Source organism: Anolis sagrei, chromosome 8 (assembly GCF_037176765.1).
Source record: "Anolis sagrei isolate rAnoSag1 chromosome 8, rAnoSag1.mat, whole genome shotgun sequence".
Classification (NCBI taxonomy): Eukaryota; Metazoa; Chordata; class Lepidosauria; order Squamata; family Dactyloidae; genus Anolis; species Anolis sagrei.
Genome location: NC_090028.1, coordinates 14,174,514 through 14,318,692, shown reverse-complemented (window position 1 = coordinate 14,318,692; position 144,179 = coordinate 14,174,514). Strand labels below are relative to the sequence as shown.

At 43.9% G+C, this 144,179-nt stretch overlaps 1 protein-coding gene across 1 annotated transcript; it reads left to right on the top strand.

Moving 5' to 3' along the window:
* Positions 1-39,653: 39,653 nt before the first annotated feature.
* Positions 39,654-138,731, top strand: VAT1L (vesicle amine transport 1 like). Its single transcript, XM_060788411.2, has 9 exons — positions 39,654-40,122; positions 61,167-61,296; positions 64,663-64,878; positions 78,718-78,860; positions 91,709-91,812; positions 99,532-99,587; positions 102,489-102,683; positions 132,670-132,753; positions 137,858-138,731. Exons 1-9 carry the CDS (start codon positions 39,863-39,865, stop codon positions 137,957-137,959), a joined length of 1,290 nt encoding a protein of 429 aa, XP_060644394.2. The 5' UTR covers positions 39,654-39,862; the 3' UTR covers positions 137,960-138,731.
* Positions 138,732-144,179: the final 5,448 nt, after the last annotated feature.

Here is a 144,179-nt window from a genome sequence, read left to right as displayed (position 1 = left end):
CTTCTACCTGGAATTCCATTCTCCTGATTAATAGCTGTGTGAAATATTCAGCAACCTTTTGAGAGAATATCCTACTGAATATAAATCGTGTGTAACTGCATTCGTATTACTCAATGAATGTTCTTTTGAAGACATTTTCATTTGGTCTTCTGAGCAAAGCAAATGAGAAAAGCAGAAGACTGAATGTTCAGAAGGACATTATAAGACAGAGAGAAAAGAGGTTTCAATAGGATTGTTGGGAACAGAGAGATGTTTATGAATGAGAGGAAAAGGTATGTTTATGTTAAGCACTAGACATGGTTAGGTTCAGTCGGAAATTTTGTAATTCGGAATAAATTCGGAAAGATTTCCTTTTTGAAGAGATTTCAAAGTTTTTAAGGAAACCAGAAGTCCCTTTGCCCTTCCGAAGCTTTTTTCCGCCATTTCTCTTACGAATCAGTAAGTGAGTTGGAAATGATTCAGCTTTTCAAACCGATGTGGATGGATTCCCTTCATTTCCTTTCCCTCCCGCATCAGTCTTGGGTGAGAGAAGCAGTTTAACCCAGTTTGGATGGATTCCCTTCGGTTTCCTTTCTCTCCCGTGTCAGTCCTGGCTGGGCGAGAGCAGCAGTTTAACCCAGTTTGAATGTATTCCCTTTGGTTTCCTTTCTTCTTGAAACCATTAACGAAGGGTTCAGGAGTCTCAGAAGTTTTGAAAAGTTTTGAACTTTTTTTCTGTGAAAATTGGACTTGACTTTAGATCAAAACCACCAGTGCCCCCTATATCCAAAACGAGTTTGAACCATTTTTTAATCAAACAAGCCTGTTGTTGTTGTTGTTCATTCATTCAGTCGTCTCCGACTCTTCGTGACCTCATGGACCAGTCCACGCCAGAGCTCCCTGTCGGCCGTCACCACCCCCAGCTCCTTCAAGGTCAGTCCAGTCACTTCAAGGATGCCATCCATCCATCTTGCCCTTGGTCGGCCCCTCTTCCTTTTGCCTTCCACTTTCCCCAGCATAATTGTCTTCTCTAGGCTTTGCTGTCTCCCCATGATGTGGCCAAAGTACTTCAACTTTGTCTCTAGTATCCTTCCCTCCAGTGAGCAGCCGGGCTTTATTTCCTGGAGGATGGACTGGTTGGATCTTCTCGCAGTCCAAGGCACTCTCAGCACTTTCCTCCAACACCACAGCTCAAAAGCATCGATCTTCCTTCGCTCAGCCTTCCCTAAGGTCCAGCTCTCACATCCGTAGGTGACTACAGGGAATACCATGGCTTTGACTAGGCGGATCTTTGTTGCCAGTCTGATGTCTCTACTCTTTACTATTTTATCGAGACTGGACATTGCTCTCCTCCCAAGAAGTAAGCGTCTTCTGATTTCCTGGCCACAGTCTGCATCTGCAGTAATCTTTGCACCTAGAAATACAAAGTCTGAGAAATACAAAGTCTGCGACATATCTCTGGTTGTACTGGTCCATTTAGTTTTCTTGGCAAGGATACTGGGGTGGTTTGCCATTGCCTTCCCCAGGGATCACGCTTGGTCTGACCTCTCTGCCACGACCGTCCCGTCTTGGGTGACCCTTCACGGTTTCGCTCATGACATCATTGAGGTGCTCAAGCTCCAGCGCCACAACAAGGCGGTGATCCTTTGCTGGAGCAAACAAGCCTATTGAGCACTAACCACTTGTCCTGTGATGTTTTCCCCCCAGTCTGCAGAGGAGACAAGTGGTGACGGGCGAAGTGAGGCAGGGAGCAGGGAAAGTGGATGGTGTTCTTCTCCAACAGGCAAGACTCAGAGGAAACAGCCCGTGGCAATTCTCTGCAGGCCTCATAAGGAGTGCCACATGGGCCGAAAAGCAAACAAGGAAACGGTACCCGCTCACAGCTCATGGGGACGAAAATAAGCTCATGCTTCTGCCCAAAACGAAAAGACAAAAGAACGGATGAAACGGGAGAAACGGGTACCGTGCACACCTCTAATAATCAAACCCAAAAACATGAAAGCCAAGCTTATACCTTAAATCAATGAAATAGAAAAGAGGCCATTTTGTCATTTGCCTCAGGCAACAAAATGTTGAGGGATTGCCTCTGCCATCATGCCATGTGCGTGAATGCTGGCTCATTGCATTCTGTGTGAATAAAGAGCTATTCATTCCAGTCGCATTTTAAAAAGTTCTCCTTTTGAAAAAATATGTTGAGTTACTTGTAGAAAGAGTTGTGAAGGTAGTGTTGGTATGGCCTTCCCCCACTTTCTATGGGTTTTTGCATTTAGAGCTGCCCACCCAGCCTCATCCCACAGTTGAACTTTCTGCATTCGTTTCAAATCTTGTTTGCATTCTTGACATATTTGTGCCCTCCCACCCTGCATCACTCTTTGTAGCTCAGCTTTTTATGTTTAACCAAGGAAACAGTTTGTTAGAATGATTTATTTTGCTAAGGTATCAGTCTCTTTCACAGAAGACAACAGACAGGAAGTTTCCAACATCAATTAAATTCAGAAATAATAGCAATTTTTAAAATACTATGGAAAAATGCTGATTGTGATCTATTATCTGTGTAGCAGGAAGAAAACCACAATAACATGGTTATTTAGAAAGCCACATGAATGTTAAATTTATCAGCATACTCCTGGACGTCTTCTTTGAAGCATTGACTCTATTAAAAGAACATCACTAGCAAACCCTTGAATATCCGGACCTTACAATCTTCAAAAGCCCTTGCCCCAGTTTCTCCAGGCTCTCAACATTGACATTGTTTGCATCCCAGTCGAGGAATGCCCTTTCCAGAGCAGTCTAACTGGGAATTCTCTCCAGGCATGAAGTGACCCTCAGCAAACTAAGAACATTAAGGCATTACAATTGAAGATTGACAAAATAGATGCTGAGTGCCAGCTTGAGTGAAAGCTTGGTTCATTTTATTTATCATGTCAGGAGCGAAACAAAACAGTTGTATTACATTAAAAACAAACAAACAAAACGCAAAGTTTGCAGGCTTTGTATTCTATTAAATGTCCTTTGACAAGTATCTGGCCACTTGGAGTGCCTCTGGTGTTGCTGCAAGAAGGTCCTCCATTGTGCACGTGGCAGGGCTCAGGGTTAGTCCAAAAGCCTGCCACTTTTGGACTCTCGCTTGCTGAGGAGTTCCAGTGAGTGTTTCTGTAGTTCTTAGAAAACTATTTCTTGATTTAAGTCATTGGCGTGCTGGCTGATACCCAAACAGGGGGTGGGTGTGCTGTCACGCGCTGGGCCTGTGAAAGAGGACGTGTTTTCTGAATGCTCAACGGGACACCGGGGTGCCTCGGCTGAGAGGCCTTTCGGATTTCCCCACACAAAGTTCTTTTAAAGACTTAGAAAGTTCAACAAAGTTTTTATTGTTGCTTAAATCTTTAATAAATCAAACAAATACTTCAAGGCTTTGAATCAACTGGTGGCTTGCTTAAATATTGTCCACAAGGGGCAGGCAACTTTCTTCATAAACTGTTTCTTCCTTCTACAAGGGAAATCCTTGACCCCTCCTTGGGCAATCCGTATTTAGGCTTTGCTGGTGTGGGCCCCCTACACCCGGTTCCAATTTGCGTTATGGCTACCGCAAGAGGTCCTTACCAGGCCAAAGTCTCTGTGTAGATTTCCAAGAGGAAAGAAGGCTTTCAATTCCCAGCAAAGGCTGGCTGTAGAGTTGTGGAACTAAATTCCCCAACAAAGGCTATGCTGTAGTTCTCTCTAGAGCTGTGGGACTGGATCCCCCCAGCAAAGCTGTAAAAGACGAAGCTTTCTACAGGTGGAACTGATTCACGTCTTGTACAAAAGGTTTCTCTGTGTGAACTGAACTAGAGGTCCCCCTTTCCCCTCCTTAACCCAGAAAAAGTGGTGGAACTAAAGAACATAATGATAATTGATGGGTCATTGGCCCTATGATTGCAAACCAAGGGAAGCCACCTTATTGCAAAATGCATGGAACTTTGGAATACATGCAAACACTCAATAGAAAGGAAAAGAAGTTGGAGCTCCTGGTACAGCCATACCAGCACACTGGGCTTGGTTCATAATTCAAAGAGATTCGAGGAGGCTCTATCCTAATCTTAGAGGTGGTGGAAGCTCAAAAGGCCCTTTAGTCCAACCCCTTTCTGCCATGCAGGAACACACAATCAAAACACCCCATCCAGTATGTGCTTTAAAATGTCAAGAGGTTCACTTGACCACTGCAGAGGTGGAAGGGAATTCTGACAATCCACCCATGATCCATCCTTCTCATTTCCTCCCATTCTCCTCATTGAGACAGCCAGCAGGTGCAATATGGGTCCCGCTGGTCACTCATATCTTGGCATTATATTGACCAGGGCAACAGTGTTGAGGGAAGGGGGCAAGGAGGACTTCAATAAAGAGCTCTTATTGACTCTAGTAAAATGAGATCACACATATATTTTTTCTGGTGCCTCTTTCTATGGGACAGTAATTGAGGTTGCAAGCATATTTCTCCTCCTCTACTGTTGTTACTCAGCCCACACTAGCTACAGAGAATTGCCTGGAATAGTTTTTTTTTCTCCCCATCCCTTCTTTCTGAAGAAACGAGAATTTAATGTTACTGTAAGCAGTGACCTAAGACCTCAAAGTATAGGTGCATTCTGACAGAGGAGTCTGTTGAGAGATGAACAAGACATCTGCCCTGGTGAAAGAAGAATGTCTCTTTGATTACAGTGCAGTAGCCAAGTAGCACATTGGGAAACCTCCGGTGGCGCAGTGGGTTAAGCTGCTGAGCTGCTAAACTTGTTGACCGAAAGGTTGCAGGTTTGAATCCGGGGAGCAGCGTGAGCTTCCGCTGTCAGACCCAGGTTCTGCCAGCCTAGCAGTTCGAAAATGTGCAAATGTGAGTAGATCAATAGGCACCGCTCCAGCGGGCAGGCAACGGTGCTCCCTGTGGTCATGTCGGCCACATGACCTTGGAGGTGTCTACGGACAACACGGGCTCATCGGCTTAGAAATTGAGAAGAGCACCAATACCCAGAATTGGACACGACTGGACTTCATGTCAGGGGAAAACCTTTACTTACCTAGTAAAGTATGACTGTCTTCTGTATCTGCTCAATTAAAATGAAAAGAAGTTGAAAAAATTAAATAAAGAGAATGGGGTGGTGGTGAGTACCATCCTGTTTCCCAGTTTCGGGTCAGATCCTAGGAAACATGGGATGGCCCTGGAAACAGTTGCAGTCAGTTCTATCTCAGAACCAGCCCAACTGTTCACATGGGCCCAAAGTCATGGTTTGTTCCAGATTCTGAGAGAGAATTTGGAGCAACCCGCAACTTGGTTAACATGGTTTAAGGCCACCTCAAATAGCTCTGGCCAACATTAACCCAGGTTAATGGAGGGAAAGATATTAGAGGCAAAGATGAAGTACTTTAGCCACATTATGGGAAGATAGAAAAGCTTAGAGAAGAGAATAATGCTGGGGAAAATGGAAGGAAAAAGGAAGAGGGGTCGTCCAAGGGCAAGATGGATGGATGGCATCCTTGAAGTGATTGGCTTGATATTGAAGGAACTGGAGGTGGTGACAGCCAACAGAGAACTCTGACATGGGCTGGTCCATGAGGTCAGGAAAAGACGGAAGAGACTCAATGAAAAAACAATAACAACTCTGGTGATGGCCAACAGAGAGCTCTGACATGGACTAGTCTATAAGTTCAGGAAGAGTTGGAAGCAAGTCAACGAATAAACAACAACAACCCAGGTCAGCTCCGTACACCGTGACATGAAATTGATTTCATAGCTCTTCACAATGTACAATCAGTGTGATGTGCCCTATGTGATATGGTTGCTAATTCAGGATTATCCCTAACAGGCATGTAGCCAGGGGGGAGCTTGAGGGGCTTCACCCCCCCCCCCCCGAAATTCTCATTGTGGTCTGCAAGAAGGCCTTACTGGTACATTATTTAAACTGTTATGTTTATTCATATCATGATCTGATCACCATGCTCAATATATGCCATATACATGGGGGTATTGGGGTAACAATACAAAGGTTTGCTAGGGTAGACCCTCTTTCACTCAGATTCACCCCCCCCCCCCCCGAATCAAACTCAGCTCCCCCCGAATCAAAATCCTGGCTACGGGCCTGGTCCCTAATGATATTGATAAGTGTCACACATTAAGGACCTCATCAGATGGACAGGGGAAAGCAGAGGGAACCATCCTCCTTTGTTTCCCTACCATTATTCCCCATCGTTTGGGATGGCCTCACATCCCATGTCGTTTGCCATAATTTCCTCACTTCCTGTAGCTATTATCCAATTTGGAATTGGGTGACAAAGATTTTTCTCTCTAAATTCTTGTGGGTTTTTTTTTTTTTAGAATTTTAGAAAAAAAAATAGAATTTAGAAAGGAGGAAACCATGAAAATGAACAAGATCTGGCTACCAGTATTAAAAAATTCTAAAATTGCAACAGCAAAAACAGCAGAGAGGAAACAGGCAGGGACATCTAATCACCTTTCAAGAAGAGTTTGCTCCAGGCACAGTCAGCCCATTGTATGCTAATCAAGGTGGTCAGTTGAAACATTCACACCTAGCCCAACTTACAAAAGCCCTTTGTCTCACCCTGGTCATTCCACAGATATATAAACCCCTTTTTCCCAGCTCCAGCAGACCTCACCTCTGAGGATGCTTGCCATAGATGCACGCGAAACGTCAGGAGAAATGCCTCTAGAATATGGCCATATAGCCCGAAAAAACCCACAAGAACTTAGTGATTCCAGCCATGAAAGCCTTTGACAATACATTTTTCTCTCTGTTTTCAGCCACTGGCAAGACAGATTCCCATAGACAGCCACCAGAAGACTGTGTCTGATAAGGTCCTAAGTAGCAACTATCATTGTTCACAACATGTTACTCAAACTCACACACATAGAGACACCACATGTTCTTGTTTGTAAAAATTAATCAAATTGGAATGAAAGGATTTTATTCCTCATCAATTATTTAGGGAGATGAAATACGGAACATTTAATCTAGTCTACTTGCTTCCAGCAAGAAGAAAAGAGCAGAGGGTGACCCTTTGGCAACACAGAGATAAAGCAGGAAGGAGGAAGTAATATGTGGACCTCCCTGGAGAGTCTTTGCATGTCATAGCAAGAAATAAAACAAAGCTTGCACACTGTAGCAAGATGAAATTTATATGCAACACTTTCCTCTTGCCAAGAGCCAATCTCAGCTTAGCTGGAGAAATTAGATTTTAGAACCTCTTCTCCCACCAGAAGATGACCCATGAAACATGGATTTAGATTTAGGCTAACATAGTTTTTTTATGGGAAGGATACTAGAGACAAAGTTGAAGTACTTTGGCCACATCATGAGGAGACAGCAAAGCCTAGAGAAGACAATTATGCTGGGGAAAGTGGAAGGAAAAAGGAAGAGGGGCCGACCAAGGGCAAGATGGATGGATGGCATCCTTGAAGTGACTGGACTGACCTTGAAGGAGCTGGGGGTGGTGACGGCCGACAGGGAGCTCTGGCGTGGGCTGGTCCATGAGGTCACGAAGAGTCGGAGACGACTGAACGAATGAACAACAACAGTTTTTTAATTCATTGCACCTTGTAATATTTATTTATTTATTTATTTATTTACTGTATTTGTATACCGCCTTTCTCAGCCAATCGCCAACTCAAGGCGGTTTCCAACAAATCAGTACATATAAAAACATAATACAGATTAAAACATTAAACAATATAAAACACCACAAAGGCAATAAAAACAACATCATTAGCGTCTCATTATTATCAAGCATTGTCCAGCTCCATTGTCAAATCGTTCCATTTCCTATATTAGCTACTCTGTATTTGTAAACGCTTGCTCGAACAGCCATGTTTAACTTGCCTACGAAACATTAAGAAGCAGGGAGCAGATCTAATCTCCCTAGGGAGGATGATCCATAGCCGAGGGGCCACCACTGAGAAGGCTCTGTCTCTCGTCCCTGCCAAACGTACTTGAGACGAAGGTGGGACCGAGAGCAGGGCTTCCCCAGACGATCTTAGAGTCCTTGATGGTTCGTAAGGGGAGACACGTTCGAACAGGTAAGTTGGGCCAGAACCGTTTAGGGCTTTATAGGCCAAAGCCAGCACTTTGAATTGGGCCTGGTAGCAAACCGGCAGCCAGTGGAGCTGGCGCTACAAGGGGGTTGTTCCATAGAACAAAGAATTCAAATTTACTTTATCGGGTTCAATTAGGGAGAATCAATACAAAATGTTTTACAGATGCTATATCACTCCAGCTGTATTGGCTAAAATAGACAAATCACAACAAGGTATTTGCTGGAGGTGCAGGAAACAGAAAGGGACATTTCTCCACATGTGGTGGACCTGTGTGATCATACAGGAATTTTGGGGTAAGGTAATTAAGGAGACAAATAAAATCAGGCCTGTAGCGAGGGGGTGGTTTTAGGGGTTCAAACCCCTCCCGAAATGTTTCAGATTTTTTTTTAAAAAAAAAACCTGGTTTATTCATGAATTTTAACTGGTTAACCAAATCCCCATGCTAAGTCTATGAGATGCAAAAAATTAAGAGTCCCTCCAGAATTGCAAGCACTATTTCAATCAAATAGTGACAATTTATTTACACTGTCATTACTTGCAGCAATAGGCGATGTAGTGAAGCAACCAAGTTGGGTGTGTGTGTGTTGAATGCTCTCATTAAGGAGGCCAGACTTGGTGGAGGTGGTTGACAGGGTCAGAGCTACAGGCTATGGAAGGCTGCATTGCCCCCTGCTGTGCTCTTTGCTTCAGCGTGAGCTAGGAGGCAGGTTTCACCCTCCCCCCCTGAAATTTTCAACCCTCCCCAAAATTTTCAAACTCCTCTCCCCTGAAATTGTCAACCCTCCCCGAAATTTTTTTCTGGCTACGGCCCTGAATAAAATGTTACATAACAAGATTTTAAAAAGCCCAGGACTGTGTCTGCTAGGTCTACAGAGAGAAAATAATAATCAAAAGGACCAAGAAATATATCAATATAGCTTTGCAGCGGCAAGATTGACCATAGCCAAAGATTGGAAAGGAGAAAAAGGTCTAACCAAAAAGGATTGGAGGAAAGAATGCGAGAATATATGCTAATGGCCAGACTAACTTATAACAGGAGGAACAAGAGTAATGAGGACTTTCTAGAAAAATGGAAGTTGGCCATGGCATATCTGAATAAAGAGTCAGTAATATAAAGGGCAATGTCCAGTCTCGATAAAATAGTGAAGAGTAGAGACATCAGACTGGCAACAAAGATCCGCCTAGTCAAAGCCATGGTATTCCCTGTAGTCACCTACGGATGTGAGAGCTGGACCTTAGGGAAGGCTGAGCGAAGGAAGATCGATGCTTTTGAGCTGTGGTGCTGGAGGAAAGTGCTGAGAGTGCCTTGGACTGCGAGAAGATCCAACCAGTCCATCCTCCAGGAAATAAAGCCCGACTGCTCACTGGAGGGAAAGATACTAGAGACAAAGTTGAAGTACTTTGGCCACATCATGAGGAGACAGCAAAGCCTAGAGAAGACAATTATGCTGGGGAAAGTGGAAGGTAAAAGGAAGAGGGGCCGACCAAGGGCAAGATGGATGGATCGCATCCTTGAAGTGACTGGACTGACCTTGAAGGAGCTGGGGGTGGTAACGGCCGACAGGGAGCTCTGGCGTAGGCTGGTCCATGAGGTCACGAAGAGTCGGAGACGACTGAACGAATGAACAACAACAACAATATAAAGGGGCTCCATTAGGAATGGTTTACCATGAATAAGGAGAGATAAATAGGCTTAAAGGCTTCATAGTGTTTCGGTGCGGGAAGTCATGGTGAAGGGTGCACGGGTGTGGGGATGAGGGTTTAGTTGTTCAGGATAGGGGTTTTGGGTTGAGTGGTATGTGTGTAAAATGCCATGTGCTGATTTCCTGAATGTTATGAAAAAAATTAATATTAAGCTCTGACTGAAAGCAGTGGAAAACAGCCAGAAATAGCAAGTTTATGTGTATTAAGATATGTAAATGATAATAATTTGTACATAACATCAAAATTAACTGATTGATTGAATAAGGTAGATAGGCATGTACACGTCAAAAATATTGGTACCTGATTATATTTGATTTGCCATGGTTTGCTTTTCTGTTATGTACCATAATCAAAATAAACAGTTTTAACAAAAAACAAAAACAAAACAAAAAAACAAAACAAAACAAGGAGGTTGTATGCTCCCTGAGCACCGCTCCTGTTAACAACCTGGCTGCTGTTAGTTGGACTACTTGAAGCTTCCAGACCATCTTCAAAGGCAACCCCACATAGAGAGCATTGCAGTAGTCTATATGGGATGTAACCAGAGTGTGGACTACCGTGGCCAAGTCGGACTTCCCAAGGTACGGGCGCATTATTTTGTTTTTTCCGCTACAAAATTTTGAATTTCTGTTGTGTCTGCTATTTGAATAGTTTCTTCTCCCAACACATCCTCTATTTGCTATCTTTAATATTTTTCTGTTGCTATTTGACTGCTGCTATTACAAATGTGTCTGTTGCTATCATTTTAATTTTTGACAAAATAGGATGTGTGATCAACATGACATACAATTTCATGCTTGTAATGAAATTATTTGGATCCGCACTATTGCTCTGAAGCACAAAATACATCATTTCTGTCTATCTGTATTTACATTCAGAAGCAAAGGACTGTGCCAGTAAATTACCAATACAGATGTAAAATTGTATGTTGTGTACGATGTCTGTTACATTAAAAGATAATTTCTATTGTCAATCAGCCACTGATATTATTTCCATTTTGCTGGAAATGATGCTGCAGGTTTTCCCAGCTTTAGCAACTAGTAAATACATGAGGGGATGTTTGAGAGAAAACATTACGTCCACCCCACTTCTCTAAGTACAACGCTTTTCAGAAAACAGTCCTTGCTGTACATGCTAATGTATACATCTAGAAATGTTATTAAAATATTGACTAAAAGAACCTGGATAGACTTACCCATGAGTCAATTTAAATGCTGTAACCCTTATCAAATAAGAAAATATCTCCTTCTCTGAGTAGAGTGGCAGAAGGCAAGAGTTTTAGTTCATCCTGGAAAAAACTAAAAGAAGTACCAACCCTCTATAATCTAGAATTTGCTGACAGGGAAGTTGTGATGCTGAGGTTTACTCAGGACATACTTCGTTCTGAGCTATGTTTTGCATAGTTGATGGGGAAACCCATCCCTGAATGCAGTTTGACAGCATTTTAATGGCAGCTGCTCATTCTGGGATTAGTAGTTTCGTGAGGGACCAGCACTCTTGGGCAGAAAAAGCTACAAGCCGTGTAAATCTGCAACTCCTGGAGTCCCATTGCATTGTTGTTGTTCATTCGTTCAGTCGTCTCCGACTCTTCGTGACCTCATGGACCAGTCCACACCAGAGCTCCCTGTCGGCCGTCACCACCCCCAGCTCCTTCAAGGTCAGTCCAGTCACTTCAAGGATGCCATCCATCCATCTTGCCCTTGGTCGGCCCCTCTTCCTTTTGCCTTCCACTTTCCCCAGCATCATTGTCTTCTCTAGGCTTTCCTGTCTCCTCATGATGTGGCCAAAGTACTTCAACTTTGTCTCTAGTATCCTTCCCTCCAGTGAGCAGCCGGGCTTTATTTCCTGGAGGATGGACTGGTTGGATCTTCTCGCAGTCCAAGGCACTCTCAGAACTTTCCTCCAACACCACAGTTCAAAAGCATCGATCTTCCTTCGCTCAGCCTTCCCTAAGGTCCAGCTCTCACATCCGTAGGTTACCCATTGCATTGATCCTTGGCAATTAAAGTGGTGTGAAATTCCATTCATTTGAATGCCAGATCAACTACACCCAAGAGTATTGAAGGAACTCATGGAAGCCATCTCGGAACCATTGGCAATCATCTTTGAGAGTTCTTGGAGAACGGGAGAAGTTCCAGCAGATTGGAGGAGGGCCAATGTGTTCCCAATCTTCAAGAAGGGAAAAAAGGATGACCCAAACAACTACCGTCCAGTCAGCCTCACGTCGATACCGGGCAAGATTCTGGAAAAGATTGTTAAGGAAGTGGTCTGCAAACACTTAGAAGCAAATGCAGTCATCGCTAATAGTCAACATGGATTTATGAAAAACAAGTCATGCCAGACTCATCTGATCTCTTTTTTCGATAGAGTTACAAGCTGGGTAGATGCGGGGAATGCTGTGGATGTAGCATACCTGGATTTCAGTAAGGCCTTCGACAAGGTCCCCCACGACCTTCTGGCAAACAAACTAGTCCAACGTGGGCTAGGCAAAACTACGGTGAGGTGGATCTGTAATTGGTTAAATGGACGAACCCAGAGGGTGCTCACCAATGCTTCCTCTTCATCCTGGAAAGAAGTGACGAGCGGAGTGCCATCAGCAGGGTTCCGTCCTGGGCCCGGTCCTGTTCAACATCTTTATTAATGACTTTATGTATTTATTTGTCGTGTCAGAACAACCAGTCAAATTATATTACATTTCTAACAGAACAAAGCAAACAAGCAGATTACAAAATTTGTGAGTATGAGAGTTGATTAAATGTCCTTTGACCAGTATGTGGCCACTTGGAGTGCTTCTGGTGTTGCTGCAAGAAGGTCCTCCATCGTGCATGTGGCAGGGCTCAGGGTGCATTGCAGCAGGTGGTCAGTGGTTTGCTCCTCTCCACACTCGCATGTCGTGGATTCCACTTTGTAGCCCCATTTCTGAAGGTTGGCTCTGCATCTCGTGGTGCCAGAGCGCAGTCTGTTCAGTGCCTTCCAGGTCGCCCAGTCCTCTGTGTGCCCAGGAGGGAGTCTCTCATTTGGTATCAGCCATAGGTTGAGGTTCTGGGTTTGAGCCTGCCACTTTTGGACTCTCGCTTGCTGAGGTGTTCCAGTGAGTGTCTCTGTAGATCTAAGAAAACTATTTCTAGATTTAAGTCGTTGACGTGCTGGCTGATACCCAAACAGGGGATGAGCTGGAGATGTCTCTGCCTTGGTCCTTTCACTATTGGCTGCTACTTCCCGGTGGATGTCAGGTGGTGCAATACCGGCTAGACAGTGTAATTTTTCCAGTGGTGTAGGGCGCAGACACCCCGTGATAATGCGGCATGTCTCATTAAGAGCCACATGACTTAGATGAAGGGTTAGAAGGCAGGATCATCAAGTTTGCAGATGACACCAAATTGGGAGGGATAGCCAATACTCCAGAAGACAGGAGCAGAATTCAAAACAATCTTGACAGAATAGAGAGATGGTCCAAAACTCACAAAATGAAGTTCAACACGGACAAATGCAAGATACTCCACTTAGACAGAAAAAATGAAATGCAAAGATACAGAATGGGGGACGCATGGCTTGAGAGCAGTACGTGTGAAAAGGACCTTGGAGTCCTCATGGACAACAAGTTAAACATGAGCCAACAATGTTATGTAGCGGCAAAAAAGGCCAATGGGATTTTGGCCTGCATCAATAGGAGCATAGTGTCTAAATCTAAGGAAGTAATGCTACCCCTCTATTCTGCCTTGGTGAGACCACACCTGGAATACTGTGTCCAATTCTGGGCACCACAATTGAAGAGAGATATTGACAAGCTGAGAGATGTGCTGCAGCCAATCAGAAGTATTGGTAGGACCTGCTCCTGGTATATATTCATTCTGTTCATTAATTGGAAATATCAGGAGTGAAAATAATGACATTGGGCATGAAAGCAAAACCACAATAGAAGATAATCTGTTGGACCCAGATTTGTTGCATCTGCAAACCTCACAACTGCAAACCCAATATTCTTTTGTCAGATATTGTTAAAACCATTTCCAGTGGTCCTGTTTATCTCAAATATGAAAGATACAATTATTTATTTATTTATTTCAAACATTTCTATCTCGTCCTTCTCAACCCTCGAGGGGGGGACTCAGGGCGGCTTACAAATGAGATGCCATTAGATGCCGACAATAACATCAATCGCATTACAAAACAAATTGACAATTAGGAGAACAACAGGATTACAAATATACATTAAAATATTAAAAGTAAAATGTTAAAAAATTGAAATATTTAAACAGCGCCAAGCCAAAATCACAAATCCAAATCAAAGTCCAGAGTTCCAGTCCGATGTCTATTCATGGTGAATTCTCATCGGTGTATTGCTGTTACTGCTCGGTCAGCTGCCCAAATGCTTGGTCCCAGAGCCATGTTTTGACCTTTTCTCTAAAGGAGAGGAGTAAGGGAGTTGCCGTAATTTCACTGAAGAGTATGTTTCATAGGCGGGAGGCAGGCATGTAGCCGGGGGGGGGGGGGGGGGGGGCTTGAGGGGCTTCAGCCCCCCCCCCCCCCGAAATTCTCATGGTGGTTCGCGAAAAGGCCTTACTGGTGCATTATTTAAACTGTTATGTTTATTCATATCATGATCTGATCACCATGCTCAATATATCCCATATGCATGGGGGTATTATTGGGGTAATGATACAAAAGGTTTGCTAGGCTACACCCTCTTTCTCTCAGACTCAGCCCCCCCCCCCCCGAAACTCAGCCCCCCCCGAAACCCCCCTGAAAAAAAATCAGCCCCCCCCCCCCCGAAACGAAATCCTAGCTACGGGCCTGGCGGGAGGCCACCAATGAGAAGGTCCTGTCCCTCGTGCCTGCCAACCGTGCTTGCAAGAGTGATTGGATCGAGAGCAGGGCCTCCCCTGACAATCATAAACTCCGAGGTGGCTCATAAAGGGAGATACTTTCAGACAAGTAAGCTGGGCCAGAACCGTATAGGGCTTTATAGGTCAAAACCAGCACTTTGAATTGTGCTTGGAAGTGGACCAGCAACAAGTGGAGCTGACATAACGGGGGGGGGGGGGGGTGTTTCCCGTATCTTGCTCCAGTGAGAAATCTGGCTGCCAACCGTTGGACTAATTGGAGTTTCCGAACAGTCTTCAAAGGCAACCCCACGTAGAGTGCATTACAATAATCTGTTTGGGATGCAACAAGAGTGTGGACCACTCTGTCCAAATCAGACTTCCCTGCTTGCAAAAAGAAATGCAAGCAGGCAGTATAAAGTCAATATCTCCCTGGGTTTCATGCAACAAAGGAAGTTCAGATTTCACACACTAACAAATAGCTAAAGATGCATATATAAACTCAAGAATTTCTCTAAGGGAACTATATAAAACACCAGGATGCACTTACATAATAGGAAAAAAAATCACACAGAAAGATGCACTTTAAAAGCAATAGATTTGAGGTATAAAATCAAAATGACAGTATCTGGCATGACTGAACATTGAGGTGAGAAAGGGTGGAAGTCCGCAGATGTGGGCTTTATAGAGGTGCACACCCCCAATCATTTTGAAGCATTTCCCTTTCTATTACCTCCTCCTTATTGCTATGTTCTGATGACATGCTTCAGACTGGACAGGTTGTGCCATTTCTTCCGGAAAGGCCAGCTGTTCATCTCACTTCAACAAGCTAGCAAGCTCTGAACAGATTGATAGGTCAGCAACGTGTTTCGCTTGATAGCTGTGTTCATGCAGAAATATAGTGTCCAGTGCACTATTATTTAAGTGCAGAAGTTTGAAACAAAGGAAGGTGCCTTCCAGTCTTATAATTCAATATTTTCTAGCACTCAAGAGAAAACATAGAGGAATGTGTTCCATCCTTCTGTCTGAAAGGACATCTCCACATTTTACACACAATTCCTGTCACCATCACCTTTATCATGTGTCATCCCCTGTTTGGGTATCAGCCAGCATGTCAACGACTTAAATCTAGAAATAGTTTTCTAAGATCTACAGAGACACTCACTGGAACACCTCAGCAAGCAAGAGTCCAAAAGTGGCAGGCTCAAACCCAGAACCTCAACCAATGGCTGATACCAAATGAGAGACTCCCCCCTGGGCACACAGAGGACTGGGCGACTTGGAAGACGCTGAACAGACTGCGCTCTGGCACCACGAGATGCAGAGCCAACCTTCAGAAATGGGGCTACAAAGTTGAATCCTTGACGTGCGAGTGTGGAGAGGAGCAAACCACTGACCACCTGCTGCAATGCAACCTGAGCCCCGCCACATGCACAATGGAGGACCTTCTTGCAGCAACACCAGAAGCACTCCAAGTGGCCAGATACTGGTCAAAGGACATTTAATCAACTACCAAACTCACAAATTTTGTATTTTGTCTGTTTGTTTGCTTTGTTCTGTTGGAAATGTAATATAATTGACTGGCTGCCCTGACACGACAAATAAATCATGTGTCATACTATACTGTTACAGGAAAGACACATGTCTGTGTGGCGGGATGAAAATCACACGTAGTTCACATTTTACTACTCCACACACTGTCTTGTCAGAGAAAGAAAAATATGCCATGCATATGATCAGTAAAAAAAAAAAACAAGAAGTTAACTCGTTGTAATACAGAGCAACATATAATGTGATACGTTTTTTGTCAGCAAGGAACCTAAGCGGTCTTCATCATGGATGTTGTCACAGCCACGGACTTTGCTTTCATTCATAACAGTATCACCGTACACTTCACAAATCTGTCGATTAATTTCTGCAGCAGGCAGGTTCCTTGCTGACAAAAACCGTATCACTGAGCGAACCTCACATGCGGCGGGTGAGTTGATAGTCTTAAACATTTTTAAAGCACAGAACAGAACCATACAGGTTAGCTACAGAGCGGAAACTGAGCACAGTTGTTCCCGAGGCATGCCAGTACACGACGCACGCGCTCGTTGCGGTATGCGCGCGAACTAGTAGTGTCTACAACTAAACAGACCTTCCTTAAAAAATACCCCTCGTATTTCCTGGCTTTCCTTTCCCTTCCCTTTTTTTTTTAATGCCAAAATGTCCAGCCGATGTTCTACAGCAGCCTTCTTGGGAGCTGCAAAATCCCAGGACAAAGCAGAAAGTGAGGACAATAGAGACAGAAGTTCTGGGACCAACAGATCTGTATGTGGACTTCTCAGGTCCTGGGGGTTTTTTTTGTCCATGACTAAAATCAGTAATTTTGTGCTGTCTGGAAGCGCCCTTAGAGAGCTGGGTATGTTTATCTTGGAGAAGAGAAGGTTAAGTGGGAACAGGACAACCATGCTCAAATATTTGAAAGGATGTGATATTGAGGAGAAAATAAGTTTAGGTTCTTGTGGGTTTTTCCGGGCTATAGGGCCATGTTCTAGAGGCATTTCTCCTGACGTTTCGCCTGCATCTATGGCAAGCATCCTCAGAGGTAGTGAGGTCTGTTGGAAGTAGGACAATGGGTTTATATATCTGTGGAATGGCTGGGATGGGGCAAAGAGCTCTTTTCTGCTGGAGCTAGGTGTGAATGTTTCAACTGACCACCTTCATTAGCATTTGAAGGCCTAGCTGAGCCTGGGAAAATCTTTTGTTGAGAGGCGTTAAGATGTGCCTGGTTGTTTCCTCTCTGCTGTTTTGCTGTTGTAGTTTTAGAGTTTTTTAATACTGGTAGCCAGATTTTGTTCATTTTCATGGTCTCTTTCTTTCTGTTGAAATTGTCCACATGCCTGTGGATTTCAATGGCTTCTCTGTGTAGTCTGACATGGTGGTTGTTGGTGTGGTCCAGCATTTCTGTGTTCTCAAATAATATGCTGTGTCCAGGCTGGTTCATCAGGTGCTCTGCTATGGCTGACTTCTCTGGTTGGAGTAGTTTGCAGTGCCTTTCATGTTCCTTGATGCGTGTCTGGGCAATGCTGCGTTTAGTGGTTCCTATGTAGACTTGTCCACAGCTGCATGGTATACAGTAGACTCCTGCAGAGGTGAGAGGATCCCTCTTGTCCTTTGCTGAACGTAGCATTTGTTGGATTTTCTTGGTGGGTTTGTAGATTGTTTGTATGTTGTGTTTCCTCATCAGCTTCCCTATGCGGTCAGTGGTTCCCTTGATGTATGGCAGGAACATTTTTCCTCTGGGTTGATCTTCATCTTTACTCTCATGGCTTGTTCTTGGTCATGCAGCTCTTCTGATGTCTGAGCTGGAGTATCCATTGGCCTGGAGAGCCCAGTTGAGGTGGTTCAGTTCATCTTGGAGGAGGTGGGGTTCGCAGATAAGTTTGTTTTCTGCTGTTCAAGAGATAAGGACACAGAGCAATGACTGAAACTGTGGAATAGATTGATGAATAGATGAATTTCCCAATGGTCAGAACTGTTTAACAATGGAATATACTGCTCTGAGAGTGCGTTGGAGTCTCCTTCTCTGGAGGTTTTTAGTGTCAGACCATGGGAGATGAGAGCCGAACCATGGGAACCCACTGGGTGACCTTGGGCACGTCAGAATCGTTCAGCCTCAGACGATTCACCAAAAGAATCACTTCCAGAGAGCGATCGTCATGAAAAGGCAAATAAGATCAAGTAATTGCTCTGAGGTTGGCAGTGCAACTAATAGGACTGTGCCTGTGATGAGCAAAATTGTGCCAATAAAGACAGAGCACTAAATATAATGGCCAGCCTCTAGAATTCACACAAGCCATCGCAAGTCATTTTGTCACGCTGTAGAGCACATTCTCCTAATGGCCACCATGGATTGCACCCTTTGGATATTACATTCTTCTTCCTCTGCAGAATTAATGGATCTGAACTTTACCACTAAGATATACTCCTCTCTCTTTTTGTAACTGCAAGGCTCTTTCATAAGAAGCAAGCCCAGTGTCACGCTTTTGGAGATGGAATTGATCTGAAATGTCAAGTGGTAGTTTAAGCTTCCTGGATCTTAAATTAATACACAGGGAGACAAACTAAATAATTTAGTCTAAGTGGAACCTCCATTATTTCTGCACAGGTTGTTAAAAATCATGACAAAGGCTTTTATGCCTTGTCATGTTTGAAACACTTCTAAGCAATATGGGGAACTGCACGAGTTTTGGGAATCTGAAGCGTTCAAAATAATGACTACAGATGATTTACATATAGTTACATATAGGTGGGTGGCGCAACGGGTTAAAGCGCTGAGCTGCTGAGCTTATTGACCAAAAGGTCACAGGTTCGAATCTGGGGAACGCCATGAGCTTCCACTGTCAGCCCCAGCTTCTCCCAACCTAACAGTTCGAATACATGAGTCCCCCCTAGGGGGTTGAGAAGGGTGGGGTAGAAATGCTCAAAATAATAAATAAATAAATAAATAAATAAACATGTGAGTAGATTAATAGGTACCGCTCCGGCTGGAAGGTAATGCACTCCGTGCAGTCATGCCGGCCACAAGACGTCACATGCAACTCCTGGAACGATTTCATCAGCGCTGCCTCCGGAAAATCCTGCAAATCTCTTGGGAAGACAGGCGGACAAATGTCAGTGTGCTGGAAGAAGCAAAGACCACCAGCATTGAAGCGATGGTCCTCCGCCATCAACTCCGCTGGACTGGCCACGTTGTCCGGATGCCCAACCACCGTCTCCCAAAGCAGTTGCTCTACTCCGAACTCAAGAACGGAAAACAGAATATTGGTGGACAGGAAAAGAGATTGAAAGATGGGCTCAAAGCCAACCTTAAAAACTCCGGCATAGACACTGAGAACTGGGAAGCCCTGGCCCTTGACCGCTCCAGCTGGAGGTCAGCTGTGACCAGCAGTGCTGCAAAATTTGAAGAGGCACGAATGGAGGGCAAAAGAGAGAAGCGTGCCAAGAGGAAGGCGCGTCAAGCCAACCCCAACCGAGACCGCCTTCCACCTGGAATCCAATGCCCTCACTGCGGAAGAAGATGCAGAGCAAGAATAGGGCTCCACAGCCACATACGGACCCACAAGAACACTGGAAGACAATCATCCTCGGAAAGCGAGGGATCGCCTAAGTAAGTAAGTAAGTAAGTATGACCTTGGAGGTGTCTACGGACAACACCGGCTCTTTGGCTGAGAAATGGAGATGAGCACCACACCCCAGAGTCGGACATGACTGGACTTAATGTCAGGGGAAAACCTTTACCTTTTACTTTAAGTAAACAATGAAGATACTGAAATAGTTCAAGAATTTCCATCTGCTGTCTCAGCCATTAATCAGAATGGAGATTGAAATAAAGAAAACACAAGTCTAGGATTTGGAGGGGTGCCTATGAAAGAATTAGACAAGATCCTGAAACATAAAGCTATATCATGTTAGGATTGTGCTCGGTTTTTATGTATGGTTGTGACAGCGGGACAATGAAGAAAGCCGATTAAAAAAATAAACTAATTTTGAAATGTGGAAATTTGTATACAGGCAGTCCCCAAGTTACAAACAAAATAGATTCTGTAGGTTTGTTTTTAAGTTGAATTTGTATGTAAGATCGTCCGGGGAGGCCCTACTCTTGGCTCCGCCAGTTTCGCAAGTGCGTTTGGCAGGGATGAGAGACAGGGCCTTCTCAGCGGTGGCCCCCCGCCTGTGGAACTCGCTGCCCAGTGAGATCAGGTTTGCTTCTTCCCTCCTGTCTTTCAGGAAGAAACCGAAATCGTGGTACTGGGACCAGGCCTTTGGTCAACAGACGTAGCAGCACTTTGGTAATGGAACTGAATTGGAATGGCATTACGGCGTTGACAAAATGCTTTTAACTGCGTTTAACTTAATGATTTAGCTATTGTTTTAAACTGTTGCTATATTGTTGTTTGCTTGTATGTATGGTGTGAAGAACCCTTACCTTTAGCAGCCAGAATGTGGGCCTAGCGAAGCCTGAAGGCCTAAACAGTTAGAATGTGGGCCTAGCGAAGCCCTGGCGGCCATCTTAGGATAAGGAAACAGGGAGACGCCATGTTAGGTCAGGTTTTCTTAGAGGGGGTGTCTCCTAGTCCAGTAAGCAAAGAGTAGATGGCCAGGATTGGTTAAGAATAGGGGGCGGAGCCTAACATTCAAATGAAGGAAAAAAGTGTACTTTTTGAATTTGAGGCTTGAGTTGGGATTGGTCAGTTGGGAGTTAGGTAGTCGGTTGGTGTTCACAGTTGGATAGTGCTAGGTAGGAGAACTGGGTTAATCTTTTGTAGTGTTCAAGGGCTAGCGAAATTAGCCAGGAATACTGACAGTGGGAACAGGACCTTGCTTATGGTCTGTTTCTTTTATTCCTGACAAAGGCTAGGCCAAGGTTATTTGGCTAGATTCCAGAAAGTGGGAATTTGGTTTGGAATTATCATCAGAGATTAGTTTCCTGAGATAATCTCCTGTTTGTTAACTCTAGATTTGGAAATGAAGGAAAAAAGTGTACTTTTTGAATTTGAACCCAGATTTGAACCTAGATTTGAACCCAGTAACCATCTAAGAATTGTACATCAAACGTAACCAAAAGCTTATATGCCATTAACTTACAGAAACCATTATGCATTTGTACCAGAAGAGTTTGTTTTATTTATTTACTTTACTTATATACCGCTGTTCTCAGCCCGGAGGCGACTCACAGCGGTTCACAACACACAAGAAACAGCAAAATTCAATGCACCAATATAAAAAAAACAGTTAACAACCTAAACTAATACACAATTATTACACAATTACTATAATAACCATTCACTAGCTTCTCGTTACTAAAAAAACATGATCCAGATTCGTCATCCATTGTTCCATTCCTATGTCATTACCATTCATTGCACTAATTATTCAAACGCCTGCACAAATAACCAGGTCTTAACTTTTTTGTGGAATACCATTAGAGATGGTGCTAATCTAATGTGTGCGGGAAGGGCGTTCCACAGCCAGGGAGCCACCACTGAGAAGGCCCTATCTCTCGTCCCCGCCAGCCGTGCTTGTGAAGCTGGCAGGATCGAGAGCAGAGCCTCCCCAGAAGATCTCAAAGTCCTGGTGGGTTCATAGACAGAGATGCGGTCAGATAGGTAGCTTGGGCCAGAACCGTTTAGGGCTTTAAAGGTCAACGCCAGCACTTTGAATTGAGCCCGGTAGCAAATCGGTAGCCAGTGGAGTTGGCGCAACAGGGGGGTTGTATGCTCCCTGCGTTCTGCTCCTGTTAGAATCATGGCTGCCGAGCGTTGGACTAGTTGAAGCTTCCGAGCCGTCTTCAAGGGCAACCCCACGTAGAGAGGGTTGCAGTAATCTAGGCGGGATGTAACCAGAGCGTGGACTACTGTGGCCAAGTCAGACTTCCCAAGGTACGGGCGCAGCTGGCGCACAAGTTTTAACTGTGCAAATGCTCCCCTGGTCACCACCGAAACCTGGGGTTCCAGGCTCAGCGATGAGTCCAGGATCACACCCAAGCTGCGAACCTGCATCTTCAGGGGGAGTGCTACCCCATCCAACACAGGCTGTAACCCTATACCCTGTTCAGCCTTGCGACTGACCACTCTGTCTTGTCTGGATTCAATTTCAATTTGTTCGCCCTCATCCAGACTGTTACAGCGGCCAGACACCGGTTCAGGACCTCGACAGCCTCCTTAGTAGCAGGTGGAAAGGAGTGACAGAGTTGGACATCATCTGCGTACAGATGGCACCGTATCCCGAAACTCCGGATGATCTCTCCCAGCGGCTTCATGTAGATGTTAAACAACATGGGAGACAGAATTGAGCCCTGTGGAACCCCACAAGACAACGGTTTAAACCTGTTAAATAAATGTTTTATTATAGTTAACACTTTACAACAGCCTATGTGTGAACGTCATTGGTATTTAAACCCTCTGAAGAAAATAAACACTATAGTAACACAAAAAGGTGTTACTAAGTATCCTCTCCACACATACAAATCAGCCTGAATACTAAGCAATAAGGTGGCAGTGTACCCAATTGAAGAAGCCTTTTAAAAACCTCTCAGTTCAGACGTCATTCAAATATATCTATACACAGTTATATTTTCCCCTGTTTTTTCAATTTCCCTCCTGTGATACTCCTTGTAATTGGTGGCACAGTGGTGTGGTCTTTAGTGTGAATTTCCTTATAATTGTTGGTAGCTTGTGGGATTCACTATTTCAGAATTCCCTGTTCCTTCTACCTACTAAAAGAAGCTCCTTGGTATGAGACGTCGTTATATATGGCATTGAATTGTTGCCGCGTGTAAGCTGTCCTGAGTTCCCCTTCCAGGGTTGAAAAGGATGGGGTAGAAATACTGAAAATAATAAAATAATAAATAAATAAGTCAAACAGGACCATTTTTAAGGGTAATTCCAGTGAAATATATGTGTGTGTGTGTATTTTGGATAGCATAGGGAAGAGTTAAGACACCTGTGGTATGTTTGAGCCCCTGTTGAGAAGATTTCGCCTCACTGTGAAAATTGGATTTTGAAAAAATTGGCTTCTTGTGGAAACAAGGATTGGTGAGAAAGCTTCAGTGGAGACCCCGTTTCCCCATGATAACTCTTTCAGGAGTGAATTTCCTTTCTGATGGGTATATTTCTCTCACTTTCTGTTGCCCACCGGTGTTCTTAACAAGGGACCCCTTTTCAGGGGGTTTCTATGGCCTCTTTCCCCTCTTTGGGACAGGGCCTGCAGAGTGCCATCAAATGATGCTGGCTTGGCCCCACTCCCATATCTCCCAAACTGGAGGGGAAACATCTCAAGAAACTTCCTCTGCTACAATGGAAAGGAAAGTGTTTTTTTGAGTACCTCCAATGGAACTACTAGCATTTTCCTCTCCTTTTCCCCATGGGCAATGGGTGAACACATATTGCTGCCCTTTCACCCATCTAATGGGAACAGGGACAGGGTGCCAATGTGCCTTGTCCCATCCCTACCATATGATGAGGGAAGCAGGGAGGTGCCCCATGCGCCTGCCGGCGAAACAGCACAACATATGAGGAGGTTCTAGGAATCATTTGTAAGTTGAAAGTTTGTAACTCGGGAATTGTCTGTACTTTTTTTTTTAGTCTTTTCTTTGGTTTAATAAAGGTATCACTATACAATGGACTTTGGCTTTTAAAATGACTTAGTTATCTGAACTCATGTATTTTTCTCTTTTTTTTCATGTCAGACGTGACTTGAGAAACTGCAAGTCACTTCTAGTGTGAGAGAATTGGCTGACTGCAAGGATATTTATGCCGTCGCGTCTGAGGGTTATAGTGAAAGAAACATGGACGTGACATCTCTTCCCCAGGGGATTGCTTCTTGCCTTCCTTTAGAGAACAGGAACTCTCAAGGATCAAGACACTATAGATAACTCAAAATAGGCTTTATTGTTCACAAGGAGTTATCTTTCTGAAGCATTAAACTTGATGTTTCAAAGGGGGCAAAGAAAATATACATTACAGTCTCTGGAGCAGGCATGGGGAACCTTCGGCTCTCCAGGTGTGGTGGACTTCAACTCCCACAATTCCTTGAGGCCAAGGTAAGCCTTTGGGGTGAATGCCGAGCCTCAAGGAATTGTGGGAGTTGAAGTCCACCACACCTGGAGAGCCGAAGGTTCCTGACCCCTGCTCTGGAGCCTTGGGTCCAAGGAGTTTTCCAGCTGAGAAGCTTTCCAAGTTCCCTCTTTCTCAATGGCTATGAAGTCGAAACATTCACAACCCCATTCCAATGACCTATATTGAAGGCACAAAGTCTTCCTCTTGATGCCAAAGGACTGTTTTGAAGACACTTAAAAATCCTCAACGTCGTCCAGATGAACTGGGCATGAAGTATGAATCTTAAGAATATAAACGTAAGAATTGGTGGTAAGAGATGACTTGACTAAGGGCTTAGAGCCAAACCTTTCTCACGTCCATCTGTTGAGCTGTTTGATGGTGGAATGAAAAAGAAAGCACTGCCCTCTTCCCTAGGAAGGGGTGGAGACAAACAATTTTGCTGGGGGAGCAATTCAACTGATGAAAAACAACATTGATAGAAAGCTGTAGATAACCAAACAATTCAACTACATATTTACATACAAGTGGCACCAGACACGCCATCACAATGTTACCCAGAGGATGCCAGGATGTTTTGATGTTTTCTCATCCTTATGGGAGGCTTCTCTCATGTCTCCGCATGGGGAGCCAGAGCTGACAGAGGAAGCTCATCCGCCCTCTTTCCAGATTCGAACCTCCGACCTATCGGTCTTCAGTCCTGCCAGCACAAGGGTTTAACCCATTGTGCCACCGGGGGCTTTGTATTTTTCATTGATAGACAAGAAGACCACAAATCATGCAAGAACTCTGTTCCACTGAGGCTGTCTGTCTTCCAGTTGTCATGCTCTGAACTGCACATCTCAGTCTACATTTGGAATAAGCATCATTAATCATCTCCAAGCACATAATAGGAGGTGGCAAGACACTTCTCATTTGCCTGAGTGAATTTTCTTCCGGATAAATGTTTGAATAATTGAATTATACCCCCTTTATTTCCTCTATTTATTCTGCAGTGATAAATTATGTTACTAATGGTTGGTTCCATTATTTTAAAATGTTAATCGTATTTCTAATTTTTACAGCAGCTTCTCTTTTATGAAAAGCTGTCCTTTTCTCAGACCAAAGTTATGCAAACCACTCAAGTTTGCCCTCTTGATCTTTTATTTTGTTTCATGGGCCGTGCTTTATGATTATCCCAAGGCACCAACTTTGCAAGAGGATTAGACTAAATATCTGAACGGTTTTGGTTGTTCTAATCCAATGGTTCCCAACCTGCGATTTGTGGACCACCAGTGGTCCATAAGAATAAAAATATGATCCGTGGTTTCACTGTTGCTACACTGTCGCCTCAAAACCACTCGGCAACAAGAGGAACTAGTCTCATGAAACCCTCTTATAGTGCCGAGGCAACGGGGATGCTGGGAGGGGAGAGGCTGACTACCTCCCAAAAATTACTACTACAACACCAGCTCTGGATGATTAAATATGGTTTTCTGTGAGTGGGCAGATGGCCACTACTGGATGGCATATGTTCTGTATCAGAAACTAAAGCTGATATGGTCTATCCAATTCAATTTTCTGAATCAGCAGAATCAGGTTTTTAAATCTCTCACCTTTCTTTCTCTTCCCTGGCAAGCTGTCCAAGGGAGAGGTGGGCATGGCCAAGCACAGAGCTCCTCGGAGGCCTCGCCCCCAGCCACCTCCGAGGATCACTGTGCTTGGCCATGCCCAACTCCATCCTCTTTGCATCGGCGGCTTTGCAAGGTGGGCGTGGTTACGCCCAGCTCTTCCACATCGCCGCTTGTCGCCAGGGAGGTAGTCACGCCCACCTCGCAAAGCCACCGATGCAAAGAGAAAGGAGGTGGGTGTGGGTAAGAACAGTTGTTCCTAAAGGCCACTGTGCAGAAGTCATTGATACTATGTATGTGTTTAACTGTTAGAGTATATATTTGTGTTTGTAACAGTAGCTAAAACTAGAGTTATCTGGTTTGAATCCACAGTGAGCGTTGCCAAGGAGACCAGGCAGGCTAGCTCAGGAGAGTGAGAAGTGGGCGGAGCCAAGCAGAAAAAGTTATGTGCGTCTTTGGAAAAGGGGAGTGTGTGGGAGTGTGTGAGTGAGTGTGGAGGCTTGAAAAGCCTGGGAGAGAGGTGTGTGTGAGCAGCTGGAGGTTTTTCAGTCTAGAAGGGCTGAAGAGAAAAACCTGGCCAGTTTCTTTAGTCAAGGAAGACTAAAGGAAGCTTGTTAAGATCCCTAGTCAAGGAAGGACTACAGATCAGAGATTTGATCAAGGAAAGATCAAATTGGAAGGCTATTCATAGTAGGAAATGTTGTTCACTAAAGAGCTTCACCTCAGTAAAAGTTAGCCACGAGCTGTGTTATAGGGAAGAGTGGACTGTATTACAAACCAAGTGATATTCAAAGTTCTATAAGTTATTTAACAGCCTGCAACCATACGCTTTGTACACAATAAACATGTTATCAATTAATCTGCCTCTGTAAAGCCAGATCTCATCGGTGGTAACTCAAATACCTCACGTTGGTGGCAGTTACCTTAATTTACAAGTAATAATTGGCCTCCTCTTTAATATATTCTTATACACAATTGAGGCCTGAGTTTAATTCCCTCCATAATCATCCACACCCGTACAACTGGTTTGTGCATAACTGGACAATTGGTGGCAGCGGTGGGATCTTCAAAGATAAAATCCCTATACCCTGTCCATCATTGTATGCATAACTGTACAGCCACGCCCCCAGCATTTACGATTTACTGGTGGAAGTCATAAGGAAGATGGGGGCGCGACTTCGATATGGCAAAAACACTTCCGGGTTGCCAAAACGCGTCGATATCGCTTCTAAAGGCATTAAAATAACGAATTAATAATGAATTAAGAAATTAATGAACTGGATCAACCAAGTCTATTATACACCCAGTCATCTTGTATGCCGGAATATACGGTATGTACATTTACGAACAGTTAGTGGAGGCTTGGAAGGTTTCTATTTCCAACACAGAATCTCATAACATTGAGCCATGACTATTACAGCAATGTCAAACTCCATTAATTCTATGGTGTGGGTTCTCTCTGAATCAGTTACGCATCATTTTGTTATTCCTAAAGACTGAATACATTGGGTTTCTCTTGAATCCACTTCCCCTGTTTTCAGTTATACCAATGTATGTTAAAATGAGTTTCTTGGAAAAGGAGTGGAGAATATATCTCTCTGGGGCCGCTCAGAGCAGAAAATTGCTGTGTTGCGTTGATGATTCATACCAGCTTTGGAAGATAAAGAAGGAAAGAACCTCCAGTGAAGCCGAGGCAGAGTGGTGAATAAAACAATTATCCCTGATTGTGAATGAACTTTCGGAATTACAAGATCACTCAATGCAGGGACCCGGGTTGGATATTTCCTCTCCTCTCCTCTGTAGAACCAATTTTGATAATGAGAACAAACGATCAAGCAAACCGATCTTATTACTGATAACTATGATGGACATTGGATTGCAATAGCAGATGAAAATCAGTCTGGTGAATATAGATTGTTTCACACACCACGCCATAAATTAAATACATTTTTCATTCCTTACCCAAAATCTTTTTAAGACCAGAGAAAAGAGTTGGCTGTGTAACAATCAAAACAGACTGGAAGCACTGACACAGTTTATATGTTGTCTCTTTCTATGGCTTTATATAGAACCCGAAGAAGGCCATTGAGTGCATATGCAGTCAAAAATGCATAGGGCTTTAAAAAAATCAATAAAAATATCCATCAGTTGAGCAGCTTGATGTGTGTCTGTTTTTTGGGTTTTTTGGGGGGTTTTTTTATTGCACATTCGTCTTTTCATTTTCAATTTATTCTTAAGTTGGGGTGCATCTCCACTGTAAATTTAATGCAGTTTGACACCACTTTAACTGCCAATTCCATTGTTGGTTTATTTATTTATTTATTTATTTACTTTATTTGTATACCACAGTTTCTCAGCCCTTAGGCAACTCAATGTGGTTAAAAACAGCAGGAGCAAAAATTCAATGCTAGCATCATACAAACCATTTCATAGAATCATAGAATCAAAGAGTTGGAAGAGACCTCATGGGCCATCCAGTCCAACCCCATTCTGCCAAGAAGCAGGAATATTGCATTCAAATCACCCCTGACAGATGGCCATCCAGCCTCTGTTTAAAAGCTTCCAAAGAAGGAGCCTCCACCACGCTCCGGGGCAGAGAGTTCCACTGCTGAACGGCTCTCACAGTCAGGAAGTTCTTCCTAATGTTCAGATGGAATCTCCTCTCTTGTAGTTTGAAGCCATTCTTCCGCGTCCTAGTCTCCAGGGAAGCAGAAAACAAGCTTGCTCCCTCCTCTCTGTGGCTTCCTCTCACATATTTATACATGGCTATCATATCCCCTCTCAACCTTCTCTTCTTCAGGCTAAACATGCCCAGCTCCTTTAGCCGCTCCTCATAGGGCTTGTTCTCCAGACCTTTTATCATTTTAGTCGCTCTCCTCTGGACACATTCCAGCTTGTCAATATCTCTCTTGAATTGTGGTGCCCAGAATTGGACACAATATTCCAGGTGTGGTCTAACCAAAGCAGAATAAAAACAATTAACACAAGAATATACTAAGTAATTACACATCAGTAAATAACTCATTAGCATCTCATAACTAGAATCATGATCCAGCTCATCATCCGTAGTTCCGTTTTCCTATATTCATTGCACTGCCTATCCAAACGCCTGTTCAAATAACCAGGTTTTCACTTTTCTCCAAAATACCATTAATGAGGGGGCCGATCTAATGTCTGTAGGAAGGGCGTTCCACAGCCGAGGGGCCACCACTGAGAAGGCCCTGTCCCTCATCCCCACCAAACGTGCCTGTGTTGCAGGCGGGATCGAGAGCAGGGCCTCCCCAGAAGATCTTAAAGTACTAGTGGGTTCGTAGGTGGAGATGCGTTCGGATAGGTAACTTGGGTCAGAACCGTTTAGGGCTTTATAGGCCAACGCCAGCACTTTGAATTGTGCCCGGTAGCAAATTGGTAGCCAGTGTAGCTGGCGCAGCAGAGTAGTTGTATGCTCCCTGAGTGCCGCTCCTCTTAGTATCATGGCTGCCGAACGTTGAACCAACTGAAGCTTCCGAGCAGTCTTCAAAGGCAACCCCACGTAGAGAGCGTTGCAGTAGTCTAAATGGGATGTAACCAGAGCGTGGACTACCGTGGCCAAGTCAGACTTCTCAAGGTACGGGCACAGCTGGCGCACAAGCATTAACTGTGCAAATGCTCCCCTGGTCACCGCCGAAACCTGGGGTTCCAGGCTCAGCGATGAGTCCAAGATCACACCCAAGCTGCAAACCTGCGTCTTTAGGGGGAATGTGACCCCGTCCAACACAGGCTGTAACCCTATACCCTGTTCGGCCTTACGACTGACCAGGAGTACCTCTGTCTTGTCTTGGTTCAATTCATAATGCTCTTTGATGGCAGGTGCAACTGCATCTCCCAAAAGTCTAGGTCTATTTTCCCCAAACCTCTCTAGTATTTTCTATTGGTTATGGGACATCTGTTTCCCAAGTTTGGTTCGATTCCATTTTTGGTTCAATTCAGAATGCTCTTTGATTGCAGGTGTATAAAGAAGCGTATGATATCAATCTCGCCACTGAGAGATTATAGAGAAGTGCAAAGTTATATCTTATTATAAATCACACCGCTTGCCACCAATATAACGAAATGCGTAGTTATCTAACACCAAGTATCCCACAGCTTAACACCACTGTGAAGGATTATATGTGTAATATCACACTACTGGACAATAGTATGGTAGTGATATGATGTTAGAGGTGTGTCATGGTAGAGTGAACACTGCTTCAGTCTTCTTTCGGTTTAATGCTGCCACCAATCCAAGCTGTCTTAGGATTTTTAAAATGAATTTCTGAGGTAAACTTTTCCCTTCTCTGCCAACACAGCTCTCCCCTTAGCTCCCAAAATGACTGCTTAGATAAGAGACCTTTCTGTGGTATTAGAGTGTTAAAGATACTGTAATTATCACAAAGGATTACTGATGGATTGAGGAACGATAGAGACCTTTTTGAAAGTTAAATAGAAAAAGATTTATTTATAAAAACAACAGACAACTAACTTTTTCTGAGAGGCACAAAACGCTTGACTTGTTACAAAAGTACAATAGCTTGATGGTTGCTGGAATAAGTTTCTTCACTTGGTTATATACAGAGCTAATCAAACAGATATAGCTACTGGTTACAAAAATACCTCACTCTACTTCAGAGAAATAGTAATGTGTCACTGACTAACCTAACCTAGGTAGTCCCCTGAGTTATCAGCTAACTCTCCCAGAGTCCTTTCAGCTAACTAACTCAGTCTAGAGAGCTAGTCCTTTGTGCTATCTCCCACAAGCAATCAGGTAGCTGTCTGACCCTTCCTGTCAGTTAATCATCATCGTCGTTGTCGTTGTCGTCGTCGTCGTCGTCATCATCATCATCATCATCATCATCATTTAATAACTTATTAATCCTTCCTCCATCTGAGAATGCTCTAGGCGATTTACAGTTAAATTACAAAAGATAAAATACATACATACAAAAATTAAAAATTAACAGCGATCTAACGCTCTAGTAAAAAGCCAGGTCTTAAGTGCGAGAGTAAAAGGCCCTAAGTCACGCATGGCTCTCATGTAGGGCGGCAAGGAATTCCACAAGGCAGAGGCAGAAATAGAAAAAACCCTGCGTCTGGTCCTTTCCAAGTGCACTTCTCTAGGACCCGGTATATGGAGTAAGTCACGTTGGGCTGGTCATTGCGACCTCCGATGATGGGAGAAGGAGAGGCGGTCCCTAAGGTACGATGGACCCTGGTCGTAAAGAGTTTTAAAGGTCAGAACTAGCATCTTATACAGGCCACGGTACTCAGTTGGAAGCCAATGTAAATGTTGCAGCATGGGTGTTATATGGCATTTCATGGGCGTTCTTGTGAGTGACCTGGCTGCCGCATTCTGAACAATATGAAGCTTTCGGGTCATAGACATCGGAAGGCCCACATACAGGACGTTGCAATAGTCCAGCCTAGATGTGACCGTGGCATGGATGACAGTTGCCAGAGCCTTGTCAGATAGGTAGGGTGCCAGTTGCCTCGCTTGTTGTAGATGGAAAAAGGCCTGTTTGCTGGCAGCAGCAACCTGAGCTTCCATTGTCAGCTGTGAATCCAGGATGACACCTAAGCTCTTAACAGTGGTCGATGGAGATAGGGCGGCACCATCGAAGGTGGGTAATGGAGGAGTCAGACCTGCTGGGCAGCCATGCCAGAGAATCTCAGTCTTCGCCGAGTTCACCTTCAGTCTGCTAGCACATAGCCAGTTTGACAGAGCTTCCAGACATAGGGTGAAATTGTCTGGAATTGACGTTCCTCCAGGCTCCAGGCGCAGAAGGAGTTGGGTATTGTCTGCATATTGGTAGCAGTCCAGGCCGAAACTCCGAGCCAAACTAGCAAGGGGTCTAACAATCAGCCTTCCCTGACATAGACGCTCTCTCTCTGAAAACCCAGTTTCCAAAAACACTTCTTTTTCCACCAGCTCCCAATTCTCTTCTCCACAGAAGCTGAAATCTTTTTCCCTCCTAAGGATTGGTTCCTCCCCTCTGTTCTAGCCAATCCCAGGAGACCTCAAACTCCTCCCATCTTCTAGCTATCCTCACTCAAGATGGCTGCTTCCCTGGCATACACTCTCAAAATGGAGGTTTGTCCTACTGTTATCCAGGCTTCTTTCCTGGCCTATTTGATAAGATTCACTACAAGGTGCAACTACAACTCCCAAAAGTCTGGGTCTATTTTCCCCAAATATTTTCTGTTGGTCATGGGAGTTCTGTATGCCAAGTTTGGTTCAATTCCATTGTTGGTGAGGTTCAGAATGCTCTTTGGTGGCTGGTTGTAACAGATTGGCCTACCTTAGAGGGTTGGTGTAAAAGACAGTAAACAGCTCTGGCTTGCCAAAGCTAAGGAGAGCTGTGGGGTGGAGCAATTAGGCAGCCTCATGGCCAGAGGTACAGTCTGATTGGCTGATGAAATTGGAGGGAAACATTTAGCAACTGGAGATGGGCAGAGACAGAGGGGAAGAGAAGGAGCAAAGACAGTCATTATAGTGCAGTTGGGAGTTTGGGGTTTGAAAAAGGGTTAGGAGTTTGGAAGGAAAGGAAGGAAGAGTTTGGAAACTGTTGGTTATTTAAAGATACTTCTTTGAGGAAAATAGTTAGGCCTCTATAGTAATTAGAGTGCTGGTGTGGAAGGAAGATTCAAAAGGTTCAGAATAACCTGTTTGTATTCCTGTGTTCCTTTGTTTAAGAAACTCAAGTTATAAGACCATTCTCTGACAATAAATAAAGCCTGTTAATCTATTGAAACCACTATGCTTATTTACTGTTCCAGAACAAAATAAACAACATATTCCTGTTTTATTTCAACTGAAGACTTTGTGTGGATTTTAAAACATTCTAGTTTAGGGAGGTGGCCTATGAAATAAATATTTGGTGGCACCAAAGGAAAATGTTAAATACAGTGGTAGCTTCCCACTATCTGGCCTTGTGTGTGAGAGGGTGTGTGTGTGCTCCTGTCCCTCACAGCCTCACCTTGTGCCAAACCTTGTAGTTTCTCCCTCTATCCTCCATCTTTGGTGTTGCACTGGTGAACTATAACTCCAAACAACTGCAACTACCAAATCTCAGGGTCTATTTTCCCCAAACCTGTCCAGTATTTTCTGTTGGTCATGGGAGCTCTGTGTGCCAAGTTTGATCCAGGTCTGTAATTCGTGGATCAATTGAAGGTACTGCAAACCCCATCATCCGTTGTCCATACTACCCCAAACATATTGTTTTTGTAATTAGTCACTTTGCTTTAATTTGCTTCTCCCCCCCCCCCCCCCCACCAAGCTAGCTAAGATGAGAAAGGGGACTGAGAAGGAGACTTTGAGAACACTGTCTCCTGGCTGTTGCTTACTATATCTGCCTGCCACCTCAGGAGGAGAAGGAAGAAATTCTGCAGCTCCCCCCCCCCCCCCCCATCCCAAGCCAGCTAAGAGGAGGAAGGGGACTGAAGAGAAGACTTTGAGAACACCTGTTCCCTGGCTGTTGCTTACTACATCTGCCTGCCACCTCAGGAGGAGAAGGAGGAAATCCTGCTGCTTCTCCCCTCCCCCCCCCCCCCCCCCGGCTCCCAAGCCAGCTAAGAGGAGAAAGGGGACTGAGAAGGAGACTTTGAGAACATCTGTCCCCTGGCTGTTGCTTACTACATCTGCCTGCCACCTCAGGAGGAGATGGAGGAAATCCTGCTGCTTCTCCCCCCCCCCCCACTCCCAAGCCAGCTAAGAGGAGAAAGAGGACTGAGGAGGAGACTTTGAGAACACCTGTCTCCTGGCTGTTGCTTACTACATCTGCCTGCCACCTCAGGAGGAGAAGGTGTAAATCCTGCTGCTTCTCCCCCCACCCCAAGCCAGCTAAGAGGAGAAAGGGGACTGAAGAGGAAACTTTGAGAACACCTGTCTCCTGGCTGTTGCTTACTACATCTGCCTGCCACCTCAGGAGGAGAAGGTGGAAGTCCTGCTGCTTCTCCCCCCCCCCCCCGCCCCCAAGCTTGCTAGGAAGAGAAAGGGTACTGAGGAGGAGACTTTGAGAACACCTGTCTCCTGGCTGTTGCTTACTACATCTGCCTGCCACCTCAGGAGAAGGAGGAAATCCTGCTGCTTCTCCCCCTGGCCCCAAGCCAGCTAAGAAGAGAAAGGGGACTGAGGAGGAGACTTTGAGAACACCTGTCTCCTGGCTGTTGCTTATTGTTTCTGTTGTGATTTTATATTGTATTTAATGTTTTTGTGTTCATTTTGATATTATGTGTATTGACTTCCTGTCTGTAAACAGCCTTGAGTCGCCGAAAGACTGTATAAAAATATAGTAAATAATAAAATACAGTAAATAATATTCAATTTGTAACAATGAAAATAGATCCTGCCTATCAGATATTTACATGACGACTCATAACAGTAGCAAAATTACAGTTCTAAAGTAGCAACAAAAATAATTTTATGGTTGGGGGTCACCGCAACATGAGGAACTCTATTTAGGGGTCACTGCATTAGAAAGGTTGAGGACCACTGAGTTAATGGATTTGAGATTGCATTTTACATTATCAGGAAAGTAGATGGTCCTCCAAATATCGATGGGCCATCAGTCCTAGCAACCCTGGCCAGAAAAAGCAACAACGAGAGATGCTGGAGGATATAGTCCAACAACATCTGAACAACCTGATGTTTTCCATTCTTTTCCTATACAAATAATGAAATGTATAAAACATAGGCTTTTCTAGCAAAGGGTAAATATGGGCTACAAAACACCCCATTTATTTCAGAAGGGTCCTCTAGGTATATACAGACTGCCTTTCCTATCTATCATCTATCTATCTTCTATCTATCTATCTATCTATCTATCTATCTATCTATCTATCTACCTATCTAATAAAAGTCAGTGTTTGTACGCGGAGGGAGGATGGGAGGTGTATGTGGCAGCGTTCTGATTGGCTGCCACTGTGGTACAATTTGCATATGGTCTCTGATTGGCCAGCCACAACATTTTACGATTCTGATTGGCTGCCTCTGTGGTACAATCTGCATATGGTCTCTGATTGGCCAACCTCAACATTCCGAGGTAGCAGAGGGAATAGGAAAGGGGCCTGAAGCTGTCAGGAATGGTTGGAGTTGAAGTCCAAAACACCTTGTGGCCCCCAACAATGACAGAACAAGACCAAACCTGGCACACAGACACCCCCCCCCCCCCCCCAAGACCCACTCTACATTCCGGTGCAGTTTGAGCGGGGATGGACCATGGATGACGGGACTTGCAGTAGTTTAACTCACTGCCTTAGAGCACTGTGGCCCACACCAATGACAGATCAGGACCAAACTTGGCACACAGAGGCCCATGGCCCACTTTAAACCTGGTGGGTTTAGGGCAGGATGGGCCACGAATGATGGGATTTGCAGTACCTTCACGCGATTTACTTCCCACAGAACATTGTAGCCCTACAAATCACAGACCTGGCCCAAAACTTGGCACACAGAGTACTCATGGCCCACTCTACATCCTGATGCAGTCCTAAGGGGTATGTACCATGGATGATGGGACTTGCAGTACCTTGACTCACTTACTGAAACCACTGTGACCCTCATCCAATGACTGATCAAGACTAAACTTGGCATACAGAGCCCTCATCACCCACTCTACATCCTGCTGCAGTTTGGAGGGGGGGACCATGGATGATGGGACTTGCAGTACCTTGACTCACTTATTTATTTATTTATTTATTTGTTTGTTTATTTATTTGGTTTACTTTTACCCCACCCTTCTCACCCCAAAGGGGACTCAGGGCGGCTTACACATCCAAGGCACAATTCGATGCCCATAACATACAACAGCAATAAAACAGAATAACGCAAATTAGCAAACAACAACAATACATCTATACCCGCTAAAACCAATAAAACCAATAAAATTTCATACAAACAGTGGAACTCTCTGCCCCGGAGTGTGGTGGAGGCTCCTTCTTTGGAAGCTTTTAAGCAGAGGCTGGATGGCCATTTGTCAGGGGTGATTTGAATGCAATATTCCTGCTTCTTGGCAGAATGGGGTTGGACTGGATGGCCCATGAGGTCTCTTCCAACTCTTTGATTCTATGATTCTATGATTCTAAACCAATACAAACCAATTACTCCTTATTGTCGGTCAATGTTTGCTATCTCATAGTTCAGAGTTTCCTTCCACATTTATCAGTCCTGCCGGTCCTATTTGTCCTATTTGTCTGGTTGTCCTTCCTAGTTAGCAGATTGCCCGAAGGCCTGGTCCCACAACCACGTCTTTACCTTCCTCCTGAAGGACAGGAGTGATGTCGATGCCCTGATATCCACTGGGAGTGAGTTCCACAGGTGAGGGGCAACCACTGAGAAGGCCCTGCTCCTTGTCCCCACCAGCCTCGCTTGGGAAAGTGGTGGAGTCGAGAGCAGGGCCCCCTCAGGTGATCTTAAATTCCGTGGAGGGACGTAGAGGGAGATACGTTCGGACAGATACGCTGGACTGAAACCACTGCAACCCTCATCCAATGACTGATCAAGACCAAACTTGGCAAACAGAGCCTCCATGACCCACTCTACATCCTGCTGCAGTTTGTAGGATAGACCATGGATGATGGGACTTCAAATATCTTCACTCACTTCCTGAAAATAACCGTCATCCAATGACCAATAAAGACCAAACTTGGCATACAGAACCTCCATTACCCACTTTCTCTAATAACCCAGGCAGTGCCGGGTCCTCAAGCTAGTTTCCAATAAAGACCACAGCCATCTATTTTTGCCATTAAGCTTTCCCCTCCTCCTTTTCCTATTTCGCAATGACTAGCAAGCAAGTATGCCTGCTCCTCTGGAAAGGTTTTAGTACACTCTTGTTCTTGTGCTAGTTAAGCCTCAAATCCTTTATTTCTCCATGCAGAAAAAGGTGCTTATTAGCCAGAAAATGGAAAAGTTATCGGAAGGGTTATACACAATCAAATCCAGCCCAAGTAATTCAACATTCTCAGACAATGGAAGCTGCCAGTGAATTGGAAAAGGAAAGAAAAGATTGGGCAGAACAAATAAGCTAAAATTTCAGGAATGGGTCTCCTCAATCTAAAGCATGATTTTGAGAAACCTAATTTTAGAAAGGCGTTCATAGCCTGCCAGTTGAAAATGCGTTGTCGTAGGCTTCCATGGCCGGAATCATTGGGTTGTTGTGAGTTTTCCAAGTTGTATGGCCATGTTCCAGAAGCATTCTCTCCTGACATGGCAGGCATCCTCAGAGGTGCCTTTCCCAGAGGCACAATGGGTTAAACCCTTGTGCCGGCAGGACTGCTGAACAACCAGGGAGAGAGGGCTGAGCTCCCTCTGTCAGCTCCAGCTCCCCATGCGGGGACATGAGAGAAGCCTACCACAAGGATAGTAAAACATCAAACATCCAGGCATCCCCTGGGCAATGTCCTTGCAGACGGCCAATTCTCACCAACCAGAAGTGACTTGCAGTTTCTCAAGTCACTCCTGACACACCCACCAAAAAAAAAAAATCGCAGAGGCTGTGAGGTCTATTGGAAACTTTCAATGCTAATCAAGGTGGCCAAATGCAACATTGGGTTGTTAGGTGTCTTGTGTCCAAATTTAGTGTCAATTCGTCCAATGGTTTTTGAGTTCTGTTAATCCCACAAACGAACATTGCATTTTTGTTTATATAAGATAAACAGGGGTGTTAAGCCTTCCCTATGCCATATATGTGTACTTACTTACTTAGGCGATCCCTCGCTTTCCGAGGATGATTGTCTTCCAATATTCTTGTGGGTCCGTATGTGACTGTGGAGCCCTATTCTTGCTCTGCATCTTCTTCCGCAGTGAGGGCATTGGTTTCCAGGTGGAAGGCGGTCCCGGTCGGGGTTGGCTTGACGCGCCTTCCTCCTGGCACGCTTCTCCCTTTCGCCCTCCACTCGTGCCTCCTCAAATTCTGCAGCACTGCTGGTCACAGCTGACCTCCAGCTGGAGCGGTCAAGGGCCAGGGCTTCCCAGTTCTCAGTGTCTATGCCAGAGATTTTAAGGTTGGCTTTGAGCCCATCTTTAAATCTCTTTTCCTGTCCACCAACGTTCTGTTTTCCGTTCTTGAGTTCGGAGCAGAGCAACTGCTTTGGGAGATGGTGGTCGGGCATCCGGGCAATGTGGCCAGTCCAGCGGAGTTGGTGGCGGAGGACCATCGCTTCAATGCTGGTGGTCTTTGCTTCTTCCAGCACGCTGACGTTTGTCCGCTTGTCTTCCCAAGAGATTTGCAGGATTTTCTGGAGGCATCGCTGATGGAATCGTTCCAGGAGTTGCATGTGACGTCCGTAGACAGTCCACATCTCACAGGCATATAGCAGAGTTGAGAGGGCAATAGCTCTATAAACAAGCACCTTGGTATCCCTGCGGATGTCCTGGTCCTCAAACACTCTCTGCTTCAGGCCCGTAGCCAGGATTTCATTTCGGGGGGGGGGGGGGCTGAATTTTTTTCAGGGGGGGTTTCGAGGGGGCTGAGTTTCGGGGGGGGGGCTGAGTCTAAGTGAAAGAGGGTCTAGCCTAGCAAACCTTTTGTATCATTACCCCAATACCCCCATGCATATGGGATATATTGAGTATGGTGATCGGATCATGATATGAATAAGCATAACAGTTTAAGTAATGCACCAGTAAGGCCTTTTCGTGAACCACCATGAGAATTTCGGGGGGGGGGGGGGGGCTGAAGCCCCCCGAGCCCCCTCCCCCCCCCCAGCTACATGCCTGCTCTGCTTCATTCGGAAAAATGCTGCGCTCGCAGAGCTCAGGCAGTGTTGTATTTTGGTGTCACTATTGACTTTGGTGGAGAGGTGGCTGTCAAGGTAGCTGAAATGACCAACATTTTCTAATATTACACCATTAAGCTGTATCGCTGGCATTGGAGAGGGGTTGGCTGGTGTCTGCTGGAACAGCACCTTGGTTTTTTCAATGTTCAGTAACAGGCCGAGCTTCTCGTATGCTTCTGCAAAGGTGTTTAGAGTGGCTTGTAGATCTTCTTCTGAATGCGCACAGACGACGTTGTCATCAGCATACTGGAGTTCTATAACAGATGCTGTTGTAACCTTGGTTTCGGCTTTCAGTCTGCTGAGGTTGAATAGCTTGCCATCTGTCCGATAGATAATTTCCACTCTGGTGGGAAGCTTCCCATCAACAAGATGAAGTATCATAGTGATGAAGATGGAGAATAGAGTTGGGGCAATAACGCATCCCTGTTTGACACCAGATTCCACCTTAAATGGGTAACTTTGGGAGCCATTGCTGTCCAAAACTGTTGCCATCATGTCATCATTATATATATATATATATATATATATCCTTCCTTACCTATGTATATGTATATAAATAGGGATATTGAGCCTTCCCTATGCCTTAAACACACACACACACATATGCACCCTTCCCTACCTATATTATATATAACATGAGTATTAAGCCTTCCATATGCCTTCCCTATATAGATATAGATATGTCGGAACATATATATTTTTCAGTCTACCGCCAGCCATATCCATATCTATATCTATATCTATATCTATATCTATATCTATATCTATATCTATATCTATATCTATATCTATATCTATATCTATATCTATATCTAGCTGGAGGTAGACTGAAAAATATACTTGTTCCGACTTAGAAACAAATTCAACTGAAGCCCAAACCGTACAGAACCAATTGTGTTCTTAACTTGGGGACTGCTTGTCTCTCAGATTTATGTAAGTCCATGTGAGTAAATATCAAAGTCAAGCGGGGTGTGAAAATCCAAGAGGAGTGAGTGGGGAGAGAGCCCTTGTGTGCAATGCTTCCGAATATTGTGGGGGTGCCTCTACTCTGTTGGTTATGGTAAGGCTGGCAGGAGGACCCAGACCTCATCCAGTCAGCTGCAGCCATTGCACACATCACATAGCTCAGCATCCTCCTCTCCCACATACACACTCAGAGAGAGAGAGAGAGAGACTCACACACATTCAACAGGAGAGGAAAGGCTGCTGAGCAGGAGAAGGGGAAGAAGAGGACCTTGCTTCCATCCCTGCCTGCATCCATCCCTCCATCCCTGCTCCATGGCCAAGGAAGGAGCCGAGAAAGCGGAGGAGACGGAGCAGATGATCGAGAAGGAAGCGGCCGAAGGCGGTGGAGGCGGCGGCGGAGGGGGAGAGAGCCAAGGCAGCCCCAAGGCCGGAGGAGGAGGAGGAGGAGGAGAAGCCAAGGAGATGCGCGCCGTGGTCCTCTCCGCCTTCGGGGGCCTCAACAAGCTCCGGGTGGCCAAGAAAGTCATGCCCGAACCCCAGGAGGGAGAGCTCAAGATCCGCGTCAAAGCCTGGTCCAGTATTCTCACCATTCCTCTTACTCTCACTAGGATCATTAGGAGTATTGCATCCCGCTTTGTCATGCTCACTGCTAGAGGGACCTGACAACGCTGTGTTTCATCTTCTTCGCTTCCTTCGCCTTCCCTTTTTCCTCCTCATCCTTCGCCTGGTCCAGTATTATGATCTTCTTCTTCTCCGCCTTCTCCTCCCTCTTCCTCTCCTTCTTCTCCTTCTCCTTCTACTTCTACTCCTTCTCCTCCTTCTCCCTGTCCCTCTCCTTCTTCTCCTTCTCCCACTTCTCCTCCTTCTCCTCCTTCTACTTCTACTCCTTCTTCTCCTTCCCCTCCTCCTTCTCCCTGTCCCTCTCCTTCTTCTCCTTCTCCCCCTTCTCCCCCTTCTCCTCCTTCTTCTCCTTCTACTTCTACTCCTTCTTCTCCTTCCCCTCCTTCCCCTCCTCCTTCTCCCTGTCCCCCTCCTTCTACTCCTTCTTCTCCTTCCCCTCCTCCTTCTCCCTGTCCCTCTCCTTCTTCTCCATCTCCTCCTTCTCCTCCTTCTTCTCCTTCTACTCCTTCTCCTTCTCCTCCTTCCCCTCCTCCTTCTCCCTGTCCCCCTCCTTCTTCTCCTTCTTCTCCCCCTCCTTCTACTCCTTCTTCTTCTCCTCCTTCCCCTCCTCCTTCTCCCTGTCCCTCTCCTTCTTCTCCTTCTCCCCCTTCTCCTCCTTCTCCTTCTACTCCTTCTACTTCTACTCCTTCTTCTCCTTCCCCTCCTTCCCCTCCTCCTTCTCCCTGTCCCCCTCCTTCTACTCCTTCTTCTCCTTCCCCTCCTTCTTCTCCCTGTCCCTCTCCTTCTTCTCCTTCTCCCCCTTCTCCTCCTTCTTCTCCTTCTACTCCTTCTACTTCTACTCCTTCTCCTTCTCCTTCTCCTCCTTCCCCTCCTCCTTCTCCCTGTCCCCCTCCTTCTTCTCCTTTTTCTCCTTCTCCCCTTCTTCTCTCTCTCCTCCTCCTCCTTCTCCCTCTTCTCTTTCTCCCCTTCTCCTTCTCCTTCTACTCCTCCTCCTTCTCCCTCATCCTCTCCTTCTTCTTCTTCTCCTCCTCCCTCTTCTTCTCGCTCCCCTTCTTCTCCTCCTCCTTTTCCCTTCCCTTCTCCTCCTTCTCCTTCTACTCCTTGTACTCCTCCTCCTTCTCCTTCTACTCCTTCTACTTCTACTCCTTCTTCTCCTTCTCCTTCTCCTCCTTCCCCACCTCCTTCTCCCTGTCCCTCTCCTTCTTCTCCTTTTTCTCCTTCTCCCCTTCTTCTCTCTCTCTCTCCTCCTCCTCCTCCTCCTTCTCCCTCTTCTCCTTTTCCCTCATCCTCTCCTTCTTCTTCTTGTTCTTCTCCTCCCTCTTCTTCTCGCTCCCCTTCTTCTCCTTCTCCTCCTTTTCCCTCCCCTTCTCCTCCTTCTCCTTCTACTCCTTGTACTCCTTCTCCCTCTTCTCCTTCTCCCTTTCTCCTTCTCCTACTCCTCCTCCTCCTCCTCTCCTCCTCCTCCTCCTCTTCCTTCTCCTCCCTCTTCTTCTCGCTCCCCTTCTTCTCCTTCTCCTTCTCCTCCTCCTCCTCCTTTTCCTCCCCTTCTTCTCCTTCTCATTCTACTCCTTGTACTCCTCCTTCTCCTCCTTCTCCTCCTCCTCCTCCTCCTTCCATTGCATTTTGTCAGTCTCACTTGTAGAGGAATCTTACAATGCTGCATTCTCTTCCTTCTCCTCTTTCTTCTTCTTTTTCCTCATCATTCTCATTCTTCTCCTTACTTTCCTCCTACTTCTCTTTCTCCTGCTTCTCTTTTTTATTCTCCTTCTTCTCCTTTTCTTCCTCCACTTTCCCTTCCCCTTTTCTTCTCCTTTTTCCTCCTCCTCCTTTTCTTCCTCCTCCTCTACATTTTTCTTCTCCTTTTCTCACCCTCCTACTCTTTCTGCTCTTCCCCTCCTTCTCCTCCTTTTTCTTCTCCCTTTCCCCCTTCTTCCCTTCCTCCTTCTCTTTTTTCTTCTCATTTTTCCTCTTCCTCCTTCTCTCCTATGCTTTTGCTTCTCCTTTTCTTACTTCTTCTTCTGCTTCTTTCTTATCTTTTTCATTCTTCTTCTCCTCCTACTTTTCCTCCATTTCCTCCTTCTTCTTTTTCTTCTCATTTTCTTCATCCTCTTTCTAATCCTCCTCCTCCTTTTTGTTCTCCTCCTCCTCATTGGCTTTTTCTTCTTTTCTCTTTTTTACTCCTTCTTCTCTTCCTTCTCTTTTCCCTCCTCATGTTTGTCATTCTTCTCCTTCCTTTCCTCCCACTTTTCCTCCATCTCCTTCTTCTCTTTTGTCTTCTTCTCATTTTCTTCATCTTCCTTCTCCTTTTCTTCTAACTCCTTCCCCTCCTCTTTCCCTTTTTTGTTCTCCTTTTTTTCTCCTCCTTCTCCTCCCCATTTTCTCCTTTTTCTTCTCCTTTTCTTACTCATCCTTCTCATCTTTCTTCTCCTCCTCCTTCTCCTTTTACTTTTCCTTTTCCTCCTCCTCCTCCTCCTTCTTTTCTTTTTCCTCATCTTTCCCATTATTCTTCTCTTTCCTTTCCTCTACCTTTTCCTCCATCTACTCTTCTTTTTTCCTCTCTTTTTCTTTATCCTCCTTTTTCTCTCCTTTTTCCTCCTCCTTTCCCTCTTCCTTGTCTCCTTTTTTCCTCCTCCTCCTCCTCCCCTTTCTTCCCCCACCTCCACTTCCTCTTCCTCTTCCTCTCCTCCTCCTCCTCCTCCTCCTCCTCCTCCTCTCCTTTCTTCCCCCACCTCCTCTTCCTCTTCTCCTCCTCTTCTCCACCTCCTCCTCCTCCTCCTTACAGTAGACACTCAGTTAATCGGAATTCAAACAGCAGACCTATTTCTTGTTGTTTCTTTGTCAGTGTTGATGCGGAGAGTGTCTGGTTTGCCTACTCTAGAACACGCAATATATCATTGTCCTTCTTTAGGGGTCCCTTTCAAATCTATGATACTATATCTCTCTGTGTGTGTGAATCATATATATCTATCTATATCTATGGCTGGGTGGCTCTTTGTCAGGAGGGCTTTGATTAGATTTTCTTGCCCTGGTGAAGAAAGTTGGACTGGATGGCCTTAAGTATTTTCTGTTCGTCATTGGTGTTCTGTGTGGGAAATTTGCCCCAATTCTGTCGTTTGTAGGGATCAGAATGCTCTTTGATTGTAGGTGAACTATAAAGCCCAGTAACTATAACTCCCAAATGTCAAGGTCTATTTCCCCCAAACTCCATCTGTGTTCATATTTGGACATATGGAATATTTGTGCCAAGTTTGGTACAGATCCATCATTGTTTGAGTCTACAGTGCTCTCTGGATGTAGGTGAACGACAACTCCAAAACTCAAGGTCAATGCCCATCAAACCCTTCCAGTATTTTCTGCTGGTCATGGGAATCCTGTGTGCCACGTTTGGTTCAATTCCATAATTGGTTTGGTTCAGAATGCTCTTTGATTGTAGGTGAACTATAAATCCCAGCAACTACAACTCCCAAATGACAAAATCATTTTTTTTAATGATGGTCACTCCTTGGGTTAGTAGGTGTCTTGGTGGCCAAATTTGGTGTCAATTCCCCCAGTGGTTTTTGAGTTCTGTTAATCCCACAAACAAACATTACATTTTTATTTAAATAGAAGATAGATAGTACCCCATTGCTCTTTGCCATTCTTACTTCTAGAGACACCTTAGAATACTGATTTCTCTCTCTCTCCTGTTATCACCATAATTTCATTTCTATGACTCTCTCTCTCTGGCTTGCTTTCCATCTGTCTTTCTTTCTTTTTTGAAAGACTAGGTGCAAAGAAGCCACCACTTTGTAAAGACGTCACCAGAAGCAGTAGGGACGTCACTGATTTATCAGGGACTCCAACTTATTGTAATGGATTTGCAAATTTGATAACACAGCTAATAGTTTGTCATATTTTGTTGGGCTTTCTTTAATGTGTTGTGCGGCTTGACTTGAAAGTATTTGTAACAGAGACTTAGCTTTAAGAGAAACTAGAACAGGTTTATTGAAGTATAGAAGAAGCTTAATGGTTTCAATGTTTCTTAACTCCTAGAGGCATATTTCTTTAGAGGTTACATTTATAACATTTCATAAAACAACTCTTGCGAGGACTGTTCCTTCCACTAAACAGGTTTTAAACTTATTTTTCTTCAAACTGAGTTTTTTTCGTTATGTTATTTCTGTTGCAGTAAAGATGCTTACTGGGGTTCTCTCCCCCTTTTTGCTCATACACTAACTACAAATCTGAATAGGTAAACTTGATCTATCTAAACCACACAGGCTAAAAGCCAAAACCTTCCTGGTTCTCAACACAGTAGAACCAGCTTTTCCCTGTAGTTCTCGAACTACAGACTGCTTCCCTGATTCTCAACACTGTAGAACCAGCCTTTCCTGCAGTTCTCAGACTACAGACTGACCGTTTTAAAATGCCTGCCCTGCCAAGTGGCAGTTGGCTCCATCCCCTTTTCCATAGCAACCCAGCTCAGAGTATGCTGAGCTGGCTACCATCCCCCCAGTTATGCTATTTTAAATACTTACCCTTTTAAACACCTATCTATAATTATACATAACTGTAGGTTGAAATTCACATTTCATCACACTAGGCTTTTCTAAAGTTGCAACTCCAATGCTTGCTTGCCATGCTGATTTCGGGAGAAGGCCTTGACATTTGGCACTTGTAGTTGCTGGGATTTATAGTTCACATACAATCAAGGAGTATTCTAAACTCCACAAATGACAGAATTGAACCAAACTTGGCACACAGAACTCCCATGACCAACAGAAAATATTGGAAGGGTTTGGTGGGCATTGACCTTGAGTTTTGGAGTTATAGTTCACCTACATCTAGAGAGCACTGTGGACTCAAACAATGATAGATCTGGACAAAACTTGGCACTGATACTCAACATACCCAAATGTGTACACTGGTGAAGTTCGAGGAAAATAGACCTTGACATTTGGGAGTTGTGGTTGCTAGGATTTAATAGTTCACCTACAATCAAAGAATATTCTGAACCCCACAAACAAGGGAATTGAACCAAACTTGGCTCACAGAACTCCCATGAACAACAGAAAATATTGGAAGGGTATGGTGGGCAGTGACCTTGAGTTTGGAAGTTGTAGTTCACCTACATCCAGAGAGCACTGGATGGATCTGATGGATCTGGATCAAACTTGGCATGGATACTCAATATGCCCCAATGTGAACATTGGTGGAGTTTGGTGAAAACAGACCTTGACATTTGGGAGTTGTAATTTCTGGGATGTATAGTTCACCTACAATCAACGACCATTCTTAACCCCACCAATGATAGAATTGGACCAAACTTCCCACACAGAACCCCCATGACCAACAGAAAATACTGTGTTTTCTTATGGTCTTTGGCAACCCCTCTGACACCCCCTCGTGACCCACCTCCAGGGGTCCAAACCCCTAGATTGAGAAACACAGCCCTAGTGGGTACCAAGACCCAATTGTACAATAGGCTGGGATTATTGCCTGGCGAGTCCTGTCTTCTCATGATCCCTCCAACATCTCAGTTTGGACTGGTTTGCTCCCAAGTAAACCCATGCACTTGGCATTTAGCCCCACTGTTGCTTGTTGTTTATGTTTTGGTTTTATTTTGCTGTAACATGTTGTCCGGGCTTGCCCCAAGTAAGCCGCTCCGAGTCCCCATTGGGGAGATGGTGGCAGGGTATAAATAAAGTATTATTATTATTATTATTATTATTATTATTATTATTAGCTGTCCCCTGCCACGCGTTGCTGTGGCCCAGTCTGTTGATCTGAAAAATAAAGAAAAATAAGAAAGTGTTGGTTACAAAAATATGTAATTTCTTTATGCTTGTGGGTAAACAGTATTTCTTGCTGTTTCTTTGTCAGTGTTGATGTAGAGATTGTCTGGTTTGCCCACTCTGAAACATGCAACATATTATTGTCCTTCTTTAAGGGTCCCTTTCAAATCTATGATACTGTATCTCTGTCTGTGTGAATCATATCTCTATCTATTTATCTATCTATCTATCTATCTATCTATCTATCTATCTATCTATGGCTGGATGGCTTCTTGTCAGGAGGACTTTGATTATGTTTTCTTGCCCTGATGAAGGGAGTTGGATTGGATGGCCTTGAGTATTTTCTGTTGGTCGTGGGTGTTCTGTGTGGGAAGTTTTCCCCAATTCTGTCGTTCGTGGGGTTCAGAATGCTCTTTGATTGTAGGTGAACTGTGAATCCCAGTGATTACAACTCCCAAATGTCAAGGTCTATTTCCCCCCAAACTCCATCTGTGTTCATATTTGGGCGTATTGAGTGTTTGTGCCAAGTTTGGTCCAGATCCATCATTGTTTGAGTCCACAGTGCTCTCTGGATGTAGGTGAACTACAACTCCCAAATTCAAGGTCAATGCCCACCAAACCCTTCCAGTCAGGCCTGTAGCGAGGGGGTAGTTTTAGGGGTTCAACCCCCCCCCCCCGAAATGTTTCAGATTTTTTAAAAAAACCTGGTTTACTCATGAATTTTAACTGGTTAACCAAATTCCAATGCTTAGTCTATGAGATGCAAAAAATTAAGAGTCCCTCTAGAACTGCAAGCACTATCTCAAGCAAATATTGACAATTTATTCACACTGTCATTACTTGCAGCAATAGCCGATGTAATGAAGCAACCAAGTTGGGTGTGTGTGTTGAATGCTCTCATTTATTAGGAGGCCAGACTTGGTGGAGGTGGTTGACAGGGGCGGAGCTGCAGGCTATTGAAGGCTGCTCTGCCCCCTGCTGTGCTCTTTGCTTCAGCGTGAGCTAGGAGGCAGGTTTCAGACCCCCCCTCCCACAAAATTTTCAAAAAACCCCCAGCAAAATTTTCAAACCCCCCCCCCCCCCGCAAAATTTTCAACCCCTCCCGAAATGTTTTTCTGGCTACGGCCCTGCTTCCAGTATTTTCTGTTGGTCATGGGAATTCTGTGTGCCAAGTTTGGTTCAATTCCATCGTTGATGGAGTTCAGAATGCTCTTTGATTGTAGGTGAACTATAAATCCCAGCAACTACAGCGCCCAAATGACAAAATCATAATTTTTTGAGTGATGGTCACTCCATGTGTTGTGAGACGTTTTGTTGCCAAATTTGGTGTGATTTCGTTCATTGGTTCTTTTGTTTTTAAGGTACTCATTATGCACAGAGCATTTATATATATATATATATATATATATATATATATATATATAGATGATGATGATGATGATGATGATTATTATTATTATTATTTAAATCCCACATTATCTGAAGTGCATCATCCGTCAGTGCAAACTCAGATAACCCAGTTCAAAGCAGATACTATGGGATTTTCTGCCTTGATATTCTGGGTTATATGGCTGTGTGGAAGGGCCCTAAGTGCAATAAAGCTTCCTCTCAAATAAGGTTGCATTGGATCATAACCTTACAGTGTAATTCTATCCACATCGACTCAGTGACAATTCCTCCCTCGCAATTGCTATTTCTCCGAGAGTCGGAGCCTTCGTTGTCCTTTTCCTTCTGCACAAACCACCCTCATCCACACCATCCCCGTTGCCGATCGTTCCACCTGGCTCTCTGAAAGGACTATTTGGCAAACGAGCATCTTAGAAAACAGCCGTGCATGCATGCTTTCTCCCACTGCTGCCTTTGAGAATGATTTCTTCCAATAGTGTCAGCCTTTTGAGTAGCAATGCATTCAAAGGGGAAAGAAAGAAAGCAGTCTTTTTTTTAACACTGGGATTTTCCACCATCTGTCTATATCATTTTCCTCTCAATCTATGACTTTGCAGTTTGAGAGTAGACTGGCCGGTTTCCAAATGGCTGCTTTGGCCTGGCATCCATTCTGGGCTTTCTTGCCTGGTGTTAACTACAGAATGATTGAGTTTGGTAATTCTGCCCAGCTGTACCTGACAAAAGCTTATTTATTTATTTTCATTGCGTTGTCTCAGGATTGTCTGCCTTTCACTTTTCTCTGCCTGGAGAGCATTCGGTGCATCCTGCCTTCTAGCCCTTCATCTAAGTCATTGTCTGCTAAAGATATCAGGATTAATTTAGTTATGTATGTGTTTTCAAATGTGTTTCTATGTAATTTCAAGATGGAGTCTACTGTGTGTTAGAAAATGCTATGCAGAATGTTCATGAGGCTGTGAGTAAGTTACCTTGAGAGAAATGAGATCATGTATGTCCTGGCTGGGAACAAAAGGGAGTCAACCATCTCAGCCAGAGTGCAGAGAGATAAGCAGCTGTGCAGAGACACTTTCGGTTTTCCACTGGTTCCTGTTTGTAGCTCACTGTGTTAAGACGTGTGTTTGATGTACTTAGTAAAACTTAGTTTCTTTTGTAACTGAAAAACTGCAGAGTCCTTATTTCGCATACAATGTCTGCTGATCTAGCAATCCTTCCTCTGGCAAACGTAAATGCTCTGACAATCTGGGTAGATGCGAGGAATGCTGTGGATGTAGCGTACCTGGATTTCAGTAAGGCCTTCGACAAGGTCCCCCATGACCTTCTGGCAAGGAAACTAGTCCAATGTGGGCTAGGCAAAACTACGGTGAGGTGGATCTGTAATTGGTTAAGTGGACGAACACAGAGAGTGCTCACTAATGCTTCCTCTTCATCTTGGAAAGAAGTGACAAGCAATATATGAGAAGCAAGAGGCCAAAATTTGGATTAATGGGCAAGAAACGGAAAAAATAGAAATAAAGAAGGGGACAAGACAAGGATGCCCCCTTTCCCCGTTAATATTTATTCTATCATTAGAGGTCCTGTTGGACAAAATTAGAGAGGATAAGGAATTGGAAGGTGCAAAAATTCAAGGACAAGAATTTAAATTAAGGGCATATGCCGATGACATCATCTGCGTAATAGAAAAACCCGAGAAAAAATTAGGAAAATGGAAAATAAATGAATTCGGTGAGGTGGCGGGCTTCAAATTAAACCTAGAGAAAACAAAAGCACTGACGAAAAATATCACACAAAAAAGAGAGGGACGAATTAGGGATAAAATGGAATATCCAAGTGGTAACCAAGTTGAAATATCTAGGAATAATATTGACTGCCAAAAACCTGCAATTACTGCAGAATAATTATATAGAAGGCTGGAAAAAAATGAAAAAAGAAATGGAAAGTTGGAAAAGTATGAATTTGTCGCTATTAGGAAGAATAGCCAGTATAAAAATGAAAATTTTGCCTAAATTTATCTTCCTCTTTCAGAATTTACCAATAATTAGAAACCAAACTCTATTAAAAGAATGGAATAAAGAAATAATGAAATTTATTTGGCAAGGTAAAAAAAGCAAGAATTAATTTCAAGAATATGACGGAGGATACTAAAAAGGGAGGATTTGCAGTTCCCGACTTAAAGTTATACTTAGAAGCTAGTGCATTAATGTGGGTGAAGGATTGGGCGGAATTAAAGAAGGAGAAATTGCTTACTCTGGAAGGAATTGAACTAAGAACCGGCTGGCACCACTATTTGTGGTATGAAGACTCAAAAAAAGAAAAAAAATTTGAGAATCATTTCATTAGATCCGCTATTATAAAAAGTTGGCAAAAATACAAACCAAAAATATGTGAAAAAACCCCATTATGGCTCTCCCCCCTGGAGGCCAACCAAAGAAGAGAAATGGGATGGTATAAGTGGCCGAGCTATAAAGAATTATTAAAAAAAGAACAAGGAGAGATGGTATTGAAGACACAACAAGAAATGAATGCGATAAATAAAAAGATATCATGGTTTCAATTTAGACAAATAACAGAGTGTTTTAAGAAAGACAGAAGACAAGGTTTCCAGGAACAAGAGACATTTTGGGATAAAATATTGAATACCAAAACAAAAATAATCACAAAGTTATACAAGAAACTTAGGGAATGGAATTCAGAAAAGGATGGAGAGAAAAAATACATGAAGAGATGGAATGAAAATTTGGGCAAAACAATTAAGAAAGAAGATTGGGAAAGGATTTGGAGAACAAAGATTAAATACACCTACGCAATAGATTTGAAAGAAAATTACCTAAAAGTAGCACACAGATGGTATCTGACTCCTAAAAAATTAAATAAATCATATAAAAACCTGAATATTAAATGTTGGAAATGTGGAAAGATGGATGGTACTTACTATCATATGTGGTGGTCGTGCCCAAAAGCACAAATATATTGGAGGAAAATCCATAAAATAACACAGGAAATTTTAAACATAAAAATATTATTCAAACCAGAAATCTTCTTATTAGGAATAACAGAGAGTAAAATTGAAAGAAATACAGATAAACTCCTCTTTCTAATGAATACTGCGGCAAGAATGTGTTATACGAAATTGTGGAAGAAGGAAGAAACCCCTGAAACAAAAGATTGGATTGAGAAGGTATTGGACATCAAAAACATGGACAGGCTAACATTTCTTATAACCAAAAGTAAAGGAACCCCGATAAAAGAAACTGATTGGACAAGAGTGTTAGACTATACGGAACAAATAAGTAATAACACAGAACAATAAATAGAAGAGAGAATGGAAAGAAGAAATACGGATAAAAGAAGGAAAAGGAACATCTACTTGGAAGATACGAAGGAAGTCAACGAGAGAGACATTTCCATCTGTCTCCAACTTATTTTTTTTACTTTATTATCTTTCTTTCACTCTACACCCCCCCCTCTCTCTTGTCTATTTTTCCTTCCCTTCTCTTTACTTTTTTTACCCTACCTCTTCTACACCCCCCACCTCCCTACCTACACCCCCTCAAACTATTTACCTTTCTTATATACTCTATATCCCTTTTTCTTCTTGATATTTCCCCCTTTCTTTTGTAACGCAAAGAGAATCTTCAATAAAGATTATTATAAAAAATAAAAAAAAGAAGTGACAAGTGGAGTGCCGCAGGGTTCTGTCCTGGGCCCGGTCCTGTTCAACATCTTTATTAATGGCTTAGATGAAGGGCTAGAAGGCAGGATCATCAAGTTTGCAGACGACACCAAATTGGGAGGGATAGCCAATAGTCCAGAGGACAGGAGCAGAATTCAAAACAATCTTGACAGATTAGAGAGATGGGCCAAAACTAACAAAATGAAGTTCAACAGTGACAAATGCAAGATACTCCACTTTGGCAGAAAAAATGAAATGCAAAGATACAGAATGGGGGACGCCTGGCTCGAGAGCAGTACGTGTGAAAAAGATCTTGGAGTCCTTGTGGACAACAAGTTAAACATGAGCCAACAATGTGATGTGGCGGCAAAAAGCCAATGGGATTTTGGCCTGCATCAATAGGAGCATAGTGTCTAGATCTAAGGAAGTAATGCTACCCCTCTATTCTGCTTTGGTGTGACCACACCTGGAATATTATGTCCAATTCTGGGCACCACAATTCAAGAGAGATATTGACAAGCTGGAATGTGTCCAGAGGAGGGCGACTAAAATGATCAAGGGTCTGGAGAACAAGCCCTATGAGGAGCGGCTTAGGGAACTGGGCATGTTTAGCCTGAAGAAGAGAAGGCTGAGAGGAGATATGATAGCCATGTATAAATATGTGAGAGGAAGGCACAGGGAGGAGGGAGCAAGCTTGTTTTCTGCTTCCTTGGAGACTAGGACGCGGAACAATGGCTTCAAACTACAAGAGAGGAGATTCCATCTGAACATTAGGAAGAATTTCCTGACTGTGAGAGCCGTTCAGCAGTGGAACTCTCTGCCCCGGAGTGTGGTGGAGGCTCCTTCTTTGGAAGCTTTTAAGCAGAGGCTGGATGGCCATCTGTCAGGGGTGATTTGAATGCAATATTCCTGCTTCTTGGCAGGGGGTTGGACTGGATGGCCCATGAGGTCTCTTCCAACTCTTTGATTCTATGATTCTAATCGGGTTATGGGCCCACCAGCACCAAACCCAGAAGCACCAGCAGAAGCATAGGATTTGCTATTGATCCAGACCTGGAAGCTTGCAGACCAGAACCGGGGAGTTAACCCAGTTGGCTCGGAAGGTTGCTGGTGGTTGCTAAAGAGTGGTGGTGTCTCCCTAAACTACAAAGCACTGTCTAGCATTGAGCCGTGGTAGTTAAAGTTGTATCAAACTACATTCATTCTATTGTGTAGATGTAACCACTTACAGGTCCATATTGGAGAAATCAATCTTTTAGAGCAGTGGTTCTCAACCTTTCTAACACCGTGACCCCTAAATATGCTTCCTTGTGTTGTGGTGACCCCCAACCATAAAATTATTTTTGGCCTTGCATAAAGGGGCCCTCGCCTGCCCTGCGCCCCTGCCAGCCAGAGGGAGAGCGATGGAGGCAAGGGAGGCCTCACGCCCTTGCCGGCCGACAGGAGCGCGAGGAAGGAGGAGCTGTCCTGGAAAGCCTGGCTGTTTCCCTGGCACAGGGGCCGGCAGCCATTTTGAGGAGGCGGAGCAGGCAGGGCCAACAGAGGCAACTTCGCGACCCCCAGAAAATGGCCCAGCGACCCCCCTGGGGGTCGGGACCCCCAGGTTGAGAACCGCTGTTGTAGAGAGTCTGAACCAAAACTATATATAACTTGGGTTGCTGTGAATTTTTTGGACTGTACCACCATGTTCCAGTAGCATTCTCTCCTAATGTTTTGCCAGCATCTGTGGCTGGCATTTTCAGAGGTTCTGTTGGCAATGAAGCAAGTGGAGTGTATATATATTTGTGGAACGTTCAGGGTGGGAGAAAGAACCCTTCTCTGTTTAATGTTGCAGTTAGCAAGCTTGAATTAGCATTTGAGTATCCATGAAGTTTGCAAAGTCAATCAGTGAGGGTATCGGCATAGAGGCATCCTAGGCTTTGTTGCCTCTGTTTGGGAGGTGTTGAATGGCACTTGATTCTTTGCTGTCTGGAGTGCTTCTGTTTCTGAGTGGTGTTCTTTATTTACTGTCTTGATTCTGGTGTTTTTTATAGGGATTTCTAGGTTGTAACTAGAACTTATGTCTGGAACTGTCTGCCCAATAAAGTTGTTTCAACAAGAGAGCTATATGCTCCCTATCAATCTATATTTCATTTTCAGCCATCAAAATGCATGCCCCTACTCTACTTTTGTAGTTTTATCAATATCGTCTCTCTATATCTTACAACAAAATCGCTCACTGAGAACTCTCCGACCAATTAACAAAAAACCCTCTTGTATTATGTTGTTGTTGTTCATTCGTTCAGTCGTCTCCGACTCTTCGTGACCTCATGGACCAGCCCACGCCAGAGCTCCCTGTCAGCTGTCACCACCCCCAGCTCCTTCAAGGTCAGTCCAGTCACTTCAAGGATGCCATCCATCCATCTTGCCCTTGGTCGGCCCCTCTTCCTTTTACCTTCCACTTTCCCCAGCATAATTGTCTTCTCTAGGCTTTGCTGTCTCCTCATGATGTGGCCAAAATATTTCAACTTTGTCTCTAGTATCCTTCCCTCCAATGAGCAATCGGGCTTTATTTCCTGGAGGATGGACTGGTTGGATCTTCTCGCAGTCCAAGGCACTCTCAGAACTTTCCTCCAACACCACAGTTCAAAAGCATCTATCGTCCTTCGCTCAGCCTTCCCTAAGGTCCAGCTCTCACATCCGTAGGTCACTACAGGGAATACCATGGCATTGACTATGCGGATCTTTGTTGCCAGTCTGATGTCTCTACTCTTGACTATTTTATTGAGATTGGACATTGCTCTCCTCCCAAGAAGTAAGCGTCTTCTGATTTCCTGGCCACAGTCTGCATCTGCAGTAATCTTTGCACCTAGAAATACAAAGTCTGTCACGGCCTCCACATATTATTTTCTTTATATAATTTTGATGATGTTGCTTGTTGTTTATGTTTTGGTTTTATTTTGCTGTTTTATTTTGCTTGGCCCCATGGGAGCCGTTCCGAGTCTCCATTGGGGAGATGGTGGCAGGGTATAAATAAAGATGATGATTATGATTACTATTACTATTACTATTGCCCTTCAACTGTCCTGGTTTGGCAGTGACATTTCTTTGTCAATCCTCAACTGTCCAATATTCTCAGTTACTTTCAAAATGTCACTGTTCCCTTTCCTCCTATTTTCCCTCTTCGTCCTCATTGAGATCATATTGCAAAGTAACTAAGGGTCCTTCCAAACAAGCTCTATAACCCAGAACCTGATTCCAGGTGTTCTGCTTTAAACTGGACTATAAACTGCACTGAATGTTCCCAGCTTATCTATTCAAATGCATCTCTTCCTACGAACCCACTAGGAACCTGAGATCGTCGGAGGAGGCCCTGCTCTCGATCCCGCCTGCTTCGCAAGCACGCCTGGTGGGGATGAGATACAGGGTCTTCTCTGTGGTGGCCCCCTGGCTGCGAAACTCCTTGCCTAGGGATATTAGATCAGCCCCCTCCCTCCTGACCTTTCAAAAAAAAGTGAAAACTTGGCTCTTCAAGCAATCATTGGGAACCTCAGGATAAACAGACAAACCTGAATCGGAAAATGACCCAGGAATGGCCAAGACGATGGAACGGATGAGGATTTGAACGAGAGGACATAGTTTTTTAAAATTTTATTCATTATTTTTATGTTTCTAAATGTATTGTAATGATCGAATTGTGCCAACTTTGTATGCCGCCCTGAGTCGCCCTTGGGCTGATATGGGCGGGATAGAAATAGTGTAAATAAATAAATAAATAATCTGGGATAAACAGAAAACCTGGGATCAGATCCTGGGATATAGTTTGTTATAGCACTCCAGCTCTCCGACTGATAATTCAAAATGCATTTTCCAGGATTGCATGAGAAGGAACTATGGCACTTAGTGGAATCGTACTGCTATAATTGTGCAATATGAAGCAAACCATAGCCTCCTATCCTTCTTTGATACTCCGTCTGAAAGGGAGAGCACCATGGCAATAAAGGAGATGGCCAATGAATACCAGGAGCTGTAGATTATATTTCAGAGGAAATAACTTTCAATTCCACCTTTGAGTCTTTCTTGCCTAAGAGGCCCTTTGAAATTCATGGGATCACTATAAGTCAACGGGTGACTTGAAGGCACATGCACACAGCGATAAGCTATTTTTTCTGTAATATATTTTCTCGCCATCTTTTTGCTTCTAAAATTGCAGAAATCTATATGGCTTGAGAACTTTATATATAAATCTTTATTAGTAATTGGTTGGCATTTGGTCCCCTAGGAATAGATCTTTCAAGAAAAGGGTTTTGTTGGTTGTTGTTGTTGTTGTTACCAGCTGCTGTGTTCTGTGTTCCTGCTATGCAAACTCCCAGCATTTTGTGGGAAGAAAATGTCAAGGTGAACAGTATGTGGCTTATTTTAGCAACAGTTGACATGCAAGAGTGATGTTCCCTACGGGTGAGTTAGTTTGTTTTGCCAAATGTCATTAAAAGAGCGGCAACCTAGGGACCTTGCTATCTCCCTTAAATGCCAGCTCAGTTCTGTTGGGTTAGCAAAAGGGACCCCTATCTGATCCAAGATTGCATTGTGGAGGCATGCTTTCATCCTGTTGCCTTCTGCTTTTCTGGCCAATGAGAGAATTTTCCCATGTCTCACTCTTTTATTGTTTAATAGGCTTGTCTAAGCTCAGATCCCAAGTGCAAAGAATTTGACTCAACTCAAGGGTCATCATAGCCAATGCTGAGCCCCCGGTGGCGCAGTGGGTTAAAACCCTGTGCCGGCAGGACTGAAGACCGACAGGTCACAGGTTCGAATCCGGGGAGAGGCGGATGAGCTCCCTCTATCAGCTCCAGCTCCTCATGTGGGGACATGAGAGAAGCCTCCCACAAGGATGATAAAACATCAAAATCATCCAGGCGTCCCCTGGGCAACATCCTTGCAGACGGCCAATACTCTCACAACAGGATACTCCTGACACGACAAAAGAAAAATAGCCAATGCTGGGCAAGTTATTTTGTTACATGAGAGCAAAAAAATCCCATGTCTTTTTTCGCATCCCTTGAAGTAAACTACATTGTATCCATCTACATCAATGGTTCCCATCTTATTTTTTGACCAAGGACCACTTGATCAGAGATCACTTGATCAGGGACCACTTTGACCAGAGACCACTTTGACCAGAGACCACTTTGACCAGGGACCACTTTGACCAGGGATTATTTGACCAGGGGCCACTTTGACCAGGAACCACTTTGACCAGGGACTATTTGACCAGGGGCTATTTGACCAGGGACCACTTGACCAGGGACCACTTTGACCAGGGACCACTTTGACCAGGGACCACTTTGACCAGGGACCACTTTGACCAGGGACCACTTTGATCAGGGACCACTTTGACCAGGGACCACTTGACCAGGGACCACTTTGACCAGAGACCACTTTGACCAGGGATTATTTGATCAGGGACCACTTGACCAGGGACCACTTTGACCAGGAACCACTTTGAGCAATGATCATTTGACCAGGGACCTCTTTGACTACGGACCACTTGACCAGGGACCACTTTGATCAGGGACCACTTTGACCAGGCACCACTTTGACCAGAGACCACTTTGACCAGGGACTATTTGACCAGAGACCACTTTGACCAGAGACCACTTTGACCAGGGACCACTTTGACCAGGGACCACTTGACCAGGGTCCACTTTAACCAGGGAGCACTTGACCAGGGTCCACTTTGACCAGGGACCACTTGACCAGGGACCACTTTGATCAGGGATCACTTTGACCAGGGACCACTTTGACCAGGGACCACTTTGACCAGGGACTATTTGACCAGGGACCACTTTGACCAGGGACTATTTGACCAGGGACCACTTGACCAGGGACCACTTTGACCAGAGACCACTTTGACCAGGGACTATTTGACCAGGGACCATTTTGACCAGGGACCACTTGGACCAGGGATCATTTGACTAGCGACCAATTTGACTAATGACCATGTTGACCAGGGACCACTTGACCAGTGACCGCTTTGACCAGTGACCGCTTTGACTAGGGACTCCTCTCACCAGGGACCACTTTCCAACATTACTAACAAAAGGGATATGAATCAGTTTTTGGTCAACTTTAAATTTGTTTGGTTATTTGGGGTACTGCTTCATAAAATTGAATTGGATACACCACATCAGCTCTAGTTTCTTGTTCAGAACATGTGCTATCCAGTAGTCACCATCCGCTTACCCACAGATAATCATATTTAATAATCTAGAGCTGTTTCTATCCAATGCCATTTTCAGAATTAAGACCCCAAATAACCCCAGGAGCAGCCGTACAAAGACACCAAGGCTTCCAGATACTACATGGAATGGCTTCACTCAGAGGGAGGAAGGAGGAGGAGAAGCAGCATTCAGGAGGCTTGTTGTCATACTTTTCGTGTGTAGTCAGCCTCTTCCCACCCGACATCCCCATTGCCTCAGCCCAATAAGAGATTTTCATGAGACCAGTTGCTCTCGTTGCAACGGTGTAGTAACAGTGAGGCCGCTGACCATATTTTAGTTTTTGGGGACCGCTGGTTGGGAACCACTGATCTACATTAATTAATGCAATAGACTGCCAATTATTATTATTATTATTATTATTATTATTATTATTATTATGGAAAAAAGAAGCTCCCTTCTGTTAGCAGTTGAATCCTGGGTGAACTATACTTCTTCAGGCCAGGAGAAGTTTACTTAAGTATACTTCACTAAGTGACTGATCGAGAATACAGCATAACAATAACAGCAACAAAAATATAGATGCAAAATTTAACGGAATTTTATATGGCTTTATTAGGCTTTAATTATATATTGTATGCTGGCTTGAACAGACACCAAGTATATTCACAGACACTGTTGGAGACCTCATAAAGACAGATTTGGAGGCTGGGCTAGTGATCCAATCAGTGCTCAAGCCACAATAATTAAATTAGATACTCATTTCCATTGATGTTTCCAGTGACCTAGATCTCCCCATGAATGTTGTCTTGTATTCATGCCGTTTTCTCATCCAGTTTTTTCTAGGTCAGGACCTTTCATTCGCAAATGTCCATATTGACCTTCGCTCAGGCATCCCAGGCTTGATGTTCTCATGACACTCGGTGGCATGTCAGTCATTGATGGAATTACTCATTCCACCTGTTGGCTGGATGCACACACATGAAGTAGTACTCTGTTGTCTGGAGGAAATGATATTTATGAAAGCTGACATTGTGTTGGAGTTGGAGTTTTGGAATTAGGCTGCAGAAATGCAGTTTCAAATCCTTACTCTTATTGGGTGATGAATGAGATCTGCAACTGTTTCTTAGGACCTCATCCCATTGTGGGGATGGGAGGGGGGTGGGGAAGCATCATCTTACTGTGGTGTTTTGTCCCATTGCTGTTAAAATCAGCAAAATGCAAGAGGGATCCTCTCACCTCTGCAGGAGTCTACCGCATACCATTCAGCTGTGGACAAGTCTACATAGGGACCACCAAACACAGCATTGCCCAAACACAAATCAAGGAACATGAAAGGCACTGCAGACTACTTCAACCAGAGAAGTCAGCCATAGCAGAGCACCTGGTGAACCAACCTGGACACAGCATATTATCTGAGAACACAGAAATGCTGAACCACTGTAACAACCAGTGGTCCATGCCTTGTTCACCTCCAGATTGGACTACTGCAAAGCGCTCTACATGGGGCTGCCCTTGAAGATGGCTCGGAAGCTCCAACTGGTCCAATGATCAGCAGCCAGGATGCTAACTGGGGCTCCTTACAGAGAGAGGTCAACCCTCCTGTTCAAGTGTGAGTCCTACCACCGATTCCAAGTGTGTCTGGGTATTGAGTAGACCTACCAGCCGAAGCTTGAAGATATTTCAGCTGGAGTTCAGTGGATCTGTAATGTTGTCCTCCCTCCGAGAATTCTTTGAGAACTGTTTCCCCCTGATGCTGTGAGGCTGAGAGGCTGTGAGCTTTCAGCCAGAGCTTTTGGGACCTTTCCGCTGGAATTTCTGTTTCTGTATCCCCGGATGTTCCTTTTCCCTGGATGCTCTCAAGAAAGGAAGCTTTTCTACGGGATGAGCTGGTCTACGTCCTATAGCTTAGCTACCTTTCCCTCCCAGAGCCCTGAACAAGGGGCGGAACCAAAGCTTAATTAAGATGGACAGGAGGCCTGCCCTATGATTGCAAACTTTAACAGAAAGAAAATAAAGTTGGAGCTCCTGGTACAGCCGTACCAGCACAAAGAATAATGTTAACTAATATAAACTTATTAGTATTTCAATGGGAAATGTGAACCTGCTTTTGGCTGATGAGATAAGATTGTTGTTGTTGTTGTTGTGTGCATTCAAGTCATTTCAGACTTAGGGTGACCCTGAGCGAGGGCCAGGTAAATGACCTTGGAGGGCCATATTCGGCCCTCGGGCCTTAGTTTGAGGACCCCTGCCCTATACTCTTGAAGAGACAGGAGGCATTGTTCTTAAGGCAGCCCCACTTCTCTGGGCCCCTCTCCTTCTCTCCCAAATTCATTATTCTTGACTAGCTGTATCTGCCACGCATTGCTGTGGCCAACTTTCCCTCCCTCTTTCTCTCCTTTCTTTCTCTCCTTCCTTCCCTTTTTTCTTTACTTCTTTCCTTTCTTCCTTCTCTTCCCTTCCTTTTCCCTCTTTCCTTTCCCTTCCCCTTTCTCCCTTTTCTTCCTTCTCTGTTTTTGGACTGCAACTCCCAGCAGTCCTCCTGATTAATCTACCTACCTACTTATTTATCTCTATCTAATCTATCTAACTTATCTATCTGGAGGATTGCTGGGAGTTGCAGTCCAGGAATAAGTAATTGGGGATATGCAAGGATTGGGATGCTCTCAAAGAAATCAAAGGAGAAGAAAGCTTGCATCTTGGAAGCAGTGCATTTGGATCATCCTCCTCTCCTAAAGGGCCTGGTCTAGGGGATGCTGGAAGCTGTAGTCCGGAAGAGAGTGTGGATATGCTATTGTGTGTTTTGTTTGCCAGGAGGAGCCATTTTGCGCATACGCTGTAGCAATTTTTTTTTTGCTTTTTTTGGCTTTTTAAGCCCCTTCCATTGTGTTTTTCAGTGTTTTTATGAGTGATGGTCACTTGTTGGCCTGATAGGTGTATTGTGTCCAAATTAGGTGTCAATTCGTCCAGTGGTTTCTGAGTTATGTTAATCCGACAAATGAACATTACATTTTTATTTATATAGATCATGGATGCCCAAAACAAAGTTTGAAAGCTAGTAATTTTGAAAGCCAAGATTACTATGAAGGAGAAATGATAGTAAAAACAAATAATAATAATAACAATAATAATAATAATAATAATGGGATCCGCACATATTATTTGCCGATACATCACATAGTCCTAGACACTTGGGAAGTGTCCAATGTGTGATCCAATACAACAGCTGTGTACTAATCTTGTTGTGTTTCAAATAATAATGTGTTTCAAATAATTTATCAGCAGCCAATGAAGCTGTTTTAATAGGGGTGTTATATGCTCCCTATAGTTTGCTCCAGAAAGGAGCCTGGCTGCCGCTCGTTGTACCATTTCAAACTTCCAGGCCGTCTTCAAGGGCAGCCCCATGTAGAGCGCATTGCAATAGTCCAGTCTAGATGTAACCAAGGCGTGGACCACCCTGGCCAAGTCAGACTTCATGAGGTATGATCGCAGCTGGCACACAAGAGTTGTACAAAGGCCCTCCTGGCCACCACTGACACCTGAGCATCGAACAACAATGTTGAGTCCAGGAGGACCCCCAAGCTACAGACCTGTGCCTTCAGGGGGAGTGCAACCCTGTCAAGCACAGGTTGCCACCCAATACCCTGGTCCGCCCCATGACTGACCAGGAGGACCTCTGTCTTGTCTGGATTAAGCTTCAACCTGTTAGCCCTCATCCAGTGCATCACAGCTGTCAGACACTGGTTCAAGGTCTGGGAGGCTTCCTTGGAATTCGGTGGAAATGAGTATGTTGTGTTAGCAAAACGCAGGCTAGGAAAACCAAGTTATGGGAGTTGGGTGGATCGGTTTCATGACAAAGGAGCATTGTGGGAATGCATTGGTTTTGTTGGTCTCCTGTGCTGAAACGGGCATCCTCATATCATCATTTCTTCTTCTTTTTTTGTTCACAGTGGATTAAATTTCATTGACCTGATGGTTCGGCAGGGGAACATTGACAATCCACCTAAAGCACCACTTGTCCCTGGATTTGAATGCTCTGGAATTGTAGAAGCTGTGGGTGACAATGTGAAAGGCTATGAGGTAATGAAATGTGTCTACGTGATTTGGTGGGGGAAGGGTCTTTTAATGCTTGGGGCTCAGATTCAGAAGTATGATTTTTGGGGACTCATCGACATTTGTCATTTGAGTTGGCCCAGGGGTGTATGGATTCCATGACATCTACACAATGCATACGGTTCATTCATCATATAGCACAGTGTTTCTCAACCTGGGGGTCGGGACCCCTGAGGGGGTCGCCAAGGGGTGCCAGAGGGGTCACCAAAGACCATCAGAAAACACAGTATTTTCTGTTGGCCATGGGGGTTCTGTGTGGAAAGTTTGCCCCAATTCTATCATTGGTGGGGTTCAGAATGCTCTTTGATTGTAGGTGAACTATAAATCCCAGCAAACTACAACTCCCAAATATCAAGGCCTATTTTCCCCAGACTCCACCAGTGTTCACATTTAGCATACTGAGTATTTGTGCCAAGTTTGGTCCAGATATAGTGCTCTCTGTAGGTGAACTACAACTCCCAAACTCAAGGTCAATGCCCACCAAACTCTTCCAGTGTTTTCTGTTAGTCGTGGGCATTCTGTGTGCCAAGTTTGGTTGGTGGAGTTCAGAATACTCTTTGATTGTAGATGAACCATGAATCCAAACAACTACAACTCCCAAATTATGTTTCATAACAGGAGCAAAATTACAGTTATGAAGTAGCAAAAAAAAAAATGTTATGGTTGGGGGTCACCACAACATGAGGAACTGTATTAAGGGGTCACGGCATTAGGAAGTTTGAGGAACACTGATATAGCAGGAGAAGGCTGCTTAATGTTGCCTTATCCGACTAAAGAAAAGTTGTGGCATCCACCAAGCATGAAAATTGTGGCGGCCATTGCTTGGTGCCTGTAGTGACACTAGCCAGAGTGACAAGGTGATCAGAGAAGGGAGGTGGAAAAAGAGGGATCAATTCCTTCTTTCCCTGCTACCCAGTCTTGCATCGCTTTGTCACTCCGGCTGTCATTTCTATAGGCACCAAGCAATGACCCTTGCCATTTTCATGCCCAGTGGTCACTGCAAAGGCCAGATTGATGGGGACAAGATAAAAGTGATCTTATGTTGATTTTTCCATCCAGACAGAACAGAAGGAGGTGTGTTGTTGTTTCAACTCAATGTCCAGATTTTTAGTGCCATGGAAGGTTGGGCTTGAATCCAGCCACCGGGAGTGCTGTCGCTCCAACCTCTATGACAAAGAGCCATCAAGACTTCCTCCTTCCTTTGGTCACTCAACATTTTCTGATCTTCTTTCTTTATGGCATCATAAAACATCTCCCCCGTTTTTAGCAGTACCTAATTTCTCTAATTACAACTAAAGCTGTTTTCGAACTGCTTAGGTAAATAGTAAGCTGGGCTGACAGCTTTCGTCGACCCGAGGCTTCAACCTTGCAACCTTTCGGTTGATAGGTCTTATAATTGCTGGTGACTTACCAGCTGTGCTGAACCCCTGGCCCTCAAGGCTATGGCATTCTTGGATTTGTATTGTGGTGAGGCAGCATAATTTTGTTTAAAATTCTCTTAAGCCGATGAACATATATAAAAGTGAGTTTGTTAGTTATGCATTGTGAAGAATCACAGAATAACAGAGTTTGGAGAGACCACATGGGCCATCTAGTCCAACCCTCTACCATGCAGGAAAAGCACAATCAAAGCACCCCCAACAGATGGCCATCCAGCATCTGTTTAAAAGTCTCCAAAGAAGGAACTTCCACCACACTCCGAGGCAGTGAGTTCCACTGTTGAACAGCTCTTATCATCAGGAAGTTCTTCCTAATGTTCAAGTGGAATCTCCTTTCCTGTAATTTGAACCCATTGCTCCAAGTCCTAGTCTCCTAGGACTCGGAGCAATAGCCAGCAGAAAACAGGCTTGCTCCCTCTTCCTTATGACTAAATGCTCTTACATTTTCAAAAAGAGTAGCTCATTTCTGTTCACTCATACACGGCTAATTATGTTTTAGCAAATTTTCACTTTTTTCTTAGCGTGCATCTACACTAATGCAGTTTCGCTCAACGCTATGGGCCAACAGCAGTTGAAGTGATGCTAAGACAAATCCTGGAAAAAGCAGTCTATTTGTGATGTCATTATTTGTACTTACTGATTGCATTATTTTTACCGTATATACTTGAGTATAAGCTGACCCAAATATAAGCCCAGGCACCTAATTTTACCACAAAAAACTGAGAAAACGGATTGACTCGAGTATAAGCTGAGGGTGGGAAATGCAGCAGCTACTGGTAAATTGCAAAATAAAAATAGATAGCATTTAAATTACATTAATTGATGAATCGGTAGGTTATATATTTTTGAATATTTACAAAAAGGGTAATTCAAGATAAGACTGTCCAACTCTGATTAAATGATTATTTACCTTCTTCAATGTAAATGTGGTTACATATCCTTCCAATAATAATAAAGAGAGCAACATAACAAATGTAATAATAACAATAATAATAAAAAGAGTAAAATAATGAATGTAGCAACAACAACAATTATACAGTAAAATAATAAATGTATAATAATAGAGTAAAATGATAAATGTAATAATAATAAATAGAAAAAATAAATGAAATAATAATAATAATAATAATAATAATAAAGTAAAATAATAAATAACCTTGACTCGAGTATAAGCCGAGGGGGACTTTTTCAGCCTAAAAAAAGGGCTGAAAAACTAGGCTTATACTCGAGTATATACAGTATTTGTCCATGCACTTGGATATGTAAACTACCTTTCCTGGAAATAACAGTGCCTATAGGCAACTCAAAGGCAGTATTATGGCCAGTTTTTGTGTACGACTGATCATATCGTGTTGCAGAAACCCAATGGCAAATACAGGTGGTCCCAACGTTACGAGATAGGTTCTGTGGGTTTGTTGTCAAGCTAAATCTATATGTAAGTTAGAACTGGTACATTTTGTAAATATATCTCCAGATATATATGTGTGTGTGTTTTGGATCACATAGGGAAGAGTTAACACCCTGTGATGTTTTGATGTTTGTGCCCCTGTTTGAATGTCCCTGTGATAATTGGATTTTGAAAAATTTGCCTTGTTGTGGAAACAAGGATTCGTGAGAAAGCTTCAGTGGAGACCCTTCCCTTCCTTGGGGTAGATTTATTTCACTTCCTGTTGTCTCACTCCCATTCTGGTCTCACCAGAAGCAACTTGCAGTTTGTCAAGTTGCTCCTGACACGACAAAAAAAAAAAACATTCTTAACTATCTAAGTTAGATATTTGTTATTTGGCAACTGCCTGTATATAGTTTTGAAACTGGCTTGTATTTTTTGGTTCCTCAGATAGAGCTGTACCCAAAACATTGTTCCCTTGACTGTGTTTCTTTCCATGAACTTTAGATTGGAGACAGAGTCATGGCCTTTGTCAACTACAACGCCTGGGCAGAAGTTGTGTGCACACCACTTGAATTCGTCTACAAAATTCCCAACGACATGAGCTTTTCCGAAGCTGCTGCTTTCCCTATGAACTTTGTAACAGCATACATGATGCTCTTTGAGGTGGCCAATCTGCGAGAAGGCATGTCCGTGTTAGTTCATTCAGCCGGGGGTGGAGTGGTAAGTTGATTTTCATCTCACTTTTGTCCTATAACGAATTCTAAGGCTTATCTTTACCCATGTGTGAATTCGGCACAGTTCTAATATCCCAATGCCATTTTAAATTTTAGCATGTCAAGAAGATTTGAAAGAGTTTGAAACTTTTTCCTATGCCTACTCGCAGGAGGAAATCTGTTGCATAGTGTAGTGAATCTTACCTAGTAGACCGAGAAAGAAGCCTGGATAACACTATGGCAAACCTCCATTTTGAGAGTGTATGCCAGGGAAGCAGCCATCTTGAGTGGGGATAGCTAGAAGATGGGAGGAGTTTGAGGTCTCTTAGGATTGGCTAGAGCAGAGGGGAGGAGCCAAACTTTAGGAGGGAAAAAGATTTCAGCTTCTGAGGAGAAGAGAATTGGGAGCTGGTGGAAGAAGTGTTTTTGGAAACTGGGTTTTTAGAGAAAGAGCATCTGTGTCAGGCAAAGCTGATTAGCTGGCAGGAAGGGTCAGACACCTACCTGATTTATTGTCGAAGGCTTTCATGGCTGGAATCACTAGGTTCTTGTGGGTTTTTTCAGGCTATAGAACCATGTTCTAGAGGCATTTCTCCTGACGTTTCGCCTGCATCTATGGCAAGCATCCTCAGAGGTGTGAGGTCTGTTGGAAGTAGGAAAAATGGGTTTATATATCTGTGGAATGGCTGGGGTGGGGCAAGGAGCTCTTCCCTGCTGCAGTTAGGTGTGAATGTTTAGCTGATCACCTTCATTAGCATTTGAAGGCTTGCCTGAGCCTGGGAAAATCTGTTGCTGGGAGGTGTTAATCTGTGCCTGGTTTTTTCCTCTCTGTTGTTTAGCTGTTACAATTTTAGAGTTTTTTTTAATACTGGTAGCCAAATTTTGTTCATTTTCATGGTCTCTTCCTTTCTGTTGAAATTGTCCACATGCTTGTGGATTTCAATGGCTTCTCTGTGTAGTCTGACATGGTGGTTGTTGGTGTGGTCCAGCATTTCTGTGTTCTCAAATAATATGCTGTGTCCAGGCTGGTTCATCAGGCGCTCTGCTATGGCTGACTTCTCTGGTTGGAGTAGTCTGCAGTGCCTTTCATGTTCCTTGATGCGTGTCTGGGCAATGCTGCGTTTGGTGGTCCCTATGTAGACTTGTCCACAGCTGCATGGTATACGGTAGACTCCTGCAGAGGTGAGAGGATCCCTCTTGTCCTTTGCTGAACGTAGCATTTGTTGGATTTTCTTGGTGGGTTTGTAGATTGTTTGTATGTTGTGTTTCCTCATCAGCTTCCCTATGCGATCAGTGGTACCCTTGATGTATGGCAGGAACACTTTTCCTCTGGGTGGATCTTCATCTTTACTCTCGTGGCTTGTTCTTGGTCTTGCAGCTCTTCTGATGTCTGAGGTGAAGTATCCATTGGCCTAGAGAGCCTACCTGATTTCTTGTGGGATTAGCTCTCTAGCTGAAAGGACTCTGGGAGAGTTAGATAACTCAGGGGACTACCTAGGTTAGGTTAGTCAGAAACTCATTGCTATTTCTCTGAAGTAGAGTGGGGGATTTTTGTAACCAGCAACTATATCTGTTTGATTAGCTCGGTATGTAAGTAAGTGAAGAAACTCTTTTCAAGCAACCATGAAGCTATAGTACACTTTTGTAACAAATCAAGCATTTTGTGCCTCTCAGAAGAAGAAGTTAGTTGTCTGTTGTTTTTATAAATAAATCTTTTTCTATTTTAACTTTCAAAAGATCTCTATCGTTCCTCAATATATCTGTAATCCTTTGTGATAAATCCAGCATCTTTAACACTCTAATACCTTAGAAAGGTCTCTTATCCAAACAGTCATTTTTGGGAGCTAAGGGGAGAGCTGTGTTGGCAGAGAAGGGAAAAGTTTATCTCAAAAACTCATTTTAAAAATCCTAAGACATCTTGGGTTGGTGGCAGCATTAAACCAAAAGAAGACTGAAGCAGTGTTCACTCTACCATGACACACCTCTAACATCATCTCGCTAGCATACTATTGTCCAGTAGTGTGATATTATAGTGGTGTTCAGCTGTGGGGTACTTGGTGTTAGATAACTATGTATTTCGTTATATTAGTGGCAAGCGGCATGATTTATAATAAGATATAACTTCGCACTTTTCTATAATTGGTGCCAGTGGCGAGATTGATATCGTATGCTTCTTTATACATAGTATTTGATTCCATCGTATTTCCATATCCTACATCTGTCCTTATTTTGCAGACAACATTGTGATTAATCTTCATTCGTTCAACTTTACAAGCACCTTTTATTTTATATATTCTTTTTGTTAACTAACACATTTAATAATATTATATCATATCATATTATATTATAATAATGTAATTCAATATAATACTAATAATAATAATAATAAGATATTATAATTATATGTTTATATTAAATGTAATATTACCAATAATATTACAATATAATGGTATAATACAATATAGTAATATTTAATACAGATATTGTACTATGTTAATAATACAATATATTGTATGCATATATATCTTGTAAGCCACTCTGAGTCCCCTTCGGGGTAAGAAGGGCGGCATATAAATGTCATAAATAAATAAATAGATAAATAAAAGGTTTAACACATAAAACAATACACATATACAAAAATATACGTTGCTTTTGTTTGTTCGTTCAGTCGCTTCTGACTCTTCGTGACCTGATGGACCAGCCCAGGCCAGAGCACCCTGTTGTCTGTGGCCGCCCCCAGCTCCTTCAAGGTCAAACCAGTCACTTCAAGGATAACATCCATCCATCTTGCCCTTGGTCAGCCCCTCTTCCTTTCTCCTTCCATTTTCCCCAGCATCATTGTCTTCTCCAAACTTTCTTGTGTTCTCATTAGTTGGCCAAAGGACTTCATCTTCGCCTCTAATATCCTTCCCTCCAGTGAGCAGTACTAGAGTATGGACTGGTTGGATCTTCTTGCAGTCAAAGGCACTCTCAGGGTTTCCCTCCAGCACCACAGTTTAAAAGTGTCTATCTTCCTTCACTCAGCCTTCCTTATGGTCCAGCTCTCACATTCATAGGTTACTACTGGGAATTGTTGTTGTTGTTGATTTGTTCAGTTGTTTCCGATTCTTCGTGACCTCATGGACCAGCCCACCCCAGAGCTCCCTGTCGGCCGTCACCACCCCCAGCTCCTTCAAGGTCAATCCAATCACTTCAAGGATGCTATCCATCCATCATACCCTTGGTCGGCCCCTCTTCCTTTTACCTTCTATTTTCCCCAGCATAATTGTCTTCTCTAAGCTTTCCTGTCTTCTCATGATGTGGCCAAAGTACTTCATCTTTGCTTCTAATATCCTTCCCTCCAGGGAGCAGTTAGGCTTTATTTCCTGAAGTATGGACTGGTTGGATCTTCTCGCGGTCCAAGGCACTCTCAGAACTTTCCTCCAACACCACAGTTCAAAAGGATCTATCTCCCTTCGCTCAGCCTTCCTTATGGTCCAGCTCTCACATCCGTAGGTGACTATGGGGAATACCATTACTTTTTACTATGCGGATCTTCGTTGCCAGTGTGATGCATCTCTACTCTTCACTATTTTGTCGATATTGGACATTGCTCTCCTCCCAAGAAGTAAGCGTCTCCTGATTTCCTGGCTGCAGTCTGCGTCTGCAGTAATCTTTGCACCTAGAAATACAAACCCTGTAACGGCCTCCACTTTTTCTCCCTCTATTTCCCAGTTGTCAATCATTCTTGTTGCCATAATCTTGGGGTTTTTTTATGTTTAGCTGCAACCCAGCTTTTGGACTTTCTTCTTTCACCTTGATGAGAAGGCTCCTCAGCTCCTCCTCGCTTTTGGCCGTCAAAGTGGTGTCATCTGCATATCTAAGGTTGTTAATGTTTCTTCCAGCAATTTTCACCCCAGCCTTGCATTCATCAAGCCCCGTACACCGCATGATGTGTTCTGCATACAAGCTGAATAGGTTGGGTGAGAGTATACAACCCTGCCGTACGCCTTTCCCAATCTTGAACCAGTCTATTGTTCTATGGTCAGTTCTTACTGTTGCTACTTGATCCTTATACAGATTCCTCAGGAGAGACAACTACGGGGGAATACCATTGCTTTAATTATGTGGACCTTTGTTGCCAGTGTGATGTCTCTACTCTTCACTATTTTATTGAGATTGGTCATTCCTCTTCTCAGGAAACGCCTTCTGATTTTGTGGCTGCAGTCTGCATTTGCAGTATAAACACTTGCTATAGTATTCTTTCGAAAGAGGGATGGGTTTGTGGGGGGCATCGCTATTGTCTGCCAGAATTCTAACCCTGCAGGCTGCAACCTGCCTAACAGGAGTAAAATCATCTCAGTAGAAAATCTCTTTAGCTCCGGATAATCATGTTTAAGATGTATGACCCCTCCCAGGCCACTGCAGCAAAGGACTGGAATTTATAATCTTATTACAGTTCGGCACAGTACAGAGGAGGTCTGTTTTATTTGTGTTGAATATTAATTTTTTTTAAAGTGTGGAATGTTCAAATAATATGGAGCTGCGGGAAAATACGGTTGCAAAGAAACTCCAGCACGACTTTTAGACACTACAGGGATATTGGGTGTAGTGATCACACATGATTTTTGTTTTGTTTTGTTCTTGCTTTTACAGAGTATCATAAAAGAGGGGGAGTGTGACTCTGTTGGTTCTCTTGGACATCTCAGCAGCTTTCAATACCATCGATCATGGTATCCTTCTGGGTCGACTCTCTGGGATGGGTCTCGGGGGCACAGTTCTGTCGTGGCTCCGGTCCTTCCTGGAGGGACGAACCCAGATGGTGAAGCTGGGAGATGCCTGCTCGGACCCCTGGCCTTTGACCTGTGGGGTCCCACAAGGCTCTATTCTGTCTCCCATGCTCTTTAACATCTATATGAAACCGCTGGGAGAGGTCATCCGGAGTTTTGGAGTTGGGTGCCATCTCTACGCAGATGACGCACAACTCTACTACTCTTTTCCACCCAATTCCAAGGAGGCCTCTCGGGTGCTGGACGAGTCCCTGGCCGCTGTGTCTATCTGGATGAGGAAGAACAAGCTGAAGATCAATCCCTACAAGACAGAGGTCCTCCTGGTCGATCGCAAACCTGACCGGGGTATAGGGTGGCAACCTGTGTTGGACAGGGTTACACTCCCCCTGAAGCCACAGGTCCGCAGTTTGGGAGTCCTCTTGGATTCATCGCTTACGCTTGAAGCTCAGGCGTCGTGTCCGGGAGGGCTTTTGCACAATTGAGAATCATGCGCCAACTGCAACCGTACCTCGCGAAGGCTGATCTGGCCAGGGTGGTCCATGCCTTGGTCACCTCTAGATTGGACTACTGTAATGCACTCTACGTGGGGCTGCCCTTGAAAACGGCTCGAAAGTTCCAACTGGTCCAACGAGCAGCAGCCAGGATGTTAACTGGGGCTCCTTACAGAGAGAGGTCAACCCACCTGTTCAAGGAGCTCCACTGGCTGCTGTTTATTTTACGAGCCCAATTTAAGGTGCAGGTGCTTACCTACAAAGCCCTAAACGGTTTGGGACCATCCTACCTGTGTGACCGCATCTCCGTCTATGAACCCACGCGCTCACTTCGATCATCCGGAGAGGCCCTGCTCGTGATTCCACTTGCGTCGCAGGCGCACTTGGTGGGGACGTGAGACAGGGCCTTTTCTGTGGTGGCCCCCCAACTCTGGAACACCCACACCAAATATCTTAGACAGGCCCCTACATTGGCAGTCTTTAGAAAGAACTTGAAGACCTGGCTGTTCCGATGTGCCTTTCCAGAATAGGAATCATAGAATCATAGAATCAAAGAGTTGGAAGAGACCTCATGGGCCATCCAGTCCAACCCCCTGCCAAGAAGCAGGAATATTGCATTCAAATCACCCCTGACAGATGGCCATCCAGCCTCTGCTTAAAAGCTTCCAAAGAAGGAGCCTCCATCACACTCCGGGGCAGAGAGTTCCACTGCTGAACGGCTCTCACAGTCAGGAAGTTCTTCCTAATGTTCAGAATCTCCAACAACAAGTCCCAGAAACACTTTACTAGAATTGAGATTGCCGCACACGGCACACTGCACTTGCCCTATAATCCTTACATATCACCTGTCACATCAGCACTTTTAATCTTGTACCCATTACTCTGGCCCGGCCCAGTTTTATAGTGTCTTGTTGTATTGTTTATTGCTTGTTGTGCAATATTGCTTTAACTGTTTTTAATTTGCTTTAGGTGTTGTATTGTTATGTTGTATTTTGAGGCCTTGGCCTTTGTAAGCCGCATCGAGTCTTTCGGGAGATGCTAGTGGGGTACAAATAAAGATAATGATAATAATAATAATAATAATGTATTCTTGCTCCAACGAAATTGCAATTTAAACGAAGGCCCCTTCCACACAGTAGTATGAAATCCACATTGAACTGGATTACATGGCAGTGTGGACGCAGATAATCCAGTTCAAAGCAGATATTGTAGACTACCTGCTTTGATATTCTGGGTTATATGGCTGTGTGGAAGGGCCCTAAGTAAAGACTGCATGCAACCCTTAATGTTGATTTTTGGCACTTTCCACACAGCTGTATAAAATCCATATTGAACTGGATTGTATGGCAGTGTGGACTCAGATAACCTAATTCAAAGCAAATATTATGCATTATCTGCCTTGATATTCTAGGTTATTTATTTATTGTTTCAGGAGTGAACCAAAACAGTTGTATTGCATTAAAAACAAACAAACAAACAAAACACAAAGTTTGCAGACTTGGCATTTTATTAAATGTCCTTTGACCAGTATCTGGCCACTTGGAGTGCTTCTGGTGTTGCTGCAAGAAGGCCCTCCATTGTGCATGTGGCAGGGCTCAGGTTGCATTGCAGTAGGTGGTCTGTGGTTTGCGCTTCTCCACACTCGCATGTTGTGGATTCCGCTTTGTAGCCCTGTTTCTTAAGATTGGCTCTGCATCTCATAGCGCCAGAGCGCAGTCTATTCAGCGCCTTCCAAGTCGCCCAGTTTTCTGTGTGCCCAGGAGAGAGTCTCTCATTTGGTGTCAGCCACTGATTGAGGTTCTGGGTTTGAGCCTGCCACTTTTGGACTCTCGCTTGCTGAGATGTTCCAGCGAGTGTCTCTGTAGATCTTAGAAAACTATTTCTTGATTTAAGTCGTTTGGCGTGCTGGCTGATACCCAAACAAGGGATGGGCTGGAGATGTCACTGCCTTGGTCCTTTCGCTATTGGCTTTCCAAGGACATGCTAAACGGAAAAAAAATCAGTCACAAATAGTTCAGAATGCAGACCTGGTCTCTGGCTTCTAACTGAAGAGTGTGTTGTTGTAGGTTTTTCGGGTTGTATGGTTCTAGAAGCATTCTCTCCTGACGTTTTGCCTGCATCTGTGGCAAGCATCCTCACAACCTCTGAGGATGCTTCCCACAGATGCCGGCAAAACGTCAGGAGAGAAAAAATTAGGAAGAACTTCCTGACTGTGAGAGCCATTCAGCAGTGGAACTCTCTGCCCCGGAGTGTGGTGGAGGCTCCTTCTTTGGAAGCTTTTAAACAGAGGCTGGATGGCCATCTGTCAGGGGTGATTTGAATGCAATATTCCTGCTTCTTGGCAGAATGGGGTTGGACTGGATGGCCCATGAGATCTCTTCCAACTCTTTGATTCTATGATTCTATGAGAATGGTTCTAGAACATGGCAATACAACCCAAAAAACCTACAGCAACCCAGTGATTCCAGCCACGAAAGCCTTCGACAATACATTCTAGCTGAAGAGTTTGCAATGGGCTTATAGATGTTAGATGAATTACAGCTGTTGCAGCCAGGTAGAGTCCTATTACACTGATTTGTAAGCTGTCACATTCAAAAGCCATCAATCCATGCTGTAAATCTTGTGTTGGACTGTCCAACAAGACACAAGAGTGGATGAAATGCCTGGAGGCACCCGGTCTAGTTCTCCACTGAAACATGGCAAGAATGAACCCTGAAACATGAATCAAATCAATTATGAGCCATGAGGTTCCTTATGAATAATGCAGGAGAGCAGACATTCACAAAATGGCTCCTGATAAAAAGTCTCAGACCTTTGCCTTGATAAAACATTCTGAGAGCCATTAATGCCGGAAGGAGGAAAGGAAAAATGAGCCAGTTTGTCCCTAAATGTCAGGAGCATCTCTCTGAACTATTCAGCGAAACAGTGGGGCCTTGTGGCACTAAAATGGTGCATTTGTTTCATTTCCACCAACTTAACATTCCATTTCATTTTTTTAGTTGGAAACTTTGGGTTTTAGATAGTTCAGCTCCACCTAGCATACTTAATGGCAAGGAAGTGGAAGCTGTAGTTCAGAACAAAATTCAGCGTACTGCAGATGTCATCAGCCCTTCTGTTTTAAAGTATTCCAAGGCCCCTTATATTCCGGATTAACAGATTTATTTATTTATTTATTTATTTATTTATTTCGGGTACTTCTACCCCGCCCTTCTCAACCCCCGAGGGGGGGACTCAGGGCGGCTTACAGAAAGGCACAATTCGATGCCTGCACAACATACACATAACGTATAAAACCATAGTTAAAACAATTATCACAGTTAAAAACAATCAGTAAAACTATTGTCATGCTCAGCGTTCGTCTTTCAGAGTTCCATAATTCCATTCCATTAGTCAATTACTTCTTGGGAGGAGAGCAATGTCCAGTCTCGATAAAATAGTGAAGAGTAGAGACATCAGACTGGCAACAAAGATCCGCCTAGTCAAAGCCATGGTATTCCCTGTAGTAACCTACGGATGTGAGAGCTGGACCTTAGGGAAGGCTGAGCAAAGGAAGATCGATGCTTTTGAGCTGTGGTGCTGGAGGAAAGTTCTGAGAGTGCCTTGGACTGCGAGAAGATCCAACCAGTCCATCCTCAGGAAATAAAGCCCGGCTGTTCATTGGAGGGAAGGATACTAGAGACAAAGTTGAAGTACTTTGGCCACATCATGAGGAGACAGCAAAGCCTCGAGAAGACAATTATGCTGGGGAAAGTGGAAGGCAAAAGGAAGAGGGCCCGACCAAGGGCAAGATGGATGGATGGCATCCTTGAAGTGACTGGACTGACCTTGAAGGAGCTGGGGGTGGTGACGGCTGACGGAGCTCTGGCGTGGGCTGGTCCATGAGGTCACGAAGAGTCGGAGATGACTGAATGAATGAATAACAACAAGTCAATTCCTGTCCCTTGTCAAAGTCCTTTCTTTATCTGCCCGATTGTCCGAATGCCTGGTCCCAAATCCATGTTTTCAGTTTTTTCCTGAAGGAAAGGAGTGATGTCGCTGATCTAATTTCCCCGGGGAGTGAATTCCACAGGTGGGGGGCCACCACCAAGAAGGCCCTGCTCCTCATCCCCGCCAATCTCACTTGTGATAGAGGCGGGGTCGAGAGCAGGGCCTCCCCAGAAGATCTTAGATTCCGAGGTGGGACGTAGAGGGAGATCCGTTCGGACAGATACACTGGGCCAGAACCGTATAGAGTTTTATAGGTCAAAACTGTTGCGTTGAATCAATTTGTTGCGCAGTAGCAATGTCCAACATGACCAAAAAAAACCAATGCCAAAGACACAGACCAGTCAGGAGAAATAAAACAGTAGAGCTTTACTCTTGGTTGCAGAGTTGAAAATAAAACAGCTTAGCACACTTACATTGTCTCTGTAAGTAATACAGAACAAATGTTCTGTGTTATAAATTACAGAGCATAACAAAAATACATAGTTACTTCACCATTGCATAAGCTTCTTGCATCTGCTCTCCAGCAAGTCAAACAGCTAACTGCTAACCGTTTGCAAAAGCCTCAAAACTGTTACATTCAAGAGGCGTGGCCCAGCCTAGCTTAGCTGAGCTAGTTTTGCAGCTTGAGTTAATCATCAACACTTTGCAAGGCTTTTCTGCAAGGCTTTCTTTAACACACACACTGGACTTATAACAATATACCATAATAAAAACCTGCACCTTGAATTGATAATCCACAATATCTGCTTTGAACTGGATTATATGGGTCTACACTGCCATATAATCCAGTTCAAATCAGATAATCTGGATTTTACGAGGGTTGAATAAAAAGTAGTGCCTCCACCTTTGTAACTCCTCAAAAGATGGTAGTACTGGTATGCGGCAGGTACTGGCTTGTTCGGTACACTCTCCTCTACAGTTCCATTTTGGCGGGAAGCCTTAGCCTTGAGCGGTTAAGTTGTTAAAGTGTGAAGTATTGAACCCTGTGCAAACGGTCCATCAATGCGACAAGCAACGTGAAGTCGTTGAATTCTTGACAGCAGAAGGTGCCACCCCAAAGGAGAGTCATCAGCTAATGTCAGCTGTTTATGGTGATTGTGTTGATGTGAGTACTGTGCATCGTTGGGCGAGTAATTTTAAAGATGTTGAGGTGGGAACATCTGACTTGCATGACAAACAAAAAGTTGGATGTCCTGTGACAGCAACCACCGAGTTTCACAAGCAAAAGGTTGACAGATTAATGTATTGTCGAAGGCTTTCATGGCTGGAATCACTAGGTTCTTGTGGGGTTTTTCGGGCTATAGGGCCATGTTCTAGAGGCATTTCTCCTGACATTTCACCTGCATCTATGGCAAGCATCCTCAGAGGTAGTGAGGTCCTCACTACCTCTGAGGATGCTTGCCATAGATGCAGGCGAAATGTCAGGAGAAATGCCTTTAGAACATGGCCCTATAGCCCGAAAAAACCCACAAGAACCTGGTTGACAGATTGATTCAGGACGACTGTCGTATCACTCAGAGAGAAATTTCAAGCATAATCGGCATTTCACAAGAACGTGTCGGTCACATTATTGCTTTGCTTGGCTGTCAGAAGATCTGTGCACGATAGGTTGCAGAAACAAAGTGTCGACTTCTTCTGTGATGGCTTCAGAAAACTTGTTCATCGTTGGCAGAAATGTATCCAATTGTCTGGTGATTAGGTCTTCTGTGGCTCTGCCGAGCTGGCGTCCTTTAGGTTTTCCACGAGGGTTGTGGAACCATTCCCTTTGCCCAGCAAAGGTGGCTGTAACTTTCTTCCCAGCAAAGGCTGGCTGTAGCTTTCCCCAGCAAAGCTAGCTGTAGGGCTGTGCTTTTTCCCCAGCAAAGCTGTAGGAAATGAAGCTTTTTACAGGTGAGGAGAGCAAACTCACACGTCCTTCTGTAAGGCTTCCAACTGTAAACTAACCGAAAGTCCCTTTTTCCCTCCGAACCCGGGAAAAGGGGCGGATCTAAAGATCTTAACAATGATTGATGGGTCGTTGGCCCTATGGTTGCAATCTGAGGGAAGCTACCTTATTGCTAAATGCACGGTCCAAATAAATTAAAGCAAACTAGCCATGCAAGAAAAAGAAATTTAAACTCCCGGAACAGCCATGCCAGCACAGGTAGTAAAGCTTCAGTGGAGACAGACTTTTTTCATAATTCTTTCAGGAGCGAATTTCCCTTCCAAAGGGTAGATTTCCCTCACTTCCTGTTATCTAACCCCTGTTCTTACCTATGAGTCATTTGTAAGTCAAATGTTTGTAAGTTGGAGACTTATTATAGTGGAGATGGATTTCCCATGCCCTCATACATTATCCACTTGGCAGGCATATATGAAGATGCACTCCTTCAAAGTCCCAAATCATTCATGCCTTGAATTTGGGCTGGAAATACAGTGGAAGCAAGTGCAACTTCTTTTAATGTGGTGTTGTGAATTTTCTATAAGTTGTTCTAGTTAGTCAGTCATCTAGCTGTGGTGTGTGCACTAATGGCAATCATCTTTCAGAGCAGTCCTATGTAGACTTCATTGTAGTGCATTAATCAGTACACAGACCATTGTATGTGGTCATAGTATCAGTAGGCTGCCATGGATTGCAATTATTAATGGATCCTAGAGAAAATCAAGCCTGAATTCTCACTAGAAGTGAAGATGACTAAAGTGAAGCTGTCAAATACTAGCCATTAGGCTTGGGCGGTTTCGTTCATTAATTTTGTAATTAGTTATTAATTCGTATTTTAATTAGCTTACGATCCAATATTGAGCCATGCTGGAATAGTGTGAGGAGTAATTAAGATTCGAAACAATTTTTTCAATTTATTTCGTAATTATTTCAAAATTATTTTGTAATTACTTCGTAATTATTTGTAATTATTTTTGCATGTCTGGTGCAAGTTTTATAGTTGTTGTTTGTTTTATCACACCAACAGTCAACAACAGAGGGAGAGGGAAACTTCAGAAGTTCCCCCTGTCCCATTTGGAGGTTTTTTTTAGCATATTGCGCAATCTCGTCCGCCATTAACGAATCGATTAGTAATTTTACGAAGTTTCGTAAATTTCGAAATTTTTTAAAGGAAAATTTCGAAATTATTTAAAAAAACGAAACACAAGGGCCCCTTAAAAACAAAACGAGTTTAGAACCAAATTTTTCCGTGGTTACCCAAGCCTACTAGCCATATCATGAAATGATATGACTCATTAGAACAGGGGTTCTCAAACTAAGGCTCGCGGGCCGAATGCAGCCCCCCAAGGTAATTTACTTGGCCCCTGGTCTAAACATTAGACTTAGGGTCAGCCTAAGTCTGAAACAACTTCAAGAGCTTTTTCTATTTCTGCCCCTGCCTTGTGGAATTCCTTGCCGCCCTACATGAGAGTCATGGGTGACTTAGGGCCTTTTACTCTCGCGCTTAAGACCTGGCTTTTTACTAGAGCATTCGATCTCTGTTGATTTTTAATTTTTGTATGTATGTATTTTATCTTTTGTAATTTAGCTGTAAATCGCCTGGAGCATTCTCGGATGGAGGGCGATTAATAAGTTATTAAATGATGATGATGATGATGATGATGATGATGATGATGTAACACAACAACAACAACAACAACAATCTGAATTAATTTGACTATCTGATCAGCCAAAAGCAGGCCCACCATTCCCATTGAAATACTAGTAAATCATTTTAAATACTGTATGGTTCCTTCATGTTTTTTGCAGTACAAATAATATATCTGCAGTGCGCATAGGAATTTGTCCCATGTTTTTCTCAAAATATAGTCCACCCCTCCCCCCCCCCCCCCAACAGTCTGAGGGACAGTGAACCGGCCCTCTGCTTTAAAAGTTTGAGGTCCCCTGCATTAGAAGAAGAAATTATGTTCTCTAAAGTGAGAGGCTATTAGTAAAGGTAAAGGTAGTCCCCTGACATTAAGTCCAGTCATGTCTGACTCTGGGGTGTGGTGCTCATCTCCATTTCTAAGCCGAAGAGCCAGCGTTGTCCGTAGACACCTCCAAGGTCATGTGGCCTGCATGACTGCATGAAGCACCGTTGCCTTCCCGCTGGAGCGGTACCTATTGATCTACTCACATTTGCATGTTTTCGAACTGCTAGGTTGGCAGAAGCTAGGGCTGACACCGGAAGCTCACGCCGCTCCCCGGAATCGAACCTGCGACCTTTTGATCAACAAGCTCAGCAGCTCAGTGCTTTAACCCACTGCGCCACCGGGGGCTCCCTGAGAGGCTATTAGGAACCAGTAAAGGTGGACACAAGGAAGCCATCACTCTCCGTTTACAAGATCTGAGCACAGCTTTTCATAACAGGTTGTTGTGGAGATCTCTCATCCCTATGACCATCATGTTGAAGCCACATTTATGGCAATACATGGTCTATGTATAAGCAACATTCACCAGCACCATTCTGATAGCACAATGAGTGGTATTGTTGAAGACAGATCAGATGGAACAAGGACCTGGTGTTTTCTTTTCCTAACTTTCTCTCTTTGAGTCCTCTCTGGTTAGTTCAAAAAGATGAATGAACTAAAGACCAGATGGTAACCTTGTCTTGTTTGACCTGCTTGATGTCTTTGCAGGGACAAGCTGTCGCTCAGCTCTGCTCAACAATCCCCAACGTTACTGTCTTTGGAACAGCTTCTTCCTTCAAGCATGAAGCAATTAAAGATTCTGTAGCCCATCTCTTTGACCGAAATGCAGATTATGTCCAGGAAGTTAAAAAGTAAGAGACGTATTTGTTTGTTTCTTTTGCTTTATTTCCTTGATGACTCTAAAAACAAACACGGTAATAACTTCAATGTGTGTTCACTGTATTGTCAAAGGCTTTCATGGCTGGAATCACTGGGTTGTTGTAGGTTTTTTGGGCTATATGGCCATGTTTTAGAAGCATTTTCTCCTGACATTTCGCCTGCATCTATGGCAAGCATCCTCAGAGGGTGTGAGGTCCTCAGAGGGTGTGAGGTCTGTTGGAACTGGGAAAATTATAAACCCAATTTTCCTAATTCCAACAGATCTCACAACCTCTGAGAATGCTTGCCATAGATGAGGGCAAAATGTCAGGAGAGAATGCTTCTAAAACATGGCCATATAGCCTGAAAAACCTACAACAACTCAGTGTGTGTTATTTGTAGGGTACAGTTTGTCTTTCCCTTTGATGCCAGTTTATTATATAATTATAGTTGGATTGAGTATGTAATCCTTGATTGACAATGTTTGAGAGGCAGGTCCATGCATGAAGATTTTCAGTTCCTCAACTTGGTAGTGCCATTCTACCATTTCAATCATTCCCAGTACATGTTTGAAGAGGTAAATAGACCTTATGACAGAGACAAAGAACTCTTCTTGCCTTATTTTGAATAATCATATATATACACTGTTCAGGTATAGCCAGAGGCCTCATCCAGACAGACCCAAAATGCGGGACCTGTCTGGGTTTTTACCCGGGGACATGCAAATGGCGCCTCCAGGAAACACGAATTAATTTGGAATAACCTCAGTTATTTCAAATTAATTAAATACCCAATTAGATCTGGGCCTTCTTGAAAGGCCTGGGTCTAATCAAGTATTGGGCTTGTGGAAAACCACTTCCGAGTAGTCCTGGGACTACCCGAGAATGAGTCCTCATTTGCCATCCCAAATCTTTTGGGCTCCTAGTGCCCAAAAGTCTGATGGCACTCAATCACTCCCTCCAGCCCCAAAAGAACCCCTAAAAATAAAGTTAAACTTACCTGGCTGCCATTATATTCCTCCTCGTGCCCTCCTGGCATGAGGAAATGATGTGCCAGAATATTTATTTATTTAGTATTTATTTACCTTACTTATATACCACTGTTCTCAGCCCGAAGGCGACTCACAGCGGTTCACAACAAATACGAACAGCAAAAATTCAGTGCTACAGTATAAAAACAGTTAACAACCTAACACATTACACAATTAATAAACAGTTACTACAATACCCATTCACTGTCATCTTGTCATCAAAAACATGTTCCAGATTCGTCAACCATTGTTCCATCCCAGTGTTCATTAACCAATCATTGCACTAATTATTCGAACGCCTGCTTAAACAGCCAGGTCTTCAATTTCTTGCAGAATATCATTAGAGATGCTGCTAGTCTAATGTCCATGGGAAGGGTGTTCCACAGCCAAGAGACCACCACCGAGAAGGCCCTATCTCTCGTCCCCGCCAGCCATGCTTGAGAAGCAGGCGGGATCGAGAGCAAGGCCTCCCTGGAAGATCTCAAGGTCCTGGTGGGTTCATAGGCAGAGATGCGGTCGGATAGCTAGCTTGGGCCGGAACCATTTGGGGCTTTAAAGGCCAACGCCAGCACTTTGAATTGAGCCCGGTAGCAGATCGGTAGCCAGTGGAGTTGGCGCAACAGGGGGGTTGTATGCTCCCTGCGCTCCACTCCTGTTAAAATCATGGCTGCCGAGTGTTGGACTAGTTGTAGCTTCCGAGCTGTCTTCAAAGGCAACCCCACGTAGAGAGCGTTGCAGTAGTCTAAACGGGATGTAATCAGAGCGTGGACTACCGTGGCCAAGTCAGACTTCCCAAGGTACGGGCGCAGCTGGCGCACAATCTTTAGCTGTGCAAATGCTCCCCTGGTCACCGCCGAAACCTGGGGTTCCAGGCTCAGCAATGAGTCCAGGGTCACACCCAAGCTGCGAACCTGATGTTCCTGATGTGCCAGGAGGTGGGAAGGATTTTCCTCCATCCCCCTTACAGTCTCCTGGCACGTCATTTCTTCACAGCAGGAAAGCGCAAGGAGGAACATAATGGTGGCCAGGTAAGTTTAACTTTATTTTAGGGATTATTTTGGGGGGCTTCAGGGTGGCTGTATGCCATCCCAATTGTTATCAAGATGTCACGTAGCCACTCTCCCTGGAAAATCTGTGCCAAAGCAAGTTTTTAAAATCCACTTTGGTGTGGAATTTTGGGCTACGTGGAAGTGCCCCGATTGTATTGAGGCTCTTAACTTGCATTTTGACAGGAATGGGTTACATTTTTCAGCCCCTCTAATCTTTCTCAGTGGATGCATCATCTATGAAAGATAGAGTCCTATTTTCTCTGTGATCCAAGCAATTGCTCAGGAGTGTACACTGATCATAGCCTCTTTTCATGAGGTTCCCTTGTAAAAGCATGATGACTCACCCTTCCTCTCAGAAATTATTTCAAGCCAAAGAACATATTCTAGTTCAGACAGCATCCTCTAAAGATCTACTTAAGTTTATCAATTTAGCTCTCATGAGTGGACCTGGTGTTCACCTTGATCTACTCTGCCCTATATCCTGGGATCTGATCCCAGATTATCTGCTTTAAATGGAATTATATGAGTGTACGTTTTCAGATAATTTGGGATAAGCAGATGTAATGATGCCAAGGACCCAGGAGAATAATACTTAACTAATATATTCCCTAGCACACACACACACACGTTCCTTCAGCTGTTATATTGCCCACAGCTGGCCACCAATTTGAAGGATCAGAGTAAAGGATTTTATTTACTAAGGCTCCAACTGGACACCAACACAATCCTGTCACAAAGCTCGATGTGTGTTGAGGAAACATGAATGTGCATTGGTAGAATTACTGCCACCACTCAAACGGATTTGAGAAAATTATCTTGATGTTAGGCCTGAGGTAAAGCTTGTTGTTCCCCAGCCCTTCCTTTAATTCCCTTTAAAATGTCTGAGGTAAAAAGATGTTAGAATTTACTGGAACAGATCTAATGGAATGAATCAATGTGGAGGCTCTATTGAAAGTTGAACTAGAACAAAGTTTATTTATATACCGGAACAAACAACTAAATTCTTCTTTGAGTTACACAAGCACATTTGGTTATCACAGCACAATCTTCTCAAACGGTTTCTGGGTCCTAACAAGCTTGCTGGACTCCCCAACTGGGTATCTTTTCTTCAACATGAGCAAATTCCCTCTGACAGACCAATCCTGTCTGTCCCCTCAGAGTATCTAGCTTCCCTAGAATACCCTGTCCCTTAGAGAGTAAAAACAACTAGTGTGTTAACACCCACACCAGTTCACAGGTGCCTATCGACCCGCCAGGCCACTCTCTATAGCCACACCTGCCTTCAAACACTCTCCCTCAGGAAAACTTCACCTCACTCGAAATCCACCCACTACCCTTCAGATCAAAATCCAATCTCTCTCTCTGTCAGAAGCTGCCTGCCTTTTTTCACACTCACAGCTCCCGCTCCTCCCATCTGTCCTAGCCAATCCTGAGATAGCTGAGCTCCTCCCCTCTGCTGATCTGCCTCTCATTGTATTCCCTCACTAACATGGAAGCCGGCTTACTGACTTCTAGGCTTCGGCTTCGGCCTACCAAGGTACGAGTCCATTACAGCAGATAATCTGTAATCAGATCCTGGGATAGAGGGCAATGTCAATCCAGCCTTAGATCCCATCTACACTGTCATACAGTTTCTGCTTTTATTTACTTTGCTTCTATATTTATTTACTTTACTTCTATACCACTGTTCTCAGCCCGAAGGCGACTCACAGCGGTTCACAGCACACAGGAAACAGCAAAATTCAATGCACCAATATAAAAAACAGTTAACAACCTATCTAATACACAGTTAGTACACAATTACTATAATAACCATTCACTAACGTCTGATCACTAAAAACACGATCCAGAATTCGTCATCCATTGTTCCATTCCTATGTCATTACCAATCATCGCACTAATTATTCGAACGCCTGCACAAACAACCAGGTCTTTACTTTTTTACGGAATACCATTAGAGATGGTGCTAATCTAATGTTCGTGGGAAGGGTGTTCCACAGCCGAGGAGCCACCACCGAGAAGGCCCTATCTCTCGTCCCCGCCAGCCATGCTTGTGAGGCTGGCGGGATCGAGAGCAGGGCCTCCCCGGAAGATCTCAAAGTCCTGGTGGGTACATAGGTCGAGATGTGGTCGAATAGGTAGCTTGGGCCGGAACCGTTTAGGGCTTTGAAACTGGATTATATGGCAACATAGACTCTTATAATCCAGTTCAAAGCAGATAAAGTAGATTATATGGCAGTGTAGATCAAGTCTTAGAAACAAAAGGTAGTGATGGCTAGATACGTAGGTAAGGTAGAGGTACACAATTAATTGCAACTCATTGCTTAATTTTTGATAAACATTTTAAAATCATAGCTCAACAAGTAATTCCACATCCTATCTTAGCACTCTTGAACATTTTTATCATACAGAGTCGGGACTTGTTGAACAAAATACTGGCTACCTACGATTAGCAGCTAGGATGTTTATAGCCAGATATTGGAAAGATTATACATTCCCCACAATTTCAAACTTGCTACATAAACTCTGGGGTAAAAAAATGATAGCATATATTACAAAAATCTGGAAATAATCAGATAGCTAATTTCTGGTTTGCTTTTGTCAACTACCAAAATCATATTGATTATTTGGCCTCCTGCAAATTCTGGAAGGATCTTTTTGGGTTTTAATCTAATATGTATGTTTTTTTTTTTGTATTGTAATATCTTGGTTTCTACATTTAATCATTCAAATATGTTCCTGATTTATTCTTCATAAGATTAAAAGAAGTAGTAAAGGGCCAATCAATTATTATTATTATTGGGCATAGGGTTATAGCCTGTGTTTGATGGGGTTACACTCCCCCTGAAGACGCAGGTTCGCAGCTTGAGAGTGATCCTGGACTCATCACTCGAAGTACTCGAAATAAATAAATAATAATAATAATAATTATTATTATTATTATTATTATTATTATATTTTGTACCCTGTCTCCATCTACCCAAAGGGACTCAGGGCAGTTTACACAAAAGACAAAATTTACACAGAACATCAAAGCAGATCAGCCCCTTAAAAACAAAAAAAAAACCCGATTAAAATAAAACATAACAAAGCTTAACAATCAGATAAAAACACAACCAATTAAAGCATAAAGGTATCAAACATAACAAAGCATAACAATCAGATAAAAGCACAACCAAATAAAACATAAAGGTATAAACAGCTGGCTTAAAACTCACTCAAACAATACACAACAAAAAACCAATAACCAGAAATACTAAGTTGGGCATGATCAGGCTATAAAAGGACCAGATATCCAGGTTTTCAGATCCCTACAAAAGGAGGACAGTGTAGGGGCTTGCCTAGTCTCCCTGGGAAGGGTGTTCCAAAGTCAGGGGCCACTACCGAGAAGGCCCTCTCCCTTGCCCCTACCAGCCATGCTTGTGATGATGGTGGGAGCGAGAGGAAGGCCTCCCCGGTAGATCTTACAAGCCGTATTGGTTCATAAGGGAGATGCAGTCATGAAGATTGTTGCACACCAGGGCTGGAGATGCAGCTTTGAACCCAAAACCACACCAGAGTTCTTATAAGCAAAGCAGTTTATTGAAGATTGATATAGCTTTAGCCAAAAGGATAAAATATTTATAAAAAGGTAATAGTAAAATGTCCATAAAAACAGTCAGTTAAACAAGGTAAATAATCCAGTCAGCATCTAAGTCAGAAACCAGGAAAGTCCCCAAAGTCCAGTAAACAAATCCACAGGAACTAGACACTGTGAGTCCAAAATAATCCAAGAAATCAAAGTCCCACAAGGATAAAGGATCAAACTTTGAAGACGGCCCTTGAAGACGGCCCGGAAGCTTCAGCTAGTCCAGCGCGCGGCAGCCATGTTACTAACAGGAGCGGGACGCAGGGAGCATACAACGCCCTTGTTGTACCAGCTCCACTGGCTGCCGATCTGCTACCGGGCCCAATTCAAGGTGCTGGTGTTGGCCTACAAAGCCCTAAACGGTTCCGGCCCAAAATACCTGTCTGACCGCATCTCGGCCTATGAGCCCACGAGGACTTTGAGATCGTCCGGGGAGGCCCTTCTCTCGATCCCGCCTGCCTCACAGACACGCCTGGCGGGGACGAGGGACAGGGCCTTCTTGGTGGTGGCCCCCCGGCTGTGGAACACCCTTCCTGTGGACATCAGACTGTCACCCTCACTTATGACATTCCGCAAGAGACTAAAGACATGGTTGTTTGAGAAGGCGTTTGAGTAAGTGCTGCAACAATTGGCAATGACGATTGGAACGAAACACGGATAACGAGATTTGGATTGTGGTTCAACGATGAGACGTCGCGAATGACTTATTGTAATTGTATTATTGATATTGATGTTGTTTAATGTTGTTTTTTGATATTGCTAGTTGATGTTGGCTTATGTTGTAATTTGTACCTGATTTTACATGTTGTACACCGCCGTGAGTCGCCCCAGGGCTGAGAACGGCGGTCTATAAGAGCAGTAAATAAATAAATAAATAAATAAATAAACTTGAGCAATTAAATCCAAAGGCATGAACATGGATCCAAGGCAGGAAACATACAGGAATCTCAGCATGAACAGGAAGACATGAACACAACGCATGATGCATTATTATTATTATTATTATTATTATTATTATTATTATTTGGGGTGCTTCTACCCCGCCCTTCTCAACCCCCTAGGGGGGACTCAGGGCGGCTTACAAAAGGCACAATTCGATGCCTAACAATTACAACATACAATGCAATATACAATACACAAATTTAACACATAATATCACAGTTATAACTGATTAAAACAATCAGACAATAAATTAGCAGCAACTAAAATACATCTTGTGGTCAGTGTTCACCAAGTCCAAGTCCGTAAACCATTTAGCATTGTCATTGTCCTTTCCTACTCTGGTCATTATTGGTTATCTTTGTCCATCTGCCAGCCTACCAGAAGACCTGGCCCCACATCCAGGTTTTTTGCTTCTTCCTGAAGGAGAGGAGGGATGTTGATGTCCTAATATCCACGGGGAGTGCATTCCACAGGCGAGGGGCCACTACCGAGAAGGCACTGTCCCTCGTTTCCACCAGTCTCGCTTGAGATAAAGGTGGGGCCGAGAGCAGGGCCCCCTCAGCAGATCTTAAACTCCGAGGTGGAATGTAGAAGGAGATACATTCGGACAGGTACGCTGGGCCGGAACCGTAAAGGGTTTTGTAGGTCAAAACCAGCACTTTGAATTGTGCTCGCAACTGGATCGGCAGCCAGTGGAGCTGACATAGCAGGGGGGTGGTATGCTCCCTGTATGACGCTCCGGTGAGTAATCTGGCCACCGCCCGTTGGACTAATTGAAGTTTCCAAACAGTCTTCAAAGGCATAAGACATGGTTGCACTTCAAATCCAAATGTTGGTCTCACTAAAAATTACAGTTTCATACTATTAATTGGAGCCCCCGGTGGCGCAGTGGGTTAAAGCACTGTGCCGGCAGGACTGAAGACCGACAGGTCGCAGGTTCGAATCCGGGGAGAGGCGGATGAGCTCCCTCTATCGGCTCCAGCTCTTCATGCGGGGACATGAGAGAAGCCTCCCACAAGGATGATAAAACATCAGAAATCATCCTGGCGTCCCCTGGGCAACGTCCTTGCAGACGGCCAATTCTCTCACAACAGGAGCGGTCGCTCCTGACACGACAAAAAAAAAAAAATACTATTTATTCACAAAGCCATGTCAAAAAGCATTCCATTTCCCTTGGGAAACCTCTCCCTGAACCCTTTTCTCTCTCCATCTTTCTGATCGCCTCCTCCCTATTTCCAGGTGGCAATGTTGATATAGCTGACTCCTTCTGTCAAAGACTGTCTCCGTCGGTTTGCCAATTACTGCAATCCTTTCACATTCCGACCTTGATTGTTCAAAAGTTCCCTCAACCTCCTTGTCTGCCTGCACAAAAGCATCTTTGGCCTGCTGGCTAACTATCCCGGAATCCTTAGTTTCACTCTGGCTAACAGCACTCTCTTGACCAACATTCCCATTTCCAAACCCCTGAGAGTCAGCAGGAACTTGATTATTTAATTCAGGCATTGAAACATCTGCAGACTCAGACACTAAATCCTCTGCAGAACCTTGATCATTTCCCTCAAAACCTTGATGATGTTCCTTGGGAGCCTGAGGCAAAGAAACAATTACAGGATGAACCCCTACAAAGATAGGTAGTGTTGTGACTCAGCTGGAACCACAGACTGATAGTGTTGCGACTCAGATGGGGTCTCGGGGTGACTCTGACAAGGATGATGGGATTCAGGTTCACAATCAGGTTCAAAATGAGAATGATGGGATTCAGGTTCACAATCAGGTTCAAAATGTTCCTGTTGTAGACAATGGGTGTGCAAGTTCAGTTTCCCACAGCAGGGAATGATGTTTTTGATACTGAAACTAGCGAGGTGCAAATTGACTCAGAAAAGGAGGACAGTTCTCAGCCTGATAGTAAGCTAGAAGGCAACCAGGCTGACACTAACAAGCAGCCTGACCTTGATGGAACAGGAATCTTAGATTGGGATGACCGTTTGGAATTCAGAGTTCGAAGGAATGTGAGAATATGTATTGTCGAAGGCTTTCATGGCTGGAATCACTCAGTTCTTCTGGGTTTTTTCGGGCTATATGGCCATATTCTAGAGGCATTTCTCCTGACGTTTCGCCTGCATCTATGGCAAGCATCCTCAGAGGTGAGGTCTGCTGGAAATGGGGGAAAAAGGGGGGGTTTATATATCTGTGGAATGGCCAGGGTGAGACAAAGGGGCTTTTGTAAGTTGGGCTGGGTGTGAATCTTTCCACTGACTACCTTGATTAGTATACAATGGGCTGACTGTGCCTGGAGCAAACTCTTCTTGAAAGGTGATTAGATGTCCCTGCCTGTTTTTCTCCCTGCTGTTTTGCTGTTGCAATTTTAGAATTTTTTAATACTGGTAGCCAGATTTTGTTCATTTTCATGGTTTCTCGTCGAAGGCTTTCATGGCTGGAATCACTAGGTTCTTGTGGGTTTTTTCGGGCTATATGGCCATGTTCTAGAGGCATTTCTCCTGACATTTCGCCTGCATCTATGGCAAGTTCCAACAGACCTTACTTCCTCTGAGGATGCTTGCCATAGATGCAGGCGAAACGTCAGGAGAAATGCCTCTAGAACATGGCCGTATAGCCCGAAAAAACCCAGAAGAACTGAATGTGAGAATAGCTAACAAGAAGGTCAGAGGCCAAAGAAATGCTTTCATGTATTTCAAAGGGTATTAAGCAGTGTGTTTGAAAACAAACCTTTGTCAGAGCAACTTTTCGCTCAACCAAGTAGCTTGTGCTTGTTTACCTGGATTATCTGGTAGTTCTTGTGTCCATGGTCTTGGGACTTTGTTGTTTTTCTCATGAGATTTTGTTTTGTTGTTGCCTCTTGGAATCCTGCTTTACAGTGCTATGTTTTATTGATCTTTTGAAACATTACTTGCTTTTAAGAACTTTTTATCTTTTACTTTTCAATAAACTACAAAGACTTCAGTCTGTGTGCAGTTTTGATGATTTCAGCAAGGTGAATCTACTCTGAGGTGCGACAGGTGGGGCCCAAACAGTTTAGGGCTTTGTAGGTCTTAACCTGCACCTTGAATTGGGACCGGAAACTTATCAGCAGCCAGCGAAGTTGCTTTAATAGGGTCGTCCCTATAATTAGCTCCAGTTAGAAGCCTTCTTACTGACCTTTGCACTAATGGCAGTTTCCGGGCCATCACATAGATTGTGTTGCAGTAATCCAATCTGGATCTAACCAAGGCATGGACCACCATGGCCAAGTCAGACTTCTTGAGGTACGGTTGCTGATGGTGCACAAGCTTTAATATTCCAAATATTTCTGTTTCACTCCCCCCTGAACCAAGCTAGTTTCTGGAAAAGAAAGGGGAGGTGGAAAGAAAAAGGAGAAAGATACGGTGTTGTGACTCTAATTGCTATTAGCCAATTTCCGACATTTCCATTGTCAAGAGATCAATGCTGCTCATGCAGAGTAGAATTGGTTCGCCAAACTTTATGCCTTTCAGTCTCCCTGGAGTACAATTATCCATAACAAGTTCACAAGTGGGTTTTCATAATTGTTTAATTAACGGACACCATGAAGAAAATGCCCTTTAAGAATTACTATGGTCAGCAGTGTGAGCAGGTTGTATAATTGCAGCGCACAGTTAGATCTGACCTAAGGCTACTATTTAAAAGGTTTTGCTATTATCAGGAGCTGTAATACCACATATCATTATTTAGCTGGAACCTCACTAAACTGCATTTCCCAGGATTCCATAGCATTGAGCCGCTGCACTGACCAGGCCCGTAGCCAGGATTTCGTTTCAGGGGAGGGGGGGCTGAATATTTTTCAGGGGGGGTTTCAGGGGGGGCTGAGTTTCGGGAGGGGGCTGAGTCTGAGTGAAAGAGGGTCTAGCCTAGCAAACCTTTTGTATCATTACCCCAATACCCCATGCATATGGGATATATTGAGTATGGTGATCAGATCATGATATGAATAAGCATAACAGTTTAAATAATGCACCAGTAAGGCATTTTCGCAAACCACCATGAGAATTTCGGGGGGGGGGGGGCTGAAGCCCCTCAAACCCCCCCCCCCCCCTCCCCCGGCTACATACCTGGCACTGACACAAACATGGATTGCAGCATTTGCTTAAAGGGTAAGAGGCAGTCCCAAGTGCATTGTGCACTCACCTATTCTTGTATCCTAACCTCCCCTTTCCAGAAACATACTTTAAACCAGCATCTATCTGCATTTCCCCTTTGTCCACATGTACAGGATTAAGGCTTTCCCTGTGATCTTTCTAAGATAAGGGGCAGCCTGATTAATAACTTCATCAGAGTGGCCATCAGAATTACCACAGATTGTGGTGAATCTGGCAGTGCCAAGCGGGTTGGGGGGGGGGGGGGAATCCATTGTGCCATGCCCCTACTTCCCCCAGTTGATCTCTATGTAACATGGAAAGTCTCCCATGTTGCCGCCACAGCTGCATACACCGAAAATAGTGCTATGTTGTGGGATGGAAACTGGCTGGCTCCGTTGCAAAAGGGAAGGTCAACTGGCATATGCCACCGAAAAGTACCCCGTCTGATGAGGTTATAAGCAACTTTCCCTGAGTTAAACCAGACTTGCCTGTGTGCCTTTGGTAGCCACCCACAGGCTATTTATTTGTCGTGTCAGATCAACCAGTCAATTATATTACATTTCTAACAGAACAAAGCAAACAAACAGACAAAATACAAAATTTGTGAGTTTGGTAGTTGATTAAATGTCCTTTGACCAGTATCTGGCCACTTGGAGTGCTTCTGGTGTTGCTGCAAGAAGGTCCTCCATTGTACATGTGGCAGGGCTCAGGTTGCATTGCACCAGGTGGTCAGTGGTTTGCTCCTCTCCACATTCGCATATCGAGGATTGCACTTTGTAGCCCCATTTCTGAAGGTTGGCTCTGCATCTTGTGGTGCCAGAACGCAGTCTGTTCAGCGCCTTCCAAGTTGCCCAGTCCTCTGTGTGCCCGGGGGGGAGTCTCTCATTTGGTATCAGCCATTGGTTGAGGTGCTGGGTTTGAGCCTGCTACTTTTGGACTCTCGCTTGCTGAGGTGTTCCAACGAGTGTCTCTGTAGATCTTAGAAAACTATTTCTAGATTTAAGTTGTTGACGTGCTGGCTGATACCCAAACAGAGGATGAGCTGGAGATGTCTCTGCCTTGGTCCTTTCACTATTTTCTGCTACTTCCCAGCGGATGTCAGGTGGTGCAATACCGGCTAAGCAGTGTCATTTCTCCAGTGGTGTAGGGCGCAGACACCCCGTGGTAATGCCCACAGGCTGATCTGCACTTACACTGCCCTAAATGGTCAGTGTAGATGGAACCCAAGATGCTGAAATTTTGGTGAACCTGCATTGCTATATAATCCAGCTTCTGAATCCAGATTATCTGCTTTGTACCAGATTATATGTTTCTACACTGCCATTTGATCTAGTTCAAAGCAGATAATCTGGATTCAGAAATTATCTGGCATTGTAGATGGAGCTTTTGAGGCTCAGGCTACCAACCTCATGTAGGGAGCTTAGTAGTAGCCTGGACCAAAGGAATCTAGACTCCCAGTTCTCATGAGTATCCAAGAAGCCAGAACTTCCATCTGTATTGTGTTATGAAGTTATTATATATATTTTATGAAGTTGCTTTTTGTCTTCTGTTCATCTCAGTATTATTATTATTAGTCATGCCCACCTTATTTCTGATGATTACTGGTTGAGTTTGGTTCGATATAGTTTTAATGCTGTTTTTATACTTTGTTGTTTTTAATCGTGCTATAATTGGACTGTTATATGTTGTTATGTTTTTCAACTGCATTTTTACTTTTGTAAAATACAATTTTGTTGTATGCCTTGGGCTTGGTCCCACCTGTAAGCTCTCCCCCCCCCCCCCCCGAGTCCCCCTGAGGAGATGGTGGTGAGGTATAAAAATAAAGTTGATGTTGTTGTTAATATCAATATTATGTCTTACATTAATCTTGGATATACTTGTTTTAGGCTGGTGACCCTCAGTAATTTCAATCAGCCCTCAGAAATAAGATGTGTTGGTGAATGCAGACCCGCAGAATTCCACTTCTAAGCCATATTCTGTTTCTGTTTATTACTTTTGATTCCTGCAAGAATCTTCCAGAGTCCTTAAGGTTAGGTTAATGATGGCAAGTCACTGCAAAACCTGTTTATCTGCTTTTCAGAATCTCCCCAGATGGTGTAGACATTGTCCTGGATTGCCTTTGTGGAGAAAATACAGGCAAAGGTCTCAGTCTTCTCAAACCACTTGGGACTTACATTTTATATGGTAAGTAAAAGCCTAACAGAACCTCTGGTGGTGCAGCGGGTTAAACCGCTGAGCTGCTGAACTTGCTGACTGAAAGGTTGGTGGTTTGAATCCAGGAAGTGGGGTGAGCTCCTGCTGTTAGCTCCAACTTCCACCAACCTAGCAGTTCGAAAACATGCAAATATGACTAGATCAATAGGTACCGCTCATGTGGAAGGATAAGGGTGCTCTATGCAGTCATGTTGGCCACATGACCTATAGACAACACTGGTTCTTTGTCTTAGAAATGGAGATGAGCACCAACCCCAGAGTCGGACATGACTACATTTAATGTCAAGGGGAAGCCTTTACCTTTTAAAAGCCTAAAGGCCTTCTACACTGCCCTATATCCCAGAATCTGATTCCAGATTATCTGCTTATCCAAAATTACCTGGCACTGAAAATTCATATAATCCAGTTCAAAGCAAATAATCTGGGATCAGATCCTGGGATATAGGGCAGTGTAGAAGAGGCCTAAGAGATATGCCTTGACGTGCCCAAGGACCAACTTAGAGTAGTCATTCTCATTTGGTTATTCTTTGGTATTAATGTACTATGACGCACAATGTGGAAAAGTGGTGGTCCCTGTAATTGCATCATTCACTGTAGATCCTTCACTGAGCAGAGGGGTAGACTCTGGACCTTATCAGAAAGACCAGGAGAAGCATCCCACTTCGCCTGGCTTTGCCGAGAAAAGTGAGGAGCAGCGGAATGAATCCTGCTTGGCAATGCTTGCTTTCCCCATAAAGTGGGGAAAGAGTTGCCCTCCCAGCAAGGCCCCATGTTGTGGGAGAAGTGACCAATGATGCTTCCTCCTCAGTTGCAGGTGGGGCCTCCGCCAGAAGTCACACTACATCATGTGATGTCTGACATGGGGCTCCATCTCCAAGAAGGTTGGAAGCATCCTAGGATGCTAAATTTCCCCTGTTTGATGAGGTTGTAAGTAGCCTCCAAGGTGTCTTCCAACTCCAGTAGTATTGCCACATCTCAAAGCCTGCCTTGAGGCTCCAGTGTTCATGGATTATTCCCAGGTGGGAGATGAGAATACAAATTCTCTAGTTTGGGTAGACTGATCTAGATGAAAGAACTGTATGCAAATCTCCAGTTCATTTAGGGGAGCACAAGCTTGCTACAATTTCCAATGTTTATTTTTTCTTGCTGCAACTTGGAAAGACTCACCAAGTGGTCTATGGATTTATACTTAGCAACCTCCTTGCCTCCTAATCATTGTAGCTCTCGGACTCACCTTCTTCTCCATTCTGTATCCACCTTTGGGTAAATTGTTATTGTGTGACATTAAGGACCTCATCACATGGATGAAGTCCAGAGCTGTGTGACGGCGCAAGTGGCACCACCTATATGTAGAACTGGTAGTTGCAAGATTTAAGCTGTTGTATCATGCTTAATCCTGCCTTTTTATCCTGCCTATGTATAGTTGGATTGATTTGTTATTTGTAGCTGTCAATCAATGTTGTTTGCACCAGTTATATTGCTGCCTCAGCTCAATTGTTTGGCTCCACCTCTTCCTGGAGGAAGGGAGTGCTTTCCTTTTCCATTCCACCATCAGACTTTATATCAGATGGATGTGAGAAAGAGACTTGGCTCTAAAAGCCCCTGATTAAGTTACCTCTCAGCACCAATTCTGAGGTTCTTACCCTTGAGACTTATGCTTCATGTTCAGATCAACCTGGACGACGATGAGAAGTATCAGGCGCCTTCAAACCAGTTCTTTGGCACCAGAGGAAGACTTTCTGTCTTCAAACATAGGCCATTTGGACTGAGGTTGTGGATTGCTCTGGCATTCACAGCCATTGAGAAAGAGAGACCTGGAAAAGCTTATCAGCTGCAAAACTCCTTAGACCCAAGACAACCAGAGACTGTAATGTATATTTTCCTTTACCCCTTTGAAACTTCCAGCTTATTGCCTTAAAGGGATAATTCTTTGTGAACAATAAAACCTATTTTTAGTTATCTGCAGTGCTTTGGTCCTTAGGAGTTCCAGTTTTCCTAAAGGAGGGCAAGAAGCAATCCCCTGGGGAAAGATGTCACGTCCATGCCTCTTTCACTAAGAGTTATAGCCCCCAGGCACGACGGCACAGGCTGCGATTTCCCAGCCTCCATGGCGAATCATGGCAGCAGTGGGACAGCAGTGGGGCAATCCTGGAGCCCTGGGTGCCAGCTGATGCTTCCCCATCCCATGTGAGGAAGCATTGCCACTCTGCAAAGCCCCATTGCTCCTTAAGGAACATGGGGCAGCTTCTGTTTGGGTGCTGACAGTATCCCACCATGCTACTGCGGTGGCACAGGGGGTTAAACCTCTGTGCCAGCAGGACTGAAGGTCACAGGTTCGAATCCGGGGACAGCACAGATGAGCTCCCTCTATCAGCTTCAGCTCCTCATGTGGGGATATGAGAGAAGCCTCCAACAAGGATGATAAAACATCAAAAACATCCGGGCGTCCCCTGGGCAATGACCTTGCAGAAGGCGAATTCTCTCACACCAGAAGCGACTTGCAGTTTCTCAAATCGCTCCTGACATGACAAAAAAACTGCCCCATTTCACTCACGGAGCCCCACTGGAAGTTGTCCTATGTTGTTTGATGGGCAGCATGGGTCTCCATGGGCAAACCGGGGCAAAGTGTCTTAGGATGCTTGAGTTGCTCCTTGTGACAAGGCTGTGAGTAATTTCCACCTATTATGGTGTTTTCTTGGCAATATTAGTTCAGACGTCTCTCTCTGAGGCAAAGAGAATGTTGGGCTAGGATTTGATTCCCTGCTTGGCCATGGAAGCACACTGGGAGAATCACACATTCTGAGCCCTAGAAAACCCAGCAATAAGTCTGTCTTCTGGTTGCCAGAAAAGAGAAATAAACTGAATGGAAAGAACAACACTTTTAGAAGCAGCTCCCCGTTTTCTATTTTGTATCCTGGATTGATAGCACTGTTTTATATAGTCAACGTAGACCCATATAATGCAGTTTAGCAACGCTGAACTTAGTTATAAGGATTTGTCCTGACCATATAATGCAGTTCAAAACTGAATTATATTTTATTTTATTTATTTATTTGGTACACTTGTATACCGCTAATATCTCAGCCTGTGCGGCGACTCATTGCGGTTTACAACATATTTAAAAATTATATGATAGTGGAGATCAAACCAAGATACTAAAATGTGATTACCCAAACATTGTTTGCTCCCCACTCTCCTTCCAAACGTTCTTTCCCAAGGATTTCACATCTCCTGCTTCACAAAAGAGCTTTTTGGGCAAGAAAACACCCGTGCACCCTGCCAGGCAGCTAGACAAGCATTTCGGCTTTCAGCCCAGTTCCCCTCACCCTATATATAGAAGATTATCTTGGCAGCAAAACAGCACACACGCACCATCATCACTGAAAAGACCCTTCAGAAGATAATTTGTTTTTTTGTAGACTACAAGCCAAAGAGCTGACGTGTTGTTAAAGAATCCAATCCTTCCTCCCTTGGGGTCACTTTTGACTGGCCTTCCCTCTTTTGCTGATATTTACCATCTTGCCATCCTGCAGCTCCTGGGAACTGGCAAGAAAAAGCCTTCTGAACAGACTGGCTCTCCAAATGCCAGGGTCGCCCCTTCATAGAGCTCTGCAAACACAATTCACATGCAGTGCCAGGCTGATTCTCTTATGAGATTGGGTAGTGATGGACCCTTGAAGTTAGAGGGGACCTCAATGATCCTTTTGTCCAACTGCCAGTTAAGGAAATTAATTGTAAAAGCACCCTGAGAGATGACCACCCAGCTTTGATTTGAAAACCTCTAGTGAAGAATGGCTGAAGGCAAATCTTCTCCATGTCAATAATCAATTATAAGCCTAGTTTTTCAGCACTTTTTGTTGGGTGAAAAAGTCTGCCTAGGCTTATACTCAAGTCAAGGATATTTATTATTATACTTTGTTGTTGTTGTTGTTGTTGTTGTTGTTGTTATTTTACATTTATTATTTTACTCTGGCCAGGGTGGTCCATGCCTTAGTCACCTCTAGACTGGATTACTGTAATGCACTCTACATGGGGCTGCCCTTGAAAACGGCTCGGAAATTTCAGATGGTCCAACGGGTGGCAGCCAGGTTGTTAACCGGGGCTCCTTACTGGGGTTCAAGGTGCTCCACTGGCTGCCATTCATTTTCCGGACCCAATTCAAGGTGCAGGTTCTCACTTACAAAGCCCTGAATGGTTTGGGACCAGCCTACCTCTGTGACGGTATCTCTGTATATGAATCCAAACGATCTCTTCGATCATCTGGAGAGGCCCTGCTTACGCTTCCACCTGCATCGCAAGCGCGATTGGTGGGGACGAGAGAGAGGGCCTTTTTGGTGGTGACCCCTCGACTCTGGAACTCACTTCCTAAGGACATCAGGCATGCCCCAACTCTGGCAATCTTTAGGAGGAGCTTGAAGATGTGGTTGTTCCATTGTGCCTTCCCAGAATAATGATCCCATAGCACCTTGTCCTCCAAAGCACTTTATATTGTTTTAGGTCTGCTTGTATGTTTCCACGAACTGCCCCATCACTTTTTCACCCATGTCCAGCATTATTTTTTAATTTTAATTACATTTGGCCTACCCATAGATTTTAAAGTGTGTTGTCCTATTGATAATGTTTATGTTATTGTTTTATTGTTTTGTTGTTTTAAATTGCTTGTATTGTTGTTATTGCTTTTATTGTTGTATTTTGGGCTCGGCCTCATGTAAGCCGCACCGAGTCCCTTGGGGAGATGGTAGCGGGGTATAAATAAATTATTATTATTATTATTATTATTATTATTACATTTATCATTTTACTCTATTATTATTACATTTATTATTTTTCTGTATTATTACTGTTATTATTAAATTTTACTCTGTTATTATTATTTTTATAACATTTATGATTTTTCTCTCTTTATTATTTTCGGAAGGATACGTAAGCACATTTACATTGAAGAAGTTTAGAATAATGGTTTAATCAGAGTTGGGCAGTCTTATCTTAAATTACAGTGTTCTGTAAATATTTTAAAACATTTAACCTACTGAAGCCTCAATTAATGTCATTTTATTGGTAGCTATTTTTATTTTGAAATTTACCCATAGTTGCTGCATTTCCCACCCTCAGCTTATACTAGAGTCCATCAGTTTTCCTAGTTTTTGGTGGTAAAATTGGGGTTAAAGAAATAGATCCACAGCATTCGTGGAAAAAATCCAAAGGACACCAGCTGGAAAATCTGCAGTGTCTTGGCCAGTAAGGTCTACTCGGGTTACCCATAAAGCAAATTGGAACCGGAAGTAGGACCCCACACCAGCCGAAGAACAGATTGCCCAGGAAGGGGTCAAAGGATTTCCTTTATAGAAGAAAGAAACAGTTCATGAAGCAAGTTGCCTGTCCATTGTGGGCATTTTAAGAAGTATCTAATTGATTTGTTGAAGATTTAAGCATTAATAAAGAACCTTGTTAAACTTTCTAAGCTTCTAAAGACTTCGTATAGGGAAATCCACAGGGCCTCTCAGCTGAGGCATCCCGGGCATCCCGCTGGGCATATAGAGACCACGTCCTGCTAATAGACAATTGCTACAGGCCTAGTGTGTGACAGTACAGTATATATTCAAAAACATTTAGCCTATTGATGCCTCAATTAATGTAATTTTATTGGTATCTATTTTTATTTTGAAATTGACCTGTAGTGACTGCATTTTCCACCCTCAGCTTATACTCGAGTCAAAACGTTTTCCCAATTTTTTGTGGTAAAATTAGGTGCCTCGGCTTATATTCGGGTAGGCTTATACTCAAGTATATACGGTATATCATTGAAGCATTCTTGTAACTATTAAATCTAAATATATCTTCTGGAGATTTCAACATATCATTTCAGTTTTGTTCTCCATAACATGTGAAGGGCATTTTTTCTCCCATCATTTATATCAGTAGTTCCCAACCTGTGGTCTATGGACCACCAGTGGTCTGCACGAACTAAAATATGGTCCACGGCCTCACCGTTGCAATGAGAGTGACTGATCTTGCAAAACCCTCTAATAGTACCAAGGCTTATTGAATATAGTTTTTGTGTTGATGAGCAGATGGTGACTATTAGATAGCATATGTTATGTATCAGAAACTAGAGCTGATATGGTCTATCCAATGCAATTTTCTGAATCTGCACCCCAAATAACCAAACCAAATCTAAAATTGACCAAAAACTGATTCGTAACCTTTTTGGAACTAATGTTGGAAAGTGGTCGCTGGTCAAAGTGGTCCCTGGTCAAAAAAAGGTTGGAAACCACCGATTTATATAGCTTCCCTTTGGAAATGTGAAGGTGGAAACCTGTTGCCTCTAAATTACATCTTCCCGGTGGAGCCCCGGTGGTGCAGTGGGTTAAACCCTTGTGCCGGCAGGACTAAAGACCGACAGGTCGCAGGTTCGAATCCGGGGAGAGTGCGGATGAGCTCCCTCTGTCAGCTCCAGCTCCTCATGTGGGGACATGAGAGAACCACTGAGGACTTTAAGATCATCTGGAGAGGCCCTGCTCTCGGTCCCGCCATCGTCACAAGCACGTTTGGTGGGGACGAGAGACAGGGCCTTCTCAGTGGTGGCCCCTCGGCTATGGAAATCAGATCTGCTCCCTCCCTCTTGACGTTTCGGAGGCAAGTTAAAACGTGGCTATTCGAGCAAACGTTTACAAATACAGAGTAGCTAATATAGGAAATCGAATGACCTGACAATGGAATTGGACAATGCTTGAGAATAATGAGACGCTGATGATGTTGTTTTTATTGCTTTTGTGATGTTTTATATTGTTTAATGTTTTTTATCTATATTATGTTTTATGTATACTGATTTGTTGGAAACCGCCTTGAGTCACCAATTGGCTGAGAAAGGCGGTATACAAATACAGTAAATAAATAAATAAATAAATAAGCCTCCCACGGATGATAACACATCAAAAAACATCCAGGCGTCCCCTGGGCAACATCCTTGCAGATGGCCAATTCTCTCACACCAGAAGCGACTTGCAGTTTCTCACATTTCTCGTAACATGACAACAAAAAAAACATCTTCCTGAGGCTTAAACAATATTTTAAAATAAAATGAATGCTTATTTAATACACTTCTCATTCTGCCTTTCAAAAAACAACAACAACAACAACAAAGCAGAGCAAAAGAAAGCTTGTAAAGTGATAAATCTCTGGGGATGAGGGGGAGAAATCCTGCTTATTATTGATCTGGAAACATTGCAGGGAGTGCAATATGGTATCCGAATATTTTTTGTTGTTGTTGTGTCAGGAGCAACTTGAGAAACTGCAAGTTGCTTCTGGTGTGAGAGAACTGGCCGTCTGCAAGGACGTTGCCCAGGGGACGCCCGGATGATTTGATGTTCTTATCATCCTTGTGGTAGGCTTCTCTCATGTCCCCGCATAGAGGGAGCTCATCCACCTCTCCCCAAATTCGAACCTGTGACCTGTCGGTCTTCAATCCTGCTGGCACAGGGGTTTAGCCCACTGCGCCAATGGGGGCTCCGTCCGAACATGAATAGCAATATCAGATAGGATGAGGGATTCTATCTTAACCCTTCTTTGCTAAGATTTTGGTGGTGTTATTTTAAGATTGTTGTTATGGATATATTCTTGGGCACAGGTGTTCCTAATGAGCAGTTTTGACATTCATGGATTCCTTTTCTTTGTCCCCCTTTCTTCCAGGGTCATCAAACATGGTTACTGGGGAAACCAAAAGTTTCTTCAGCTTTGCAAAATCAGTAAGTGCACAAATTTTTTGGCTCTGCTAGACACAGCTTATCTGTACATGTCTTGCTGTTTGCTAGGCTCCCAGCTCTCTTTATGTCTGCCACATTCTCCATTCTCTCTTTTCCCTTTTATTTTAGTACAATAGATTTTTTCACAAACCATGAAACAATATAGACAGTACACAACAAGGCTTGTAAATGTGACTGCTCCCAGAATCTTCAGGTACTTGTCAAGCTTTCTAGGTGATTCTGTGGACTTTATCACACGACCTTCTTATGCAGAAATAGTCATGTTAGTGTAGATCAGAGTTCTCAAGCTGTGGGTCTCGGAAGATTTGGCCTTCTACTCCCAGTAATACTAACAGCTGGTAAACTGGATGGGATTTCTGGGAGTTGTAGGCCAAAAACATCTAGGGACCCCAGGTTGAGAACCACTGTTCTAGGTGATTCTGTGGACTTTATCACATGACCTTCTTATGCCAAAATAGTCATGTTAGTGTAAATCAGTGGTTCTCAAGCTGTAGGTCCCCAGATGGTTTGGCCTTCTACTTCCAGAAATACTAACAGCTGGTAAACTAGCTGAGATTTCTGGGAGTTGTAAGCCAAAGCACCTGGGGACCTACAGGCTGACAACCATTGCCGTAGATAATGCATAATGAGTAAAGCACTTTTGATATTTTACCTCTCTTCATTAAGCACAATTGTTCCAGTTCGCTAATCCATGGTTCCAGGATCAGACTTTTGCACCCTCGTAACCCACCTTCTTGCACAGCTCCCTACCCAGTATACCTTTCAGCTTATTTATATTGTTATTTTAGTGCAATTGTGCATTTCTAGTATTTAAAATTGGCAAAGATCTATACCATACCCAGAATGGCATGACACCAAAGCAAAAGTACTGGAAAAAATCATCAGACTGGAAAAAATCAGACTGGAAAAAATCATCAGACTGGAAAAAATCAACTCACATCCCCATACCAAAAAAGGGAAATGCGAAAGATTGCTCAAACTTCCGTACAGTGGCCCTTATTTCTCCTGCCAGTAAGGTAATGCTCAAGATCCTGCAAGGAAGACTCCAGCAATACACGGAGAGAGAGTTGCCAGATGTTTAAGCTGGGTTTAGAAAAGGCAGAGGAACGAGAGACCAGGTTGCCAATATCCGTTGGATAATGGAGAAAGGCAGGGAGTTTCAGAAAAACATCTATTTCTGCTTCATTGACTACTCTAAAGCCTTTGACTATGTGGATCATAATAAATTGTGGCAAGTTCTTGGTGGGATGGGCATCCCAAGCCACCTTGTCTCTCTCCTGAGGAATCTGTACAAGGACCAAGTAGCAACAGTCAGAACTGACCACGGAACAACAGACTGGTTCAAGATTGGGAAAGGCGTACGGCAAGGCTGCATACTCTCACCCAACCTTTTTAACGTGTATGCAGAACACATCATGCGATGTGCTGGAAGAAACATTAACAACCTCAGATATGCAGATGACACCACTCTGATGGCCGAAAGCGAGGAGGAGCAGTGGAGCCTTCTAATCAAGGTGAAAGAAGAAAGCGCAAAAGCTGGGTTGCAGCTAAACATAAAAAAAACCAAGATTATGGCAACAAGAATGATTGACAACTGGAAAATAGAGGGAGAAAATGTGACAGACTTTGTATTCTAGGTGCAAAGATGACTGCAGATGCAGACTGTGGCCAGGAAATCAGGAGACGCTTCCTTCTTGGGAGGAGAGCAATGCCCAATCTCGATAAAATAGTAAAGAGTAGAGACATCAGACTGGCAACAAAGATCCGCATAGTCAAAGCTATGGTAGTAACCTACGGATGTGAGAGCTGGACCTTAGGGAAGGCTGAGCGAAGGAAGATCGATGCTTTTGAGCTGTGGTGTTGGAGGAAAGTTCTGAGAGTGCCTTGGACTGCGAGAAGATCCAACCAGTCCATCCTCCAGGAAATAAAGCCCGACTGCTCACTGGAGGGAAGGATACTAGAGACAAAGTTGAAGTACTTTGGCCACATCATGAGGAGACAGGAAAGCCTAGAGAAGACAATTATGCTGGGGAAAGTGGAAGGTAAAAGGAAGAGGGGCCGACCAAGGGCAAGATGGATGGATGGCATCCTTGAAGTGACTGGACTGACCTTGAAGGAGCTGGGGGTGGTGACGGCCGACAGGGAGCTCTGGCGTGGGCTGGTCCATGAGATCACGAAGAGTCGGAGACGACTGAACGAATGAACAACAAAGCAAAAGTAACCAACACGAGCCATGTCAAGCCCATTGGCCACTGCAACAATAAGAACTTGATAGTGATGGCAAGAGTGACTGTTTGAGGGCATCAAGCTGGGTTTGGCACTGCAGGACAGTAAGGACTTTCTCCTGCATCTGCAGCTGGAGATGAGTGGTGGATGGAGTGGTGGTCAAAACCATTCTGGAGCAGATTTGGCATTTAACACTCCCTATCAGACCCAGGATAAGTGGTCAGTATAGATCTACCTCCAGTTTACATAATTCATTTTCATTTGGCACTTAAAATACATACACAAATAGTGAGATTCTGGAGGGAGGCATTTTATGCTCTTGTTCACACCTATTCAAAGTCTGGATCCGTGCCAGAACAGGAGTGTTAACATTTCCATATGTTTCCTTGTACCCAACAACACCAAGCATTTTCTGCTCTGGGAATTTTCTTTTAAGTCATTCATTCCTTTGCTAATTATGTGAGTTGTGAATCCTCTCATTACTGTTGGCATTTTTAGTCCTTTCCACCAATAAACCAAGGCCCTTTTTTCTGTTAATCATCCCTGTTCAGATTGTTATTGCTCTTTAGATCTTTGTTGTGTTATATGTGAAGTTCAAAAAGCTGTTTTATGTCAGTTAACTTGCTTCTAATCCTGTTGCCATTTCTTTGCCTGTAGTGGTGGCAAGTAGAGAAAGTGAACCCTATCAAGCTCTACGAAGAAAACAAAGTCATGGCTGGGTTTTCCCTCTTAAATCTGCTTTTCAAACAAAACCGAAGCGGGCTGATACATAATGTCATGGACAAACTCCTAAAACTCTACAATGAGAAGAAGATCAAACCTCGAGTTGATTCACTCTGGGCACTGGAAGAGGTAGGAGAACTGGAGATTTTTTTCCCCTTCTTTTTCTTGTCTTAATGAATTTTTACTTAATAAATACTCCAGAAGACAGGAGCAGAATTCAAAACAATGTTATCAGATTAGAGATATGGGCCGAAATTAAGAAAATGAAGTTCAACAGTGACAAATGCAAGATACTCCACTTAGGCAGAAAAAAATGAAATGCAAAAATACAGAGACTGGGCAACCCAGTCTCTAAATTACATGCAGAATCATAGAATCATACAGTTGGAAGAGACCTCATGCACCATCCAATCCAACCCCCTGCCAAGAACCAGGAACATTGCATTTAAAACACCCCTGACAGATGGCCATCCAGCCTCTGTTTAAAAGCTTCCAAAGAAGGAGCCTCCACCACACTCCGGGGCAGAGAGTTCCACTGCTGAACAGCTTTGACAGAGAGCTGTTGAAGAGTAGCAGCAATGTCTAGTTGTGCGGTTACTCTCCGAAGGTGCAGCGGAAGAGCCACGTTTTAAGGTCCTTCTCAAAGGTATCTAAGGAGGGGGCTTGCCTAATCTCACCGGGCAATGAGTTCCAAAGTTGAGGGGCCACAGCAGAGAAGGCTCTCTCCCTTGTTCCCACAAGAATCATAGAATCAAAGAGTTGGAAGAGACCTCATGGGCCATCCAGTCCAACCCCCTGTCAAGAAGCAGGAATATTGCATTCAAATCACCCCTGACAGATGGCCATCCAGCCTCTGTTTAAAAGCTTCCAAAGAAGGAGCTTCCACCACACTCCAGGGCAGAGAGTTCCACTGCTGAATGGCTCTCACAGTCAGGAAGTTCTTCCTTGTGTTCAGATGGAATCTCCTCTCTTGTAGTTTGAAGCCATTGTTCCGTGTCCTAGTGTCCAAAGAAGCAGAAAACAAGCTTGCTCCCTCCTCCCTGTGGCTTCCTCTCACATATTTATACATGGCTATCATATCTCTTCTCAGCCTTCTCTTCTTCAGGCTAAACATGCCCAGCTCCTTAAGCCGCTCCTCATAGGGCTTGTTCTCCAGACCCTTGATCATTTTAGTCACCCTCCTCTGGACACATTCCAGCTTGTCAATATCTCTCTTGAATTGTGGTGCCCAGAATTGGACACAATATTCCAGGTGTGGTCTAACCAAAGCAGAATAGAGGGGTAGCATGACTTCCCTAGATCTAGACACTATGCTCCTATTGATGCAGGCCAAAATCCCATTGGCTTTTTTTGCCGCCAGATGAGCCTGTGAGAAGCATAGTGCAGGCTCCTGTTCAATACTGCTCTGGGCTCCCTGCACTACCACTCCCCGACACATGATAGGCAGATCCCTCAACTGAGGGGAATGAGCCAAAATCTGATCCACGCCAATCACTCTCCAAGTTTTGACATGTGAACAAAACAATAACAACCTATAATTGAAGGTGGGAAGCATAGGAAGGCAACTGAGCAGGAGAGCTGCTAAGCTGGCTATATATGGTCAGTAGGCAGAGTGGAGTGAAGAGGTCTTCACACCAGTCTTCTGGGGAGAAATCAATCAGTTTGAGACCCAGATGTTCAATCTTATTGGCTGGAGCTTGTGTGCCCTGAAAAGCATATGAGCGTGAAAAGGCTCCAGGAAAGGAGACACACGCTGGCAAGGGTGGGCAGGGGAGCACCCGCAGCTGCATTCTCCCTGCCCAGTAATTCGGGCAGGGCATTTTCATCCAAAGATATAATGAGCGGATTGTCATATTCCATGCATGAAATTAGAATGCATTTATTATTCTGCGGACAAAGATGACTAAGCAGAGCAATTCTGTTTTGTAATTTCCTTTGTGATTTTTCTGTGCTCATTTCTGTGGAACGTAGTGAGTGACGTTTGGTTCTGCAGTATCACTGGAGATATTAAAATATTCACAAATATTCTCATCCTTAATATGATTTTTCATAAGTGCCATGACAGGCGAAGGTGCTCCATTTTGGGGGGGGGGGGGGACACAACCATCATGTGATTATTTTTTTTAACCTCAAGAAAGAACAAATCAAGACTGTGTATGTATGTAGGCAGGAATAATAGTAAAACTACAGTAATTTTTACACATTGTATTTTTTCTGTGAGTTTAAGGGTGTTAAAATCGTCTGGAGAGGCCCTGCTCTCAGTCACAAGTACGTTTGCCGGGACGAGAGACAGGGCCTTCTCAGTGATGGCCCCTCGGCTGTGGAACGCCCTTCCTACAGATATTAGATCGGCCTCCTCCCTGTTGACATTTCGGAGGAAGGTGAAGACCTGGTTGTTCGAGCAGGCATTTGAATAGGCAGTGTAACGAACATAGGAATATGGAAGAATTGGATGATGAGACTGGATCTTGATTTTAACTATGAGACGCTAATGAGATGTTTTATTGATTTATATTGACTGTTTATTAAGCATAAATTACATAATTTGCATCTCCTGATAAAAACATTGTCCCATCTCGTCGTCTAGTCATTCCAATTCCTATGTCTTTTACCTTGCATTTTCAAACACTTGCTCAAACAACCAAGTCTTGGCTTTCTTCCAAAATGTTAAGAGGAAGGGGGCTGATCTTATGTCCCCAGGAAAGGTGTTCCATAGCCGAGGGGCCACCACAGAGAACGCCCTGTCTCTCGTCTCCACCAAACTTGTTTGTGACGCAGTTGGGATCAAGAGCAGGGCCTCCCCGGATTCATAAGGGAAGATGTGTTCAGACAGGTAAGTTGGGCCAGAACTACAACTCCTAAACTCAAGGTCAATGCCCACCAAACCCTTCCAATATTTTCTCTTAGTCATGGGAGTTCTGTGTTCCAAGTTTGGTTCAATTCCATCATTGGTGGAATCCAGAATGCTCTTTGATTGTAGTTTAACTATAAATCCCAGCAAATATAACTCCCAAATGACAAAATCAATCCTGCATCCCCATCAGTATTCCACTTTGGGCACATCGGGTATTTGTGCCAAATTTGGTCCAGTGAATGAGAATAGATCCTGCATATCAGATATTTACATGATGATTCATAACAGTAGCAAAATTACAGTTATGAAGTAGCAACAAAAATAATGTTTTGGTTGCGGGTCACCACAACATGAGGAACTGTATTAAGGGGTCGCGGCATTAGGAAGGTTGAGAACCACTGTTGTAAAGCAAATGTTAGATGCTGGTGGATGCCTACCACCAGAGGCGGCCCTAGGTAATTTTCAACGGTAAGCAAACAGTATTTTGCCCCCCCCCCCAACCAATCATTGATATCAGGCCTGTAGCGAGGGGGGGGGGGGTTAGGGGTTCAACCCCTTCCCCCGAAATGTTTCAGATTTTTTTTTTAAAAAAACTGGTATACTCATGAATTTTAACTGGTTAACCAAATCCCCATGCTAAGTCTATGAGATGCAAAAAATTAAGAGTCCCTCTAGAACTGCAAGCACTATCTCAAGCAAATATTGGCAATTTATTCACATTGTCATTACTTGCAGCAATAGCCGATGTAGTTGTTCTGGTACAGCTGTACCAGGAGCTCCAACTTTATTTGCTTTGTATTAAATGTTTGCTTGCAGTCCTAGGTTTCAGGGACTCTGCAGATAGGTGGCTTCTTTGGTTGCAGTCATAGGGCAAGTCACCTGTCAATCATTGTTAAGTTTTGGTCCCGCCCCTTGCTCAGGGCAATTGCGAAGGGATCCATTTTTAGTTAGTCTCAGCAAGGTAAACTTATATATAGGATGTGTGCTAGCTACCCCTGTACAAAAGCTTAAACCCTTAAGACCTTCCGGGGGAGAAAGGTCTTAAGAGTCTCCAAAGAATTTCCAGGAAAACAGCCCTAAAGACCAAAGAACTCCAGCTGGAGAACATCTACTGCCTTGCTGGTAGGTCCACTCGGCGTTCGAGACGCAGTTCGACCCAGTAGCGGAGCCCACATCAGTTAACGGTTAGATTACAGTCAGGCTGGGAGAAGTTAAAACGGGGTTTTTCCTTTAAATAAGAAGTTATTGAAGACAGTTGCCTGTCCTTCGTGGGCAAGATTAGGAATTCACCAGTTGCCTAAAAGTTTGGAATCATTTGCTTAACTTTACTGAAGACAAGAGAAGTTTCTGTTTGATTGTTAATTAATAAAATACTTTGTTGTACTTCTCAAGCCATCTAAAGACTGTTTGTGGTGGAAACCTCTGAGAACTTCTCTTTAGGCCCCCTGGCTTCCCGCTGGGCAAAAGTTGCACATCCTGTTCTAAAGACAAGTATTTACAGGCCCAGCGCACAACAGAACAGTAGTGAAGCAACCAAGTTGCGGGGGGGGGGGGGAGATGTTGAATGCTCTCATTAAGGAGGCCAGACTTGGTGGGGGTGGTTGACAAGGACGGAGCTGCAGGCTATTGAAGGCTGCTCTGCCCCCTGCTGTGCTTTTTGCTTCAGCGTGAGCTAGGAGGCAGGTTTCAACCCCCCCCCCCCCCCCGTGAAATTTTCAACCCCCCCCCCCCCCCAAAATTTCAACCCCTCCTGAAATTTTTTTCTGGCTACGGCCCTGATTGATATATATTTTCTGTTCATCTTGGGAGTTCTGTGTGCCCTATTTGGTTCAATTCCATCATTGGTGGAGATCAGAATGCTCTTTGATTTTAGGTGAACTATACATCCCAGTAACTACAACTCGCATATGTCAAGGTCTATTTTCCCCCAAGAGCGCCTCAAGAGCGCCCCTGGGCAAAATCAACTATACTGCGAATGCTTACTTTGTGTAATGGTTGAGCCGCCCCCGCCTACCAGACTGAGAGGGCCAACTCGCTCTTGACCAACTCGCTCTTGGTGTCGCTCCACAAATATTCCCAATTTGTAATTCACATTGCAATTAAGGGGTTTGGATGAGCACCAGACACAAATGTGTGCATTGGCAACAAGTCTTTTGGGGGAATTGATGCCAGGAAGCTTAGGATATGTCCCTCTACTTGTTTCTCAATGAAATACCCACTTCAGTCTGTTTGAAATTTGTCACTTGCAGCCATGGAAAGCCCTGCCAGACTGTTTAGATGGAACCACCTCCGCCAAAGTCTGCTTTCATTTACTGTGACACGCAACTCATTATTGTCGATTGGCATTGACACTTGCGGCAGACTGTATTGACAGTGTTTCCATCTTTCTTGGTCTTTTGTAGACCATTTGCTCCACATGGAAATGCTAAGATTTGCCTACAACAATGAAGTCTTGTTGTTTCCTTTTTCGTCTGCAAGTCATCTTAGTAGAGTCATTCCTTTGCCAACGTTTCCCTATAAGCAACCACTCTCAGATGATAGACTGCTCAGGCTGCAGCCTTCTGTTAGCTTTGATCGACTCCGAATGGGGTTTACTTGATTACAAGAGATAATGTGGTACACAGCTAGAGATGTCACTCATCTACCATTTCAACCTATTAGTCGACTTTGAACATCCAACATTTACTTAACTGAGGGATCAGAACAGGTGGGATGTTAAATATTGTCAAAGCAAACAACAAAATTGAACGCGAGCACACCATGGTCTCGTTCCCCTCCTGTAATCTTATTTGCATGACAAAGGAAATGTTATCTTGGAAATATTGGCAAAAACAAGAGAACAGGTTTCATTAGTTTAGCTGTACACCGCTGGAAAGGAAATGCTCTACTATCAGACCTGTTTTTTTTCTAATTTGAACATTTGTCTTGAGGGCATGAACTTTATCATCATGATACAACCAAGTTAATAGCCACCCAGTGGGGAGAATTACTGCACTAGCTGCAAATAGATGCAGGGAATGCCGTGGATGTAGCGTACCTGGATTTCAGTAAGGCCTTCGACAAGGTCCCTCATGACCTTCTGGCAAGGAAACTACTCCAATGTGGGCTAGGCAAAACTACGGTGAGGTGGATCTGTAATTGGTTAAATGGATGAACCCAGAGAGTGCTCACCAATGCTTCCTCTTCATCCTGGAAAGAAGTGACGAGCGGAGTGCCGCAGGTTTCCGTCCTGGGCCCGGTCCTGTTCAACATCTTTATTAATGACTTAGATCGGTGTTTCTCAACCTGGGGGTCGGGACCCCTGAGGGGGTCGTGAGGGGGTGTCAAAGGGGTCACCAAAGACCATCAGAAAACATAGTATTTTCTGTTGGTCATTGGGATTCTGTGTGGGAAGTTTGACCCAATCCTATTGTTGGTCGAGTACAGAATGCTCTTTGATTGTAGGTGAACTGTAAATCCCAGCAACTACAACTCCCAAATGTCAAGGTCTATTTCCCCAGACTCCACCGGTATTCACATTTGGGCATATTGAGTATTCGTGCCAAGTTTGGTCCAGATACATCACTGCATGAATCCACAGCTCCTCTGGATGTGGGTGAACTACAACTCCCAAACTCAAGGTCAATGCCCACGAAACCCTTCCAGTGTTTTCTTTTGGTCATGGGAGTTCTGTGTGCCAAGTTCGGTTTAAATCCATCTCTGATGGAGTTCAGAATGCTCTTTGATTATAGGTGAACTATAAATCCCAGCAACTACAATTCCCAAATTACAAAATCAATCCTCCTCCCCCCCACCCCCACTAGCATTCACATTTGGGCATATTGGGTATTTGTGCTCAATTTAGTCCAATTAATGAAAATCCATCCTGCATATCGGATATTTACATTATGATTTATGACAGTAGTAAAATGACAAGTACCAATGAAAACAATATTATGGTTGGGGGTCACCACAACATAAGGAACTGCATTAAGGGGTCACGGCATTAGCAAGGTTGAGAACCACTGACTTAGATGAAGGGCTAGAAGGGATGATCATCAAGTTTGCAGACGACACCAAATTGGGAGGGATAGCCAATACTCCAGAGGACAGGAGCAGGATTCAAAACGATCTTGACAGATTAGAGAGATGATTGGCCAAAACTAACAAAATGAAGTTCAACAGTGACAAATGCAGGATACTCCACTTTGGCAGGAAAAACGAAATGCAAAGATACAGAATGGGGGATGCCAGGCTCGAGAGCAGTACGTGTGAAAAAGATCTTGGAGTCCTCGTGGACAACAAGTTAAACATGAGCCAACAATGTGATGTGGCGGCAAAAAAAACCAATGGGATTTTGGCCTGCATTAATAGGAGCATAGTGTCTAGATCTAGGGAAGTAATGCTACTCCTCTATTCTGTTTTGGTTAGACCACACCTGGAATATTGTGTCCAATTCTGGGCACCACAATTCAAGAGAGATATTGACAAGCTGGAATGTGTCCAGAGGAGGGTGACTAAAATGATCAAGGGTCTGGAGAACAAGCCCTATGAGGAGCGGCTTAAGGAGCTGGGCATATTTAGCCTGAAGAAGAGAAGGCAGAGAGGAGATATGATAGCCATGTATAAATATGTGAGAGGAAGCCACAGGGAGGAGGGAGCAAGCTTGTTTTCTGCTTCCTTGCAGACTAGGACGCGGAACAATGGCTTCAAACTACAAGAGAGGAGATTCCATCTGAACATGAGGAAGAACTTCCTGACTGTGAGAGCCGTTCAGCAGTGGAACTCTCTGCCCCGGAGTGTGGTGGAGGCTCCTTCTTTGGAAGCTTTTAAACAGGGGCTGGATGGCCATCTGTCAGGGGTGATTTGAGTGCAATGTTCCTGCTTCCTGGCAGGGGTTGGACTGGATGGCCCATGAGGTCTCTTCCAACTCTTTGATTCTATGATTGTATAAAGGTCAGGTGCCCCGGGCCCAAATAAGTAAAACCATGGATCATAGAATCAAAGAGTTGGAAGAGACCTCATGGGCCATCCAGTCCAACCCCCTGCCAGAAAGCAGGAACATTCTATGGGTCTTAATCCATAAACCTCTTAACATCTTGGTGTGATGAATGCAGATTTCATAGTGGAGAGAGGTAGGTTCCATGCATGAAACACTATAAAGCAAGGTTGGTTTCCAGCAGGGCTGTGTGTTTGGCTGTCTAACTCCTGGAGTGTTCTTCAAGCATGATTCTGCATAAACAATAAGAACATTTCCCTCACATCCCATAGTCATCAACGCTCATTTCCTCTCTGCTGTTTCAAAACTGCCTTTTATTCCAGGCAGCTGGAGCTAGAGTCATTTTAGAGATGTGTTTACTTCATTATTTTCTTGTTTAAAGAATTATGAGAGCAAATTCTAATGACGCACAGCCAAAATATGAATTTCAAATAATATACCCACAAAACAAAATACTTTCTATCTCGGCGCTATACTTTGGGATTGATAGGAATTCAAATACGCGTTGGGACCATTCACTGAATTATCTGTGATCGGATCCCATAATTCTATTAATTCTATTAATAATTAATAATTCTATTAATAATTATTAATGACTCTATTAATAATTATTTTATTTTATTTTTTTTATCATGTCAGGGGCAACCAGACACAAAGTTTGCAAGCTTGGTAGTTGATTATTTGTGCTTTGACCAGTATCTGGCCACTTGGAGTGCCTCTGGTGTTGCCGCAAGAAGGTCCTCCATCATGCATGTAGCAGGGCTCAGGTTGCATTGCAGAAGGTGATCAGTGGTTTGCTCTTCTCCACACTCGCATGTCATGGATTCCACTTTGTAGCTCCATTTCTTAAGGTTGGCTGCATCTCGTGGTGCCAGAGCGCAGTCTGTTCAGCGCCTTCCAAGTCGCCCAGTTTTCTGTGTGCCCAGGAGGGAGTCTCTCATTTGATATCAGCCATTATGTCAACCATTTGATATCAGCCATTGATATCAGGTTCTGGGTTTGAGCCTGCCACTTTTGGACTCTCGCTTGCTGAGGTGTTCCAGTGAGTGTCTCTGTAGATCTTAGAAAACTATGTCTAGATTTAAGTCATTGACATGCTGGCTGATATCCAAACAGGGGATGAGCTGGAGATGTCACTCCCTTGGTCCTTTCACTACTGGCTGCAACTTCCCGGTGGATGTCAGGTGGTGCAATACCTTCTAAACAGCGTAATTTCTCCAGTGGTGTAGGTAACAGACACCCCGTGATAATGCGGCATGTCTCATTAAGAACCACATTCACTGTTTTAGTGTGGTGAGATGTGTTCCACACTGGGCATGCGTACTCAGCAGCAGAGTAGCATAGCGCAAGGGCAGATGTCTTCACTGTGTCTGGTTGTGTTTCCCAGGTTGTGCCAGTCAGCTTCCGTATGATATTTTTTCTAGCCCTCCTTATTTGCTTGATGTTCAGGCAGTGCTTCTTGTAGGTCAGAGCATGGTCCAGAGTGACTCCCAGGTATTTGGGTGTGCTGCAATGCTCCAGTGGGATTCCTTCCCAGGTAATCCTCAGAGCTCGGGATGCTTGTCTGTTCTTGAGGTGAAAAGCACATGTCTGTGTTTTATATGGATTAGGGATCAGCTGGTTTTCCCTGTAATAGGCAGTAAGGGAAGAAAAGGAAGGAAGGAAGGAAGGAAAGAGGGAGCAAAGGAAGGAGGGAAAGAAGGAGAGAAAGAAGGAGGGAAGACTGGCCACAACAACACGTGGCGGGTACAGCTAGTATAATTATAATTGGTATAATATATTTATTATTGTATAATAATAAAAACTGTCTCACCAGGTTAGAATTCTGCACTAACTGAACATATTATGCTAAAGATAGTCAGCCTAGTTTCATTTGTGTTTGCTTACTCGTCTCTGGATGGGTCTACACTGTAGAATGAATGCAGTTTTGACACCATTTTAAGTGCCATGGCTTCTGCTATACAGTCCTTGGAGAAGTTTGATGAACAACTAGCATTTTTGGCAGAGAAGACTGAAGACCTTGCGAAACTACAACTTCCAGGATCCCCTAGAATCGAGCCATGGCAGTTAAGGTGGTGTCAAACTGCATTCATTCTACAGTGTAGATGCACTTTCTCTCTCTCTCCAGGATTAAATGAAAGGTGGTACCAGTGATATAAGTTGGACTTGATCAAGCTTTGGTTCAAGTGTTCATAAGCAGAAGATCAGCAAGTAAACTGAAAATGAAGTGTTTCTATGCCTGTGAGCTAAGTGAAAATTTCTACACCATTGAGAGAATCTGTAGATGATGGTGATGATGATGATGATGATGATGATGATGATGATGATGATGATCACAATGATGGTGGTTGGTGGTAGTAGTATTATGCTGCAATGGTATCTAGCAAGTCTAAGTTCACCTATTGTAGAATTTTCTAGTGTTTGAACCTATTCAACCTTTCATTTGGAGCTTGTTCTTGGTTTTGCTGCCATGGCAACAGATAATACAGAATAAGAGACGCTTCTCTGTATTAGAGAACAAGCAAGGAAAAGGTTGTTTTTTTTCTTGACTAGCAGCTAGAAGAAGGAATAGCCGTAAGGACCATGGGGAATTTGCTGTGATAGTATATGAGCACAAGGGAACAAAACATCTGAGTTCAAATATTAAGTCTGCATCCTTGTATTTTTAATGTCTACTTATACTATTCCCCTTGGCTAGCATCATACCCTTTTCTTTCTTCTCCTTGGATTAATTCATGGCTGTGCTTCTTACCTCGTAGCCTCCAACTATCCTGTTTTACCAATAACATTCCCAATTCATCCTCTCATCTCATTTTTGGCTGGTTTTAAAGTGTCCCAATCCACCTACAGTCTTGAATTAATGCAGATTGGCACCATTTGAACTGCCATGACTCAATGCTATGGAATCATGGAGTTGTGGTTTCAAAAGGTTCCACAAGTCCCAGAATTCATAAACTCTGTCCTAAAACATGAATCAACTCTATATTTTAGTACCAGTGTTAGAAGTCTCCATGGTGCTGAAGCTGCTTCCCATAAATGGTTTCAGCACTGTGGATACCTCCTTCAAAGCGTAAACCCAATGAGTTGATTCTCCATCTTATTGACATAGGGAGGAATGAGGAAGGGGCGCCATCTTGACCTTCTAGTAGGTTCAGGCAAACCAAAAAACCAGAACCTCACCTATTTAAGCATTCTTCTTTGTTGGTAACATCCATCGTCTTGAACCCACTTTCTTTTGACTGGTTTTAAAGTTCACCAGTCAATGTACATTCTTGAATTAATCAGATTGACACCTTGAACTGCCATGACTCAATGCTATGGAATCATGGAGTTGTTGTTTTCAAAGGTTCCACAACTCCCAGGATTCATAAACTCTGTCCTAAAACATGATGAATCAACTCTATATTTTAGTACCTGTGTTAGAAAAAGTCTCCATGGTGCTGCAGCTGCTTCCCATAAATGGTTTCAGCACTGTGAACAGCTCCTTCAACCGTAAACCCAAGGAGTTGATTCTCCATCTTACTGACATGGGGAGGAATGAGGGAGGGGCATCATCTTGCCCTTTTAGGAGGTTCATGCAAACCAAAAGGCCAGAGCCTCTCCCAGTTTAGCATTCTTCTTTGTTGGCAATGTCCATCGTCTTGATCCCACTTTCTTTTGACTGGTTTTAGAGTGCACCAGTCTACCTACATTCTTGAATTATTGCAGAGTGACACCATTTGAAATGCAGTGAGTCAATGCTATGGAATCATGGAGTTGTTGTTTTAAAAGTTTCCACAAATCCCAGGATTCATAAACTCTGTCCTAAAACATGATGAATCAACTCCATACTTTAGCATTAATATTAGAAGAAGTCTCCACAGTGCTGAAGCTGCTCCCCAAAAATGGTTTCAGCATTGTGGATAGCTCCTTCAAAACGTAAACCCAATGAGTTGATTCTCCATCTTATTGACATAGGGAGGAATGAGGAAGGGGCACCATCTTGACCTTCTAGTAGGTTCAGGCAAACCAAAAAACCAGAGCCTCACCTATTTAAGTATTCTTCTTTGTTGGTAACATCCATCGTCTTGAACCCACTTTCTTTTGACTGGTTTCAAAGTTCACCAGTCAATGTACATTCTTGAATTAATGCAGATTGACACCATTTGAACTGCCATGACTCAATGCTATGGAATCATGGAGTTGTTGTTTTAAAAGGTTCCACAACTCCGAGGATTCATAAACTCTATCCTAAAACATGATGAATCAGCTCTATGTATAAGTACTAGTGTTAGAAGAAGTCTCCATGGTGCTGAAGCCGCTTCCCATAAATGGTTTCAGCACTGTGGACAGCTTCTTCAAACCGTAAACCCAAGGAGTTGATTCTTGATCCATCATCTTGATCCCACTCTGATGTCGTTTGGTCCCTGTTCTCCTCTGTGAAATATTGGTGTGTGTGACAATTTCTATAGGAATTTTTTCAAGACCATGGAGGAAAAAGATTCTTCTCACTAGCACAGTCCCAATTTTGACCAGAAATGGGGAGCAGAGCTACTCATGGTGTTTACTCATAGACTGCCAAATTGGGATAGTTGGGGAACATGAAGACTTAGCCACTAATTTTAATAATAAATAATAATAAACTTTATTTATGTTGTGCCACTATCTTCCCAAGGGGACTTGGAGCAGTTTACAAAGGCACTCCACGGAATGGCATATAACATAAATGGTACATGAGCATAAAACAATATCACAAAGAAATTATAAAACACCCACTATCAACACATATAAAATAAAATGCAGAATAACTGTAGATAAAAATAGTGGTCATCAATTCACAACTAAAGTGCCAGAATGTCAACCTCATATGGGCCCTACTCAAGGTCAAAAGCCTGCTTAAAAATCCATGTTTTTAGGCTGGATCAGAAAGATTCAAAGATGGGGGATAACCTAATCTCTTTTGGGAGGGTTTTCCATAGTCAGGGAGCCACCACAGAGAAGGACCTCTCTCTCGTTCCCACCAACTGAGCTTGAGATGGTAGTGGGACTGAAAGAAGGGCCTCCTTTGCTGATCTCAAAGCTGGTTCATAGAAAGAGATGCGGTATCAAAAATAGGTTGTAGCCAAAGCATATAAGGCTTTATTGGTGATAACCTGCACCTTGAATTGAGCCTGGAAAATTGTCGGAAGCCAGTGGAGCTGCTTTAGTAGAGGCATGGTATGTTCCCTATAGCTAGCCCCAGTTAGTAATCTGGCAGCTGACCTTTGCACTAACTGCAGTTTCTGAACTGTCTTCAAACGCAGCCCCATGAAGAGTGCATTACAGTAGTCCATTTTGGATGTAACAAAGGCATGGACCACTATAGCGGAGTTAAAGAGATATCTGGGCAGGGTGGACAAACGAATCCCACCGCTGCCACCAATATAGCGGAGTTAAAGAGATATCTGGGCAGGGTGGACAAACGAATCACACCGCTGCCACCAATATAGCGGAGTTAAAGAGATATCTGGGCAGGGTGGACAAACGAATCACACCGCTGCCACCAATATAGCTAAATTAAAGGCTGACCTTATGTTGAATATACAAGTGACCAAATGTTCTTGGTAGTATTAGCCGCCGCCACCTCAGAATTATTGGCCTGAGGAACCAAAGGTGTGAATGTGTTGTATGTAAGAGGTGTTTGAGCTCTTGATCTTCTATGGCTTCCTCACTAGCTGACTGGACTATAAAATGCTTTGACAAAGTGAGTTCTGGGGAAATGGATAGATTGAGGCATACACCAGTTAAAAGTTAACTAGAAAGAGTTTATTGAACTTTATATTAACAACAACTCGTAGGAATGAGTGGTACAGAAGCGTGATTCAGTTGCAGAAACTTGGTTACTTAAACAAATAGATCCCCTGACAGAAAATCTTTTAACAACTGTGAGACTCCTAAAACATACTGTTCTAACTTTAGACACAGTATCCCTGGAGAACAGATCCCTATCTGTCTCCACCACAGGGTAGTAAGCTCCCTTATACTATCCAAGTATAAGGAGACAAATCTTTCTTTTACTGGTTCTCACAACTCAGTAAAATACTAGCCTTTTGTCTCAGCCTATTTCCCTAACTTAAGGCTCACTAAAAGCTCTTCTTTTTCTGTCAGATCCCTGCTGTAACTCCCTATCTTAAAATCACAACTTTCTCTGACCCTTGTCAAAACACTTCTCTCCCTGTCAGAATCTGGCAGCTTATTTTCCCTCTCTAAACCAACTCCTCCCCCAATTGCTATACCCAATCAGGAGTCAGCTTGACTCCTCCTCCTGCTCTGCCTGCCCTCCAAGATGACAGCCACTGTCATACAGGCTTCGGCCCTGTCGTCTTAAAGGTAGTTTTCATTACAACCACCATGGCCAAGTCAGGCGTTTCGAGGTATGGTTGCATCTGGCGCACAAGTTTCAACTGTGCCAAGGCCTTCCTGGCCACCACCGACACCTGAGTTTTAAGCTTCAACTATAAGTCCAGGAGAACACCTAGACTGCAGACCTGTGTCCTCAGGGGAAGTGTAACGCTCTCGAGCACAGGTTGCCACCATATACCCTGATTGGTCTCACGACTGACCAGGAGGACCTCGGTCTTGTCTGGATTAAGTCCCAGTTTGTTGGGCCTCATCCAGTCCATCACAGCTGCCAGACACTGATCCAGGATCTGGGGAGCTTCCTTGGAATGAGGTGGAAAAGAATAGCAGAATTGTGTGTCATCTGCATAGAGATGGCACCCAACTCCAGAACTCTGGATGACCTCACCCAGCGGTTTCATGTAGTATGTTTTAATAGTATGAAACAATATAATGGGCATGGAAGAAGTCTAAATTTCCTTTAGGAGAGAAAAGCACCACGACGACGACGACGACGACGACGACGACGACGACGACGACGATGATGATGATGAAGATGAAGATGTATCTCAATAGTGACATGTTCGCAGTTCTTCTGGCTTAAATGAATGTGCATAGCCTCTTTTATACTGCCACTATGTGGCCAGCATATGCACTGGCATGAAAAAGTGAATGTATGCATAGTGTGAATGTCTAGGGGGAAAAAAAAATATTTATTTATTTATGACATTTATATGCTGTCCTTCTCAGTATGGCTTACAATATATATATACATACAATGTATTGAATTATTAGCATAGTACAATATAAGTATTATATATTACTATATTGTACTACACCATTACATTGTTATATTATTAGTAATATTACATGTAATATGACATATATAATTATAATATTGTATTATTATTATTAGTAGTAATAGTATTATATTGTATTACATTATAATATTATAAATATTATATGTAAGGTAGAGGCAAATGTTGTCCCCTGACATGAAGTCCAGTCGTGTCCGACTCTGGGGTGTGGTGGTCATCTCCATTTCTAAGCCAAAGAGCCGGCATTGTCCGTAGACCATTACTTTCCCGACAGAGCGGTACCTATTGATCTACTCACATTTGCATGTTTTCGAACTGCTAGGTTGGCAGAAGCTGGGGCTGACAGCAGGAACTCACTCTGCTCTCCGGATTTGAACCTGCAATCATTCGGTCAACAAGCTCAGCAGCTCAGCACTTTAGCCCACTGCGCCACCGGGGGCTCCTATATTATATGTATATACAATATATTATATTATAGAATCATAGAATCAAAGAGTTGGAAGAGACCTCATGGGCCATCCAGTCCAACCCCCTGCCAAGAAGCAGGAATATTGCATTCAAATCACCCCTAACAGATGGCCATCCAGCCTCTGTTTAAAAGCTTCCAAAGAAGGAGCCTCCACCACACTCCAGGGCAGAGAGTTCCACTGCTGAACGGTTCTCACAGTCAGGAAGTTCTTCCTCATGTTCAGATGGAATCTCCTTTCTTGTAGTTTGAAGCCATTGTTCCGCGTCCTAGTCTGCAAGGAAGCAGAAAACAAGCTTGCTCCCTCCTCCCTGTGGCTTCCTCTCACATATTTATACATAGCTATAATATCTCCTCTCAGCCTTCTCTTCTTCAGGCTAAACATGCCCAGTTCCCTAAGCTGCTCCTCATAGGCTTGTTCTCCAGACCCTTGATCATTTTAGTCGCCCTCCTCTGGACACATTCCAGCTTGTCAACATCTCTCTTGAATTGTGGTGCCCAGAATTTGACACAATATTCCAGATGTGGTCTAACCAAAGCAGAATAGAGGGGTAGCATTACTTCCTTAGATCTAGACACTATGCTCCTATTGATGCAGGCCAAAATCCCATTGGCTTTTTTTGCCGCCACATCACATTGTTGGCTCATGTTTAACTTGTTGTCCACAAGGACTCCAAGATCTTTTCCACACGTACTGTTCTCGAGCCAGGCGTCACCCATTCTGTATCTTTGCATTTCATTTTTTCTGCCAAAGTGGAGTATCTTACATTTGTCACTGTTGAACTTCATTTTGTTAGTTTGGGCCCATCTCTCTAATCTGTCAAGATCGTTTTGAATTCTGCTCCTGTCCTCTGATGATGATGATGATGACGAAGAAGAAGAAGAAGAAGAAGAAGAAGATGTATCTCGATGGTCACATGTCCGCAGTTCCTCTGGCTTAAATTAATGTGCATAGCCTCTTTTATACTGCCACTATGTGGCCAGCATGTGCACTGGCTTGAAAAAGGGAATGCATGCATAGTGTGACCATCTAGGGAAAAAAACATATTTATTTATTTGTTTGTTTGTTTGTTTGTTTGCTTGTTTATGACATTTATATGCTGCCCTTCTCTCCCCAACGGGTACTCAGAGCGGCTTACAAGATATATATACATACAATATATTCAATTATTAGCTTAGTACAATATCAATATTATATATTACTATGTGTACTACACCATTACATTGCAATATTATTTGTAGTGTTACAAGTAATATAAAATATATAATTATAATATTGTATTATTAGTAATAGAATATTGTATTACATTATAATATTATAAATATTATATGTATATGCAAAATATTATATTATATTACTAGTAAAGCACATGAAACAAGATGGAACTGTCTTCAATTGTAGCCCCCCCCCCCCCTCATATCCATCTCATGCTAATTCTTATCAAAATCATAATAACCTACAGAAGCTACATAGGTAGTTTTGTTTTATGTCTCCCTAGCAAACACAAAAGGAGCCCCCAGTGGTGCAGTGGGTTAAACCACTGAGCTGCTGAACTTGCTGACCAAAACTCAGCAGTTTGAATTTGGGGAGTGGAGTGAGCTCCCACTGTCAGCCCCAGCTTCTGCCAACCTAGCAGTTTGAAAACATGCAAATGTGAGTAGATCAATAGGTACCGCTTTGGCGGGAAGGTAATGGCACTCCACGCAATCATGCTGGCCACATGACCTTGGAGGTGTCTATGGACAACGACAGCTCTTTGACTTAGAAATGGAGATGAGCACCACACCCCAGAGTCGGACACAACTGGACTTAATGTCATGGGAAAGCCTTTACCTTTAGCAAACATAAAAGCCAAATGTTACTCGCAGTGAACTGTTTTAGCATAAATGGCCCTTAATATAAGTCTCAGCTGTATTATTTGTGCTAGCAATCTTCTGATTTATCATCCTGGGATTTGTAGTTTGGTGAAGCTCCAGCTCTCTTTGACAGAAAGAAGGCTAAAAAGACCTTGTCAAACTACAAGTCACTTGATCCCATAACATTCAGCCATGGCAGTAAAGTGGTAGAAAATGGCATTACTTCTACAATGTCGATTCACCCTTCATTTCACTTTAGTAAGATAGGTATGGTTGGAGCTTTCTTCTGCCCAGAGGAGAATCAAATTGATCGAGAGTTAAAGCATATAAATGATTAATGTCCAAAGTATAAAATATTTAAAAAGGCAAAGGTCCCTGCTGCAGGTATATAACCTATAAAAATAACAATGGAGAGGAGTAGTTGAAAGTTAGAGGAAGAGAAAAGAAATGAGGGGAGGAATACTTCGCCTCCACAAAAGAGCTTTCCGATCCTACCTGTGTCCTCACCCACATGGAAAAAGCATCGCAAATGTCAAGGTTTCAGCCTCTGAATCATGGCAAGGCTGGCTCTAATGCAATGGTTCTCAACCTTCCTAATGCTGCAACCCCTTAATACAGTTCCACATGTTGTAGTGACCCCAACCATAAAATTATTTTCATTACTACGTACTTCATAACTGTAATTTTGCTACTGTTATCAATCGTAATGTAAATATCTGATATGCAGGATGTATTTTCATTAACTGGACCAAATTTGGCACAGATACCCGATATGCCCAAATTTGAATGCTATTGGGGTTGGGGGGAATTGATTTTGTCATTTAGGAGTTGTAGTTGCTGGGATTTATAGTTCACCTACAATCAAAGAGTATTCTGAACTCCACCGACGTTGGAATTGAACTAAACTTGGCACACAGAACTCCCATGACCAACAAAAAGTACTGGAAGGGGTTGATAGGCATTGACCTTGAGTTTTGGAGTTGTAGTTCACCTACATCGAGAGAGCACTGTGGACTCAAACAATGATGGATCTGGACCAAACTTGGCATGAACTGAGTCCCCTTTGTGGGGAGATGGGCCGGGTAGAAATGAAATAAGTAATAACTTGGCAACCAATCATGACCAGCAGAAAATACTGGAAGGTTTTGGTGGGCACTGACCTTGAGTTTTGGAGTTGTAGTTCACCTACATCCAGAGAGCACTGTGGATTCAAACAATGGTGGATCTGGACCAAACTTGGCATGAACTGAGTCCCCTTTGTGGGGAGATGGGCCGGGTAGAAATGAAATAAATAATAACTTGGCAACCAATCATGACCAGCAGAAAATACTGGAAGGTTTTGGTGGGCACTGATCTTGAGTTTTGGAGTTGTAGTTCGCCTACATCCAGAGAGCACTATGGATTCAAACAATGGTGGATCTGGACCAAACTTGGCATGAACTGAGTCCCCTTTTTGGGGAGATGGACCGGGTAGAAATGAAATAAATAATAACTTGGCAACCAATCATGACCAGCAGAAAATACTGGAAGGTTTTGGTGGGCACTGATCTTGAGTTTTGGAGTTGTAGTTCGCCTACATCCAGAGAGCACTATGGATTCAAACAATGGTGGATCTGGACCAAACTTGGCATGAACTGAGTCCCCTTTTTGGGGAGATGGACCGGGTAGAAATGAAATAAATAATAACTTGGCAACCAATCATGACCAGCAGAAAATACTGGAAGGTTTTGGTGGGCACTGATCTTGAGTTTTGGAGTTGTAGTTCACCTACATCCAGAGAGCACTATGGATTCAAACAATGGTGGATCTGGACCAAACTTGGCATGAACTGAGTCCCCTTTGTGGGGAGATGGGCCGGGTAGAAATGAAATAAATAATAACTTGGCAACCAATCATGACCAGCAGAAAATACTGGAAGGTTTTGGTGGGCACTGACCTTGAGTTTTGGAGTTGTAGTTCACCTACATCCAGAGAGCACTGTGGATTCAAACAATGGTGGATTTGGACGAAACTTGGCACGAATACTCAATATCCCCAAAGGTGAACACGGGTGGAGTTTGGGGAAATTAGGCCTTGACATTTGGGAGTTGTAGTTGCTGGGATTTATAGTTCATCTACAATCAAAGAGTATTCTGAATCCTACCAGCGATAGAATCGGGCCAAACTTCCCACACCGAACCTCCATGACCAACAGAAAATACTAGAAGGATTTGGTGGGCATTGACCTTGGATTTTGGAGTGTTAGTTCACCTTCATCCAAAAAGCAGGAGGAGGGCTTTTGCTGGAAGGATTTGCTGTTTCCAACAACAAAGAGAAGGACAAGCGGAAAGCGCTTCTGTCTTCTCTGCCAGTTTTCACCTGTGAAATGTTGCATGAATGTATTCCTCATCAAACATTTCTCCCATTGTTCCTCACTGAGGACTGTGGATAAATAAAACTGATAGGTATTAAAGGTGAAGATTTCCCCTTGACATTAAGTCTAGTCATGTCCGATTCTGGAAGTTGGTGCTCATCTCCATTTCTAAGCCAAAGAGCCGGCATTGTCCATAGACACCTCCAAGGTCATGTGGCCACCATGACTGTATGAAGCCGTTACCTTCCCATCAAAGTGGTACCTATTGATCTATTCGCATATGCATGTTTTCAAACTGCTGGGTTAGCAGAAGCCGGGGCTAACAGCAGGAGCTCACCCCACTCCCCGAATTCAAACTGCTGACCTTTTGGTCAGCAAGTTCAGCAACTCAGCTGGTTAACCCGCTGTGCCAGTGGCTACTTGATAGATATTGCAAAACACATTATCCACCTACTGTTTAGGGATCAGGAGTTTGTGTCAAGGAACCTGAAATGTTTGTATCACAGATGTGGAGGCCTTTCTCTACGAACTTCAAAACTACAAGAATAGACAGTAGCCATGGAAGCATTAAGGCAGTGTTTCTCAACCTGGGAATGGAGACCCCTGGGGGGGGGGTCGCGAGGGGGTTTCAGAGGGGTCACCAAAGACCATATTTCTGATGGTCTTAGCAACCTCCTTGGCATAGTCTTTTGAGTTTACAGTGCTCCCTGGATGTAGGTGAACTATATCTCCACTGTCAGTTTACCCAAATCCCTCCAGTATTTTCTGTTGGTCATGGAGGTTTTATGTGAGAAGTTTGGCCCAATTCTATTGTTGGTGGGATTCTGAATGCTCTTTGATTGTACGTGAACTATAAATCCCAGCAACTACAACTCCCAAATATCAATATCTGTCTTCCCCAAACTCCACCAGTGTTCACATTTGGACATATTGAGTATCTATGCCAGGTTTGGTCCAGTTCCATCGTTATTTGAGTCCACAGTGCTCTCTGGATATAAGTGAACTACAACTCCAAAACTCAAGGTCAATGCTCACCAAACTCCTCCAGTATTTTCTGTTGGTCATGGGAGTTCTGTGTGCCAAGTTTGGTTCAGTTCCATCATTGGTGGAGTTCAGACTGCTCTTTGATTGTAGGTTAACTAACTATACATCTCAGCAACTACAACTCCCAAATGACAAATTCAATCCCTCCCAACCCCACCAGTATTCAAATTTGTGCGTATTGGGTATTTGTGCCAAATTTGTTCCAGTGAATGAAAATACATCCTGCATATCAGATATTTACATTATAATTCCAACTAACAACTTGATTCAAAACCCAATTCTATTTATTAAATATAACAATAATAATAATAACCTGATAATAATTCAACATCTTTGCTTTTCCAAATAAGCTGCAAAATCCAACCTAGATCAATGTTTTCGAAACACAGTATATGATCCTTTGTATCACCCTGCTTGAGCTTCTATGCCTTTCTCTATCACTTTTCCCTAAGCCCTAACTTTGTAACCATTCCCCTAATAAAGGTACTTGAAATTGCAACTTTTTATCTCTCTAGCTGGATACTTTGTGTCACTTCTTGCCTGAACTAGCTAAATGCATGAAATCAACCTTTTCCAGGCCGCGGGAGACTGCGAGCCTGCCCGGAATGCCTCCCTGGCATTCCGGGGACGCCAAATCCGCGGATACGGAATCTCTCCTTTCAGATCTCCGTATCCACAAAATGGCGGATCGGCTCCATTTTGATGACTTATTTTTCTATGCTAAATTCTAACCCTATCTGCCAATTTGTTCCAGTGAATGAAAATACATCCTGCATATCAGATATTTACATTACAATTCAGAACAGTAGTAAAATTACAGTTATAAAGTAATGATGGTTGGGGGTCACCACAACATGAGAAACTGTATTAAGGGGTTGCGGCATTAGGAAGGTTGAGAACCACTGCATTAAGGGGTAGCTATAAGGTGTGACCTTGCTCCCCTTCGAACATTGTTGGTTGGGAGAATATGTCCCCCGATTTGTGATGCTGGTTTTGTAGGCTTCGATGCCAACATGTTGGTTGAACTTCTGGGTGCAAAATACTCTACTTTTTGTAGATTTTCAGTTTCCTCCTGTCAACTTGGACAAGAACTGGATCGGTTATCTGTTTTGCTCATGTTGCCAAAGTAACCTTGACGCTAAAAGCTTACGCTCGTAAGGGCCACGTGACCTGTAACCATGGAGACCTTATCCCCGTAATTTGCAGTTGATGTGATTTAGCTGTTTGTTCCTTAGCACCACTGGGGCAAGGCAGGCCGGGAGAGGAATTAGAGGAAGGGAAATATCTCCCTACTCATATTCAGACCAGTGCTTGGTTAAACTTGTCCATCGGAAATTGACAATTTCCAACAATCATTAATGTGAGTGGAACATGTCAATAGAGTCAGTGCAACTGAAAGGAAAGGGTGTTACAGGCAGAAGCGGCCCTAGGTAATTTTCAACGGTAAGCAAATAGTATTTTGGCACCCCCCCCCCCCCAATCAATCATTGATATATATTTTCTGTTCATCGTGGGAGTTCTGTGTGCCATATTTGGTTCAATTCCATCATTGGTGGAGTTCATAGAATCAAAGAGTTGGAAGAGACCTCATGGGCCATCCAGTCCAATCCCCATTCTGCCAAGAAGCAGGAATATTGCATTCAAATCACCCCTGACAGATGGCAATCCAGCCCCTGTTTAAAAGCTTCCAAAGAATGCTCTTTGATTGTAGGTGAACTATACATCACAGTAACTACACATGCCGCACTTGCTCCCTTGCCTCGCCCGCTTTGGGTCCGGAGGCGTGCCTGAAGACCAAAAGTCACCTCTTCTCCTGACTTTCTCCTCAGCCATTGGGACCAAGAGAGAGAGATAGGGAGGTGGAGATGCCCACCTTCCTGAAGCTAAAACTTGTGCGCCAGCTGCGCCCGTACCTTGGGAAGTCTGACTTGGCCACGGTGGTCCATGCTCTGGTTACATCCCGTTTAGACTACTGCAATGCTCTCTACATGGGGTTGCCTCTGAAGACTGCTCGCAAGCTGCAAATGGTCCAACGATCGGCAGCCAGGATGCTAACAAGAGCGGCACTCAGGGAGCACAGAACTCCTCTGTTGCGCCAGCTCCACTGGCTGCCAATTTGCTACCGAGCACAATTCAAAGTGCTGGCTTTAGCCTTTAAAGCCCTAAACGGTTCTGGCCCAACCTACCTATCCGAACACATCTCCTCCTATGAACCAGTTAGGACATTAAGATCGTCTGGGGAGACCCTGCTCTCGGTCCCGCCAGCTTCACAAGCATGCCTGGTGGGGACGAGAGACAGGGCCTTCTCAGTGGTGGCCCCTCGGCTGTGGAACTCCCTCCCTACAGACATCAGTTCGGCCCCCTCTCTATTGGCATTCCGGAAGAGTGTGAAGACCTGGCTTTTCGAACAGGCTTTCAACTAAGCAGTGCAATTGATTGATTATTTGAATGGAATAATGGACAATGAGTTCAGATGCTGATTCTATTGATGAGACGAGATGGATTGTTATAGTGCTGTACTGTTGTATTGATATTTTGGTGTTAATTAATTGATACTACTGTTTTAATTGATTAATGATTTTGTATTGTGTTGTTGAAACTGGTTGTTAACCGCTCTGAGTTGCCTGAGGGCTGAGAAGAGCGGTATACAAATGAAGCAAATAAATAAATAAATAAATAAAAATAAAGGAGGGAGCGGAGGAGGGAGATACCTCCAGCCGGAGGGGCTCTCTCTCTCGCTCTCTCGCTCTGTCTTGGTCCCAATGGCTGAAAAGAAAGTCAGGAGAAGAGGCGACTTTTGGTGTGCACGCTGGGGTCTTCAGACATGCCTCCGGACCTGAAGCGGGCCAGGCGCAGCGACTCCGCCCCTTGGCCCACCCGTGGATTGGGGAGAGGAGAGGAGGCGGGTGGAGCACCGGGGGATCGGGAAAGGGAGCCGGTCATGGGGAAGAGATCGAACACGGAGAACGATTGAGCGCTGGCTCTGCACACGCACCCGGTGGCCAGGTGGAGCAGGAATGAGAGGGGCTAGGCTCTTCCCTTTGGGAAGAGGATCGCCCGGCAGTGAGGCAAGAAAGCCGAGGCTCCCCCCGGACTGCTAGGGCTGTTGTGAGCTGAGGGGGCGCTCCTCAAGTGGCAGTCGAGGGGCATTTACAGAGGCACCTCTGCGCCCCTGGCAAAAAAAAAAGTGTTCTGCGACCGCTTACTTCGCGTAATGGACAAGCCGCCCCTGGTTACAGGTAATCTTGTTGGGGTGCACACACTGAACTAAACAACAAAACTTATATGTGGCTATAGATGGATTCAACATAAAGAAACCTTGGAAGTCACAAGCAACTCAGTTACATGTCACATTGTGGCCAAGAAACTATATTGCAGCATGGGATCATAGAGTTGGAAGAGATCCCAAGTGCTATCCAGTCTGACCTCCTGCAATGCATGCAGAATATAATGTTGTATGCATAGCTCCATACAGTTTACTCTCTTCTATGTTTCAGTATTATTTCTTTATCGTGTCAGGAGTGAACCAAAACAGTTGTATTGCATTAAAAACAAACAAACAAACAAAACACAAAGTTTGCAGACTTGGTATTCAATTAAATGTCCTTTGACCGATAGCTGGCCACTTGGAGTGCCTCTAGCATTGCTGCAAGAAGGTCCTTCATTGTGCATGTGGCAGAGCTCAGGTTGCATTGCAGTAGGTGGTCTGTGGTTTGCTCTTCTCCACACTCACATGTCGTGGATTCTATTATTTATGTAATTCTTTATTTACGACATTTATATGCCGCCCTTCGCACCCCGAAGGGGACTCAGAGCGGCTTACAAGGTATATATACATACAATATATTTTTAACATAGTACAATATCAGTTTTAAATATTGCTATATTGCACTATATCAATTTTGCTGTAATATTATTATTAGTAATATTATTATGATTATTATTATAATTATTATTATAATAATTCTACTTTGTAGCCCCATTTCTAAAGGTTGGCTCTGCATCTCGTGGTGCCAGAACGCAGTCTGTTCAGTGCCTTCCAAGTTGCCCAGATTTCTGTCTGCCCAGGAGGGAGTCTCTCATTTGGTATCAGCCATTGATTGAGGTTCTGGATTTGAGCCTGCCACTTCTGGACTCTCGCTTGCTGAGGTTTCTGTAGATCTTAGAAAACTATTTCTTGATTTAAGTTATTTGCATGCTGGCTGATACCCAAACGGGATGAGCTGGGAATGTCACTGCCTTGGTCCGTTTACTATTGGTTGCTACTCCCTGGCAGATGTGAGATGGTGCAATATCAGCTAAACAGTGTAATTTCTCCAGTGGTGTAGGGCGCAGACATCCCGTGATAATGCGGCATGTCTCATTAAGAGCCACATCCACTGTTTTAGCATGGTGAGATGTGTTTCACACTGGACATGCATACTCAGCAGCAGAGTAGCACAGCACAAGGGCAGATGTCTTCCCTGTATCTGGTTGTGCCAATCAGCTTTCATATGATATTATTTCTAGCGCCCACTTTTTGCTTGATATTCAGACAGTACTTCTTGTAAGTCAGAACATAGTCCAGGGTAACTCACAGGTATTCAATTGAGCTGCAATGCTCCAGTGGGATTCCTTCCCAGGTAATCCTCAGGGATGCTTGTCTGTTCTTAAGGTGAAAAGCACATGTCTGTGTTTTAGATGGATTTGGAATCAGCTGGTTTTCCCTGTAATAGGCAGTAAGAGCATCTAGAGCTTTGGAAAGCTTCTGTTCAACCATCACAAAGCTCCCTGCTTGAGCAGTAATGGCACGATCGTCAGCATTGATGAAACTCTCTGTCCCTTCTGGCAGTGGCTGGTCATTTGCGTAAATGTTGAACATAGATGGAGCAAGCATGCTCCCCTGAGGCAGGCCATTCTTCTGTTTTCACCATCTGATTCTTTGGCCTTGGAACTCAACAAAAAAGCTCCTGTTTTGTAGCAGATTTTCTACGAAATCTGCTAATCCTTTGTGATATCGGGTTGTTGTAGGTTTTTTTGGGCTGTATGGCCATGGTCTAGAGGCATTCTCTTTGTGAGATCCTTTGTGATATTATACATTTTTCTCAGGAGTATGGTGGAAGCTTTTAAACAGAGGCTGGATGGCCATCTGTCGGGGGTGCTTTGAATGCAATTTTCCTACTTCTTGGTAGGGTGTTGGACTGGATGGCCCATGACGTCTCTTCCAACTCTATGATTCTATGATTCTAGGCATTGAGCCATGGCAAATGCATTAACTCTAAAATGAAGGTGCACCCCTAAAGGCACATGTATCTATGTGAGCTGTGGGTTGAAGTTTCTCCATTTTTTTTTCTTTTTTGTACATAGTTTCCCCCCATAGTGCTACTGCCACCTGAATAAACCCCCATCCTGATCCCTTTCCAGGAATTTAGCCACGACAGAGTGCACGAATTCTCAAATGGGGCAAAGGACAAGCACACTGGTTCTGGTTGCCTGATTCCATTCCATACCATCCCTATTCCTCTCTTCTGATTCTACCATGACAAGGGGATTCTACCCACATTCACTTACGGCATTTCAAACTGACATTGGGAGGAAGGCTCTCTCCCAATCATAACAAGGCATTTGACCATGTCTTGAGATCACTATACCTTCCAAACAGAGAAATGGTATGTGAGACTATTAGCATCATAATTCCCCGCTTTGGCTCGCACTCTTTAAATATTTACTCTCACTATAAAACTTGGCTGGGAAATTGCTTCTGTTAGTTGCTAATGACCGTGTTGCCTTTGAAACTGGCTATTAGAGACTGCTGGGGAAAAGAGTTGGAGAAAAGGGAAAGGACAGGAGAGTAATAGAATATTAAATTTGGAAGAGACCACAAGGACCATCTAATCCAATGCCTTGCAAACATGCAACTAAAACACTTCTGAAAAATGACTATCTAGCTTCTGTTTGAAGACCCCCTAAAGAAGATCTACAAGCCACTCTAAACACCTTCGCAGAAGCATATGAGAAGCTCGGCCTGTCACTGAACATCGAGAAAACCAAAGTGCTGTTCCAGCAGTCACCCTTTCCAATGTCAGAGATACAGCTTAATGGTGTAACATTAGAAAATGTTGACCTTTTCCGCTACCTTGGCAGCCACCTCTCTACCAAATTCAACATCGACACCGAAATGCAACACCGCCTGAGCTCTGCGAGTGCAGCATTTTTCCAAATGAAGCAGAGAGTGTTTGAGAGCTGGAACATCCGTAGGGATACCAAGGTGCTTGTTTATAAAGCTATTGTCCTCCCAACCCTGCTATATGCCTGCGAAACATGGATTGTCTACAGACGTCACATGCAACTCCTGGAACGATTCCATCAGTGCTGCCTCCGGAAAATCCTGCAAATCTCTTGGGAAGACAAGTGGACAAACATCAGCGTGCTGGAAGAAGCAAAGACCACCAGCATTGAAGCAATGGTCCTCCACCATCATCTCCACTGGACTGGCCACATTGTTCGGATGCCTGACAACCATCTCCAAAAGCAGTTACTCTACTCTGAACTCAAGAACAGAAAACGGAATGTTGGTGGACATAAAAAGAGATTGAAAGATGGGCTCAAAGCCAACCTTAAAAATTCTGGCATAGACACTGAGAACTGGGAAGCCCTGGCCCTTGAGCGCTCCAGCTGGAGGTCAGCTGTGACCAGCAGTGCTGTAGAATTTGAAGAGGCACGAATGGAGGGTGAAAGAGAGAAACATGCCAAGAGGAAGGCACGTCAAGCAAACCCTGACTGCCTTCCATCGAGAAACCAATGCCCTCACTGCGGACGAAGATGCGAATCAAATAGGGCTCCACAGTCACCTACGGACCCACCAGAATACTGATCCTGGAAGACTATCCTACCCGGCCAATGAGGGATCGCCTAAGTAAGTAAGTAAGTAAGTAAGTAAAGATAGGGTGTCCACCACCTATCAGAGCAATCTGTTCCATTAGCAAACAGCTCTTACAATATGTGTAGATGGAATCTGCAGTCTTATGTTTTGGGTCCATTGGTTTGTTGTCTTATCTTTGGAATAGCAGAAAACATGCTTGTTTCATTATATACATGCTATCCCTCCAGATATTTAAAGATAACTACTGTACAATGTTATCTCCTAGTCTTTTCTTCTCCAGGATAAACATATCTAACCCCCCCCCCCCAGTTATTCCTCACAAGGCTTGGATTCCACACTTTTCATGGAGTCATAAAGTTGGAAGAGTCCACAAGGACCATCCAGTCCAACCCCCTGCATCATCTTTCCACCCATCTACATTGAAGAATTATATTTTGCATCCTATGGATTCCTGGGATTTGTAGTTTGTGGTGGCACCAGAGCTATCAGACAGGGAAGGCTAAATATTTCACAAAACTACAAATCCCAGAATTCCATAGCAGTTAATGTGGTGTCAAACTGCTATCATTCTGTAGTGGGGATACAATCTTAGACACCCTTTGCTGAACATAGTCCAGATTTGTCAAGCTATTTTCTTTTCTGAAAGCCACACAAACTTCTTTCCTGGGTCTCTATTGTTATACCTCAGATTACTTTGAAGTGCAGCAAGATTACTTTGCTGGTGTGGACAATTTTAATATTTTGTTTTCTGTGGAGTCAGAGTTTAGAATGTGTGTTTTTAAAGTATTCCATCACCAGTTTTTCAGCTAGCTGCTAACATTTGGTGTGTTCAGGGGCGGCTTGTCCATTACGCAAAGTAAGCGGTCGCAGTACACTTTTTTTTGCCAGGGGCGCAGAGGCGTCTCTGTAAATGCCCCTCGACCGCCACTTGAGGAGCTCCCCCTCGGATCACAACAGCCCTAGCAGTCCGGGGGGAGCCTCGGCTTCCTTGCCTCGCTGCTGGGCGATCCTCTTCCCGAAGGGGTCGGGCCCTTGAGCCTTGTGTAGCCCCTCTCGTTCCTGCTCCACCCAGCCGCTGGGTGCACACGCAGAGCCGGCGCTCAATCGTTCTCCGCGTTCAATCCCTTCCCCATGACCGGCTCCCATTCCCGAGCCCCCAGCGCTCCACCTGCCTCGTGCTCCTCTCCTCTCCCAAGGCGTGTCTGAAGACCACAGCGTGCGCACCAAAAGTCGCCTCTTCTCCTGACTTTCTCGTCAGCCATTGGGACCAAGAGAGAGAGAGAGAGAGAGACTCCCACCTCCACTCCCTCCTTTGTTTTTGCACCTACCTTCAGGAAAAGCGGGCATCTCTGCCTCACTCGAATCTAATGCTCTGGTTACATCCTGAATAGACTACTGCAATGTTCTCTATGTGGGGCTGCATTTGAAGACTTCTCGGACGCTTCAATTAGTCAACAGTCCACAACCAGGCTGCTCACCGGAGCAGCGTACAGGGAGCGTACTACTCCTTTGTTGTGCCAGCTCCACTGGCTGTCGATCAGCTTCCGAGCATAATTCAAAGTGCTGGTTTTAACCTTTAAAGCCCTAAATGGTTCTGACCAAGATTACTTGTCCGAACATATCTCCTGTTACGAAGCATCACAAAGCTTAAGATCGTCAGAGGAGGCCCTGCTCTCGATCCCACCACTCTCACAAACATGGTTGGTGGGGACGAGTGACAGGGCCTTCTCGGCAGTTGCCCCCCATCTATGGAATTCGCTCCCTAAGGACATCAGGATGGCCACCTCCCTCTTGTCCTTTAGAAGACAATTGAAGACTTGGCTGTGGGACCAGGCATTTGTCTAACGGATAGCGACAATTGGAAGCAAAGTTAGGACATATGCGACATTGGATTTACCCAACTTGTCTTGGTTTTAATTGGCATCTTAATCTATTGTTTAATGAACTTGGTAATGTATCTGTATAATGTGTTTTAATGATTTTTTTACTGTTTTAATTGTAACCCTTGTTGTTTATATGTTGACAGCATCACATGATGCTTATATGAGGCTACCCTGAGCCCCCTTTGGGGGGAAAAGGGCAGAGTAGAAATAATAATAATAATAATAATGCACACCTCAACTTACAAAACTCTGAAACCCAAATAAGTATTTATCATATGATGCAAATCTAATGCGCACCTTAATTTTTTTGTTCATTCGTTCAGTCGTCTCCGACTCTTCGTGATCTCATGGACCAGCCCACGCCAGAGATCCCTGTCGACCGTTACCACCCCCAGCTCCCTCAAGGTCAGTCCAGTCACTTCAAGGATGCTATCCATCCATCTTGCCCTTGGTCGGCCCCTCTTCCTTTTGCCTTCCACTTTCCCCAGCATAGTTGTCTTCTTTAGGCTTTCCTGTCTCCTTAATTTAGTTTTTTAAAAAGGAGAGCATTAGAATTGAGTAAATACGGTACTTGCTTTCCAAGAGGAGGTGTGTATTGCATCACTCTAAAGATGTAACATAAGCATTTTTTTTTCCTTTATAGGTGAAGGAAGCAATGCAAAGAATCCATGACAGAGGCAATATAGGAAAATTAATTCTGGATGTGGAGAAGACGCCTACTCCATTGGTAAGTAGAAAGAAGTGAAAAATCATTTCTAAAAAAAAATAACATGACATTCCAACATTGGTAGGGAACTATATGACCAAGGGAACCCATAACAACCCAAATTAAAGGTAAAGGTAAAAGGTAAAGGTAGTCCCCTGACATTAAGTCCAGTCATGTCTGACTCTGGGGTGTGGTGTTCATCTCCATTTCTAAGCCGAAGAGCCAGCGTTGTCCATAGACACCTCCAAGGTCATGTGGCTGACATGACTGCATGGAGCGCCGTTACCTTCCCGCCGGAGCAGTACCTATTGATCTACTCACATTTGCATGTTTTCGAACTGCTAGGTTGGCAGAAGCTAGGGCTGACAGCGGAAGCTCACGCCGCTCCCCAGAATCGAACCTGTGACCTTTCGATCAACAAGCTCAGCAGCTCAGTGCTTTAACCCACTGCACTACCGGGGGCTCCTAACAACCCAAATTATTTATTTATTTATTTATTTAAATACTTATATACCGCCGTTTCTCAGCCTAGCCGGCGACTCAACGCGGTTTACAACATAATATAACAGTCAACAATATACAGTTAAAAGCATAAAAACATAAAAACACAATTCATACATCAATATCAATCCAGTTCAGCTCTTAACTAAAAACGTGATCCTGTTCGTCGTCCATATTGCCAGTCCTTTAGTCAATTACCATTCTTTGCATTGAGTTAACCAAATGCCTGCTTGAACATCCAGGTCTTCAATCTTCTTCGGAATACCATCAATGAAGGGGCTGATCTTACCTCCAAGGGCAGGGTGTTCCATAGCCACGGGGCCACCACAGAAAAGGCCCTGTCTCTCGTACCCGCCAGCCGCACCTGTGAAGCAGGTTAAATTAGGGCCAGTTAATCACAAAACAAAAACACACACATAACTAAGCATTTTACCTTTGTGCAGTATCATTTGTTCATATGATTTTTTTAAAGAATCAGTGAACCAAATACAGGACAGATAGATCAGAATGTGTTGTTGTTGTTCATTTGTTCAGTCGTCTCCGACTCTTCATGACCTCATGGACCAGCCCACGCCAGAGCTCCCTGTCGGCCGTCACCACCCCCAGGTGGCAGCTTATTCTGGTAAACCCTGTGTTAGACCAGTGAAGTGATTTTTTGGAATTAATACCTGTCCCTAGAGAGAACCATTGATGTTCCAGAAGCTATACATAGTCAGTCCCATATTCATCAACATTTCACAAATGAAAACTATAACCCATATGGCCAAACTGTATCAAGTGGCATTAAGATAGCAACAGCTTTGTAGGTAAGAACCTACACCTTGAATTGGGACCGGAAAATGTCTTGCTTGCTATTTCTTGATTTAAGTCGTTGACGTGCTGGCTGATACCCAAACAAGGGATGGGCTGGAGATGTCTCTGCCTTGGTCCTTTCACTATTGGCTGCTACTTCCCAGCAGATGTCAGGTGGTGCGATACCGGCTAAGCAGTGTAATTTCTCCAGTGGTGTAGGGCGCAGACACCCTGTGATAATGCGGCATGTCTCATTAAGAGCCACATCCACTGTTTTAGCGTGGTGAAATGTGTTCCACACCGGGCATGCATACTCAGCAGCAGAGTAGCATAGCGCAAGGGCAGATGTCTTCACTGTGTCTGGTTGTGATCCCCAGGTTGTGCCAGTCAGCTTTCGTATGATATTGTTTCTAGCACCCACGTTTTGCTTGATGTTCAGGCAGTGCTTCTTGTAGGTCAGAGCACGGTCCAGAGTGACTCCCAGATAGTCGGTTGTGCTGCAATGCTCCAGTGGGATTCCTTCCCAGGTAATCCTCAGAGCTCAGGATGCTTGTCTGTTCTTAAGGTGAAAGGCACATGTCTGTGCTTTAGATAAATTAGGGATCAGCTGGTTTTCCCTGTAATAGGCAGTAAGAGCACCTAGAGCAGGGATCCTCAAACTAAGGCCCGGGGGCCAGATGCGGCCCTCCAAGGTCATTTACCTGGCCCTCGCTCAGGGTCAACCTAAGTCTGAAACAACTATCTCATGAGCCAAAAGCAGGCCCACACTTCCCATTGAGATACTAATAGGTTTATATTTGTTAAATTATTCTTCATTTTAATTATTGTATTGTTTTAAGTGATTTTTGCACTACAAATAAGATATGTGGTATGCATAGGAATTCATTCATGTTTTTTTCAAATTATAATCCGGCCCTCCAACAGTTTGAGGAACTGTGACCTGGTCCTCTGTTTAAAAAGTTAGTGGACCCCTGACCTAGAGCTTCGGAGAGCTTCTGTTCAACCATTTCAAAGCTCCCTGCTTGAGCAGTAATGGCACGATCATCAGCATAGATGAAACTCTCTGTCCCTTCTGGCAGTGGCTGGTCATTTGTGTAGATGTTGAACATGGATGGAGCAAGCACACTTCCCTGAGGCAGGCCGTTCTTCTGTTTCCGCCATCTGCTTCTCTGGCCCTGGAACTCAACAAAGAAGCTCCTGTTTTGTAGCAGGTTTCCTATGAGGCGGGTGAGGTGGTAGTCCTTTGTGATATTATACATTTTCCTCAGGAGGAGGCCGTGGTTTACGGCATCATAAGCCGCTGATAGGTCTATGAAGACAGCTCCTGTGATCTGCTGCCTTTCAAAGCCATCTTCTATGTACTGAGTCAGGTTCAGCACTTGAGATGTGCAGCTTTTGCCTTTCTTGAAGCCAGCTTGCTGTGGAATCAGACATGAATCTATTTTTTTCCATAATTCTATGCAAAATAAGTCTCTCCAGAACTTTGTAGAGGTTGCACAACAGGGAGATTGATATGTTTTAATTATTGGTTTTAATGTATATGCTGTATTATATATATGCTGTATGTATATATGTCATCAAATTGTTCCTGTTTTGTGAGCCGCCCTGAGTCCCATTTGTTTTTTTGTTTTTTGGGGGTTTTTTGGTCATGTCAGGAGCATCCTGTTATGGTGAGCATCCTGTCTCACCTTTGAGGTGAGAAGGGCAGGATATAAATACAATAAATAAATAAATAAATAAATACATCTTTATGTCCTCATCCGAGCTGGAAACATGGCAGGATCTTCACCTTCGTGACCGTATCTCTCTCCATGTACCAAACTGGGCCCTTCAATCTTCGGGGGAGGCCCCCCTTTCACCCCTACCAATCTCACAAGTTTGTCTTGTGGGCACAAGGGAGAGAGCCACAGAGCTCTGTGGCCCCCAACTCTGGAACTCATTACCTGGAGAGATAGGGAAAGCCCCTTCACTAGAAACGTTCAAAACGTTCAAAAAGAACCTTAAAACCTGGCTCTTCCACTGTGCCTTTGGTAAACAAACAGGGAAAATACAAAATGTGTGAGTTTGGTAGTTGATTAAATGTCCTTTGACCAGTATCTGGCCACTTGGAGTGCTTCTGGTGTTGCTGCAAGAAGGTCCTCCATTGTGCATGTTGCAGGGCTCAGGTTGCATTGCAGCAGGTGGTCAGTAGTGTGCTCCTCTCCACACTCACATGTCAAGGATTCCACTTTGTAGCCCCATTTCTGAAGGTTGGCTCTGCATCTCGTGGTGCCAGAGTGCAGTCTGTTCAGCGCCTTCCAAGTCGCCCAGTCTTCTTTGTGCCCAGGGGGGAATCTCTCATCTGGTATCACCCACGGATTGAGGTGCTGGGTTTGAGCCTGCCACTTTTGGACTCTCGCTTGCTGAGGTGTTCCAGCAAGTGTCTCTGTAGATCTTAGAAAACTATTTCTAGATTTACGTCGTTGACGTGCTGGCTGATACCCAAACAAGAGATGAGCTGGAGATGTCTCTGCCTTGGTCCTTTCACTATTGGTTGCTACTTCCCAGCGGATGTCAGGTGGTGTCAGCACACCTAGGTATTTGGGTGTGCTGCAATGCTCCAGTGGGATTCCTTCCCAGGTAATCCTCAGAGATCGGGATGCTTGTCTGTTCTTAAGGTGAAAGGCACATGTCTGTGTTTTAGATGGGTTGGGGATCAGCTGGTTTTCCCTATAATAGACAGTAAGAGCACCTAGTGCAAGGGCAGAAGTCTTCACTATGTCTGGTTGTGATCCCCAGGTTGTGCCAGTCAGCTTTCGTATGATATTGTTTCTAGCACCCATTTTTTTCTTGATGTTCAGGCAGTGCTTCTTGTAGGTAGCACAAGAAGCACAAGAAGCATTATTATTATTATTATTATTATTATTATTATTATTATTATTATCTTCTGCAAGCAAACGCTACATTCTCTGCTACTGTCCTACAGTCCAGTAGCTTGCTTTACAAATCTTCTTGCGAGGAGGTGATCAGAGTGGAGAGAAAGCACACTCTGCTGTCTTGTGACAGGAGAGTAGAGGGAGATTTATTGTTTATTTCTCTGAATTCTGCCACCAACTGGTATAGTGGAGGCCAATTGTTATATGTAATCTATGGTAACTGCCACCAACATGCGATATGAGGTATTACTGTGAGATATGGCAATACAGACGCAGAATGGATGGAGATGAGACTGTCTCCAACAAAAGATAACTGGTTTATTGAGTACAAAGTGTGTGGTTACAAGTTGAAACTTAATTTATAGAACTTTGAATAATACTTGGTTAGTTAAACATTTCACTCTTCCAGGTTACACAGTATCTCACTGAGGTGAAGCTCTTATTACTAAACAATGTTTCAGTACAGGAATATCTTCCCTATTTGATCTTTCCTTGATCAAATAAATTAACAAGCTTATTCTTTAGCCTTTCCCTTGACTAAAGAAAACTGGCTATGTTTCTCCTTTCAACCTCCTTAGACTGAGAAAACTCCAGTAGCTATTCAGGCTTCCCAAAGCCACAATTCTTTGCTTCACACTTCACTCTCCCACTCTACTCTTCACTTCCACTCTTTCACTCCTCTGAGATACAAAATCAACTCCTAACTGACTCTCAAACTGTCAGTTTTCAAAACTCTCCCCACTTGGCTCCTCCCACTCCTCCTTCTGCCAGCTTGCCTTGGTCTCCATGGTAACGCTGACTGAGGATCTCTGAAATAGGCTGCTCCAGTGTTACTGTAGCTAACCCAAACACATATATATACAGTTTAAAACATGCAAAGTATTAATAACTTCTGCACACTTCTGTTTTCAATGCAGATGGCCAATGACAGCACAGAAACAAGTGAAGCTGGCGAAGAGGAGGAAGACCACGAAGGGGACACTGAGAACAAAGAGCGTATGCCATTCATCCAGCAATAGCTGCGAGCGGTGGGAATGAAAGCCAGAAGCAGTGACAGAGCAGAAGAAGGGAAGACGACTGGGAAAATCCATTTTGTGCACCAGTGAACAAATGCTCTAGTATAGTGTGTGTTGTTTTTCTGTCTGCAGTCAGCTGAGCTATAAGCTGTTGGTCATTGATGTTTTGAACTCAAGTGCCATTCCCACCCAGTACAGTATTATGGCATTCCTTCATGTGTTACCCAGTTTGCTTGTGACTGTCCTATCACGCTCCTGACTAAAGCCTTATTAAGATCTGCAGTGATTTGGAGACAGGAATGTCCTTCTCATGCAGTCTCAAAAACAAATTGATCAAGCCAGTTTAAAAGTGGGAAGTGTTATTAGTCAGCTGTGGGAAAATCAAATCAGAATTAAACAACAATTCACTCCTCTAATGGGACTATCATTTTTCTCATGTTGGAGATGGGAATATATTGTTTGGCATTGTGCATTTGCTGTTGTGTAATTTGGCAACATCATGTAGAGACACAAACCAAAGTAGGCTTAATTTCAATGCAAATTCTTTTCCTTCAAAATGTTGGGAAAGGGTGGCATGAACTTGGCCTTCAAACAAATTGATCTATGCGTAAGGCACATGTTGTTCATTTGTTCAGTTGTCTCCAACTCTTTGTGACCTCATGGACCAGCCCACGCCAGAGCTCCCTGTTGGCCGTCACCACCCCCAGCTCCTTCAAGGTCAGTCCAGTCACTTCAAGGATGCCATCCATCCATCTTGCCCTTGGTCGGCCCCTCTTCCTTTTGCCTTCCACTTTCCCCAGCATCATTGTCTTCTCTAGGTTTTGCTGTCTCTTCATGATGTGGCCAAAGTACTTCAACTTTGTCTCTAGTATCCTTCCCTCCAATGAGCAGTCGGGCTTTATTTCCTGGAGGATGGACTGGTTGGATCTTCTCGCTGTCCAAGGCACTCTCAGAACTTTCCTCCAACACCACAGCTCAAAAGCATCGATCTTCCTTCGCTCAGCCTTCCCTAAGGTCCAGCTCTCACATCCGTAGGTTACTTCAGGGAATACCATGGCTTTGACTAGGCAATGGATCTTTGTTGCCAGTCTGATGTCTCTACTCTTTACTATTTTATCGAGATTGGACATTGCTCTCCTCCCAAGAAGTAAGCATCTTCTGATTTCCTGGCCACAGTCTGTATCTGTCATCATCTTTGCACCTAGAAATACAAAGTCTGTCACGGCCTCCACATTTTCTCCCTCTATTTTCCAGTTGTCAATCATTCTTGTTGCCATAATCTTGGTTTTTTTTATGCTTAGCTGCAACCCAGCTTTTGCGCTTTCTTCTTTCACCTTGATTAGAAGGCTACTCAGCTCCTCCTCACTTTCGGCCGTCAGAATGGTGTCATCTGCATATCTGAGGTTGTTAATGTTTCTTCCACCAATTTTCACCCCAGCTTTGCATTCCTCAAGCCCCGCACATCGCATGATGTGTTCTGCATACAAGTTAAAAGGGTTGGGTGAGAGTATGCAGCCTTGCCGTACGCCTTTCCCAATCTTGAACCAGTCTGTTGTTCCGTGGTCAGTTCTTACTGTTGCGACTTGGTCCTTGTACAGATTCCTCAGGAGAGAGACCAGTAAGGCACATACAATTCTTTATTTCAAGAGTGAAGATTTCTAGACTGCAATTCCTATGATGTCTTTCCGTAATCAGTAGTGATTAAGGTCTAGGTCTAGAAGTCCAAAATATCTGAAGGGTCGCCGCTTCTCTACCTTCCATCTTATGTGATAGTTGCGACAAAGCTCAGACACCCATTCTCTCCAACAAGATTTATTTATTTACAGCATTTATATTCTGCCCTTCTCACCCCGCAGGGGACTCAGGGCTGATTACAGCGTACACATCTATGGCAAACATTCAATGCCAATTTTGACATACAACATATACAGACATACACAGAGGCTATTTAACTTTTTTCTGGCCACCAGGGGAGCTGTCGCTTTCATTGTCCATCTGCGACACTGATGAAGTACTTCCGCATTCCCCGCATGCTTCCCCGCTGGAATGCTTTGCTGGAGTCTTTTTTATGGCCTCATAAATTAGTTAATTTAGCCTCCCCACACTTGAAGGTGGTACCTAATTTTCCTACTTGACAGATGCAACTGTCTTTCGGGTTGCAAAGGTCGACAACAGGCTACACAATTGGTTGGAAACCCACTCCAAACCGGGCTGGCTTCAAACTCATGACCTTTTGGTTAGAGTGATCTTAGAAATGACAATCTTTTATTCAGCTGTGAACCTCAAATTGGTTGTATGTTTGGACCTTATAAGTCCCATCAGCTCCAGCCAAGCATAGCCAAGATTGTGGAGTTATGGGAGCTTCATCAAAAAATATCCAAATACCCACTCTTGCTTTAACTAGAATTAGAGCATGAACCATCCCAACATGAAGGACATCTCCAAGTTCATAAAGATGCAACATATTGAACTACCTACAATACAGAAGTAAACAAGATATTCATCTGTAGAAGAACTCCTTTTGTTCATGTTTGGCCCTACAGATGGAATGAGATGGTGGGTAGAATTCATCCTATTGAACCACAAAGTCAGGCTGCTGATAGGACAGTCATCCATCCATCCATCCATCCCATTCATAATGATGCTTCATCTCATAAACAAACAAGTCCCTCTTAATTTGTCAAGAAAAAGAAAATACCTCATCTGTACTGTTTGTTGTAAATGGAAATAGGCTAGAAAGACACTGGGAAGCCATGACCAATATAATTGTATGTATGATAATGGTAAGAATCCACAAATGAATTCCAAATTGATTCTGTCAAGGTGCCAACAAATCCCATCGGTGTAAGTTTCAATAGTCTTAGAGAAAACCCTATAGCCGGGGTCGCCCTCAGTCTGAAATGTCTTGAAGGCACAGAATGACAACAACAATTCTAATTAGCATGACTATCTCATCATCCAAAAGCAGGTCCACATTACCCATTGAAATACCAATATGTTTATGTTGTTCTTCATTTCAAATATTGTATTATTTTTCATGATCTTTTGCACTGCATATGAGATATATTTCATCCACCCATCCACCCCCAACAATCTGAGGGACTGTGAACCAGATTGAGGACCCCTGCTCTATAGGATAAGTTCCCACCCTGAATAATATACTTTGTTTTAATATACTTTATTTATATTCTGCTCTATCTCCCCTCAGAGCGGGTTACAGAACACATATACAGCAAACGTTCAATGCTGTTATACAATTGACAATAATAATAATATAATAAACCTTTATTTGTACCCCGCTACCATCTCTCACAAGGATCTCCCCGTGGCGCAGTGGGTTAAAGCACTGAGCTGCTGAGCTTGTTGATCAAAAGGTCGCAGGTTCGATTCCGGGGAGCGGCGTGAGCTTCCGCTGTCAGCCCTAGCTTCTGCCAACCTAGCAGTTTGAAAACATGCAAATGTGAGTAGATCAATAGGTACCGCTCCGACGGGAAGGTAACACGAGGAAGAACTTCCTGACTGTGAGAGCCGTTCAGCAGTGGAACTCTCTGCCCCGGAGTGTGGTGGAGGCTCCTTCTTTGGAAGCTTTTAAACAGAGGCTGGATGGCCATCTGTCAGGGGTGATTTGAATGCAACATTCCTGCTTCTTGGCAAGGGGTTGGACTGGATAGTCCATGAGGTCTCTTCCAACTCTTTGATTCTATGATTCTATGTAACGGCGCTCCATGCAGTCATGCCGGCCACATGACCTTGGAGGTGTCTACGGACAACGCCGGCTCTTCGGCTTAGAAATGGAGATGAGCACCACACCCCAGAGTCAGACATGACTGGACTTAATGTCAGGGGACCTTTACCTTTAGAATCATAGCATCATAGAATCATAGAATCAAAGAGTTGGAAGAGACCTCATGGGCCATCCAGTCCAACCCCCTGCCAAGAAGCAGGAATATTGCATTCAAATCACCCCTGACAAATGGCCATCCAGCCTCTGTTTAAAAGCTTCCAAAGAAGGAGCCTCCACCACACTCCGGGGCAGAGAGTTCCACTGCTGAACGGCTCTCACAGTCAGGAAGTTCTTCCTAATGTTCAGATGGAATCTCCTCTCTTGCAGTTTGAAGCCATTGTTCCGCGTCCTAGTCTCCAAGGAAGCAGAAAACAAGCTTGCTCCCTCCTCCCTGTGGCTTCCTCTCACATATTTATACATGGCTATCATATCTCCTCTCAGCCTTCTCTTCTTCAGGCTAAACATGCCCAGTTCCCTAAGCCGCTCCTCATAGGGCTTGTTCTCCAGACCCTTGATCATTTTAGTCGCCCTCCTCTGGACACATTCCAGCTTGTCAATATCTCTCTTGAATTGTGGCGCCCAGAATTGGACACAATATTCCAGGTGTGGTCTAACCAAAGCAGAATAGAGGGGTAGCATTACTTCCTTAGATCTAGACACTATGCTCCTATTGATGCAGGCCAAAATCCCATTGGCTTTTTTTGCCGCCACGTCACATTGTTGGCTCATGTTTAACTTGTTGTCCACGAGGACTCCAAGATCTTTTTCACACGTACTGCTCTCGAGCCAGGCGTCACCCATTCTGTATCTGTGCATTTCGTTTTTTCTGCCAAAGTGGAGTATCTTGCATTTGTCGCTGTTGAACTTCATTTTGTTAGTTTTGGCCCATCTCTCTAATCTGTCAAGATCGTTTTGAATTCTGCTCCTGTCCTCTGGACTATTGGCTATCCCTCCCAATTTGGTGTCGTCTGCAAACTTGATGATCATGCCTTCTAGCCCTTCATCTAAGTCATTAATAAAGATGTTGAACAGGACCGGGCCCAGGACAGAACCCTGCGGTACTCCGCTCGTCACTTCTTTCCAAGATGAAGAGGAAGCATTAGTGAGCACTCTCTGTGTTCGTCCACTTAACCAATTACAGATCCACCTCACTGTAGTTTTGCCTAGCCCACATTGGACTAGTTTCCTTGCCAGAAGGTCATGGGGGACCTTGTCGAAGGCCGTACTGAAATCCAGGTACGCTACATCCACGGCATTCCCCGCATCTACCCAGCTTGTAGCTCTATCGAAGAAAGAGATCAGATTAGTCTGGCATGACTTGTTTTTGATAAATCCATGTTGACTATTAACGATGACTGCATTTGTTTCTAAGTGTTTGCAGACCACTTCCTTAACAATCTTTTCCAGAATCTTGCCCGGTATCGACGTGAGGCTGACCGGACGGTAGTTGTTTGGGTCGTCCTTTTTTCCCTTCTTGAAGATTGGGACCACATTGGCCCTCCTCCAATCTGCTGGAACTTCTCCCGTTCTCCAAGAACTCTCAAAGATGGTTGCCAATGGTTCCGAAATGACTTCCGCTAGTTCCTTCAATACTCTGGGGTGTAGTTGATCTGGCCCTGGGGACTTGAACTCATTAAGAGCGGCCAGGTATTCCTGGACGACTTCTTTCCCAATTTGGGGTTGGATGTCCTCCAAACCCTCATCCACTCCATCTTGCTGAGGTTGAAGACTCTCTTTTTGTGAGAAGACCGAGGCAAAGAAGGCATTAAGTAGTTCTGCCTTTTCCCTATCCCCTGTCAGCATTGCCCCATCTTCTCCTCGAAGAGGTCCTATCGCCTCCTTGTTTTTCCTTTTTCTACTGACATAAGAATAGAAGCCCTTTTTATTGTTTTTAATGTCCCTGGCAAGTCTGAGCTCGTTTTTTGCTTTAGCCTTGCGGACCTTTTCCCTACAGGTGTTGGCTATTGGCTGTTGGCTGTTGGCTACCATCTCTCACAGGACTCGGTGCGGCTTACAAGAGGCCAAGCCCAAAGTACATCATTAGCAAAAACACAACAACAACAATACAATGCAAAAATAAATAACTCATAACAAAGCAGAACATTAACAAAAACACGACACTATTAAAGGACAGACAATACATAAACAGAGGTATAGGCTTTCCCATCTTTTTCCATCTGGAGGCTGTGCTCGACTCCAGCCATGGGGAGGTGCTGTCGCTCCATCTTCCATGCTGAGGAGCTTTTGTTGACCATAGACAACCTTGAGTCGTTGGCATGTTCTTATGGGCACCTTTTTATTACCTCCCCGCTTAAAGCGGTTCCTATTTATCTACTCACATTGCTGTTTTTGATCTGCTAGGTCAGTGATTCTCAACCTGTAGGTCCCCAGATGTTTTGGCCTTCATTTCCCAGAAATGTGTTGCATTGATGGACAAAA

What these genes read in the sequence shown, in the direction of transcription:
- VAT1L (XM_060788411.2), top strand. Translation starts at nt 39,863, where the DNA reads ATGGCCAAGGAAGGAGCCGAGAAAGCGGAGGAGACGGAGCAGATGATC. An exon ending in ACAATGTGAAAGGCTATGAG is followed by an intron (nt 61,297 to 64,662) that starts GTAATGAAATGT and finishes CATGAACTTTAG; the next exon opens with ATTGGAGACAGAGTCATGGC. An exon ending in CACTCTGGGCACTGGAAGAG is followed by an intron (nt 102,684 to 132,669) that starts GTAGGAGAACTG and finishes TTTCCTTTATAG; the next exon opens with GTGAAGGAAGCAATGCAAAG.